We start from the raw sequence: 144,179 nt of genomic DNA on the forward strand, positions 1-144,179 counted from the left end.
CATCTGTGTTTATCAGTAAACATCAAGAAGACTGACCATCAACTACAGTATACACCATAAAGAATGCACCAGCAGCAACTCGCAGGAATGTTATGGTGACCAGCAGACACTGATCACGTGTCACTCCTGTTTACTTTTACACGCTGTCACCCGGATTTAACACGCTGACGTACAAAGACGTGACATGTATCTCTGGCCTAAATCCGCAAAGTTACAGGAATCAAACAGGCTAATGAAATATTTACACACACAAAAAAGAAAAGAGATTTTCTAGATGCATTCTTTAAGACTAGGTGAATAAAATTAAAGCAAGCGTCGCTGTTACGCAGTTCTTGTTTCATCCATGTTTTTCATCCCCACTCCTCATATCGCTTGCTTACTTACTGTACTCCACACAACATGCAGAAAATCAAATAACCACAACGGTCCTGAGAAGCTCATCTTCATACCATCTCCCCATTTCACTCTGGTGTGCCAACTGTAAAATGCAGGAATAAAACTTGATAATATCCTCTTCTTGACAGCTACCTCTCATCAGCACTGTCAGACGAGCAGCCGTTGTTTTCGAGGTTAAATTAGCCAAGTTATCCCGCTATGCTAATTTGCTAACCGACCAAGTGACAACAGCCCGCCCGTGGATACAACAAAAGATGACAAATCCACATCCTTTTTTTTTGAAAGATAGACCTAACCGGACTATCTATTCTACCTGTCGAATCGCAGATCGGACAGTTTCATGGTTTCCAACTATTGAGCTAAGCTAGAGTGTCTCAGAGCCGGATGTAGATGCAGTGAAAACGTTAACACTATGCGTTTCCTGTAAGTCAGAAATTTTTTGACCGGTTTTTTGCCTGACCGAAGGTTAAAAAAAAATGTTTCTCGTATTAACAAACCAATGAGTACACCCTTGGTTGAATCTATTTAAAACCTAACCGTGTTAAAAAAAATTGTATAACCTAAAACTGAGCATAACCTGTTTACCAATTGCGTTTGAAGGAATCAAGAGAAAGTCACCTGATAGTCTAAATACAGGGAAAATAACATAATGTGAACGCTGACGTCAGGACTACTCCCAGTTGTGTTGCCTTTACGGCTGACTTAAACAGCGGAACAAATACAGCGACAAATACACTAACCGCATTTAAGTAAGTACTGTACATAAATTGATTTGATGAGAATAAAAACTAATATAATGACACATTTTAATAGCTTGTGAAATATACAAATTTGAGCTATTTTGGTATCGTTGTGTAAATTTATTTATTTGTGTGTGAGCGCATAAGCTTTCCAGATGACATATTAACGCATCGTTTATTATTCATAAATAATTAAAATTCAATTCAACCTCCAAATACGTTCTAAACTTGTTGGAAATACAGTCAGTGGTGACCATGAAATCCAGCCATTTAAGTTAATTATGTTAAAATCGATGTTTAACTCGATTGTTTTAATAATACTGTACTGTATAACTTTTCATTTATTAACTACATTCCCCATGGGCCTTTGCGGTGTCACTTGACGCTCACAACGTCCACATGATACGCACGTCAACAAATCCGTGTTTAAAAATCCCGTCAAACATGTTGTAATCAGTAACGAATTTGCGGGAAGAGGCTTCGTACAGGTTGGTGCTTAAATTGTAGTTACTGTCATCAGAATATGAATTTAATTCTATTAAAGCGTCTCTAATGCCCGTGTTTACAGTAATTGTTTATATTCAATGTCTTGCCCCAGTGCAAGATGTTGGTGCATTTTTAAGATGAATGCATTTCTCTAAGTTTGACAATTACAAGTCTGAAGTAGAATATGTCTTTCTTTCGTTCTGACGCTTTTTTCTTTCATTTCCCCCCCTATTCCTCTATACCTAAACACGTCCAACAGCTTTGTTTAGTTGTATATCAGGTTAATCATGGCTCACCTTGCTGATAAAAAGGTTACAGGACTTGTTGCAGCTACATTTACTCCACTGAAGTCAAATGGGTAAGTAGTATTAACGAGCTTCCTTCCTCTGACTACAGCATTAATTGATGTTGTGAGTACAAATATCTAATCCTCCAACAAAACCTTCATGAGGAATGAGTGTCAAATTTAATTAAAGTTGTGGTCATCCCACACTCCTTCAGATAGAACTTTTGTATGTTGTTTGCTGTTTAAATACATTATAATGTTCACATTTTCCCAATACAGTGAAATCAACCTATCAGAGATTGGACCATATATTGACTACTTGATAGAGAAGCAAGGTGTAAAGAACATATTTGGTACGTTTTCCAGTGAATTCTTGATTTGATACATATTTGTGTTCCCATCTGAATTAAAATGGGTCTGTCATTTATTGTCAGAGCCCAATGTCATGTTTTTAAATAAGTAAAAAAAAAAGTGAAAACATTAAACATAATTGTGTACATTTCACAAGTGAGAAGATGGAACCAGAGAAACCAACACAACACAATGGTTTAAGTAAAAGGAAACTTGGCCCAGAAAGAGCTTAGAGAGCATTTAGCTCTACATTTAACAAAAATCACTTTAAAGTAAACTTTAATAGTCCATGCTCTTTCTCATTTCTTTTCTTTGTTGTAAAACTTTTCATTTCACTCTCATCTCAAATGTGGTGAATTATTATAGTTAAGCTTCTCCTTGTCTTAACAGTACATTTCTGCATAAATGTCTTTAACCCATTTTGGCTTACCTTTGTGACTCATATTATTTAATGTTCTCATCATTAAAATGAAATTGTTCTGTCCTAGTACACATTGTACACATTTGTTCGTACATAACCTGGGGTTTTCCTTCTTGGGTGTAATTCTGATGGTGCCAGATGTCTGTAGAGCAAGCAGTTGGTTATATTTTGTTTCATCTGTCGTCTGCGTGACATACTGTATGCTTGCATTTGTAGATCTGCATGTTTTCTTATCTACTCATTCTCATCTACTATTACATGTGTGTTTGTGATGTGAAAAAAATTGGCATATAAATAAGACAAGACTTTACTTGCCTGCAGCGAACGGCACCACCGGTGAGGGCATGTCTCTAACTGTCATGGAGAGGAAGCTCCTGACGGAGGAATGGTGTCGGAAAGCCAAGGGGAAGTAAGTCATTGCACAAGTTCTGTCCTGAAATTTGTCCGTAAGTTGTGAAATATGGTTACATTTCTTTCATGTATATCTCTATAGGATGGATCATGTGATTGTACATGTAGGCTGCATGAGTCTTAAAGATTCCCAAGAACTGGTGAGTTACTGGTTCAATGACATCTGGAGTTATGTGAGCATTAATCCGACTCGCCAAAGGGACTGAGGATGTCCCTGACAATAAAAGATTAACAGTTTGAAATCAAACTTGTGCAGCAGATAATATACTGAACCTTTACTTATGGAACCTTAAGATTAGCCTGGACCCAGTCTTCAGGTTTGGCTTTACAATTTATTATATCCGCCATTGAAATTTAGTCCCCATTCTAAAAGTGACTTTAAATGAAAGTGTCTGTTAGTTCTGTCCATGCATTTTATTAGAGAATATTCATTTTCTCTTCAAATTAATTATGTGTACACTGTGCAGTCACAAAGATCACAAAGTAAGGATGGTTGTAATTATCTCGTGTGCACTATTGTGTGTTATACTTTTATTTATTTATTTTGACTTTAGGGGGAACAGTGAATAATTTTCTCTCTGGCCTGTGGTGGCATCACAAAGAAAGCAACTAAGAAAGTCACAGGATACAGCAGAATTTTCAAGATTAATCTTAAATGGAAAAACACTACCTAATAAATAGTGCTGTCAGGCGATTAAAAAAATTAATCTCATTTTAATCTCATACCTGCTAAAGGCCCCCAAATAAAGAATTTGAATTCTAGGACATTACAAAATTGTAGTGCATGACTAATCAATAGAATACACCAAGAGGAGAAGATTTGAAATCCACATTTTTATTGGTTAAATGTGCTTTATAAATGAAATTCAAAAGAAAAAAGGCCGAGCACATCAGCAAACCAATTAGGTCAGGTGCATTTCTCAAAAATGTAATACAAATGAAGTTAAATAAAATAAATAAAATTCAGAAATAAAATAAGGCTAAGTCTCAAATAGGCACATAAGCAGATTCTCAATCAAAATGAATACTAAAGCTGACTCAATACAGCAATTCGAAATGACTAGTATAACATTCCTCTAAATAAGGCAGCATCAATAGCAAGATGCCAAGAGGCCAGTGGTTCTTAACCTTGTTGGAGGTGCCGAACCCTGACGGTTTCATATGTTCACTCACCGAACCCCTCTTTAGTAAAAAAAAAAAGTTTTTTTTTTTAAATTTAAGACGTAAGTATATGTTTTACTGGTGTATTCAATGAATTGTGCATTAATGTCACCTTTTTCAAAGAACAAAACCAAAACAGTGCATGAACTCGCATGAAGTTACCTACCTGCAAATCAGTGTGACTACTGCTGTTGTTATTGAGAGACCAGTTCAGATATGTGTGGCTTCACCTTGGCAAGTGCTACTCTTATTTTCACAGCAAAGTCTGTTTCTTTTCTTTTCCATCCAGCTTAAGGCAGTGTTCCTTTATTTTTGCCAGTGCCAGACTAGAGTTGCTCAACTTGACATTCAAATCATGCAGAACACTGACTCCCATCACGTTCCATTATACAGTACATGTAAATTCACGTTGCACATATTCGTCCGTCCACTTTCTTTTTTTGCCTCAACATAGTTACTATGAATTAAAATATTAAGAAAGCAATCAGATGACGTTCTATCATGACAGGCATAAATCGACTACCGAGTGCGCAAAATCCCCTGTAGCACAGGCAGGCTAATTGATGTAGCATCACGTGATCACCTGCAGCCAGTGATGGCTAAGGGGGGCGTGTCATCACGAATTGACACGATGTGTCAAACGTACGCAGTGATTCGTGTATGTTCGGCAAAACCACCCGAGTGGGCTTGCCTCGCTCTCCTGTGTCGCGTCCATCTCTGTTGTGGCAGACAAGAACAAAAAATAATACCCGCACACAAACTCCACTACTCCTTTATCCCTGGCAAATTCAGCTTTAAAATGCGTCAGACCTTTTGAGTGTTTTTAAATGTGTTTAGAAATGTTTCAACCACTTTAGGATTTGGGGATCTGGTTATTATCAGAATGACTTACGTGGATTTTTCAATTTTATATCAGTGACTGTGTAACTTTAAATCTGTTGGCTCAATGGAAAAGAAGCAACGCAAGACACACAATATCAAAATATTCATTTTACCCACAGGCTCTCCACGCATCGCAGGTTGGGGCTGATGCTATAGCAGTGATTGCCCCTTCCTTCTACAAGCCTGCCTCTGCAGGTATAGTGGGAAAGTTTTTATTGAAAAGTAATGAAATGAAAGTTTCTGCTTAATGAAAATGAGGTCATCTTCACATTCACATAAGACATATCTGTTTCTTGTTTCTCGCCCTGGTTCAGATGTGTTGAGGACATTCCTCCAAGAGGTGGCTAAAGTTGCTCCAATGCTGCCCTTCTACTATTACCATATTCCATCTGTAACCGGTGTTACCAGTCAGTGCCAATGATTGACTTTGTCATAGCTTGCCATTCAGAAAGCATGTGAATGTCAGATAATCATTAATGATGGTACACACAACATTTGATGTTTTTTTCTTTCTTTCTTTCTTCTGTATGTCTTCAGTCCCTGTAAGAGATGTACTGGAAGACATTGAGAAGCTCATTCCATCCTTCAGGGGTGTAAAGTTCAGTGGTTGTGACCTGATGGACTTTGGCCAGTGTGTCAGCTACAGTCAGCCTCGCTGGTCGTGCCTGTATGGCGTGGACGAGGTTGGCTGTTTCTCTGTTTTGATCATCTGGAGTCTGTTTGCTTACATTTGCTTTCAGTGAAAAATACCATAAAATAATCCTGAAACAAACTGTTTTGTCATAGCAACTACTTGCAGCCCTGGCTATGGGAGCCAGTGGAGCAGTGGGCAGGTTAGAGTTTATACATACTGCCTCATTCCTTCATTATATCTACTAACCACATATACATGTAGACTGAGATGAATTTCTTTTTGCCGGCAGCACATATAACTATTTAGGATGTCATATCAACAAGCTCCTATCAGCATTTGACAAAGGTGACCTCGTCCAATCCAGGAACATACAGGTACTATCCATCTTCCTGCTCCACTGTCTTCTCTTTGGTACTTTGCACTGATTTTTATTCCCAACATCTTTATTTGTTTTCCATGAAAAGTTCAAGATGCAAGAGCTCCTCAGTTATGCCATTAAACTTGGTGAGTAACTGTTGTGTCAAGATTTTTAATGTTTTTTATGAAGCATGAAAAGTATTGAAGTATTTAATATCACCTTTTCTTTTCTTTTTGCCCTTGTCTTTTTCTACCTTTGATTCTGTCCTTATTTTATTGACAGGATTTAATCTGGGTGTGAACAAAAGTGTGATGAGTGAAGTGTCAGGCTTGAATCTCGGACCTCCTCGATTCCCTGTGATGCCCTGTCCGCAGTCCACTGCTCGGTCCATTGCACAGAAATACAACAGCATTTTTCTTGAAAACTAATGTTTTTATTTAGGTTTCCCCTGTCACTCCTGCTATTAATTATAGTTACAACCACAATGATGAATCGAGTTACTGTGTGTCAAGTACTGTAATACTACTATACCAGCAATTCTGAATGAGATGTTTTAAATGTCAGTGTTCATTAAAGTTTGTTTGGGGCAAAATCAGACCATAGTTTAGCCTTATGTATAGTTGCAAAATCCATCCTAAATAACTTTTATGTAGTTTAGTGGTTTCACTAGTTCAGTGTTCTGCAACTGAAAAAAGAATTTTACTGTGAAAATAATGCCAGTAGTATTGGGCATCATGTGCAACTAATGTTTCCTTGATTAATTATGATAGAATATTAAGGACATCTTTTTCACTCTTGACTTCTGTTCTTTGTTGGACAAACCGACTACTGTACTGTTTTATGTGTCAATGTTGATTATTTTCAAAAGTGTGAAAAATAGCTTCCATTGCTTCGAGAAACGGGGAATATTTTTTGCTACATTTAGGGGAACTGGGGAGCTACTATACTGTTATCCTCTACAGTTTTTACCATCATGAAAATCCCTGTAAAATAAACAATTTGACTGCACTAAAGGGAATAACAAAGATAGAGTGACATTTATGTTTGTTATTGCAAATGACACCTTTAGAAACGCACACGAAAGGGAGCAAGACATTTAATGATATTGTCATAAATAATGTTAATTATATGAATTCTAAATGGATATCAAAGGGAAATATACTTTGTGTAAGAATCTTTTGTATATTTCTATATCTTGTAATCATGGATTCCTTTGTACTAATAAACATTAAACCAATAACAGATCTTGAGAGCCTGGTTTGGTTTATGAATAGTTGAAATTATTATAAGTGTGTGTGTGTGTGTGTGTGTGTTTGACTAGTTTTTCTTGCAATAATACATTTGCTTGGCCTTTTGTGTACTTTTAACAGCTGCTGTTGTATGCATGTTTTAATATTTAACTTAAAACTTTTGGATGAGCAGTATATTAGCAGAGGAGACATGTAAGGAGACACATCTCATTATGAAAAGCTTTTCAGCCCACATAAACAAACTTGACAATCATTTATGTATTCAGGCGTCTAACTGTCACTTATTGTCTGCTGTTTGACTCATCCTGAACTTTTCCAGCCTGGTTGTGGTTATTTGTCTAAGAAAACATTTGGATATCAAACAAGTTCAGTAATTGTTTGCAGCAACTGACTGTATCTAGTTCATTTCTTTCATGTCATGTTGAGTGAATGGGACCTGGAAGACCGTCATCATAAACACACCGAACTGGACTGTTAAAGTCAAATAAATAACATAAATAGTACAGAGTAAATCATGATAAGATGATACAAATGATGCCAACTTGGTTTGTGCTACAATTTAAAGTTGAAACTTTGAAACTAGAGAGTTCACTGGTAAGATACAGTATAATACAAAGTAATGGTTTGATTAATGGTTTTAGTAATGGCGTGTTTTGCTATTTAAAGAGTGAAGGTGACCCTGACGGTGCAGTCATTGAACCAGTTTGTACTTAATTAGCTGATTCCACAGCGAAGGGTGGAGATGTGAAATGGCGTTCCCTGTCAAACATAAAATAAAACCCTTTGATTGTAGTAATTCTCTCCTTGTTAATGAGGGAGTCTTCTTTCCACTGTGTACCTGTTTGGCCTCATTCTTGTGTCTTTGTTAACTGTGTTATAATTTCACATCTGTTATTCTCCCGTTCAGCTTGCTTTTGATGGAGGAAAATTTCATCACACATTGGTTCATAAAGCGTATGATAATATCAATAGCACATATACCGTACAGCACTTCATACAATCATTGATTACATTTTATTTGTGTAACCCATATTCACAAATGACAACTTGAGTTTGACAGTTTCATCAGACTATTGCTACACAAAAAATATGTGAATTACATGTTGTGGTTCCTAAAAAATGATGGAAAAACTTGTCTTCCATTAAACATATGATGATGAAGGGATACACTTTCTTGCTCTTGTTTTATTCCTCTCAGCTCATGCCTTCCCACACACAGATGCCATATGGCAGAGTCTTGAGGCCACTTGGTGTTGATCTGTTGTGTCAGAGCTGCATATTGTGATAGTGACTCCCTGTGGTGATGATTCACACTCCACAGGGACTGACTATCACAGTGTGTTATGATGTATCCCAGCTTGATCATTAGCACAGATTATTAGTTTTATAATGTGAATATGTTTATGTGTTTTCAGTGTTTCCAATTTATTTTATCTCATGCCAATCGAAAAAATTATAGTCTTCTTGGAGTTCAAATGATTATTTATATCGTTCTCTGTGGATCTGCTTTTCACTGGTGTCACCTTACATTGTATAGATTATCATGTGCATTTTATGTTTAATTATGCTAAAAGTCATGACTGCTTATATTTGTCTGTTTTACTGCTTCATTTTTCAGAACTAGACACGGGGAGACAAGAAGTCCCTAATTGTGTAGAACCACACAGAACTCTTTGTCCATTCTCCTGCATCAGACATAGTGAGGCATTGCTCTGCACTTTGAATGCAAACCATCTGAAATGAAATTTGCATTGTGTTGATAGGTACGTAGGTAGGTAGGTAGGTAGGTAGGTAGGTAGGTAGGTAGGTAGGTAGGTAGGTAGGTAGGTAGGTAACTTTATCCAAGTCGTCAGTTTTTTGATATGTGGGAGAAGAGATGAGAGATAAAAATGTTGTGCTTCAGACATCTGCTCAGTTTACTTACACACCCAGCTTCAAAATTCACGATTCGAAAAGTCATGATTCATCAATGATTAATCTTGTTAATTCTTCTGACATTCATTTCTGTTCTATTTTAAATCGATCTTATTCTAATTGCTTTTTTTGTCCATGCTCTTAATATATGCATCTTTATTTATGTATTAGTTTAATTCTAATGTGACAAAAATAGGAATTTCACCATACTTGTTCCTGTGGATGACGGCAAATGAGACAAATTTGACACCTCTTTTCTGGAGCTGAGAGACTACTGCTTTATGTCTGTTTTTTCAACATTTACTGAAAAGGTTTTTCTGTTACATTATCAAATACTATGTTCACATTAGCAGTTTATTTGATAAATGTGTTATATTTTAACAGCATTGAACATATAATTAATGCAACGATGACTCCTAATAAAGATCATGTTCCTCATTTTGTTGACAAGGCGTGTTGGCTCCTCTGAGGATTACTGAATTTTGGAAATAAATAAATAAAAATTGATGTTTTTGTAGGAGGATTACAAAAACCTATTACTGTAGTTCGTTTCGTTCCATTTTCAATTCACTGTCAAGTAGTACATGAATCTGGCTAATTATATTTTTGTTATTTTAATGAAGTGGCATAAGAATTTAATCAAAAATATTCTACTCAATGCCCAAATATTAGGGTTTTTTTCAAGTCCTTCAGCTCAGCCTTCACAGATTTAACGTATTTGGTTGTTGTCTTGGACCTCAAACAAATATTGATCATGATTAAAGATAACCATTAACGTAATGCTAAAAAAAATTAATTGAACAAGATAAATGACTAAACAGCACAAAGTAAGCGGAACTGAACTTGTGGTGTTTTGTTTCCACTACACCAGAGGACGGAATTCTTTAACCGTGACACATAAAGCTCTAGCGTTTCCGGCCAGCTCAGCGCATCAACTCTGTGGTGTTGTCAGTTTACAGCACCGTGTCACGTTGGTACCAGGTACCTGTATTAGTTCGTGGGGCCCGGAGAAAAGACCCGGACGCTGAGGAGAGATGGTGCTTCTGACGATGATCGCCCGGCTGGCGGACGGACTGCTGTTAGCCGCGTCAATGCAGGAGGACGAGCAGGTTAAAACATTTAACTCTACTCCTCATGGAGTGGTTAGCCGCCTGCTGTTATCACTAGAAGGGCTCTTGTATTGTGCAAATGCTACGGTAGGCTAGTGGTGTCTGCTGCTGTAGGCCTGGACTATCAGGACATACAACCAGTCTTGTTTACATAGAAGAACCGAGTCGTTCCGTTTTGACAGAACAGACTCTCTGTGTTTAAACCCTGACCTGAATAAACCCTGTTCCAATCCAGTTAAACTTTTCTCTACCTCCACACCAAGTTTACCTGTGAGCTGCAGATCAATTTAGCTAAAAAATATACATGTAAACTTGATAACTTGGTGCCCATATGTTTTATTAAAAAAAATAAAGAACTGTTAACTTAATATTTGTTTCACTTGAGACTCAAGAGGGCCAAGAGATATGTCAGGGTTTATGTTATAATATAGTTCTATAAGGTATTTATTTGCCTGATATGTATAAAGACTACACAGGCATAACAAAAATGTATTTGATGTTAATTTGAGGCAGTATCATCTTTACATCTGCACACCAGATGACAGCGATGGGATTGCTTCGTGTTCTGTTAAGGGTAATGATTGCATCGCTGCCTCACAAGAAGATTCAGAGGAGCCCTTTTCATATGTTCTCTCCAGACAGGAGTAGGTTCCTTCTGGGTGCCTGCAGTCCAACAACACTTAAAATGAGTTTTTAATAACTAGATGTAGGACAACCTTTGTTTTTCTGCTGTTTCAACGATCAAATAACTTCCTCCAGGCCATAGAATGGATGCTGAAGCCATTTAATACGATTCATTGTCAAACTTCTATTCACGGTTTTGCAAGTTACATTGTTTCGGTAATCCGACTGACCTTATCATATCACCACATTACATTCCCTTCTTTCATAATTTATTTAACTATAACTGTTTCTGTTTGAATGGTGAGAGCTGGAACACAAACATAAATGTTATATACATATAAAAATAATTTAAAATTTAATGACTTTCAGAATTGTTAACATCTCTCCCTCATTCTCTTGTGTGCTTACAAAAAGGGAAGTGAAAAGGTTTGTTGTGTTTCTTCTCTGTACCTTTATATCATACTTGTTTCTGTGATGCTTTGTGCGTGCGTGTGTGTGTGTGTGTGTGTGTGTGTGTTTTCAAAATGGATGTTCACCTTTTGTCAACTACGGTATTTATTTTCACAACACTCAAATGTGCAAGAAATTAACACAATCAAGGAAAATAGTGTGAAAGCTGTACTGTAGTTTGTAGTTTTGTCTGTGTTGCAGACCATTCAGTCTCACTGTCTTGCACAGAAGTCATGACTTCATTTCTAGAATGCGTGTTGCTGTAACCAGCGTCGTTTTGTCATCTCTTCAGTTTAGTCGGGACCTTCAACAGTACCAGAGTCAAGCTAAGCAGCTGTTCAGGAAACTCAATGAGCAGAGTCCCACACGCTGCACTTTAGAGGCTGGTTCCATGTCATTTCAGTGAGTATGAAAAATCTTTAAAAGCATGCATAGATTTTGAGTTATTGTCAAAAGGTTTTCTTTACAACTTTACGTTTTTATTATGTAACAGTGAAGCTGTGATTTGATAAAACAAAAGTTTTATCCCTCGAGATATATTTTTTTTAAATTCTCTTTGCAGCTATTTTATAGAGAAAGGTGTGTGCTACCTGGTGCTGTGTGAAGGCAGCTTTCCTAAGAAGCTGGCCTTTGCTTACCTAGAAGACCTGCAGGCAGAGTTTCATGAGCAGCATGGAAAGAGAGTGCCCACAGTCTCCCGGCCCTACTCCTTCATTGAATTCGGTAAGAAGAAAAGAATCAGGAGCTGCTGAAAGGTCCTACTGTTGATAACAGCACTGTTGTTAAGTCAATATTTGTTTTGGCATCAACACTTCTGTCACTTCTGTATTTTTACTAGATAGCATATCGGATTGTTGTTTCAAATGTACTATTGACCCACAATGTGTCGCATGATATGTAAAGTTGACCCTGCCTCTGTCAGACTCTTTTAACACTTAAACCCAGAACATTCCAACAAGGACTCCTGATCCTATACCAGTGCTGTTTCTTCTATCTAGCCTTCACTTGAATTACTAAATCAAGTTATCATCAGATCAGTATGCTAGATGGATGCGGTCGTTCTTTGTTTCTTCAAATTCTTGTCAAGTTAATTGTGTTTGTGTAGAATTTGAGTAGCGTCACAAATCCAAATTTCTGGCATTTCCATCCATTTCTGGATTCTTGCCGAATCACGTCAGAGCTTCAAAACCCATTTTTATAACTTCTGACTTCTGAATTTTTGTTGTATCATTGGTTAATTCAACATCACCTTGTGAAAACTTTAAAGCTGCATATAATAGACTTTTCTTTTTATTTATTACACCATTTAACCGTTGCAGGTAGAAAGATGAAACACAAAGCACATTACTCGGGTAGCAAAGGGGTGTTGCATGATGTTGCAGTCTCTGACTGCCTTCGTTCCATTGGACTTGTATATCTATATTCTAAATTACATTTTTCACTAGACACCTACATCCAAAAGACCAAGAAGTCCTACATTGACAGCCGAGCGAGGAGAAATTTGGGCAGCATCAACACAGAACTTCAGGACGTCCAGAGGATCATGGTGGCTAACATAGAGGAGGTGCTGCAGAGGGGAGAGGCCCTCTCTGGTGAGTCCATGTTATTTCTTATGTGTTCAGATCTCTGAAACCGATGTAGTGGAACTTTATGAAAAATAGCACCATAGATTGTATCCTGTGTCTCATCTCAGTCTTTTTTGTTTTGAACCCTTTTCCCCTGTTCTCTGGTTTTTCATCCCTGCAGCACTGGACTCTAAGGCCAGCAACCTGTCCAACCTGTCAAAGAAGTACAGGAGCGATGCCAAGTATCTGAATACCCGCTCCACCTATGCCAAGCTGGCAGCTGGAGGTGTCTTTTTCATCATGCTCATTGTCTATGTACGCTTCTGGTGGCTCTGAGGAAAAGAAATGAAGAACCCGAGGAAGGTATCGAAGTGGAAAATGAGTTGAGCAAAGTCTGCTGGCAAGAAGAAAAACCTTTGACTTAAACCAAGATCCCTGCTCACAATAAGACTTTTCCCACCGCCCATTTTGTTGTCGCCTGTCAATGGATGTATGATCTGAATATAAATGATGTCATAATACATAATTTTATTGTAAGCAATTAAACAGTTATACGCTAGTAGTTGCGACAGAAATAGGTTTAGAGGATCTGTGTGAATGTGTGTGTGGGACGAGTGTTTTTAATGGCCATTGATTTTGAAATGTGGCAGAAAACTGTAGAAGAAAAAAAAGTTTGTTCCATGAGCTCCCACAGCTTTAATGTACTGTAACAAGACTGATTTAAACCTGTAGACTGTCTACAAAACATAGCTAAAAAACACTTTGGTTATCCCGAGCTCATTACACAGATGTCTATATTCATTAACATTATAATCATAATGGAAACATATGGGTACCAACAATGCAGATATTTAGAAACAATGACATTCATTCTGGGGCAGTTAGACTGCATCAACCTAGAAAAGTATTTGATTTATTTGAAAAGTTTTTTTAGATTCTACATGGAAGCCTTTAGGAGCTCAACATAATTTCATTTATATCTTATTGAGCAGTTTCTCCACAAGATGTCGAAGGGGAGACCTACAGTAACGCTGGGAAAGACCTTGTTTTAAAAATGAGTGAAATGTAATGTTCATATTCCCTCCATGTCCCTGTAACTTCTGTACAGTCCCAAAATCTGACCTCAACAGTCCACGATTTTATTTTGTTCTCCATCATTGAGTGTGTGTGTGATCCGGCACCTTTGTGTTAACAAGAACTTTTTGTCTGGTCCAAGTTTACACATGTAGACTCATTTAGGTTCATACTAAGAGTCGCAGTTAAAAAGAACGCCTTCTCTATATCTTTTCTCTCTGCTATCTATGAATAAAATGATTTGCACAAAATGAGTGTGCTGTCTGTCAGGGACCAGTTGAGTTTGGTAATACAATACACACATTGCACAATGTGATCGCTTGATAGAATTATCCTATTCTTAGACCTGTATTAATTACAAGCATATTTCTACAATCTTCCTCACTTTCATGCTTTTCACCAACATGGGAAATGATAGCTTTTATCCTGACTAAAGAGATCAGGGATTAAAAATATGGGCTGTGGAGGGCATCAATAAAATTATGGATCAATACAATGACAAACAACTTACTGACATTTGGAGAACCCAAAAATAAACATGATCGTCCTCACTTTTTTTTTACATACTTGTAGTTAAGGGGTTTTATTTTTTTTGCAGAGATACACTCTGTTCTACAACCGCCCCTATTCATTTTAGACAATGTATAAGTAAATAGTTGCATTGGTAAGATGCAAATGTCTTCAACACCTTTCATATAACAGTCTGGTGAAACACCATAAAGACGAGCAAGAAAACAACTTAGGATGGGTGAAGTGAGACATGCTCCAAAACTTGAACCCTAACAACAAATATTCATCCCACACCATCTTAACTAAACAAGATGAATCCAATTTTTTTTTTTTCTTGTGCCAATTGTACGAAACTGACTGTGGAACTGCCCTGAGATACAGAAGTTCTGGAAATAAGTTCCAGAATGCATATCTCAAATTCTTTAAACCCAATTTCTGCCGTAAACTCTGTATCCTGAATTTGTACACAGCAAATTGCACTTTAAACAATAAGTATAAGGAAATTGTCCATTCACTCCTGTCTCTGTTAGAAGGATGTAAAAAATTCTGTTGATTGTTGGATTGAATAGCTTTTAGTATGCCTTGTCCTTGAAATATTAACATCTACTGTGAGAAGGAAATCTGCCAGAACTTCAGATGTTTGTATCCCCTTTCTTAGATTTCCAGAGAACGGTGATGTTGAGGAAGCCTTGAAAACCTTAAGGGGATGTCTGTGCTCTTAGGAACAGCTGCTATAACTCCAATGTCAATAACAATTACACGATAAGATGTCTGCTGCTTTTCATGTAATGTCTTAACCCAACTTCCCCTTATTTTCAAAATATATTTATTTATTCATCTTCAGGTGGGAGGGGGTCTGTAATTGTAATTTTTACATATTGTAATAAATTAGTAATAAAAATTGTTTGTATGTTATAAATTACCATAGCTGTGTTCACATGAACTGCAAGAGAAATGAGTAGATCTAGGAGTTCATTAGACTAAACCTGCACTGGAGCTCCATGGTGAGTTAAGATCACACTCATAAGTCAATGTTAACATGCGTGTACCTCTAGTCTAGTTATTACGAGACAGTTAACTCCTGGAGCCAGTCATTAGCTAATACTTCAGTTATTACAATTAATGTTTGTCTAAACTAGTTCATCACATTGTTCATCTTTCAGTAACTGAATCTCTTTATTAGGTTAATGCCATAAGCATCGCTCAGTAAATTAAAATAATGCTCGCAGACATGATGGCAGAGAGCCATGGCTTGAAATCAGCATATCATGAATGATAATACTGACAGTGTCAGAATTCTGATATTAAAGTCAGAAGTTTGACACTTTTCCATATTTTAAAAACAAAGACAAAAACGTTTCTTAGACTTATGACTTTTAAGTCAGGCTCAATTTATATTACCAGCTAAAAAAAACATTTTTCATGTGGCCCTAATTCTCTTCCATTCCAAACATAAGATATGAGTGAATTTGTGATGCATTTCAGTTGCATTCATAAGAAATTAAATGATTGTTTCATTTTAGGAGGAACACACTGTGCTCACATATTCCTTGAGGTCAATAGAAGAAGTGGTCCTTGTTAGGAACATTTTAAACGATGCCCCCACCTCAGTGGTCAGGTAACTTTCTTTCTTGTTTCTATTCGATATCCTGTAATGGAAAGATTGCCAGTTTTAAGTTAGTGTGTCACATGTTGTGTGTCACACTTTCTACATCTCATTTTAAAATTCAGTAAATTAAGATTCACTTTATATCCTAACTGCTCACACAACTGACAAACATGTCATGTCAAGATATGTACAGTACGGAATAAGGAAATATGAAAAGTTGTTGGACATACAGGAAACCGGAACCCTCTGTATAATATGTGGCCCCTTTGGGGACTTGGAGTTAGAAAAATCTCCTATCTGACACTGGTTAGAGTAGCTATTGAATCAATAATTGATTAAAATTATGCAGGTGATAATGTAACGTGCATATACGCCTTTGTCTGCAAAAAGTCCAGCGTCTGAACCAGTGTCTAAATTATTTGACGATATTTACCACACATGACCAGCAGATGGAGCAATTACTTCAGTAAAGGAGGCTCAAACGCGCCCTGACGCACAATTTGTGCTCGGAGGCCTCCTGGTTGCTGAGATCCAGATTAGGTTAGTTTATTAAATGATGAAATATCCAAGGTAGAGCTTCAAAAAGCAAAACAGCTTCTGCTTCAGTTAGTGAGTTGTTTTTCCGCCATCAACTACAAACTCTGAACACAGCAGCGGTTTGATTTTTTTAACTTGACGCAGAACAGGAAATGTCAGAGGCAAAATGAGAAGCAGCAGAGGGTAGCATGCCGAAAACAAAACCACAGGGCACAGGCTAACCTTTTCACCTCTCTGGGGAAGCAGATATCAGTCAGTCCGGCCTCTTATGTTTTACAGTCTTTGCGGATGACATCCCAAGTATATACACTTAAACACAAAGGTATAGTTGTACTATTTTGTGTGATGTGCTCATATTTACAGCTAATCAGTTAGGGTCATTTGCTGTAAATATGTCACCATTTGTCTTTAAACCCCACTTTAAGACTAAACCTGACACATAAGAGCAACAAGCTTCGAATTTTATGCTTCATGTATTACAAATATACTGTATATATTTAGATCAATATTTGTCATTGTTTTAATGGATGTTTCATGTTTCTCCCAAAATCTCTGAGGGGACAGAAACCAGGAAGAGAAACTTGAATGCTGAAGTGTGTAATTATGAGTTTGTGCAAATGTCACAGAACACAGAGAGAGGACAACGTACCCCTCTGATTACGCACTTACTCTCCTTCCTCTGCAGGTTACCATGGCAACATTGTGAGTGTGACAGTCATGTGAAAACGAAGCTGATTGGATTAAAATACTTTGTGTGATCAGGGGTCAGGAATACAGCACATGTATTAAACACACATAACCTGATTTAAACACACACAGACTTATTCACAAACCAAGAGGGACAGAAAGGGTGCAGTTCCTTCTAAACGTTATCGTTTTTTAAAAGTAAAACTTGCAGTGTGACATGTCATATTAGCCTGTCTCGGTAGAATTTCCAATCATAGACACAGACACCCCCACAAAATTGGCCACCTACACTTGACTTCTCTTATACAATCTTAAGGAGTGAAACATTGCATTGACCTTCACCCTCAGACACTTAGTCTCCAACTGACTTTCTTTTCATGAGCAGGAAAACATGAAAAGAAAGCGTCTCAATCTTGCTTCTGATAAAGGAACTTCAGATCAAATCCAACCTTCACAGACATACTTTCTGTAGTGGAGGCCACACTGTAGACACTGTCTGGAACGGAGCTTCCTATGTGCACGTCCCATTTACTTTCCCAAAAGGCGAAACGGTGAGTCAACATTGATATCTGTCAGGATAAGATAGAAGAGAAGAAGCTGAGATAACCTCAGAAAATAGAACCAGCAAAATAAACTGAGGTAAAAATCAAAACTGTTTAGAACAGACACAACAGACGGTTAGATAGATAGATAGATAGATAGATAGATAGATAGATAGATAGATAGATAGATAGATAGATAGATAGATAGATAGATAGATAGATAGATAGATAGATAGATAGATAGATAGATAGATAGATAGATAGATAGATAGATAGATAGATAGATAGATAGATAGATAGATAGATAGATACTTTATTAATCCCGGAGGAAATTGCATTAACTGCACCAATTAACAATGGGATGTTCAACGCAATAAATAAAAGGTTTTAGTGGTAGATGGACAAATGAATATTTTGCCCTAATGATGAAAAATGTTTTATAAATGTATTATTAATCTGAATCCAGGATACAAAAACTAGGACAACACAAGGTAAATAGAATACATTTCTGACAATGGAGGCTGTCACCAATGACATTCACTCGGGTTGAACTTTACACCAGTTTAAAACGTAGACCTACGGCCTTTGTTAAAGTTAATGGTTCTTCTCCAACTTGTCAGTCCTCAGTTATAAGTTGTCAGTAGATAAACTTTTATAAAGGATTCAGAATCTACTCGTTGCTTCAATATGGGAAAATGTTACTCGTATAACTACTATATAGTCCGAGTTAACTTGTGATTAGTAATGCAGGTCATCCAAATGGCAAACAAGAAACAATGCAAAAAAATTAGATGTCAACAAAAAATGTCACTCAATTGAGTTCATTAAAACTTGTTCGGATGAAAATAAATGATTCCACACTGCAAAGGAAATTTCAAGGAATGTGAGCTTGGATTGGTTTGTAGAATTTATTCTTATTAAAAAAAACAAAAACCTGTGCAGTTACAGATAAAAACAATTATCAACTACATGAAAGCTGGAAAATGTAGGCTAATTTAATTGACTTTAATTCAGTTACAGGTAGGTTCCTCCTCCCTGACTTGAGAAAGTAACTGCAGAGGAGCAAATCTGAATGAGGAGATGGAGTTGTGTTCTACTTGTTCCACAGTAGAAATGTACTGAAGTGCAAACAAGAACTCCTGCAACAGGAAGGTGCTGCCTTACCAGATCCTGTGCGAATTCTGAAATAAAACACACTTGCACACACACACACACACACATGCACATGCACACACACACCTTTAGCTGTTTGTTTGTTTCACAGCACAGACAGAGAAGAACTGGCTTTTACTACATTTCGAGACAATAGCCTGACCTCCCACCCTGTCTGCTGTTATTGGCTCGAGGCAACGAGCTCACGAGCCAGAGTCAGATCCAGACATGTCCCAAACCTAAGAAAATACTTCTCAGCTGAGGACATCCTCCACCAAAGTCCGAAAGTCTCTTTGAAATTAAAGTCTGATCCAAGTTCCAATTACTGACCTAAGCAGAAAGATGTGAACAACTTAATGGATGTGCTCCAGTGTCTTGTTCCACTCCAGGATATGATGGGGGGTTTTCCCCCGCTAGTTACCCAACCCTTACGCTGGGTTTAATGGCAATTTGTCAAGTACTTTTTTGTGTATCCCTGCTGATATGAGGACAAACACACACACACACACACACACACACACACACACACACACACACACACACACACACACACACACACACACACACACACACACACACACAGGAGATATTGATGCTACCAGGGTGCGAGGAGAGTGTAAACTATTCCCATGGCAATAACCCGATTCTCTATGAAGTGCAAAACTGCTATGTGGATTCGGTAAATGCAAATTACAAGTGTATAAAAACTATGGTTCTGCATTGCAGAAGTATATGTAAAGTCATTTGTCAAACATCATGAATGAGTGCCAGACCCTATGTGTGCATGTATTTTATTTGTCCGGTTATTTCTTATGATTATATAATGAATTGAAATTAAAATCAGAGTACTGGGTTTACACTACATTTTAAGGAGATCTAAACGGCTCAGTGATGTGGACCACAACATGAAAGTTTTTTTCCATTTTGTCATCTCCACTGGCCATGATAAAGTCATGTTCCATCCCATATCAAGCCAGCTTCCCACCTCATCCCAGCTGCTTCCCCTCTTTCCTCTCCTTCATCCTTGTCCGTCTCACTCCTGTCTGATCCAATCAGAGCAAAGGGAAGCTGCAGAGACAGCAGCTGTACGGCAGAAGAGAGGGTCATAAAACGCCGAAGGTCAAAAGAGGAAGTCAAAGGCCCCGATGAGTTATTGCTCCAAAACGTACACACCGGGTCCTGGGAACAGGGAACTTCTCACAGGGGGGCCACTACGATGTGATTTCCACAAGCCTGAACCTGCACTACGCTCTGTGTATTCTTTATCATCTCATCTCCCTTACAGCTTACCCTTATGATGCTCTATTTAAAAACCAGCAGCCCTTTAACTCTGTGATAAAACCAATGTAATTATATATTTTTTCCCAGCATTGCTTACTTACTCCCATCTCATAATGAGGCCTAGAATGCTGCTTTATGCGTGTTAAGATGGCGCACACAAAGCCAGCAAACAGAGTGAAGAAAAAAAGAAGTGAGACAAATTGAGAAACAGTAGGAACAGAAGAGTTTCCCATGTTAATAAATGTATGTCACACAGCCTCAGATGTTTGTACAGAGCCAGGAGTCAAGGCTGGTGAACAGAACACCTCTGACATCATTCACTTGTTTGTCATTGAAGTTCTGCAAATGCCCCAGATTGACATTTGTGTAATTTACAGGCAAGGCTACTGATTTATCTCATTTTTGTCAAACAGATAACATTTTTGATTTATTAATAGTGTACTATCTGACATTCACACAATGCTCAGTTGTGCCTGTGAGAAAGTGAGAGCTCAAGTGTGAATTCCAGCCATGCCTGTCTTTTAGCAGTTTGTGAATTTATGATACAATTAACCCTGGAAATATGTGGAGCACACTCACTTCACGCTCAATATGCAAATATGCAAAGAAAAACATGTAGAAAAATGTAGAATATAACACAGGAAAATGAAAAGAGGAATCAGATGCAGACGTTAGTTGACTTTATAGAAAAATGTGCATGCACGTTTCATGATTTGAATCTGCATTTGCTCTTGCCACATTCATTCATTTCTTACATTTCATAAATAATAAACAATCACTTATGCACCTGATAACCTCTGCAGACTCTGTTCTAATGTCCGTCATTTTTTTATTCTCTTCTCCATCCAGACCCTGCTCTTCTCATCTCTTCTGTGATGTAAACATCACGGACCGTGGCAGATTAGTTTGACCCCTGTTCCCCGGGGACCAGGGGCACGATGACAGAGGCCCTACATGTGCGTGTCAGTATTTTTGTTTGTGTGTTATGTTTATGTGTTGCAGTTGGTGTAGTTTGCTCATGTGATAACATCTTTACTTTAATGTGTCCGCCAACCTTGGGTGAAAGTTTGTCAGGGGTTATGGTGTTAATTTCAGGTCCAACCAACTCCCACCATCCAAGTATATGCCACCCATAAGGCAGTCAACAAATGTAACTCCATTTAGAGTCATTTAAAGACATTTATTAAACTGCGCTGAAGCTTGTTGAGTGAAATATCAAAATTTTATATAACATAACTGGGGTTTAGGCTACATAAGAGTAATTTTGGGTCAATCTGTCCCGGTACCACATTGCAGCAACCGTTATTTAGTTAACACTTTGTCTACAATAAATTAGTTACACTATTATATTTCCTCATCTGGTCATAGTTTGAACCAAACTGTTGACACAGTTGACAAAATGAGAATTCAATTGGAGGAAACATCTTTATTTGAGTTAAGTCAAGTGTTAGGGGCATGAACCTCGCAGAGCCCACATGACACTGCCAGGGGCCAATATTTTCCCACAGCTCAATATAAATAGCCTGTAAGTGTGGGGTGATTGTGGGCAGGCAGGGGCACTCAAGGGAGGATCCCATCCACCCACAACAGCACATTCTTGTCCACCTAGCCCTGCAGGGCACTAACACCTAACTACATGAAAACAGCCCTCCTCCCCTCACACCTTTTCTTCATCACCTGTTTCCACACCTCTTTGTCAACTCCTCTTTCCTCCTCATCAGGGATCATTTGGCCGAGGTCTCCACTGACATCATGCTTGGTCACACCAAGCTCTTGTGCATGCCTTACGCTCCACCATTGACCACCATAGCATGCCAAATTGCACACATTCACTCACCTTTCATTTAGAATGCTAGCAACCTCAAATCTGCAACCTACTTTGGGTGTAACATGTTATATCTTCAAAGCCACAGGATTCAAACAATGAATGGGAGAGTTTAATCATAGTTTTATTTGTGCTCTGCATGTTGTCTGCAACAAGGCACATTTGGTAAACATAGCAAGAAGGAATAGCTCAAAGACAAGAGATTACATGCATTTGAGGACAATATGGCTTTTAATGGCATGACCTGTCCATGAAGTAATATAGTTTCACAAGTCAAGATATCTTCAAAGTAAGAAGGTTCCAAACTGCAATTAAGTAAGATGGATTTAAAAAAAAAAAAAAAAGGAGAGACTTGAAAAACATAAATTAGGAAGGAAATAACTTTCCATACAAGGAAAATGAGCTTGTGTTTGCAGATCTAAGACTCTAAATCTTGGCAAATAGAGGAAAAATGTGTAGTGCAATGAGAGTTTTACAAAGTGCTCTAGCAGCTTGATGATCGTTCAAAGGAAACCTCAGGTGACTTCCTCATCTTAATGTTAATGGACTGTAATGTCAATATGAATCTCACACAGTTACTTTCCATAATTACAGTTTGAATTAGCACTTTTCCAACTATGATTATTCTACAGCATGGCTTTAATCTTGATATTTTACAGTGGAAGGCTTGTTAAAAAATGCACTCGTATGTTTGCTCTATTTTAAAACGATCCTGTGTTCGACCAAGTAAATGATTACACTGATTTAGTGCTGATTTGTGTACTTCTGTGATTTATGTGAGCATTATCTGGCCAGTTGTTGACATTTGACTCATATAACCACAAGTTCACATAGGAAATGATTTACTGTGAGTATACTTGGAAACCTTGTCTCTCTGTAATTAAGACTCCATGTGGCTTCTGGTCATGCCGACCCTGTTCTGGACACCTAAATCTCCCTATTGATGGATGTGTGAAGGAGATCTGAAGTTAAATTGATACGTCAATACTACTATCATAGAATTTGACTGTTTATCAGCACTCACTACTGCTCCGTAAGAAACAAATGATATCAAATATGTCCTTTAGCTTTCTGTCACCCAGATCAGGTTGTGAAGTGAAGACGATATTTGACAGATGAAGCTACCAGCACAGCATAGGCAAAAAGCCTGATGAGGGCGCAGGAGAATCAAAACTTCACAATAAATGGGGTCTGAGAATGCCCCATGTCAGCGCAGCCTGCCTGTTTATCAAATTTGATCTCAGTGAAACACTCAAGTCTCCATTGCATTTTTAGGGCAGTGTTGCAAAGTATATGCTGCAAAAGAAGGGACAGTTTTCATGATGAAGCCTTTCAGCACTACATAACCCATGAATAAGAACCTGCTACAGTTTCTGTTTATGCTAGCAAATCAGTTGCCACAGCCAGGAAAAGTGAATCAGTCTTTGCCACTACTAATTATAGAAAGGCATCATATATACACCTGCTGCCTCTGCTGCCTGCCATCCTAGAACATAAAGGCCGAGTGACTTCTTAAATGACAAGTGCTGATTTGGTTTCCCATTTTTATCACGTTGGGAGAAGAATTTGTGTTTATGGTTATGGGGTAGTGCACAAGAATGTGCATATGAATGCACACACACACACACACACACACACACACACACACACACACACACACACACACACGCACACACACACACACACACTCTCTCTCTCTCTCTCTCTCTCTCTCTCTCTCTCTCTACTATCTCCAGTGACATTAGTCACTGCAAGCTGCCACCTGAGCACCATATCCTGTTGTGTAAATCTGCAGACAGCTACAGTCATTCTGACTGATGGGCTCCAAATCAGTGTGAAGAGGCCCAGCAGTGATGAAAGTGGTTCCTCCCAGCAGCGTGGCAGGTTGATGGCTTTGATCCGGGAGAAGTTTTATTACCACTTTGGGGTATACCTGAAGTAAGAACCAATGTGTTGTATTAAAAGAAGTGTGGAGACCCTCCACAGTAGCAGTGGCTCAGTCCACAAGGACTTGGCTTGTGGACCAGATGGTGGTCCACAAGCTGCTCCCAGGACGCCGTTACATGGCTGCCCATCACACCACCATTTCTCCATTACTTGGATGTCTACAGGCCCTTTTTGTGTGTGTGCATTTTTAGCATTTTTAGTTTATTTATTTTATTAGGAATACTTTAATAATCCCCGAAGGGACATCAGAAGCTCACTCTCGCACACGGTTAGTCATCACACACATGCATTTATAATGTGTACAGACCCTGTAACACACACACACACACACACACACACACACACACACACACACACACACACACACACACACACACACACACCCACACACACACACACACACACACACACACACACACACACACACACACACACACACACACACACACACACACACACACACACAAGGGACCTGTAGGCATGCAGTGAGGGGGAAGTATACACTCATGTGCGTGTGTGTTTGCATGTGTGTGTGTGTGTGTGTGTGTGTGTGTGTGTGTGTGTGTGTGTGTGTGTGTGTGTGTGTGTGTGTTTGTGCCCTTGCGTGTATGTGCATGCTCTGGCCTGGTATGTGTGCTTATCAAATGTAAAATGAATTTCCCATTGGGGGTTGATAAAGTCCATAAAATTGAAATAAATAAATAAATAAATAAAATCCTGTTTAATTATACAACAAGAGGCTATGATCATTTTTTTACTTGGGTGTCTTTTTTGGTTAGTTGATTTTTTTTTTTGCCAACAGGATTACCTAAAGCCATGCATTTTAATGAACTTTAATCAGTGGGACTAGTTTAGATGAGACTCAATTGAGATAATTTTCTTTAATTTTTTAGGGAACCGTCTTGATAGCAGTCATATTTTGGTAGTTTTATTTTGTAATATCTGCCCTGTAAATGATGGTTACAGGGCTTTGAGATAGATTTTTGAATACTTGATTGAATTAAATGGGCTGTGGGGCATTGGTGAAAGGACACACTCCACTGATGACCAGTGTGAGTTCCTCTTCTCTTTCATTTCCTTGCTACTTCTGTACTTATGTATTCTACTTTTGTTATCTGAGAAACTTGAGCTGTTAATCTCATACAAGAGATTTGAAGTTGAACTACTTAAAACAAACATACATAGTTCAAAGGGATTTTAAAGTGGGTTTTTCCATCACTTTGTTTGCATGATTTTTCTTTTCTCAGTATGTTCGACTCTGTGGTGGAAGTCTTTGATCTGTACAGTGGCAAAGAGGAACTAATCAGAGTTTTCTGCTCACGAGGCAGTCCACACCCATTCTCACCCCATGTCTCCTGAACTATAGAAGCCACATCTGCAGTGACATCATTAGCAAAACAGTGCAGCAGATGAAGAATATTACATTATTAGTAGCTCACATTGTCATTGATTTTCATATGAAATCTGATTATGAAATGGTTATGTGAGGAATTCTGAAAGCAACTGAAAAAGCTAACAACACGCAACAAAAATGCAGGGAATACTCAGAAAGCGACATCTGTGGCGGGTGAATTTGTGTGTCTTGTAACAGAAAAAGAGAATAATCAAACACATGACAAGGTTGATCAACAAAAACAGCATTTGAGCAAATGCCTGAACAGCATTTGTTGTGCTGCCAGCACCTGACACAAAACCACACATGGAGAGCAAGAGTTTGACATTGGCCAGAGGAACAAAAGCATTGTCAGTACGGACCCCTGAGGAGATCAATTTGCTCCCCCCATTTTCAGGCCTTTCAACAGGGTTGAATAGAGGACAGAGGGCTGGTCGCAGCAGCGGGGGGGCTGGCAATGTTTCTTTAGTAGGGGTGTTACGACAAACAAATCACAGGGATGAGACGCGGTCTAGTTTTTGTGATAAGCCTGTGATTTACACCTGGATCACTCAGCTTGATAAGGGATAATTAGTTTGAGATTACCGTGGTCACTTACAGTTTCTCAAATTAAAGTGAGTGTAAATCTGTGAATAAGTGAGCCAGTTTAAAGAGTGTTGTTGTGGTTCTCTTGCTTTATTAGGATTAGATAGTACTGAAGCAGAAACAATGTGAATTCCGATTATAATTAAGACTGTATCCATCATTATGGAAGAAAAATGTTGTTAATGTGTAGTACAGTATTTTTCTTTTTGTTAGCAAAAATCAAATTTTTATATAAAAATACTGATAACCACAGCATTATGCCTTTACTTTTAACCTGTGTGACAATTAGGATTTAACCTTACTCATCAAACCGATTATTTTATCTATTAACATTGAAAGCATTAAAAAGTGAGAAAGGCATGATAATTTTTCAAAGGAGAAAGTAATGTTTTCAAATTGTCCAACCAGTAATTAAAAAATCCAAAGATATTCAACCAGCAATGAACTCTAAAAACATCTGTTACTCATATTAGTGCCACAGAATATTTAACATGTTTTACTTTAAAACAAAGGGCTCAATTACTATTGGATTATCATGTTAGAGATTTTTCATCTTTTCAATTGATTTAATAGTGTTAATGACTATGTTTATTAAATAAAAGCGTTTGTCATCTTCTTAGTTAGGGCAATGTGTTTAATATAACACTATTTATGCATTTAAACTGTCAAAGTATTTTATCAGAGAAAGACCCGACTAACCTAAAACCCATTGCATCAACATTTTCCGTACATTATAAATATTATAGATGGGTCTTCCAAAAACAAGCAGAATTGTATGATTTGGATATATAGAGAGCTTTTTATACATCCCTAGAAGCCATTGTTCCCTCACCTTTACTAAGCTTACCAAGTTCACACTCATTTAAAAGTTATAAATCCTCTCAATGTAGAGATGGTTGTGTGCTGACAACCTGAGTAAAGCTGAGCCCTTGTATAAAATGTGGCTCTAACTTTAGTGGAAAAGAAAAAGCAAGTAAACAGTGGGCGTCTAAAGACAAATCGAGAAGAAACGCGCGTCTCATAGGTGGAGAAAGGAAAAAGTCATTATTGAACGGGTTAACTTTGAGTCATACCAGGCTCCGAGAAGTAGAGAAATTAGAAAAATTCCTCCGCCGCGGCGACAAAGACGCACAAAACATTAACTTCTAGTGTGTTTGCGCATTATTTCCAAGCTGAAAATGAACGCTTTTTATCGCATTTGGATTTTTTTCAACTATTAATAAACAATTATGATTTAGAATTAAGCTTTTAAACAGTTTTACATAGCTTTTTTTTTTTTTCCCCCAGAGCGACGATAGATCCCCGCTGACTTCAGCGGAAGGATACCAGTTATCGCGTCTACTGCCAGTGACTTCAGTGACTGTCTGTGAGCGGAGAGGTGGGAGAGTTTTTCACGGGTGTGTGTTACCAGAAAGCGCTAAATGTTATATTTTTTAGAGTTGTTTTTAACGGAAAGTCTTTTATGGCACGTCTCTAAACGGCAGAAATGCTGTAGTTTTGGAACTAGCACTACTTTTGACTCTTGACTCGTTTCCAGCGACTTTTTAAGAAGCAAACGTCCCAGGAGACAACTTCACTTTGGGTTGGCGACCTTATGTGGATTTTACAGAAAATATGGAGCATATCCCCGGTTCCTCTTCGGGCAAATCACTAGTCTTTGTCTTCAGTTTCATTCACCTCTCTTTGGGTAAGTTTGTCATTACCGTAAAAGTTTATTTTCAATAAATCATAACTTGGCACGGTCACGTTTTGTTGCCTCCGCATCAGCGGGACGTCGGGCAGACGTAGCATCTCCACGGAGCGACCGTGCACTTGTGTTTAGCTAGCTGGGTGAAAAGTTGACATCGAGTAGGAAGTCCTGTTCCTCTAAATACATCTGGATATAATTTAAACCTTTATAAAATGTTAATTCACGTTCAATCGCGAAAGCCAGCAAATGAACGTGTGTTTTATTGTGTTAAAAACTCCCGTGGAGTCCTGAATGCATACCTCCACCAGGCCACTGAAACGGACTCGGAACGTCGAACCGACTAAATTCAAGTGTTTTTTTTTTTAGTTGATTTTGAGAACTATGACCTGTTTGTAGACGACTGGTCTGAGATGCACCGCAACACCTCCCAAATGCTGGAAAGCGAGGGTAAGAGAAATCAAAATGGACTCTTAAACCAGCTTTAAATAGTCAACCTTAACCCCAAGAGATGCTAGTGATGACTGCCTAACGTGCACTGCGCCAATTAACTATGTTTACGCTGGAGCTCAGAAAATCGGGTCTATAAATGAGATATAAATAAAGTATTGGAAAAGAAAATGTATGTAATATCCTCACAAGTGACTTAAATGCAATCTGAGTCGCTCAAGTCTGTTAATTAGCGCCCAATTATTGGAAACCAGTTCGGGTTGGTGAGTCCATGTTTGGCGCCTGGGTCATTTCAGAGTGGGCCAGAAATCACTGAAGAACAAAATGCTTGTATTGCACAGAAAGCACGAAGTAATGAGGTGTACTTTTAAATACGATCAGGTAGCAAATGAAAGAAGGGAAGAGATTTTTCAAATACTGTATACCAACAGATTGACAGATGTCAGATTATATTACAGCTATTTCCAAAGGGTCACAAAGCATTCCGTTTGAACTTGGGTTATACCCACGTGTTCATGATTTATAACTTAACGCAGGCATTGCTTTGATATTTTTGTTCCATGTGCATTTTATCCAGAAATATAAATTAATGTAAAAGCCTTTTTTTCCTTAATTTATCCTATATCGGGTTCAGCTCCCCCCTCACCCCCCTAGATTCGATTTATCATTTGGGAATGTGAAGTTAAAGAGTAGAGAGTAGAGTAGAGAAGGACTTTATTCATCCCTTCAGGAGGGGCCATCAGGGAAATTAGTTTCTCTGTCACATTACACACAGCACAGTACGCACAAAGAAAGAAAAGACACACAGAAAGTAATGCCAACACCAAATAGAAAGAGTAATAAATAATACATAACCCACTAATAAAGGAATCTACAAATACAGAGACCTAAATGGGTTTAGGAATAAAGGGCCTGAATAAATTAACCTGGATAGGCATGGACTGAATATTATATTAGTGTGTATATTGTTTATTGTTTACATATTACATGTTTACATATGTTTATTGTTTACATAAGACTTCACTTAGATTGTGGTTTCTTTTCTTAGTAAGATGATCATGTAATGTTTCTTCTCCATATGTTTCTGTGGCGCATCAAGAAATAAGACCTCACAATAGCCCTTTTACTCTGTATTAGGGGAAGCCTTGGCAGTGGGGTGTTGTTTTTTTTTCATTTTATGTGCTTTTTTACCTTTCTTTTTAGTTCACAGTTGATATACTGTATGTTGCCCTGCTGTTCTTCATTATATTTTCATGGACAGTAGATGACTTCTGAGCACTAAAGTTCCACAAAAGAAGAAAAGACAATGTACAAGTGCTGCAGGCAGTGCAAGGAGGGGCAGTGGAATGTTGTTGGTGTTTGACATTCCTGCCACCCTCCTCCCTCCCTCTCTGCTCAGCTTCTTTCTCTTTCTCTCCCCCACACTCTTTGTTCACCATGATTTCCCTCACTCTCCTCTCTCCATCCTCACCTATACTTTCACCCATTTTCCCCAAAGTTACTGAACTTCCATATAGTTGATATAATACCACAACATGAGCAACTGATCACAGCTTGAGAGCTCTGCAAAGCGCAATGTGCATGCACGCTCATGTAAGATATGGTGACGTAAGGTTTACCCATACTTAAATACCACCTGTAGCCTCAACCAGTTTTTAAATACATATGAATATTTATTGTTCCACCAGTTCTATTATAAAATTTGAAAAGCTGTTTTCAACGGATGGGTCACAACAGTGATGTCCCACTTTGAACGTGTGGTGAAAAGGCTTATAATGGCAAAATATAATTTAGTAATTAAAAAAGTAGACAAAGAGGATATTCACTATTACGGGGAAGTCGGAGCCAGTGCCCATTGACACTCACATACCACAAAGGAAATAGCAGAGAGAATAGATGAGAAATCTCTATCCCCTAGAAAAGAAGGCGATATCAGTGACATAGCACTACTTGTGTTATTTTAAAAACTAAGGGTCAGTCTTTGTGAACAGATGTCCACCTTTTAAAAAATGATTTAGCAAATTGCCAATAAAGGAGGAACTGCAGCCAGCTAGTCTTCACTCACATCTTTGTGTAGATCAGGAATGTGTCTCTTTCGTGACTTTAATCCCTAAGGACGAAACATGTTCAGTTACACAAGAAGCGCTAAAATTTCAGTTCATTCATTCTCTAAAAACCATAGAGAAACTTCCATAGACAAAGATACACACAGTGAGGTCTGTCTTGCTTAACGACACAAGTCTGAAAGTGCTTTATTTTTGTTCATTACTTCCCCATAGATGATATATTATGGCTCCTTTTCCATCTGAATGTCAGTCATAAATTTAGCAAAATATCTTTTAAACGTGTTGCACCTGAAGCTAAATTTAGCTGTAAATTGATTTTAATGTATGGGCATCCCTGCTGAGACTGTTGCCCCCGCAGCCTGGCCCCAGATAAGCGGTTGATGATGGATGGATGGATGGATGGATGATTTTAATTAAAATTAACCTCTTCCTATATTCCTCTTGATTTCTTTTATGAGTGGATGTGTTGCTGTCTTTATTTTTAAATCACAAGGGAATTCAAAAAAATGTTTAATGATTCTGCTAAAATGAAAGGAAAATGTGTACAAAACTGTGGTGAGACCAGCGATGTTGTTTGGTCTAGAGACAGTGTCACTGAGGAAAAGACAGGAGACAGAGCTGGAGGTAGCAGAGATGAAGATGCTGAGGTTCTCTCTGGGAGTAACCAGGAAGGATAGGATCAGGAATGAGTACATCAGAGGGACAGCACTTGTTAGAGGTTTTGGAGATAAAGTCAGAGAGGCCAGACTGAGATGGTTTGAACCTATCCAGAGGAGAGATAGTGAATATGTTGGTAGAAGGATGCTGAGTTTTGAACTGCCAGGCAGGAGGCCTAGAGGAAGACCAAAGAGGAGGTTTATGGATGTAGTGAAAGAGGACATGAAGGTAGTTGGTGTGAGAGAAGAGGATACAGAAGACAGGGTTAGATGGAGGCAACTGATTCACTGTGGCGACCCCTGAAGGAAAAAGCTGAAAGGAAAAGAAGAAGAAGAAGTTTAATGATTCTGCTACATTTTCAACCAAAACAACATTGTCCCTGTAAATACAAAAACTATATTATACAATATATAATAATAATCATATAATCATAATAATATTATAACTGATAGTGAATTACAAATGTTTTCTCACAGAAAAGAGAAAACTGATGTCCCTTCTTTTCTTCTCATATGTAGTTGTCATTTTAATGATAACATTTGGACCCATTTCACAATTACAAGCATGGAGAGGCTTTTTCCATTTTGTCAATTTTTTTCAAAAAGTTATTATTATAAGGCAATTGCGTTACATACAGATCTGAAAAAAATGGCTGATAATTCTGATGTTAGACATGCAGAATAAATGACGGCCATCATCACACAGATGAAAGCTTGAGACATGCTTCCCCTCAGTTTTTTTGAAGATTAGGGTTTTTGCCATCAACAAAACCTATCACTGTGGACTGCTGAAACAACATGATATTACATGTGAAAACTTTTAACCTGTCATTTTAATCTATGTCAAGCATGTGTAAAGGTCCATAATGTTTTTTTTTTTATGCATGAGAATGCTACCATGTTCGTTCTAGGGTCAGTTCAGATTCTTGAGGAAGTGTTGGTGCCATTTTTGTGGCACACAATAATGTTTTTTTTTCACTTTGGTGGAGTGTGGATGGTTGCATTTATTTGCCCAGTGCAAATAGCTTGACAGTGTGTTTGTTTCTATGTATTTATATATGCATGTATAACAATTTGATGAAGGCAAACTGTTGTGCTGCCCATGATTTACATCCACCCTCGCAAAGCTGTAGCTGTGAAATGTGATTTATTTCTGCAGTTGTTGGCCCTGTGCAGTGATACAAAGATATTAATTGAACGACCCACAACAGTGGAATAATTACTGACCACTAGTTCTACCCACTTCCCTGTCGGTGGTAACACAAAAGATTTCTTCCCTATAACACCCTTGGAGCTGTCCTTTTATTCTTTCCACGTCTGCTCTCTGCAGATGTTTTCTCTAGAACCTACATTTTCTTCAGTGTGTTCCATGTTTCAAGTTATATTCAAGTTATGTTCAAGTTGGCATTCTTGCACCCTTTTGATTGGTGGTGTGTTTAAAACACACAGCTTGTTGTTGTAGTAGAGAGTAAATCATGTATAGGTCTGTATTTGTAACTGGGGACGGTCTGTCTCTGGCAGATGTGCAGTTTGTTTGGATTTCACTACGCATATACAGTGTAATGAATGCAGGGTTGGCGTATGCCCCTTCATTGAATTGCAATAATTTCCAAAATTTTTGGTTTTGGAAATATGAGGTTACATGTGAGGAAAAGTATATCTTCTTGCATTCTAAAATTAAGATGTCAAATTTAAATGACGAAGAATACCTTCTTGTTTCCTTATATTTTGCTAAATTTATTTGTGGTCACCAGAATGTGAGAATCTGGCATTGTTTTCTCCCAGAAATGGCTGTTAGAGATTATTCATTCAAACCAGTTATTGGTTTTTTATTTTATATATACAACAGGGAAAACAAAGTAACTACAAGCAGAGGATGAGTCACTAAATTGCATTTAGGACACAACTATTACACTTGAATTGAACGGAAGAAGTTACAGCAAATTAAATATATTTGCTTGGTTCAGGTTACTTGGAGAATAGTTTGTTAAAAATATTGTACAAAAATAAGTAACAGAGTCAAGTTGCTGTTTACACTATTCAGCTTTGCAAAGTACACTTGACACATCATGAACACAGTTTGCCAGACCTAGAGCTGCATTTGATCTTCCTTGGCTTCACTGTGGCATCATGGAATTTAATGAGATTTTCATACTTTATCATAAATACTGTCTGAGCGTGTTCTTGAGATTATCTGTATTTAGTAAATTCTCAAATTTAAAAATAGATTTGAACAGCTCAAAGGGCTAAAAGTAATGAGTTGTAAGAATAACCCTTTTTGTGTTGAGGACATTTCATTCAGGTGTCTATAAACTTTTCAACTGACATGGTGGTGGAACTTTGCTAGTACAGGGAAATTAAATATCGTGGTCCTTGCTAATGCAAGTCCAATTTGTGGTGAACAGCAGGTTGCGAGTCAATACACACACCAGCTATTAATAAAAACAGACATTTCACTTCCGCAACACTAAGCTGGAGGTCAGTGTTCTCTACCTGGAACTGGTTTGTTGTCTGTGATACAACCTTATAACCACAGTCTGGGAAAATGAGCATAGAAAAAAACCCTGATTATAGACTTGGAGTCCAGCAGGAGTCTTAAATGACCATGGTTGTTGTACAGGGAAAAACCATTTCCTAGTATGAAAAACAATAGTGCTGTTTGACTAAGGTTGAATATTATCCTTTAGGGGACTCTAAACAACTTGCCATGCCTTTTGCGTCTGTCATACTGGCGCTTCCCCTACTTGGTGGTTGTGGCAGGAAGGGCTGCAGGGGTCTTATAGAGTAGTTTAAGGCTATGGGACATTCCCATCAGTGCTATTAATGGAAGTTAATTATTTCTCAGGCCTTCCTGAAAGCTTACTGTGTAGCAGAATGCTGAATATTTGAACTATCACTGACATCACTAGCTGCAGTACCCATAGTGCTGTTGTTCAAGGTCATTTAGTGTGTACTTGTGTTAAAGCTGTGAGAGGCACATTGCTGTAGATCAATTTGCCACAGTTCTGTTTTCTTTTTTTGAGTGATTAGACCAAATTTATTGAACAAACAGTAATTACCAGTATTACAACAGTATATTTCCTACAGAGAAAGGTCTTCATGTTGTGTGTTGACATTCTGGTTGGCATTAAATTTTAAATTGGCATTTTCCTTATCATGCCCTTGCAACCTGGATTATAAAGGCCCCTGGGATGTATATATACGTGCACCTCTGTAGCTCGCCACCATAATAACTTAAAGTGGGTGTAGACTTATAGATGTTCATTGATTGAAGTATTGATGTTGGAATGCATAGGAGACAAAGTGAAAGTCATAAGTATGGGTTTGCTGGCATTTGGATTAAATGTGTTAATGCATCATCAATACTGCTGGACCATTTTTTTCTGTTTAAATCCTTGGTTCTTATGAATATAAGAAAAATCAGTCAAGATATGACTGAATAAAAAAATTAACCACATGCAACACCATAGGAGATGATGTCTGTGGAACTGTGCACTGTGAACATGTTAACAGGGAATTACTATGACCATGTGGGTTGAGTACTGTTCACGCTTTAGCAGTTATGAGGTACTGTACATAGAATTCAATATCAATACTTAGCAGTATGTAAAATAACGGTCAAAGGAATAACAAAAAAAGCCAAGAGGCCACAAGAAGAGACAGACTGTAAGACTGCCAGTCTGTTTTCTTGTCACACCCACTGCATGTAAATGGCATACCATTTGTGTGCTGTTTATTTCATACGTGGGTCTTTGAACATACTGCTATCTCACGTACTGTTTTACGGTACTAAATATTGCATGTTGGTAAGGAATTGCAGTCAGCTGGCTGTATGTTGAAGGATGAAACCAGTTCACTGTACCAAGGTTTTGCTGAGGTATCAGAAAGTGTTTTGACAAGCGTGATGGAAAAAATAGTTCAGAACTGAAGATTATTGAAGGCATTGCTGTATACCTGCTAGGGCAGTTGTTGGTGAGCACCTTTCAACATCCACACCACGCAAGATCGCAGTTGTGGTGCAGAAAATCTTAATAGACAACAGCACAGCAAAAAACTTTACAGCCCAAACACAAACTGACTTCATTTTGCTTAGTCCATAGTGTTCTGTCCACATGCAGGAATTTGTCTGGAACCGTAGGCATCCCCAAACCCGTAATGTGTCATCATTGTTATCAGAGGGGCTGGATTTTCTGTTTTCAAAAGTTTGTTTTCAGGTCCTCAAAGTACTGCTGTAAAGGGGTTAGGTGTAACAGATGCAAATTCACATTTGAAATTCTTACATCTTCCATACGGATTTAAGGGAATAAATTAGAGATTTTAGAGATTTTAGATTCTTGATTAATTCCACTGGGATACATTCTTTCCCTTAGATTTGAACCATTCCTGAGAAGCGTGGACTGCCATTAGGGTGCCCAATACATATCCTTGCTCAAGGATAGTTCAATGGTTGGACTTCCAAGAGTAGAAGTCTAAACATTGAACCACATTTCATGAACTGAACGCTATTTTGAGCTACAGCAGTCCAAAAATGCTCTGTGAACATAACTGGAAATGTCTGCATTTACTGTCTTTTTTTTGTCATAAAAGTTCTGAATCTGAAAAAATATGAATGAGCAAGGGAAAGTCCCTGCATTTTCCTTGTCTAGTTTGTTTCCGTCTTTTTCCCTTCAAGCACACAAAAGAACTTAGATGTACCAGAACAATTGTTATTTGAAAATGTCTCCATCTTTCAGGATAAAGATGGAGGTTGTCCCTTGCAATTAACACCTTCATTGTTTCTTTTGGCGTGGTTCTGTCTGTGCAACTACCCTCTCAACTAAAGTTGATCTAAAAGATTAAAGCCTGAAAGCCCCTGCTTTGTTTGTGCGCCTGGTTCTTCTGCTGTTTGTGTGGGCCAGCAAAGTTTCCCTCAGGCTAAAAGTGTTTAGTTTGAGCCTCCTCTCCCTCTTTCCATGCTGAGTTAAGGGTATTTTATTGCAAGCTACCATGACGACTATTTGGCATGCTGGATATAGACTTGAACAGCAATTCCAGGAAGTGGGGTTACTTCCTTACTTAGTGTGAACAACTTCCTGCCCTCTGCTGTATGGATGTGTGCCAGGTCTAGTGACACACGTTCAGTACGTGTGCAGTTTTGTCTGTAGTTTCATAATTACTTCCGCATCTCATCGCTTCAACAATTCTATCTCGACCACCTCTCTCTCTCTGTCATTGCTTCTGCCTGTTGAAAAGACTTATTCTATTTCATGACTTGCTGAATCTCTCAAGTGACCTGCTGTTGTGTCAGGGACAAAGCATCGGTGAACGCTGAGGGAGCATCCAGCATAATGACAGCAGAGAATACACACACACGCACACACTTTCAGATGCAGTGATTTTCTTTTATGTATGGATTCTGTCAGAAAAATTCACACTTGAAAAAGTGGTTTGAACTTTTCGCATGAATTTATGTACTTTGTGGCATTCACAATTTACCTGTGTATGCATAATAATAATAATAATAATAATGTAATAATGTTCATCACCTTTGTTCAGTGGTTCACACCATGCAAGCATTTTCTAATAAGCACTAAACTCAAAATGCAGCTGAGGATAATGGAATGTCATGGTAGGTATTTTTTAACAAAGAGAAACCAGGCCTGATGTGTACATATTTACATTAAATTTAATAGCATCCAGTATTTGCAATATGCTATTCACAACATTATATTTACACTATAAAGCACATGCTAAGATGTTTGAATTCAGTAGAATAAACCAAAGCATATACATGAGTGTACAAAATTAAGATTTTTCCCTTTAACATCAATTTCAGTATATCAGTTGACTTATTGTCTGCTGAGGCATGGCACCCTACTCTTCACTAAGGGTGGCTCTCAAGTCATTGAAGTTCTGGGGTACAGAGTTACAAGCTTCTGCAGGGAAGCTCAGCTGATAGATCTTCTATAAATTCAGATGTGGAGAAAGTGCAGGTCCCTCCATTCGAGGTACCACAGTCTCTAGCTGCCATTCCTTAATGATGTGTCCTTGATGAGCAGGAGCATTGTCGTCTATGTAGATTAAATTAGGTCTGTTTAGTTCATGCAGGGGCACACTCACTGGATTAATGTTATTCAGGTGGTATGGGCTTGTCACTGAACCATTCACAAAGAGTAAGGCTGTTCTGTATTGACTAGAATCTAGTCATTAGACACACCTGCCCAGACTGCAGCACCACCAAAAGGTTCTTCTGGTGACGACAGTTGCTGATGCACAGTGCTCTCCTTGACATCGTTGGCGACCGTGAATTCTGCTCATTGTGAATCCTCGTTGATCAGAGAACAGAACTGATGATCATTGGTCCCTCATCAAGTGTAAATGCTGCCTCTCTGTGACTTTTCTAGTCTTTCTGTATCTCTGTTGCTGAGGATACTCTAATACTCTAAACATTCTGTTTGAATTCTCACAATGGCAAGCCATTGATCAATTGTAGGTTTTGTCTTAGTTTCATGGTGTCAAAATATGAAGTACGGTGAGAAGGACTGTTTAAATATGGATTCTGAATAAATGATAAAGTTTATTTGTTAATTCACACAACAAATACCTGTGGTGAATTTTGTTAGGTTCCTTGTTTAGAGTACAGCAAGTTGTGCAAAAAAGTACTGAAACATTGAACAGTTTCCCTTGAACAGTTTCTCTACACTTTTGCATTCAAAAGTGTAGAGAAGGTCACCTTAAGTTTCGTCCTGAAATTTCATTCATTGTTTACTTCATATTTATGCTTTCTTTCACAGTGTTGATGCCTTTTGTGTGAATCTACCTTGTAAATAGTCATGAAAATAAAGAAAACTATTAAATAAGGTGTATCCAAACTTTTGACTGGTCGTGCACATGCACATATCGTGGACAGATGTGGATGGTAAGCTTTGTTGATTCTTTGTCTTATCAAGGTTTTCATTCCTGTTTTTTCTGTCTGTGGTTCATTGATAGTGAAGTGTGAGAACAACCAGGTAAAGAGAATGCATTGTTGCTGATATGAGTCTGGCTCACAATACGTTGCTCAGTCATTCCAGTGTGTCTGAACATTTTATTTATTTTATTTGAGAGACTAATGGCTGACACCTTTTCTAAACTTGCACTAGGGTTGACAGTGGACAATTGGTTATATGCTTTTGCATGTGTGTGTCGGTGTTTATATGCACATGTGTATTAAAATAAAGTGCAAGAGGTGGCTTTTCCAAATCTGGTATGACCTTTGCATCTGACATTGTAACAGGTGCATGTGAAGGTTGTCAAACCTGTCTTTTGTTGTTGTTGCAGGTAACATGTATATCTTCTGACTGGGCTGCATTCCACACATGCCATAGTTTATGGTGTGGCATCCACTTTACTGTTATTACATTTGATGTGATTTATTTAAAACTTTAAAATAATTTTGCATTAACCAAGGTCTTCAGGAAGGTCAAAATGGAAAGAAATAGTTCCTATCTGATTAGATCTGAATAGATCATGATTTTTGTGATTTTGCTTTTAGCAGCTGTGCATATTATATGTCTAGTCACAGGCAGTCCCAAAATAGCATACATTTTTTGTGGTCCCTTGCACTGCATCTGCAGGCTATTAGTTCATGTTTTTCTTAAATCAGTGGATGTCACTGCAGTTGAAAGCATGCAGGCATACTTTTGTGCATGTGTGATGGGATCATGAATTTCACAGTGGTTTATGTACGGTATCCCCATGTCTAATGGACTATGTCTGTCAGTCTTGACTGTATTAGTCTGTTCCAGTAACAGTTCAGAGACTGGATCATGAACATTTTGTGTTGCATATTGAACACCACCTCATTAAATAAAGTGGGGTTAAGTATAGTCAAATATATTTCTCCTCAAGTACTGTTATTTTGAGTGGCACCTCACTGCAGGACATAACTCTGACTGAGTGCACTTGTAAGGGTGTTTTTGTTTTCTCAAAATCGGGTGATCTATCCCATTTTGTAAAATTAGCTTTTAGTGTTATTAATGAAACTAGACAGAGGGTACTCCGAAACCAAGGTTTCCCCATTAGATCATTCCACTTAAAAGCAGTAATCCCATGATCCTTACATGAGTTTTTGATCATGAAGACCTAGCCCTGTAATTTCTAGTCACCTTTGTACCGTTAGTAGTTTGGTATCCTTTCAAGAAATCTAGCACTGAAACATTTCAAGACAATTTCACATTTAACCGAATAGGAATGGTTTTCAGGTTGATCCTAGTTGTAGAAGTGTATCAATTGTAAAATTTTGGATCAGCAGATACCAGAATATTACTTGAATCCAGATCATACTTTCTGTAGTGGATTTAATTACATGATGATGTATTGTAATTGTCATTGTTTGTGTGTTTGTCCGTCTGTCCACCAAAAATCTTCACAATCGTTTCATGTAGAAAGATGAAACAAAAAGCACATTACTCTGGTGGCAATGGGGATGAAAATGACCTTGACCTTGAGAAAACTAGGTCAAGGTCAAATTTCATCTTTTGTACACTCAGGAAACAGATAAAATAGAAAGACAGGGGAGGAGGCCAGTGTGAGTAAGATCATAGATCAAGCACTAGCTTTTATCTATGGTGAAAGCTACTGCTTTGTACAAAATTTCAACTTCTGTACATTTTTTGCACATATTTCAGGAACTGGATAAGATAGAAAGACAAACAAAAGGCGTATTCAGTGAGGCAAGGGGATGAAAATTAGATCAAAACCTTGACCTTGAAAAACTAGGTCTGGGCTTGCGCTAGCCATTCGCCACTTCGCCATAGGCGAAGTAAATTCCAGATTGGCTACAAGGTTTTTTAGACTTGTAGCCACAGTGGCGTTCTTATTTTTACGGAAAAAAGGCTAAAACGAGCGGCGCTCGCTATTTCCGCTAGGCTATTTCCGCTAGCGAACGGCGCTAGTGCCACTATTTCCTTTAGCGAGCGGCACTAGCGCCGCTACTTCCGCTAGCGAGCGGCGCAAGCAAAAATAGCGCCGCTATTTCCGCATGCCGACGGAATTTAGCTGAAGCATGCCGACAGAAATAGCCGAAGTGACCCGAAAGCTCCTGATCATTAAATATGCACTCGGGTCATGACCTCCTTTCGTCCAATGAAAAACAAAAATATTGTTTTTTTATAAGCTAAACCCACGAATTGGTGTGCGACAAGGAGAGGACGATCAATCAAAAGAATCCAGTGTTTTATAGTAGGGTTTGTTTTAAAGTCCTCATTTTTAAACAAAGAGTAAATGCTGAGAGGGGGGAGGAGTGGTGACAGACCGATCAGAAGGTCAATGAAAGATATTATCAATACTTGTTTGTAGTCTTAGACTTTTGTTCCCTATGACCGGCAGGAATAACCAGCGATGCATGTCAATGTGTATTCACCTCGCTTGCTATTTTTCATGCCTTTTTAAATTGAAATGAAAAATCATGTTATTGAATTTAAAAAAATAAAATAAACTGTGGCATACCAATGGTGTTGTCTAGGTCAAAGTTGAAATGTCTTCTTGTCAAAGTAAAACTTACAAGTAAACATTGAGTAATATTTTGTATGACTCTATCTTCACATAGTGAATGGAAGTTTTCAGTTGTTGAATCTCACATTCATACCTGCATAAAGTAGGATAGAAATAAAGATAGTTCAGCTTGAACTGTTGACTTTAGTGTATTTTTGTAGGTAAACTGAACAGAAGATTTTGCCCTCAGAATGCAGGAAAACAATTTTCTAAAAAATTTTCTAAAAAATTTCCCTCCCCCCCACGTCCCCCCGCGACGAGCGTTGGTCGTCCACGCGCTGCGCCACTGCCTTGTGTGGCTTTTTGTGTCTTGTTCACTTCTTTTACACTGAGCCACAGTGGCTTAGTCATACTAGCTCCTGGTGCAAACCCAGTAGGTCAAGGTCAGATTTTCACCTTTATATTGTTTTCGGTACACATCTCTGAAACTGATGAGATATTATCACAAAACAAAAAGCAACATTTTCAGGAAGCCAGCGGCACAAAAATGTGTAGGTCAGGGTAAAATTTTGAATTCAGGGGTGCTGCGGGATGCTGTATTTTCTGACTGCCTTGTAGAGTTTTTTGTATTTGAACAGGAAGATCTGGCAAGACCACTTGAGGTGAATGAAGGCATACAATACCTTTATGTGTTTAGCTGTGAGTGTTATATTTGCAGGGTTGTAGTTGTGCTTTGTTCTCTTTGTAAAAACATGTTTTTGACTACCTGCTCAGCCTGCTGCCATGTGAGCACGGGCTGATTTCAGGTGGCAAACCTTTACATTGTTTTAAGACTTGCACTGCCTTTCTTGAGTCCTTATGTGTAAATGAAAAAAAAAACTTTGTTTACATTTCAAGTGAATAAAGTTTTGATTAGCTTGAATGTCAGTACAGTTGACCTTTGTCGTGGAATCGTCACATTTAAGCTGATAATTTAGCATTACTCCTTGTCCACTGTTTAACTCATCTTTTGTCTCTTACAGCCCTGCAGTGTATGGATAATAAGGCACCTTGTGTTAACAACGCTACATGTCTGACCTTAAAAAACGGCACTGAATACTGCAGGTAAGACTGCTTTGGACTGTGGGGGGAAGTACTCTTGCTGTCACCACAACTTTTCAACTATTCATTCTATATTTATACATATACTGTATAGTAATAATTATATATATATACACACACACACACACACACACACACACACACACACACACACACACACACACATACTGTATATATATTAATATAGATATATATATACACACACACACACACACACACACACACACACACACACACACACACACACACAGTATATATACACACACAGTATATATACACACACACACACACACACACACACACACACACACACACACACACACACATACTGTATATATATTAATATAGATATATACACACACACACACACACACACACACACACACACACACACACACACACACACACACACACACACACACACACACACACACACACACACACACACACACACACACCCCATCCAACTATCGGCAATCTACCCCAACCAACTACCGGCCAATAAGCTGTCTCTGTACAACATGGAAGTTCCTGTCAGGCATCATGGCGGCTAAGATGAGTAGGCACATGGATCAATATATGAGCGGGGCACAGAAAGGAGTTGGTAGTAACACCTGGGGAGCCAAGCACCTGCTGGTGGACAGAGCAGTACACAGAGACTGTAAGAATAGGCAGACCAACTTGTGCACCGCCAGGATAGACTACCAGAAAGCCTACGATTCAATGCCACACACGTGGATACTGGAATGTCTGGAACTGTATAAGATCAACAGGACACTAAGAGCCTTCATCAAGAACTCAATGGGAATGTGGAAGACAACCCTGGAGACTAACTCCAAGCCAATTGCCCAAGTTAACATCAAGTGCGGCATATACTAAGGGTATGCACTATCACCACTGCTGTTCTGCGTAGGCCTGAACCCCCTCATTCACATCATCACAAAGAGTGGCTACAGATACCGATTCCGACAACAATCAGCAATCTCCTCTACATGGATGACATCAAGCTGTAGGCCAGGAATGAGCGAGATATTGACTCACTGATCCACACCACCAAAATCTACAGTGACGACTTCTTCTTCTTTTCCTTTCGGCTTTTCCCTTCAGGGGTCGCCACAGCGACCCCATTTTCCTCCACCCTACATGGCATGTACCACCGTCAGATAGAGGAAGTGGCTGATATCAAGAAGACCTACCAATGGCTGAATAAAGCTGGACTGACAGACAGCACAGAGGCACTGATCATGGCAGCACAGGAACAGGCCCTAAGTACAAGAGCAATAGAGGCCAATATCTACCATAGTAGATCTGACCCAAGGTGCAGGCAATGTAAAGAAGCCCCAGAGTCAGTCCAGCATGTGGTAGCAGGGTGTAAGATGCTCGCCAGCTCAGCATACATGAAAAGGCACAACCAAGTAGCTGTGATAGTGTACAGGAACATCTGCACCCAGTATGGCCTAGAAGTACCCAAATCCCAATGGGACATACCACCAAAGGTGGTTGAGAATGACAAGGCTAAGGTCCTGTGGGACTTCAGCTTCCAGACTGACAAACAGCTGCTAGCTAACAAACCGGACATAGTGGTGGTGGACAAAGAGCAGAAGAGAGCAGAGGTGATAGATGTGGTGATTCCAGCCGACGCCAACATCAAGAAGAAGGAACACGAAGATATTGAGAAGAATCAAGGGTGGAAAGAACAGCTAGAACATATGTGGAAGATCAAGGTTAATGTGGTCACCGTGGTAGTAGGAGCACTCGGGGCAGTGACCCCCAAACTGGAAGAGTGACTCCAGCATATTCCTGGAACAACATCTGAAGCCTCAATCCAGAAGAGCGCAGTCCTAGGAACAGCTAAGATACTGCGCAGAACCCTCAGACTCCCAGGCCTCTGGTAGAGGACCCGAGCTTGAGGATGACACACAGATAACACCCCATAAGGGTGAGAGGGACATTTTTTAAAATATATACAGTATATATATAATTAGTATAGTATACCATGAAATAGTACCAGTACTATTTCATACAGTTGACAGGACAAAATAGAAACAAGGATCAGCAACAGCATTTTGAAAACATTGCTGTGTGAGTGCAGAACTGTTTCAGCAGTGTGAACAAATTAACTCAGTATCAACCGACACGGGACATGCATCCTCATCTTGTTACATAAATGACCCCGACACTGACACTCACAACACTGTAGTGTCCATAACAGCAGACCAGTAGTATAGAAATATTCATAGTTTGACAACCATCTAATTTTACACTGGGTTTTATAGTAAAACAGGTAACCAGCCCTATAGTTTTCAGTCTTCTACCAGTGGAGCTATTGGGCTATTCAGGAAGATTGCTGAAGCTTAAAGGCGAGCAGTGACCTGTTAGATCTAAACATTCCTCTTTGTGACGGCTTAACCCAGTTTGTAAGTAAGACTGAGTTATGTTTCTGACTGTACTCACAAACTGGAGCCAAATTAAGTGCGAAAACATATCATACCTGTTTCATGGACCTGATCATATTACCCCAAATATGATGTGAATCACTCATGGTGTCTGTTCCCACAGGGTTTGGAATTTCAACACTGTACTACTTCAGTAAATAGTCTCAGTGAAACAACGTTCCATAATCAGTGTTTGACATTCTCATTCCCTGATTGAAGGTCACAGAGACATTGTAATGCCTGTGTAAAGGGAATGAGAGGTCTGTGTTTAGTGTATTTGAATAATATTGTTTAATTTAGAGCCAAATGATGTTTCACTATGAGCAGCTAATTCTTTATTCACTGGCTACAAATGCCTTTTATGGATGTCAGTTACATTTTTCAGCGGAGAGGGCTTGAGGACAATCTGGCGGAGCTTGTCAGTGAAAATCAGGCTTTTAATCATGGAATTTAGCGTAATAATGAACTGATCCAGTAATGGAACTGAGGATGGTGAATCAGAGGAAGACAGAGAAATTGCAGGGTATGCATATGTCAGCATGCACCTGTGAGCGAAGACGGTGTTAGTCTGAGTGAGGCATCTTGAGATTGGTCAAGAACAGAAAGAAAACAATGATAAATATCTGGAGCATTGGAGAATGTCCACTGAAGGAGATTTATTGCTAAAAAGTGAATGAGTTAATCACCAACACATGCAGTGAAGTCACATGTGTGGACGTGGTGTTGTGCTGTGCGGAAGCTGCATTATTAATCAGTGTGGTATGGCAAGTTAGTTCAAGAGTGACAACATAATGAAGTATACTATGTAGCTGGGCTCTCAAGGCTTAGGCAGTGGTACAGGCCCAGTATAGAGCAGGGCTTTATGCTAACAAGCCTAACAAGGCAGTCAAAGACTGTAACATCTCACGACACCCCTGAATTCAACATTTTACCCTGACCTTCACATTTTCGTGCATCTGGCTTCCTGAAAATGTTGCTTTTTGTTTTGTAATTATATCTCATCAGGTTTTAGAGATGTGTGCCTTAAAAGGTATACAGTGCCCCGTCGTTCCTCGTGGTTAATAAGTTCCAGGAATCACACACGATTAACGAATTCTGTAATAAAGCGACAAACTATTTATCTTATTATTTACGGTAATTTAAACACTGATGAACCCTCCCTTTACTGATATTAAACCACCTTCTATCTGAGACTCACAGTACGTAGTGCACTTCCGGATTCCGTCAGCCAATAGAATGCGTGTACGGTATCATGTGACTGCCTTCCAAAAATTCGCAATGAGTACAAAAGTTAAAATTTGACCTTGACCTAGTTTTCCCAAGGTCAAGGTCATCATCTCATTTTCATCCCCTTTGCCGCCCGAGTAATGTGGTTTTTCTTTCATCTTTCCATCTGCAATGGTTGTGAAGATATTTAGTGGACGGACGGATGAACATACAATTACATCACCGCTTTGTGAGATGTAATAACCCCTGCTATGGTTTAGTCCTTGTATTGGTTTTGTTTTTACAAGCATTTATTTACAATTGTGAATTTTAATTTACATAGAAATTTGGCAGTTTTATATGAGGAAAATGTTACTCTAAGAAATCTGGGTTTTCTGTACTGATTCACATTCTTGCTTTTGGAATTTATTTTGAAGTCGGTATTTTTTCCCTCCTTAAATGATATGTTTGTTAAATGAAAAGCTTCTTGCCCTGAAGCCACACAGTAAAGTCATCTGATAGAGTTCATAGTTGTTAGACTAATAGTAATTTTCTGCTGTCTGGAAGCAAATATGAACAACTACACTCATATATAGATGCAAATAGAAACACCTCTGTGTGGCGAGACGGGTTCTATTAGTTTTGTGCTCCTGGACAAAAGGCACATTGTGCAAATAACAAAGAGTATTAAAGACAAGAAGTTTCAAATAAAGTTATTCACTGAAGCTGTTTTGCTTGGATTAGATTCATTATTTCCTACATCTAAAATCACTCAGAACTACAAAGTATTTATGTGAAAACGTAACACGATACAGGCTTTTCTTTTGCTTTACGGGTACACCTATACCAGTGACAATGTTAAATGTAAAGCAGATTGTAAACTATACTCTCTCTAATGTATGTTTGATAACCTGTGGAGGAGGAAAAGGTCCTTTTAATAAAAACAATTATATTAAATAACTTAATAGTCAGTGTAACACCAAGTTCTAAGAGTTTGGTAATGCCTGCAGTTTTTGATTTTAATTGTTTTCTTAGCACAGTAGAGCCCAAATATGAATATATTCCCTGCCATCCCTACATTAGTCTCCACAATCAGTGTTGCATGATTCTATTAAAAGTCATTGCATTTTGGTCTTTAGCTTCACCGCAGATTTTTAAATGAGCAGTGTTAGCCTAGTGTGTCTTAAAAGTTTAGCACAGTGGATAGATAAGTAGTGTACTCCACGATATTGTTCTCCATGACGATCAGTTTTTGGGTTCATATACTAGCCATGCAATGGCGTGTGAATTTGATGATATGCTTCAGACACAAGGCATTCCATAATGTTTTGGTCACGCTGAGATCCTGCACAGTGCCAAAAACATGCTCAAGGCTATACGTTATTCTGGTTTCCTTGCCTCAATTGTTGCTCACACCTTTTAGTAGTATTGATGCATCTCTGCTTTTCTCAAGTTTTGAATAAAATGAAAATAGTGTTCATCTCCTTTTTCCTGGAAACAACTCTTTCATAGTATTTATTTCACATTACTTTTTACACACAACTCTGCAGTCTGGGCTTGCGCTAGCCATTCGCCACTTTGCCATAGGCGAAGTGAATTCCAGATTGGCTACAAGGTTTTTAGACTGTGTAGCCACAGTGGCTTTCTTATTTTTACGGAAAAAAGGCTAAAACTTATTACTTTTTCGCTCGCTAGATAGCGAGCGGTTCTAGCACCGCTACTTCCGCTTGTGAGCGGTGCTAATGCCGCTACCACCACTAGCGAGCGGCGGTAGTGAAAATAGCGCTGCTATTTCCGCATGCCGACGGAATTTAGCCGAAGCATACCGACGGAAATAGCAGAAGTGGCCCAAACGCTCCCGATCATTAAATATGCACTCGGGTCATGACTCCTCTCGTCCAATGAAAAACAAAAATATTGTATTTTACAAGCTGAACCCGCGAATTGGCGTATGATAAGATGAGGACGATCGATCAAAAGAATTTAGTGTTTTATAGTAGAGTTTGTGTTAAAGTCCTCATTAATAAATTAATGGTGAATGCTGAGAGGAGTGATGACAGACCGATCAGAAGGTAAATGAAAGATATTTTCAATACTTTTGTTCCCTATGACTGGCAGGAATAACCAGCGATGCATGTAAATGTGTATTCACCTCGCTTGCTATTTTTCATGCCTTTTTAAATTGAAATGAAAAATCATCTTATTGAATTAAAAAAAAATAAAATAAACTGTGGAATACCAATGGTGTTGGTGGTGGTCAAAGTTGAAATGTCTTCTAGTCTAAGTAAAATTTACAAGTAAACATTGAGTAATATTTTGTATGACTGTATCTTCACATAGTAAATGGAAGTTTTCAGTTGTTGAATCTCACATTCATACCTGCATAAAGTAGGATAGAAATAAAGATAGTTAAGCTTGAACTGTTGGCTTTAGTGTATTTTTGAAGGTAAACTGAACAGAAGATTTTTCCCTCAGAATGCAGGAAAACAACCCCATTTTCTAACCCCCCCCCACATCCCCCTGCGACGAGCGTTGGTCGTCCGCGCGCTGCGCCACTGTCTTGTGTGGCTTTTTGTGGCTTGCTCGATTCTTTTACACTGAGCCACAGTGGTTTAGTCATACTACCTCCTAGTGCAAGCCCAGGCAGTGATGTATTTTGATACTTTTAGAAATTCTTGGGCCACACCTGTGTCGGTTAATTTTTATTTCTTGAGCGTATATGAAAAATTATCCAACATTTTACATGCAACAGTCAATTACTTAAACTATGCCTTGAGTTATTAATTAACATCTGTTTCTTCTGTTTATGATATAAAATTTAATTTTAGTTCAGCCAAGTGGGATGTGGGACATGCCATTTCCTAATAACCCTTTTTGTACTCATTTCCCCTGATCAGTTTCGGAATTGTCAGCATTGTTTTAATTTTTAGAACTGAACTTTACACATATTACCTGTGTTTTGCGAAATTCACCTGTAGCAGGCGATCCTGCCATGAGAGACAAGGTTACCTTTTATTGAGCATATTCATGTTTACATGATGACGACAAAGACATAAATATGAATTTTTCTTGTTCTTTTATTTTTGAAATCTTTGACAGTACATATTTACTTGTAAATTGTCTTAAGATAATACAAGAGCATGGGAGAGGTTGACTTGCTGACTAACACAGGGCAGGGTGTATAGAAGCTGTCTAACCGGTGACACTGCAAGCCACTAGCCCAGTGTGTAGAAATTAATGGTGTGTGTTTCTGTGTGGATTTGTACATATCACAGTTTACTTGGTAGGTGTAACGTGCGTCAATGCTGAAAGCATTTATTCTTTCTAGTGAGGTCTTTTATAGAATTGTGGACACAATGATCTTGTTTGTGGGCCACAGTGGATTCCTGACACAAACCTGTCTGACTTACCAACTTAATAATTGCACAGTCAAGCAAGAGTTGGGCTACATGCAATGTGTTGTCCGAACGCTGCTATTCTCCAGACAAAGACCTTGTTGTTGTTTGACCAAAATGTCAAGTCATAAACTCTCACCCCAGGATGGCTCTTGACTCACACATTTTTAATTTTCAGTCAATATCATGTCTTTTTATGTACATGATTTTGGAGAAAAGGTATTATTTAGATTAATGGAAGAGTATTTCTGTTTTGTGCAGACCTGCTGGCTGTTTGATGTGGCAGGTAGAATTTTCCTGCAGGGCAGACAAAAGAAAAGAAAGGGCCAAAAGTAAAGAGGATGTCTCTTTTCAGGTAATTTGAGGAGGAATACCTTGGAGCACAACTTCTTGCTAATGATGAGAGAGCAGCGAATGGGGGGAGGGAGAAGTGGAGGGGCAAGAGGAGTGTAATTTCCCTCTTGCTGCACCTCCTTTATCAGACTGTCACTCATACATCCATGCCTCTGATTCTCCCTCTGGTTCGGGTTTTAGATGCTTCTGGAGACACTTACAAGGCCTTACAATCATTTTTACATTGTTTAGATCTTCATCCTGCCATGCCATGAGTGCTCCATCTGCCATTCACGTCACTTTGTAATGTTGAGTATGTATACCATAGTGTGTATGTACAATCATATGTATTTGCATATGCTTATATAATTTTTGTGTAGTATTAGTGTATGTGTATAACATGAACTTTGTTGATCCCACTATGGGGAAATTCAATTGTTGCAGCAGCAAAAAGGTCGTATATTATTCCAGCAGTACTGTACTAATGCAAAGAAGATTAAGCATAAACATAACAAGATACGTGACATAGATTAGAAAAAAGATCAAACTGTTGGCTAGGTGCAAGATTTACTGTATGTGTATTGTGTGCAAAGAAATTTCACAGCAGTAGGAATGATGGACCTGTACGTACACATACACACACATATATATGCACAGACATTATATATGTTTGTAAAATATTATTTTATATATAATATATATCATGTCTGTGTTTATGTATATACAGTAGTACCTTGACATACAAGGTGGTTTCCATATTTGTGTTTGACATACTTTATCAATGTTTATGTAAGATACATAATTAATTATGCACAGGAAGAATATTGATGTCTATTGGTTGATTAAAAATGTTTTTTCAAAATAATTTAGCGAGGTTTCTTTACAAGGCTGGAAAAGATTAAAATTGTTGTAGTTATGTTAAATGGGGTACTATTGTATATGTGTGTATATGTATGTACACATACAGCATGAGAAAAGCACCAGATGAATGAAGCTTAACAAAAGGATCTTTCTGTATCATCTTACATGAGTAAGGTTTTGCAACACATAATCTTTTGATGGGGAGAAGGGGTCATCTTGGTTTGGCTGGATCATCAAGACACCACCACAACTGGCTTTGAAGCAGGATGGGTTTAATTTGGGATCACATTTTGACATAAACACAGTCACGTATCTTTTAACTGGGTTAGGCATATGACAAAATTAAAATCTCCAAGCCTAGAGAAAGCTGAGAACCCATGGCAATGATGTCCCATTCATACAGAGGGTTTTCTTCCCACGAACCAGTTACTAGCACTGTTGATGTGGTTAAGACTGGAACAAAAATTATTTTGTGCTTATGTTTGCTTGGTCTGGATGTGTCTGGAGAGTCTGGGGCACCTTAAGTCCAAGCCTGAAGTTAAATGAGCATAGTAGATGAAGTATTTAGAAGGTGGAGACCCCAAATAAAGAGAAAATCTGTGAAACTATGTCTAAATCAGTTTTTATTCAATTTTTTTAAAATCAGCTTGAGAAACAATATAAGAAATAAATAGTAAGATGAATCAAATACTGAAATAGTTTGCAGCTTATTTTAGCAAATGGACAACATTGTCAGCAGTCCTTTTTAACTGTGTGTGCACTCACAAGATAGGGTGTGGTGAACATGGTCTACTGTGTAACGTCCCAAGGCTTACCATGATAGTCAGTATGGTAAAAAGAACAAACAAGTCAAACGTGCAAATACACACCATGCAGCTTAGAGATGTAGAGACAGTGGGGAATGTAGCAACCAGATCATAAACCCACATGCAGGAAGGTGACAAGTGGCTGGTGACTGTCTGTCACACACAGATAATGGCAGTGTGAGGCAAAATTTTGAGCTGGCTACTGAAAACTTCAATGAAATAAATCCTTGTTATTTCCTTATTTCATTATCTACTGTATTCCAGGGGTAAATTAGAGGTTAACTTTTGGTTGTTAAATTAAACCAGCTTTCTGCATGAATGCTGTTAAACATGAGCAACTCAATTTTTAAACTTAAGCATAGTGTACATTATATCAAACTAGCAACCATTTTATGGAAGCTAATGGACATCTAAATAAAGCATATTCTATTGTAATGATTCGAAGATTTCCATATCAGTAAGTGGTGGACTGTGTCTTATATATACGTATATGGACATGCTACTTTTGTAGGCCTGTGTTATTTTGGAGATTCCTCTTCAAACAACCACAAAAACAGGATAATGACAGAATAGCATAGTGACTGGCAGATGGAACACTTGCAGAAAAAATGGGTCAACCCGCTGTGTACCAAAGCCACTTAGATGATTTCTTTTGAACGTCTTTTTAAACACAGTTTGAAATTTTACCGCATGCCCCTAGTTTGGACTCCACCCTGCTCTGTGCTCCTTTTTGCAGCCTACACTGTTGTTTTTCAGTCTTACTGCCTGGCCTGGTTTTCTTTCTGAATATATGACTCTCTAATTAGTTTCTTGACTTGAGTGTCCACTTTAGTGCATTTTTACTAGACTTACTTTCCTTTTTTCACCTTCCTATTTTTCTTTCTAATGAACATGATTCTCACACCTTGCTTTGAACACTACTTTTGTGATTTTATCAACCCTTTTTAATAGTGGATTAATAAGAAAATAGTATTTCTAAAATTTATTATTCAATGATCATTCACATATTTGGTACTAAGTACCCATTTCTAAATCATACACTGTATTTATATTGTGGCATTACAAAAGAAACATCTGGAAGGACTTACTGTCATTCAGTCATGCTACACTGGTGTAGCTTGGGAACTCCTGAATTTGGCTTGTTCTTTGAGATTTAATTCTTCACGCGGTATCGCTTTTATCGTGGCATGACTGTGAAAGGGTGGTCCATCGTCTAGGTGGTAAAAGTCTGAGTAAAACTTTAGGGCTCATGAGAAGTTAGGTCTCATGTAATAATTAAGATAGTTTACTTTATAGTTATTATTGTGGAAATGGTTGAACCACTTTCCATTTCAAATGTCATTTAGACATCATTCTTTACCATACCAGCTATTTCAAAATGTACATTTTTATGAAGATGAAAGGTGATTTATGGGTCTAATAGGAGTTAGACACTGTTTGAATGTCACTATTAGATTTTACATCATATATGTGTTACTTTCCATACCTCCAAAAGATGTACAATTTATATGGTAAGCAGAGATTTTTGTACTTCCTGATTTATCTCTGCTGGCAAACATGAATGCATTGCAAACTGCACTTCAATTGTGATGACTGTGAATGCACTTACAAGGCTACACAGTGAATAAGCCACCTCTGTCTGCTCTAGCCTAGACTAGGAATGATTGAGACATTGAAATGTGAGCTGGTTTATGCTCTCCCTCTTTCTCTTTCACACAGTTTTTCAGTGATGCCTGCAGGGAAAGAGCATGATGGAGTTATTAAGTGTCGATGAGACTAGAATAGTGGCTGTAGAAGGAGGGGCCGGGAAAGGGAAGAGAATGAGAGAGTAGGTGACCACAGGACGTAGGAATTAGGAATGAAGGAGGTGGGAGACTTAAGATGAGTGAGAGAGAATCAACCTACCCCCCTCTGCTCAGTGAAACCTCCACTGCCAGCCAGGACAGGCAGAGGTCAGCATGAGGTAGAATAGGAGGAGAAGAGGGGAGAGAATGAAGGAGAGAAGAGGTGCAGAGCAAAAGAGAGGGAGGGGTGTGCGTGAGATGGGCGCTAATGTGAACCAGCTGTAGAAATCTGACACCTCAGTGGGTTAGAAATGAGAGGTGGAGGAGTGAGAAAGAGAGGGAAAGAAGGGCTCCAGGAAATTGCACGGAGTACAGACAGAGGGAAGAGGAGGGGGAAAAAAGTCCTTTTGGAGCAAAACAAAGAGTCCCATAGATAAATTTAGCAGCAGAATCTCTCTCTTCTGAGTTGTTTATGAAAGTGAGTCTTAAGATTTGTCTGTTAACTTGTCCATAAGCATTCATCTGTGCAAATTCTTGATTGTTTTTGGTTGTTTCTCTGTAAGTCTGTCAGACAACTCTCAGGGCCTCCAGTGTTGTATCGTCTGTCACAGTTTGTTTTTTTCCCCAGTGAGACACCACTCCCTGACATTAATGTGATTCATGCATGGCCTTGTCTGTTCGCTTCAGGCTTCAGTGACAGAGCCAGTGGTAAATAATGAACTTGCTATCTGCTCGTGAAATTTGAAAAAGTCCCATGGCTTCTTGTCACCTGTCCATACTTGATAGGTAGTATTGATAGAATTTAATATGGCTTACTAGGCATTTTTTCTCCATGAACATTGGCAAATTTATTTTGCAAACAATTTTTTTCAGAAGCAAGCAAATTGAGTGTTACAGAATTGTATAAAACACTCATAATTTTCATCCTATTTAAGACAATTTATGCCAATTTTAATCAATCATGTATTATTTATATAGCACTTAATCATGGCAACAGAAATTTCAAAGCGCTTTAACAGACAGAAAAACCCAACTGAACTCCCTCATTGAGGAAGAAACTCCGGCAGGACCCAGATTGAGTTGGGCAGCCATCTGCCTTGACTGGTTGGGTTGAAAAGTAATAAAATGAAGATAAGGACAGGGTTAGAGAGACAGAGCGAGAGAAAGATAGAGAGAGGCAGATAGGGCAGACATTTGAAACCTGTAATATTAAGAAAATTATTAAATCTTCATGCTAAACTCAGAAATTATCAGGCAAGTACTCACAGCAAAGCACAAGTTTCAGATTTCCAATCCCCATCTGAAATCTGGCTTCACTTGTCTTTTAATAGGCCTCTCATATTTCCCATAGTTTTAACAGTGAAAATGTGTGAAATGTTCCCAGTGAAACGTAAACCTAGCATTAACCTGGACACGGTGTTCTTTGTGTGACAGCCTACTAATGTGATGTATGTCACAGGGCAGAGGGTTGTGTTATTACTCCTTGAGAGGGGGCGGAGAGGTTGTCCAGGAGAAAAAGAGCAGTCCTAATTCCCAGGACAGCCGTCGTGTTGCGATATCATGGCCAAGCTGTGTTTGTGTTTAGAGTGGGGAGGGAGGGACTGAGTGTTTGTGTAATTGTGTGCGTGCGTGCGTGCGTGTGTGTGTGTGTGTGTGTGTGTGTGTGTGCCTGTGTGCGTGTGTGTGTGTGTGTGTTTGTGTGTGTGTGTGTGTGTGTGTCATGGGGGTGTGTAGGGGACTGGACTGCAGACATGCTGATACAGTGAAAGAGACAGGAAAAAGGGAGGGCGTCCATATCTGACAGAGCTGAGGTGAGGAGGCATGAAGTCATTTCTTTGAAGGTGATGCGTCACTAATTCACCATTTTGCTCATTTTTTCATGGTGAGTCAGTTGTGTTGTTTATTTATTGACTGTGCAGCCCTTTGGAAACATTGTGTTTACTTAAATTGTGCTATAGAAATATAGTGGATTGGATTGGACACATTTGAAATTAACAAATAAATTATAAGAAATATTTTACAACTTAGATATTTCCCAAAAAGGCTTTTTTCAATTCTTGAAACATGAAATTTTTACACAAGGGGAATAAAATACTAGTAAATAGTACAATTATTTAGAAAACTGGATGAAATATAATACTGAGCATTCCATAGGTAATGCAGATGGCATTGTGACATGGACTAAGGAACACTTGCGCAAAAGCTGTGGTCATTTAACACTAGGAAGTTAGTGATACAGTCATCTTGTGATTTGATCCAATTTTTGATATTGGGGTAAGAACATGATTTTCTCCCATATTTTTATATATTGAATAATGCCACATTTATTATTGATTTTTACTGCAATTTTTTTTTGTTACAGCACAATTTAATACTTAGTTTGCAGATGTTCTCATATTTGAAGAGGGGACATTAGGTGATTCTTTTTGCCATGTGTCTGGACTCAACTGTTTTATCTGTTCACAACTTAGTATTTTCAAGAAAAAGACAAAAAAGCTATTTTGAAAATTGGTCAGCATAAATTGACTTACATGTATTAACATGGAGGGAAGCGCATTTTTCAATCCTTTTAAGGCTGGTGTATTTGAGGAATGTAATAAGGAATTACATATTTTTTTCCACTGTATATCCCATATTTACTTACATCTTTCGAATTGTTTTCACTCTTTTATTGTCTGTGTGCTTTACATGTACTGCTATCCAATGCTGTTGGGGTCTTGAGTTTCCCTGAAGGGGTCTTCTCAAAGAATTAATAAAGTTCTATTTTTATAGTATCACGAGTCTTAAAGTTTTTTTTCTGAGGTAAACCCTGAAGCCGATGTGAAGCGTGTCTTTAGATATCACATCTAATGTCATTTTGGTTCATTGTTGACAAAATTGACCATTGAATGTTGTAAGAACTAAAATATTTCTGTTGTGTGCTTTGTTGTAATTTTGTGAAATTATTTTTTCAATTGCAGTTGTTAATAGCCTGAAGGTATTTCACAACCATGTTTTGGCAGCAGTACCACATTATTATCAGGTGCAGTTAAGAAGAGTAAAACATTTTTATAGTAAAACAGTCAGTGCTTTTCTAGTCTGATTTCATTTTGTCTTGAATTTTACACATTTAAAGCCTGGTCATAAGTAAGAAACAGTGGACGTGGGAATCCCTCGGCATCAGTCTCACACCTACTGTCTTTTACACAATCCTTTTTTTTTATGTTTTGAAGTCTGCTATTTTGTTATATGATATATTTTAATGCAGAAATTGCTGTGGTCGAAGCTTTTGATATCTCTCTGTATATGTATTTGTTAGTTATTGTACGGTGTATCTTTGGTCTCTTATTATGTTACCTGAGTCCCTCTAGGGAGGGTCCCAGGTAAGAGACCTGTGTGAGAGACAAGAAGTCATTCTTTCACCCACAGTCCCCAGACAGCAAGTCTGACGTGTGTCATGCACACGCTTCCATTTTTGTGCAATACGAAAGTACCATCTGACTGAATTCTGCTTCACATAGAGAAGTGGCGAGTGCAAGACTCAAAAGCTGTGAAAAAAATTAAGAATAGTGTCTGACACGGGGATCACTGTTTTTGGGATCTATTATGAAAGTTTTGGGTAATGTTCTAACTTTTCCCCCCTGTTCAGTACAAGGATGAATCACTTGACTACAAAGAAGTCGGAAGGAAATTGTGACTAAGGAGACTAAAACAGAACTCACACAGTTTGTAGACCAAATGTGGTCAAAAGATGGTAGATAAGTCTTTTAGTGAAACACCACACAGTGTTTTGATGGTCTTGTCCGTGGACACATTTATGGAGCTGGTAATGTTTTGCTAATGGCCAGAGTTTTTGCCTGAATATTGAGTGGTACTTTCCAGTTAATGATTTTAGTTTGTGAAGAATTTCAGTCAACAACTTCCTGATGACTCCATCTGACATCCTTCCATTTTAGAGCTATTGCTTTGCCTTGACTGACCCCACTTTAACCCCTCCACCAAGCCCAGCTTCCCCTTTTTGTTGTAGGGTTTGATGAATAGTTCAAGAGTCAGAGCAGTATCTAAAATCTTGTGATTTGTGGCTCAGAGCCTGTCTACTCATAGCATGCCAAAATTGATGCCTTGATTGTTTTCTTTGTTCTTTCATTCCCTGTTTTTACATCTTCAAGTTGCTTCACATCTATGGATCTTAAACACCTTTGTGGTGACATGGCCATTTTTGTCTACGGTGCATCAGCTTCAACTTGTTTCTTTCATAACTTTCATGACTGCTGTCCCTTATAATAAGAGCAGTACTGTATTAGACACTAGTGGTTACCCCCGTTTGTCCATTTGTTTCTGTGATGCTATTCTCCACTATACGGACTGTTTTCTGATGTGGTTCATCTGACTGAAACGGAATCTTTTGTTGTTTGTTTGAGGCAAACAAACTTTTTACTTAATTAATCTTTTAGATTTATTGTATGCATTTTTTATACATTTTAAGATTCAAACTTTTGTTATCCTGTACATACTTCATCATTGATTTATGTGTGTGTGTGTGTGTGTGTGCGTGTGTGCGTGCGTGCCTGTGCGTGTGTGTAACCAGGTGTGCACCAGGCTTTCTTGGTGAGTACTGCCACCATAAGGACCCATGTCAACCCGGATACTGCCTGAATGGAGGGAACTGCTCTGTGTCTATGTCTGCTGGTGTACCTGTGCCAAGCAGCGCCACCTGTATCTGCCCACTGGGCTTTACCGGACAGCACTGTCAAACTCCACAGAACTCCACGTGTTATCCCCACAATCCTTGTGCCAACAGAGGGGTCTGCACTCTGCTATCCCTCGATATGTACAAGTGTGAATGCGCCAGAGGATGGACAGGTGAGATGCTTGACATGTTTGACATGAATGTTTATCACAAAAATACTGGTGTCTTTATTAAAATACCATCATCCTGAAATAAATCTGCTGACACTATACGCTGAATACAAAGAAGATTTTGAACATTACACAGATTTACACAAGGCAATGTACTTGACACATGAATGGCATGAACACATGAAGATGTGTGTTGTTTATGTCTATGTGACCAAAAATTTCCACTTGGGCAAGAATTTTGGCACAGTGTTACAACAGTAATGAATTCTCACATGTCTGAACGTAGAATAGCACAGAATCAAAGTGGATTTTGTTGTCCAGTAGGATATGTTGAAGCTTTTACAATTTAAAATAATAATACAATTAATACATAATTAGGAGTCAGCAAATACAGTAGAAACTTGGTATAATTCTTGCCACATGTTTATTCTTACATTAACGGAATCATTAAAAACTATTCTAAATCATTGAAGAGATCCTAATTTGTGCAACCATTGTATATTTTTGCAGATGTAATAACTGGAGATGTATTTATTGTGTTCATGTTGCTCTATATACTTTTCCATAGATTGTCAAATTGGTGAGCAGCTCAAAAGACAGCCAGAGCACTAACTTTAATCCATTGTCCATCTTACATCTCAGGAATGCGGTGCGAGTACGAGGATAGCTGTTTGTCTAGTCCCTGCGCCAATTCAGGGATATGCAGCTCTCTGTCTGGTGGTACCTACAAGTGTACATGTCCCCCTGGCTACACAGGTCATCGCTGTCTAAATGACACAAATGAATGTGTTTCCAACCCGTCTATATGCCAGAATGAAGGAGTGTGCCTCAACACACCTGGCTCTTACAAGTGAGTTTTCAGTATTTGTACCCAAATGTATCTGAGATTACAGGAATACTCAATAAGTATAATAAAAAAAAAAGTCATGTCAGAACTGAATCATATGAAATTAACTCTGTCACTACAGGTGTATCTGTGCTCTGGGGTTCACGGGAAAACACTGTGAGAGCTCATACATCCCTTGCTCACCGTCGCCGTGCCTAAATGGAGGCACCTGCCACCAGAACTCTGAAATAAGCTACTCCTGCCATTGCCTCCCAGGTAAAAAAATTCAGATTCTAATTCTGTTTATCCAGAATATTATGAACAAGAAAGATCCTTAACTTATTCTACTATGAAGAGATTAAAAGCAAGAGGGTGGAAATTATAATAGACATTTAATACAGAGGAGAAAGGTTGACATTACAGGTATTACTCTGTCAAATGTAGCTTTGAGTCTCCATTTTGTTACATTTTGTTTGATGTGCAAACAGAGCAATCCTGTTGGCTGTACCTGCTGGCTGTCAGTGTGTTTCCGAGGCACAGCCAATGACAACAAACACGTGCATAGCTGCCGTTACACCACTAGGATCTGACCCAATATTTTTTATACATCAACGAATATCATTTCACACTTTTGTATTTTAGTGCATGACTTCTCTGTTGGGCACATCACTAAAACAATTAACCATTAATCACTTTCATGTGTTTCAGGTTTCAATGGGACAAACTGTGAAAACAATATCAATGACTGTCCTGGTCATCAGTGCGCTAATGGAGGAACATGCATGGATGGAGTAAACACCTACAACTGCCAGTGCCCTCCTGAGTGGACGGGTAAGGAAATTTTCTGTGCCATTGTGTTTTTGTGTGACCGTTACTGTGAGTTGATCTGTGCCTTAAAATTTCAGACATTGTGATAAAACGCATAGAAAAAGTTGTAATTACATGTGCCAGGCATGACTTTGGTTGTTTGATATTATACTTCCAAGCATTTGTCTTTATTAATCGATGTTTAGGTAACTAGTTGTGTTGCTGACATTCATACATGAGCTTCCCATCTGAATTTATGTAGCTGTCATCCAGCAAGTCTAACATGATGATGGCAGAGGGCATCTCCTTGTCGACAAAAACTACTTTTCTGACTACAAAATATGTGAAGACAATGAATCAATATTTTTGTCTACCAAAAGCACAATTGCCTACCCTATACACGATGTATAGGGTAGGGTAATGACATTCTTTTAAATGTGTTTTTCTTCTCTATCTACAGGCCAGCATTGCACAGAGGATGTGAATGAATGTCGCTTGCAGCCAAATACTTGCCAGAATGGTGGCACCTGCAGCAACCTAATCGGCAGCTATGTCTGCGTGTGCGTTAATGGCTGGAGTGGACCCGACTGCTCAGAGAACATTGATGACTGTGCGACAGCTGCCTGCAGGCCTGGGTCCACATGCATCGACCGTGTTGCATCCTTTGTCTGTCTCTGCCCCTATGGAAAGACAGGTAAACAAGTTCTGAGAAAGCATTCAAAAATATTTCAATGCTGGTAACTGCAAAGTAACATGTAATCATGCTTCATAAAATTAGTTTTCAACTGAAGGAAAACGAGCAATAAAAGAAAACGGTTGAGGAAAAGATACTGGATGTCATCTTTCGTCAAACAGTCAAACACACCACAGGATATTACCAGCCTGGGGGCTACTGACAGAATCTTGGATTCAGATCAAGACTTGCCCTAATTAACATTTTCCCCGGTAGCAAATTGTCAATGAGTTTGCTTTTCTTTTATGGCAGTACAGTCCGGTGTTGAAGATTCTCTGGGGGCATTTTAAGTCCTGCAGCTCTCATCAAGGTTTTCACTCATTCTTTTTCAACGTGGTGTTTTTTTTTCTTTTCTTTCAGGTTTACTTTGCCATAGAGATGATGCCTGTATCAGTAACCCTTGTAGAGAAGGTTCTCAGTGTGACACCAATCCCATCAGTGGCATGTTCAACTGCAACTGCCCCCCTGGATATGTAGGAAACACCTGCAACATTGACAGGGATGAATGCAGCATTGGTGAGAAATGGAAAAGTCTAAATAAATTATTATATATATTACATATTTTCCAGGTCGCTGATTTGATTTGATTTCATCCACGCCACTCTTTTCATCAGGTACCAACCCTTGTGAGCATGGCGGTCAGTGTGTGAACACTGATGGCTCCTTTACCTGTAACTGTGTCAGGGGTTATGCCGGCCCACGGTGTGAGCAAGATGTGAATGAGTGTGCCTCAAACCCCTGTCAGAACGATGGCACGTGTCTGGATCGCATTGGAGACTACACCTGTATCTGCATGCCTGGTACATTTCTTAATCAGTTATAAAATACCTCACATTGTAATTATTTCTCTTAATAATTGTCATCTAGATGATCTTTTAAAAATATGGTTTGATAATAATTGTTTTTTCTAATCAGTTTGTTTTTAAATTTAAATGCACCTCTTGAAGGCCACCAAATCTGCAGTATTACATAAAGAGGTATTTAAATGAAAAAATAAAACAAAACAAAAACTGATGAACATTATTTTATTAATTTTCATTCAGGGAATTGCAGTGGTGCATGAGAGGATGGCATAAAATGTTTAAGAAATATTAGATCCCCTGCTTGATTTTACAAGGAAAGGTTATTTTTGGGGGGGCTGGGATGCAGCTGTGATCCAGCTGCAGCTGTGGAGCATTGCCATTCTGGACACTGGTGATTCCAAATAAGGTTCATGAGAACTATGTCATTCAAAACATGTGATAGGAAATATTTTCTAGGACCAAGCTGCTACATATTGATGTGGGATGGCATAGAGTGCAGGATTTAGAACAGCAGTATTTCTAACATTACACCTTAGAATTTATGGGTCTGAAACAGTGTCAATATACTGTCAAATAAACTAAAATGAAATGCATCTCAAAATAAATAAAAGCTGTTAGTGGCTTTTATGCTAACAGTTTAATTTGGCAACCGACACTTCTGTGTAATAGAAACAAACATTAGAAACAGAAAAAAAAAGTTATTGAACTTTGATAGAAAATAAAAATTGTTAAAATAACACGCACCTTTTGTCATGCATGCAGGATTTGAGGGGACTCATTGTGAGATAGAGGTGAATGAGTGTCTCAGCTCCCCCTGTCTGAACCAGGGGAAATGTCTGGACCAGGTCAGCCGCTTTGCCTGCGAGTGTCCAGCAGGTTGGTACACATGTGCTTTACGGTGTTATTCTATCTCTAGTCCCATCCATCAGATGAAAAATACAGTGTGCTGCCCTGTGTTTCAAACAGGTTTTGATGAATTGGTGTGTTTATTTTAAGTTGTGTTGTTTTCTTTGTATTTCAGGCTTCAGTGGAGAAATGTGCCAGATAGACATAGATGAGTGTTCCAGTACACCCTGCTTGAATGGAGCCAAGTGTATCGACAGACCCAATGGATATGATTGTGAATGTGCTGAAGGTAAAAAGGAATAAACATGATCAGTTTAAATTAACAGCTAATTGCTGAAATGGGGAACTGCATCCCATTAATCCCCAATGTAATGGAGAAATAATGTAAAATAGTTACAATGCATTGACAATTGTTGTGAAATGTCCTTTCGCAGGCTTCACAGGTCTTCTTTGTGAGGAGAACATCAATGACTGCGTACCAGAGCCATGCCATCATGGTTTGTGTAAAGATGGCATTGCCACCTTCTCATGCGAGTGCTACCCTGGGTACATAGGATCCATCTGTAATATCCAGGTCAAGGAGTGCCACAGCAACCCTTGTCAGAACCGAGGACGGTGCATTGACCTGGTCAATGCCTACCAATGTAACTGCCCGTCAGGGACCACAGGTAGAATTTTGACGTGCTACAAAATTTGCTGTTTAGAGACAAGTAATTTGAAAAAAGAGACAAATAATTTTGCTGAATCTAACCATAGTAACTCATTGTCCATGAGTGTTATCTTTAAAATGTATTTAAAGTGGAAAAAGTAGCTTATTTGGTAAAATGTTGTGTCGATGTTATAGCTCTTTGTGTTTCTGGGTTCATATTAATGTGTAAGTTGCTTTTTCTGTTCTAGCTGTTAAAGCTGGAACTGATTTTATTCACTCTCTACTTTGTTTGGTAATTTAGAAGTGGGGAATTACAGAGTTGCATGAAATGGAAATAGTGAAATCAAACACATTTTCAGTAAATCTACTCCATTTCATATGTAGAGCATCCTGTGTAGCTGTTCTAGTACTGTGCACACTGTGCGAGTGTGCCAGTCACAGGTCTAGCGCTACCCAAGGCTGCTGTGTGAATTAGGCTCTGTTCAGTCTGTTGTACCACCTGAGGCTTGTTACTAAAGTCAGAACTTTCCTTACTTCGCCAAAAACTGGCTTCAGGTCAGGTCTTCCTCTCTGTTTTCATTGGCTGACTTCCTCTGTTGGGTTTACCTTGTTTTTTTTTGTTTTCGTTTTCTCTTTCCTTTCTCTTATTTGCCTTTCTCCCATTTCAACAGAAAATTTTCTCTCATTTTATCTGTGCCTTTATGCCATACTTCAGTTGTGGAAGTGCTCTTGGTATTTCTGTTAGCTGATCTCTACTTTTGTGGCGTCTTGCTCCCTCTGGTGGTGAGTCGGTTAACTGACATTTGGTAACCACCACTGGAGTAGCAGAACCTCCTCTGTCTCGACAACCGAAGGTAGTACAGCAGTGTGCCCTCGCGCATTCGCGTATCAACACTTGCGACTTCACATCATCGTGGTTTTTTGGTCGGCAGTCACGTGACACCTACGCGCATTCTATTGGCTGAAGGCATCTGGAAGTGCGCTATGTACCGTGAGCCGCGGACTTACGGGAGACACAAAAGTGCTTTTAACAGTCCATCAGAGTGTAGGAAAAGGTGATACAGATAGAAAGTGGTTTAATATCAGTATGGTGAGGGTTCATACACGTTTAAATTACCCTAAGTAATAAGATAAATAGTTTGTTGCTATATCGCCAAATTTGTTATTCGCGTGTGGTCCCTGGGACACATTAACCGCACATAACGAGGGCGCACTGTATCAGTGAAAAACTTCTTTCTGTCTTGGCAATCACAGTCAGTTAAAGTGATTATTGTACAACTTGACTATCATCTTTCCAAGTGAGTTTGTAATGGATAGTTTTCCCTTGTTAGGGGTGAATTGTGAGATCAATGAGGATGACTGTGCCAGCAATCCCTGTGAGTATGGAGAGTGCCAGGATGGCATTAATGAGTACAAATGCATCTGCATCCCAGGATATACAGGTATGTTATTTCTAGATACTCATTGGATTTTATGTCATTGCATAAAAACTTTCAAAAGAAATCCGACAATAATAAAGTATTAAAGTAATATTTGGATGACATTACTGAAATAATACAATGAACAACTAATTTCTTTGTTGTCTCGTTGTATGAAAGGAGTTAAATGCGAGATGGAGATCAACGAGTGTCTCTCGAACCCATGCTTGAGTGGAGGAACTTGCGTGGATAAGGTCAATGGGTTCCAGTGCCAATGTCCACCCAGCACTCATGGTCCACTGTGCCATTCTGGGACTGATCACTGTGCTCCTCACCCCTGTGTACATGGAGAATGCATTGAACAGCAGCAGGGGTACTTAAACATGTTCTGTGTATATTGTAAGATTTGTCTGCCCTTTTCTTTTCTAAGTCTCGAATATTGGTAAAGAAGCACTGGAAGTATAGGTCCAAAGTTTTAATGGAATTAAAATGATCCACAACATACACAGTTTGACCAGCAGCAAATAATCTTTTTACATATTATTAAATAGTATTTTTCTTTCCCTTTTCCTCCTTAGCTGTGGAGGCCCTCATTCGTTTAGTCTATTTCCGTTTCCCTGGGCAACATCAACACCCAGTGTCAGGACAACTACTTGTTTACTATATTATAGTCCAAGTAGTAGCCAATGTTGAAATGTTGAAACTGATGCTTGAGACAATATGCAGTTATTATTACTATGTACGTATTTCCACATTTTTTTACTCAAGTGTGTCTTTTCTGTCAAGTTACCACTGTGTGTGTGAAGCTGGCTGGGTGGGACAGCACTGTGAGCAGGAAAAGGATGAGTGCCTGCCCAATCCGTGCCAGAATGGTGGCACCTGTCTGGACCGACACAATGGCTACACCTGTCTGTGCCAACCTGGATTTAGAGGTAATGGTAATTTCAACATAGAACTTTATAGAACGTTTTACGTAACAATTCATAGAAGAAATGGCACCTACTTTTAAATCATCCATCCTCTCTGACTAGGTGTGAACTGCGAGAAAAACGTTGATGAATGTGCATCTGGGCCCTGTCTGAACGAGGGCTTTTGTATAGATGAAGTGAACAGTTACACCTGCCAATGTATTCCACCTTTTACAGGTTAGTGGTACCATGATTTCACCACTACATTTACTAACATGCAGTAGCATTTGAGTTAATATTGAAGATTTTTCCTCACTTATGTGTCATTGTTATTAAAAAATGTGTGAAATGTGATAGGTAAACACTGCGAGGTGGAACAGATGCCTTGTGCCTCTCATCCATGTAAAAGGGGGGGAGTGTGTCATCCATCTCCAGACTACACTTCTTACACCTGTCATTGTGCAGTAGGTTGGCAAGGTATGTCTTTGTAAGAGTGTTGTGTTGATAGGTGCAATGCAACAATGTGGTTCTATGTTACTGAACTAATATTGTTTGATTGGTTCACCAATGCGAAGGTGCCCACTGTAATATTGATGTGAATGAATGCAAGAAGAACCCGTGCAAAAATGGTGGTGACTGCATGAACAGCGAAGGCAGCTACATGTGTAAATGTCAAAACGGATACAGTGGACACAACTGTCAGACCGACATAGATGACTGCTCACCGAGTGAGTTTCTCTTTCACTTATTCAGAGTTTCTATTTGTTGCTGTGTGCACAATTAATCCTACAAGCCTCTGTGTGTGTGTGTGTGTGTGTGTGTGTGTGTGTGTGTGTGTGTGTGTGTGTGTGTGTGTGTGTGTGTGTGTGTGTGTGTGTGTGTGTGTGTGTGTGTGTGTGTGTGTGTGTGTGTGTAATGTGCGTATGTTGCTGCTGGATTACTTTTTGAGACATTCATTATTGCTGACCGTCTTAGAGATGTTTTTACATTAACGTCTTCCGTCCGTAGACCCATGCCTAAATGGAGGCTCATGTGTGGATGCTATCGGGAGCTTCTCCTGCGTCTGCCGTCCGGGTTTTGAAGGGAAGCACTGTGAGACTGAGATAGATGAGTGTGAGAGCCATCCTTGCAGGAATGGTGCCAAATGCCAGGACTATGTCAACAGCTTTGTATGTCAGTGCCAACCTGGCTTTGATGGAATCCAGTGTGAACACAACATCCTGGAATGTACTGAGAGGTGAGACATAAACCAGAATTTAATCATGCACTATTTTTGTACTCAACCTTTGTATTAAATTCTTCTGTAGTCATTTTAAATGTCTCCTGCAGTGATCTGATGAATTTAATGATATTTAGAATTTTTTTATAAATTTGTTAAAAGACAACATGACCATAAATTTCAGGTGAATTTCAGTACTGGATTGTACTATAGGTGTGTCTTATCTCCCATAATTCAAATAGACTTTAATGAGTGTATTTTGGACAACTGTCAACAGTTCATCGTATTTTAAATTGTGATTTACTCAAACTGGACAGGAATATTCTAATATTTAGACTTTTTGACCTCTAGGTTTTGAGCTGCAGATAGTAATTTTCAAAATAAAATGAAACATTTGTGTCTTCATGAAATGAGGCTATTGTGTGTGTGTGTGTGTGTGTGTGTGTGTGTGTGTGTGTGTGTGTGTGTGTGTGTGTGTGTGTGTGTGTGTGTGTGTGTGTGTGTGTGTGTGTGTGTGTGTGTGTGTGTGTGTGTGTATACATATACAGTTTCTGAAATAACTGACGACATAAATAACTTTTCCGTGATATTCAAATTTATTGGATGCATTTGTATACCTATAAAATGTATAAAGTCACAGAACGATCAGTTCTCTTTTAATCTCCTCTTACTCTCCTTTATTCCAGTTCCTGTCTGAATAATGGGACTTGTATTGACGATATCAACACCTTCTCTTGCCACTGCCGACCTGGTTTTTATGGGGTGTTCTGTGAGTACGAGAAGAATGAGTGTGACTCTCAGCCGTGTAAGAATGGAGGCACCTGCACCGATGGTCTGGGCACCTACCGCTGCACTTGCCCCGTGGGATACAATGGACATAACTGCCAGGTAAATTATCTGCCTTCAATAGTGCAGAGTACATAACGCAGGTAAACTGGAATGTACCATTTTTAAGCCTTTGATTTGATTTGGGATTATTAGAGGAACCCATCCCACGTGAAATTGAAAGAGGGCTGAATGTGGTCTTGTTTCTCCATTCTGTGGAACAGAGCTAATGGTAATTACCTCTGTTTCATATTTCTTTGCAGAACTACGTAAACCTTTGCAGCCAGGTTCGCTGTCACAATGGTGGCTCCTGCTCTCAGACAGCTGCAACTTCATGGACCTGCCACTGTCCAATGGGATGGACAGGACGTTACTGTGACGTCCCTGCTATGTCCTGCCATGACATCGCTGCAAGAGATGGTGCGATGTCACTTCCTTTTCTTTTATCGCAGTATATTCATCTGATGTTATCATCAATACAGATTAAGGGAATTCTGAAACAAAGTAAACTTGGACCTTGTTCATGTAGTCCTGTGTCCATATTGTTACAGTGGAAGTGCGATTCATGAGAAACATCATTACATCTCACTGTGTATTTGTGTCATTTAAATTTAAGTTACTTGACTTCAGAGAATGTCAGCAGCATGTCAATGATTGAATATTTCCTATACAAACATTTAAATGTTGACCACTGTCTGACAAAGATTATTTGATTAGTCTCATTAGAAATCTTTAAATGGGCAGAACTGTATGTTCTCATTTCAGCTGAATATACAGTATATACATCTCTTTTTACCAATTTACCGCAGGTGTGGAAGTGGAAAATATTTGCAAGAATGCAGGACGGTGTGTGAATATGGGGAATTCCCACAAGTGTGAGTGTCAGCCGGGCTACACGGGTAGCTACTGTGACGAAATGGTTGATGAGTGTAAGTCGAACCCTTGTCGCAACGGAGCTACATGCAAGGACTACCAGGGCACATATGAGTGTCAAGTGAGTAAATTCATTCATTCAGTGTTGACAGTAATGTTCCTCAACCCCATGAGCTAACCTGTCTCTTGTTATCTTGCACCAGTGTAAACCAGGCTACCAGGGGGTGAACTGTGAGTATGATGTGGATGAATGCCACTCCAGACCGTGCCTCCATGGGGGAACATGCATTAACCTCACTAACCGCTTCACTTGTGCCTGCCCACCTGGAACACATGGTAAATCTGCATCCTGCACAGAAACTGAAATGTTGCTAAGAGTTCCTAATGTTGAGTTGTATGACTTTATAAATATGGTGGTATCTATCTGATTGGCAGGGCTCATGTGTCAGGTGAACGTGGACGATTGTGCCCCCAAACAAGGCTCCTCGGAGCCCCGCTGCTTAAACGGAGGGCAGTGTGTTGACGGGGTGGGGCGGTATACCTGTACCTGCCCTCCAGGTTTTGTTGGTGAACACTGTGAGGGTGATCTCAATGAATGTCTATCTGGCCCATGCCACTCCCTTGGTAGCCTCGACTGTGTTCAACTGGTCAACGATTACCAGTGCCGCTGTCGCCTTGGTTACACAGGTATATTGATATTGGCTGTACAAAGCCACATAAGAGTCTCCAAGGAATTACTTGTACATGTTAGAAATCCAGCAGCAAGTGAATGTATTTATGTAGAGTGTTTTATTAATGTACATAATTATTTTAACATTGTCCAGGTCGTCATTGTGAGTCCATGGTGGATCTTTGTCTTGCTAAGCCATGCCACAATGGTGGTGTCTGCTCTATGAACATGAGCTCAGCACATGGCTACACCTGCTTCTGTCCACTTGTAAGTTTCTTGAATATTAGCCCTCCTTTTCTGTTACACGTCTCAAATCCAGGGTTTTTCCATGCTCTGTAGACATTTGTACATAAGCAACATAAGCTATGTCAACAGAATCCTCAACAGAATACATTGTTGATGTGTTTCTGCTATATCTTGTTCTTGGAGGGCAATTGATCAGTTTTAAGCTATGTTCAGACTAAACTATTAATATTTTCCACACTTTTTTTTCCCACTGGTACCGAAGTGATTTTTTTTTTTTTGCTGTATCACTTAGTTGTGACTGTGACCCAATACAACAGATTCCTCCCTTTGATGATGCCAATCAAGTGATCCTGTGGATTTTTCCATAACCACAAATGGATCAGTTTCTGATCATTACGTCTGATATTATCTATAACTGGTTTGGCTCCAGTGTATGTGCTGTTTCATTGCTGTTAAAAGCAACCACCACTTCACCGCCCACAGCAGACACTTCCGGGGTTACATCAGCCAATCATCATTGAGTGAAATATTGTTTTTTTGTGCTTCATTGTCTGTTTGAGTTGTCTTTCTATGTAACCTTGTTCCTGGCTAAAATTATAAAAGCTCTGGTCTGAACACAGCTTTACAGATTTGTATGTTCAGGGTGAAGAAACTATTAATTGTATATGCATGAACTATATTGAGTGACTGCAAACTGTTATGAAAATGAAGACATGGCACCATTTTCCTTTCATTTACTCTCATACTAGAAAAGCAGTGTTTTACAGTAGAGGCATGTCTTTTTTTCTCCACTAACCTCTTGCTCCCTTTGTTATTCTCATTCTTGCTTCAGAAGGCCACACCATGGCTCAGGTATAGTAGGCAAGCCGCAGATAAGTCAGATAAACTCTAATTAACTTATTTATAGTCTGGTGCAAATGGCTGCTGCAAATGCTCGCTGTCCCTTTTCAACTACAACATGCAGCCAAGCCTTACGTTAGAAATGAGAACATTGCGATTAGACTTCAGTAACATGTTGTGTTTGTTTTTTAGGGCTTCACAGGATTCACCTGTGGTGAAATTGAAGGCTATGGTTGTCCAAACCAACGTTGCCAGAATGGTGGGCAGTGCGTGAAGTCCACAGTCAAAGACCCATCCAACCCATACCAGTACATCTGCCGCTGTCCCGCAAACTTCTTTGGACGGTACTGTGAGAATAAACTGTCCAGAAATGGTCCTCCAACCTGCCCTTATCTGCAGTGCACACGGCATTCAGGAGATAAAGTGTGTGACAGTCAGTGTAACAACCACGAATGTCAGTGGGATGGAGGAGACTGCTCGCTCAACTGGCAGCAGCCGTGGGTTAACTGCACTGCCAGTGTTCCTTGCTGGGATCTATTTAAGAATGGACAATGTGATAAGGAGTGTGACAATGCCGGATGCCTCTTTGATGGTTTTGAGTGCGACACTTCTCGACCGGCCACCTGCAAGTATGTGACCCTCCTATTTTTTGTCTATTGCTTTTGTCTTTAAGTTCAAAAAGACTTGAGCCAACTCATTTATGTGTTCATTTTCAGGTTGGACTGTGAACACCTTTATGGGAATGATATCTGTGACCCAAGCTGCCACACAGGGGCTTGTGGCTGGGATGGCCTGGACTGTTCTGCTGACACTCCACCCATAAAGGTGCTCGGCACATTGGTTATTGTGGTTCGGCTGCAGCCTAAGAAGCTACTGGCAGACTTGAGGGGTTTCTTGTGGGCCCTGGGAGCTCTGCTGCGCACAAACCTGCAGGTGAAGCTAGATGAAAACAACAAGCCCATGGTGCACCCTTACTATGGGGGGGATGATGAATATGAACAACATGTCCAGAGGAGTAGAAACAAGCGGGAACTTGAGAGAGAAGTTATTGGGTAAGGAAAGTTTAACTATTTTGAATATCTCCATCTTTGATATAATACTCAGCTGGTTCAAATAAAACATGAATGAATTTGAACATTTTTAAGTTTAAGTTTGTCTTTGCAGATCCGTGGTGTACCTGGAAATTGATAATCGCGAATGTTCCCAGAGCTCTTTTGAGTGTTTCTCTAACACTCATGAAGCTGCTTCCTTCATTGCTGCAGCACACATCAAGGCTGAACTGCCTTACCCTCTTGTGTCTGTTAACAGCAGTAAGTAATGAGTTTGGCTGTGGAATTTAAATGAGTTCGGTTGAGGAAAAAACCTTAGTCAAACATTGACCTGAATCAACTGAAGCTTGAACATTTCTCTGTATCTTTCAGGTTACGTGACAGATAAAAAAGGGACAACAGTTTTGCCATACCTCGTGGGAGTGGCAGTGGTTATTATCCTGCTTATCTTGGTGCTTGGAATGCTTGCAGCCAAAAGGAAGCATCAACATGGAGTCCTGTGGCTACCTGATGGCTTCTTGGCCAATAAAAATGACAAGAGGAGAGAGCCTGTTGGACAGGATGATTTTGACATGAAGTGAGGGGATTTTAAAAAAATGATAGCAAATACTGGGTGAGAGTACTGTTGTCTCTCTTAACTTCTGATTTTTATTTTATTTTTTTGTTTGTTTCAGGAATTTCAAGACACAGGATGGAACGATGATGGATGGAGGGCAGAGTCAGAGATGGCTTGAAGATGAGGTCCCCAGCAAAAAACCAAGAGTGAGTGAATTATAAAAGAAATAACTGCCCCGATAATAAAAATGGATGCAAACAATTTAAAACAAGTTTGGAAAATATATTTTTTGAAACACTGGGAATTTGGATTTGAATGTCTTTTCAAGTTGTGTTGGTTTTACAGATGGAAGGCAAGCCACTGCTGCCCATTTCCATGGATGGAAGTGTTGACCGGAGAGAGTGGACCCTGCAGCATTGCAAGGCTGCTGACATCACCCTAACTCCCCGACAGGCCGACCTGGATGCTGACTGTGTGGATGTTAATGTCAAGGGACCTGGTGAGTAAAAAAAAAATGTTGCTTAACATCCAAATGAAAATCATCTATTATTATTTTTGGCACTGAATTTTTCCACCCTCAGATGGGTTCACCCCACTGATGTTGGCATCGCTTCGTAATGGTGGAGGCCCTGACTGCAGCCTGCATGGGGATGAGGAGGAGGAGAGTGGAGGAGATGAACCAGGACCAAGTGTCATTTCAGACCTGATCTCTCAGGGTGCTTCCTTGTTGGCTCAGACTGACAGAACAGGAGAAACAGCGCTCCACTTGGCTGCTCGCTACGCCAGGGCTGATGCCGCCAAGAGACTCCTTGATGCTGGAGCTGATCCCAACGCCCACGACAACATGGGGAGAACCCCGTTACATGCTGCAGTGGCGGCCGATGCCCAGGGAGTCTTCCAGGTTGGACAACAGCTTAAACGGTGTTTTCAGTAGTCACTAATCAGCAGTGGATGGATGAACAGATAATGACTTATTAAATATCTATCATCATCGTCTGTAATGTATTCATCATATTTTGTGTGTGTCATTTTCTTTCAGATTCTCATTCGTAATCGAGCAACAGAACTGGATGCACGTATGAATGACGGCACTACTCCACTGATCCTGGCAGCGAGGTTAGCTGTGGAGGGTATGGTGGAGGAGCTGATCCACTGCCATGCTGATATCAATGCAGTAGATGACCGTGGTCAGTAATGTTATGTGTATATTTACGTTATTGTTCCAATACTAAATGCAAAATTACTATGAGGAATAATGCTAAGAATAGTTAATAATACTTAAAGATACAGTTTTGCTTGTTTTAGTCAGTAATTGAGGCTTTGGTCTCATCGTTTTAGGCAAATCCGCTCTGCACTGGGCAGCTGCAGTGAATAACGTGGAGGCAACACTTGTGCTTTTGAAGAATGGAGCCAACCGGGATATGCAAGACAACAAGGTTGGTTCTTGCCTTATTATCAAGACCGTTTTAAATAAGTGTTACTTAGTTTCTTGTTATCACAACACAAACATGTAATTATTGTACACAACTAGAAATACAACAGTTTCCTCATTATCAACGATTCCATATTTAATGTCATGATGTTCCAGACAGATTGTATTGATAACCATAATTTGTTCTCCTTCCAGGAGGAGACTCCATTGTTTCTTGCAGCCAGAGAGGGGAGCTTTGAAGCGGCTCAGGTTCTCCTCGACCACTACTCCAACCGTGACATCACGGACCATCTGGATCGGTTGCCCCGTGATACCGCCCAAGAGCGCATGCATCATGACATAGTGCGCCTACTGGACCAGTACAATTTGGTTCACAGTCCACACAATGGCCCCAACCACATGGGAGGAGGAAACGCTGCCGTAATGTGCGGGGCCAATGGAGCAGGCTTCATTGGGATGCGTCCCGGCCCGCAGGGCAAAAAGAGCCGGCGGGGCGGAGGCGGCTCTAAAGCAGGTGGCGCTGGCGGGGCAGCTAAAGAGCTGAAAGACATGAAGGCAAAGAGAAGAAAGAAGCCCACCGGAGGGGAGGGGCAAAGCGTGGCTACAGGAGTGGGAGGAGGAAGTGTTGGAAGCGCAGGAGGGAATGCAAACGGGGTCAAGGCGGCAGGAGGACTTCCAGAGAGCTCAGTCACCATGTCACCTGTGGACTCTCTGGAATCGCCACACTCCTACACGGGTGACGCATCCACCGCCGTCGCCACCACAGCAAACTCCCCTCCCCTCTTAAGCAGCCCGAGCTCCAGACCTATGCTGCCACCTGTTAGCCACATGCTGGGGCCACAGCAGAGTTGGGTGGGCATGGCCAAGCATGGCTACAGTGGTCACATGTTTGGCCTCGTACCACACCAGATGGGGGGATCTCACCCGGGAATGGGACAACACCACAGCCAAGGTCCTTTGCTGACTCCCATGAACGTAACCATGAGCAGAGAGCAGCTGCCGCCCATCGTTACGTTCCAGATGATGGCCCCCGGCGGGGGTCAGACCATGCTCAAGCAGCCTCAGCCGGGACAGGTACAGGTCACACAGGCCCAGGGCCAGAGCCAGAATCACTCCCAGCAGGGGCCCGGCCACCTCCACTGTTCCCAGAGTATGATGTACCAGATGCCTGAGCAGATAAGCATGGCGCACGGGCACCCCCACAGCCTGCAGCACCCCCACACTGTCAACCACGGTGCCATCGAGGGTCAGTCTCGACCCCTGGCGTCATATCCACCCATGCAGAGCCCTGTGGATAAGTACCCCACGCCTCCCTCACAGCACAGTTACACCACCGCTGGTTCAGAGGGCACCACCCCCGGCCACTCGGCCCACCCACCCAGCGAGCACCCGTACCTCACCCCTTCACCCGAGTCCCCAGACCCTTGGTCGTCCTCTTCGCCACACTCCAACTCAGACTGGTCTGACGTCACAACCAGCCCCACCCCTCTGGGGAACGCCCACCATGCACTGCCTTCTTCACATCACACACACATTCCAGAGCAGGCGCAGCTGCAGCCACAGCCTCAGCAGATGCAGCAGGCCTCTCAGCAGCCTCAGCTCGGAAACATGCAGGTGTTTGCATAGGCCAACCTGAGGAAATCCCTGACAGACTGTGGGGTTCTGTGTCGTCACCTTACAGCACAGTAACTCATTCGATGGATTTCTCACTTGTTAAGTCTTTGTTCTTCGTTCAGATAATTGGTCAATCCACCTTTTTTATGTTTTTTTTTTCTTCTTTGCACTTAAGACAGCTATAAAGTTTCTACTATACTGTATTATTACCAAATAGCATGGTCACCTGTCAGTCGCAAGATAAAATCAGTTTTCCATGTCGTGCCTTCAATCCCGACTGACCATCCTTTGGTCTTTATCATGCCAGCCAAGACTTCTTTGGGGGTTATTAACACCTAAACACAAACATTTTCTTTAAGCTGCCGATCAGATGGTGGCCAGCTGGTACTGCATCAGAAAAAGACTTGTGATGGACACTGAGACGGGATGGCGAATGCTCTCTGTTTATATTGTCTGTTTTGGAGGACTTGATCATTTTGTTTTGCTATATGCTATCTTTATTATTTGTCTAATGTGATAAACCTGCCAATACTAACTCTGTGAAACCATTTCTTTAATGCAATGGGCCACATTGAGTTGATGCTTCAGCAGAACTCCGTAGCTTTTGTCTTTTTTGTCTTTTGTACTACATTTTAATCTGCTGACGGGAGAATTTATTGAATCCTGTTGCCTGACAAGACAAACACCAAGTAACTTACAGAATGAATACAATTACACGCAGCGGCATCTTGTTACTAAATGGCCTCAAACGCTTGGAACAAATGTTAAGGTTCATTTATGCATTGATCACAACTGATAAATAACAGGGTTTCCCATCCAGCATGAAAACTCAAGAGCATCCATGAAATGCAGTTTTTACCTGCACACTGTGTAGAGTGAATGGACTGTTACCCATGTATTGAACATCGTTGCTGTTACAGAAATTTCTAAGAGTTGATTTGAAAACCAAACCAGAGTTACAGATGGTACTATTGTACATCATGTGTTTTCTGAGGGATTCATTCAGAAGCTTGACGAACTTTATGCAAAAACATGTACTAGTTATAGAATGTTGTATGGTGAGATGTACATAAACTTACAGCACATTCTGCTTATTACTGAGCTAAGAGGAGAATTTGGCAAAGATGTGACAGTTTGTTTTTTATATGAATTTTGTTCGCACTTGATTCTGAATGTTACAGCTGTGCATGTTTTTACCTTTTGAAACATTTTCTGTTCCAAATTCATTTAACCAGTTTTGCCTTTTGCTGAACTTCAATCAGTGTATTTGTGCACCTTTTTAAATTGTCATTCATTCACCAAAACCTGGAGGATATTTTTGAGGTTTAACTAAGTCATTTTTTGTTGATCTTTTTTTAAGGTGATGTCAAACATAGCCTCATAGACTGCTCTACAAACAGACAATCATCCACTGTTTTATATTTTTGAAGGTTCAAAGAGGAACATCAGTGTCTCTAAGACAAATTTTATACCACATTTTTTGATTAACTAAAATTTTTATTTAAATTAGACATGTGTAACACCTCTCCAATACCACCAAAACATATTCTGGTTTGAATCGTTGCTAATACTGTCTTTATGAACAAATTAGATTTCAGCAATATTCCCAGTACTTTTTTTTTGTGCACTTGAGATCCCTGTAGTTTCAGACAACACAATACTGTATGTTGAAGTGGCAGTCAACATTTTACTGCAACAGTTCCTGTTCATATGTAAGGTTTATGTCCATGTTCTGCATATGTTTGTTTTTTATTATATTTTCCATGTTAACCCAATAGCCTGTAATATACATGCCATATGAAGTAGTTGTCACTATGTATGAGTTAGAAAAATTACAACTGATGAAAAATAAGTTGTCTGTTTCCAAAAACCAAATGATCAACCAAATGTGCTTATTAAAATAAAGCTCAGATTGTATAGATCTTTGTATGTTTGTCTTTTTTTAAATGTGGTGAGCCACTGCTGGTGGAAATAGTTTTAATGCTGGTTTGATGTGGAAACTGATGTGAGTATACAGTACAGTAAAATTCATGAAAAGATCAGTATACTGTTACTACAAGATGGTACTTTGAGTCAAGTATCACTGAAGTCGTTCAAACATTTTATCCTCATATCTCTTATCATGTTTCAGCGTTGCTGTAATTAATGACCAGTGTTCTCCAGTACAATGTAGACTTTCACATTTTTTAAAAAACATCCCAATAACCACATTGGGGCTGTTTATTAAAAATAATTCGCACATGAACATGTAATCTGATCTCCGTATTTAGTTGTTGAAGGAAGTTCAGCACCACCTGGTGAAGTTCCCCTTGTTGCCAGAGGGGGCGTCAGTGCGAGAAGGAAGTCCGACGTAAGACGAGGAAGAAATTTACGCGGAAGTAGTCCAGGATCCTACATGCTTGAGATTTGTCTCATTCCATAAATACTGTCTTTTCTCGGCGGGATAGTCCCACTGTGATGGCATATGCTGATGGGCCGGTCGGGGAGTTCTTCCTGAGAAGATGATGACCGGTGATGTGCAGACAGTTACTGTCCGGTCCGGGTCGACGGGCGCCAGGGTTTGAAGGAGCGCTGTTTTGACAGCTGGGTCGAGCCTCCTGTACCTGGTCTGTCTCTCCGACAGAGCGAAATTTACCAAGAATAGACGAGACGATTAAAACTGTAGGAGTTCTTAAATAAAGGGACGATTATCTGCGTCTAGGGGTTGAATTCTAACCGCCGCTGAAGGTAAAGCGGAGAGATTTCTGTCACCTTCGGTCGGTGAGTAAAATCCTGTTTGTCTCTTTATTCATGAGATAATCACATCTTTGAACAACGCATATCACACATTCCCTTGTGCATGTTCAGCTTGTCATTGCCATGGCGTCATCCCGGCTGAAGTACGTCTCTCTGGGCGTGCTGGTGTTCCAGACCACCTCCCTGGTGCTCACCATGCGGTACTCCCGCACCCTGCAGGCCGAGGGCCCTCGGTACCTGGCCTCCTCCGCGGTGGTGGCGGCCGAGGTCATGAAGATCATCAGCTGTGTGCTGCTCGTCTTCAAGGAGCACAGTGAGTACATGTGAACACGGATGAATGAATAAAAAAACCCAACCCAAACACATTTAATTGAGATAAGTGTGTTTACATAATTTCGCAATGACAGGATCATGGTCACACCCTGAAACAATATACCGCTGTAGAGCTGCTCTGTTTGGTAAATACTGTTTAAATCATTATGAAAGGGGTGACATGTTGAGACGTTTGGGGTTTTCCTTCTGACCTGATCTGTTTTTTAACAACCCCATGATGTTTTATCTGCTCCTCTACTGCACTGATTGTCTTTCACACCATTTTTGTCTTTGTGGACTCATCCATGTTACATACATCCACACATCTTTGACCCAGTCCTCATCTGCACTCTTATTGTGGTGGTACAGCTGCTACTTTCTTACACCGTCATCTTAACCTTATGCCATTTGCTGAAACTCTCACCGGCACCTGGAAGCTTTTGCAGAGATCCTCGGCCAGGTTCCAGTGGAACCAGAGCTGCATTGGTCCACTCACTGAATGGCACAAGTTAGGATGTTACATTAAAGAACATTCTCAGCAGTTAACAGGTTGACTGTGTTGCTCTCTCTTGAGAAATGAAATGACTAATAACTTCCTGGAAAAGCCCCACTTTATGGCGCGTCTTTTACGCCGTTTACTTTAAAGCTAAGCAGCAACAAAAACCAACCCCAAACAGTCGTTCTCACATTGGACGGGTGGCCGTCTTATACAGGAAACTTAATGTATGTTGGAATTATACTATTTTATCAATAAAATAAAGGATTTGTCTTGTAAATATTATGTTTGGCTTGGAAATCTGACGTAGGCTTTTGGGAGAATAAATACAGAGTAAGTGTGTTTCTGCTTGAAGTTGTTAAAGTCACATTTCTGTTGGTATTGGTAGTTTCTACTGAATCAGAACTGTCACGCTTTTCCCATCCGACTGAAACACAAAATGAAAGCTTTAATTTAAAACTCTTTTTTGAAAACTTTGAGTTAAACCTGCTGTAGTGACTGACGCAAAAATCAAGTTCACTGACTTTTCTGTGAAACTTTGAGGCTCTCGTGTCTGAAACCTGCACAAATCTAATCTGCAATGTTTCCTGCTGTTGTTCCATTAGTTCAGCCAACAAAACCACTGGATTGACTGGAGTCCTACTTCATTTTCTCCATTCCTCAGGTTACAGCATGCGAGCTCTGAACAGCATCTTGCGTCAGGAAATTGCCCACAAACCAATAGAAACGCTGAAGCTCGCCATCCCCTCAGGGATTTACACTCTTCAAAACAACCTGCTGTATGTTGCCTTATCCAACCTGGACGCAGCCACCTATCAGGTACAGCAGAGGGCAAGTTTTTTGGGAGGTCATGTGATCAAATGTTTAGACTGTGTGAATCTGTGTGACTGACGCTGATCGCTTTCTGAACCGTTTGGCTGTTAGCACTTCCTTTCATGGATTATTCAGGGTTTTCCCATCTTGTGTCCATCAGGTGACGTATCAGCTGAAGATCCTGACCACAGCGCTCTTCTCGGTGTCCATGCTGGGTCGCAAGCTGGGCGTCTACCAGTGGCTTTCGTTGCTCATTCTCATGACTGGTGTGGCTCTTGTGCAGGTCCAGCACACTTTCATTATTTCATTCTTTTTATTTCTCACAAAAACAAAAAAATGTTCACCTTCTCTGTGCTTCCTCTATTTGGAGTAATACCAAAAAGAAATTGCGCAGATCGACAAAGTCTGGATATCCTCAGCATGTGGCCTGTTGCTTTTTTTTTATGTCTGTAGTTATTTGCCTTGTGCTTTCTGGCCAAAATCACACCAAATGATTTGACACAAACCTTAAAGCTAGAAGAGAGAGATTGCCGCTTTTTAAAACAAGAACTTACTGTCTGTTGTAGTTTTTACCGCACTGATATACACCGATTAAAAAGCAAAACTAGGACTGTCAGTCTTATAAAGGTCAAATCAATAGAACTAAATAATGAGACTACAACTGTAACATAGGAGAAATATTGACTCCCAGCGGTTAACTCCCCCACTTTGGCAAAACAAAGAATTTTCCAGTTATTTAATATTAAACAGGATGAGATATTGATATTGGCTGACCACAGTGACAGAGGAGGACCTGCAGATACACCTACAGATAGGTAGATGTTGTAACTCAAGCTGTGGAACCCGTCTGTGTGTAGGAATGCGACAATGCCTGGCACCTCCTGAAGGCTCAAACAGCAGATCATCACTTCTAATATGATACTAACACACAGACATGGCACCTATTCTGTTTTCCAACACCTCTAAAGGAATGAACAAGCCAAAGCAGCGCGAGTCTGCTAAAAAAAAATAACTGTTCTGTTGGCATTTGCATTATTGCAGCTTTCTATTTTTTTCTATTTAAGGTCGTGTTTGTCTGCTGAAGAATGAAAAAGGGCAGCAGCTGCAATGTTCTCACGTTGTACAACAATTCTTGATGGTTTTTTTTTTCTTTTTCTTTTTGCACTAACACCGGTTTTCCTGCTTACTGTGGCAAATAATGCAGGAACACATGTTCTGCAGCAGCATCTTTACATCTTGGCAGAGTTGTGAGGAAGTCTGTGTATGAATTTCAGATATTCAGTAAAGAGGGGATTTATGGGTGATTGTTTTTAACAGATGAGTCTACAGATAGCAAGGTGTGTTAACTTAGCCTCACACAAAGACAGCGAGCCCACCGACCAGTTGGAAGCCATGTCTTGTAGCGGAAGGCATTTGATTTCAGTGGAAATCTCCTGGGACATCATTACATCATCTGATTACAACTCAGCTACGAGTAAAATGATCAATCAGGTGTTTCCCTTGTGTTCGCAGTGGCCTTCTGAGTCGACAGTGGCCCCGGAGAAGGAGGCCCTCTCTACGGGCTCCCAGCTCGTCGGCGTGGCGGCGGTTCTGGTGGCGTGCTGCTCCAGTGGGTTTGCTGGGGTCTATTTTGAGAAGATCCTAAAGGAGAGCAAACAGAGCGTCTGGGTTCGAAACATCCAGCTAGGTGGGTTATCGTCCATCAGTCCAATCGCTCCACGCTCCTGCTAGTCTTGTAGTATAACTGTTCCTGCATTTAAAATGGAATTTAATACTTTGAGAAGGAGCATTAGTGTTTAATGTTTCTTTTGTAAGTTGACTCCTGTCTTGCCTGCACAAAGAACCAGCTGTGTGTTTTTTTTTTACCTGTGACGTCTTTGTTAAGATGAATGTTCCTGCCTGTTTTATTTTTATCTCTGAGGGTGTGAGACGTGTTCAGTCTCCTGTGATTCCTGCTGTAAGCTTAGAGCTTCTTCACCTGCATTAAATGCTCGGGTTCAGGTCCACGATGAGAGCAGTGAAGAAAATGCAGAACACAGCGATACAAGGAAATGCAAAGTGAACAAAATATTGCGACTTTACATCGAAATGCTCCGAATCGTTGAATCTGAAGATGTCAGCTTGGACACTTTGAAAGATTTTCTTTTTCATTTAAAGCACCTATTTGCTTTCTTTCCGACATTGGATGGGAAAATTGATTTTTAATGCTTGTTCACTCAATGTTGTTCAAGCAGGAAGAGGATAAACAATAGTTTGTCGACTGTAAACAAATAATCATTTTCCTGTAGGTACAAAGCCCAATTTAGAGCACTGTTAAAGCTCACTAATCAATATGTTGTATGTTGTCTAGTCAACCTGTATAAAATGTGACAGATGGCTGACCTGTCCATGAGGTAATGAGTAGCTAGAGTTCATAAAACTGTTCTTTTATTCAAATTCTGCCTGCATTTACATTTTTCTGTTGACTTCATTTGAACATATTATAGATTAATTTGATTTTTTTTTTTTTTTTTACCCAGACTTTGTTTTTTAATGTCACTCATTCACTGTTGTGTGTGTTTGCAGGAATGTTCGGCCTGGTGTTCGGCCTCATTGGGATGCTGGCCTATGATGGAGAGCGAGTGAAGGAGTCAGGAATGTTCCAGGGATACAACACAGTCACCTGGGCTGTTGTGGCTCTGCAGGTAAGGCTCGCTCCACTGCCAGTGATTTGGCTGTTTCCCATCCTGAACTGTCAAATAAATGATCGAGTCTCTTGGGTAAAGGATTATTTCGTGGCTCAGACTTGCAGGTCACGCCTTCGTCCATCTGTTCCTGTATGTTTGTTGTTTCTCCAGGCACTGGGGGGTCTGGTCATTGCAGCGGTCATCAAGTATGCAGACAACATCCTCAAGGGCTTTGCTACGTCGCTCTCCATCATCCTGTCAACTCTTATATCGTACTTCTGGCTTCAGGACTTCGACCCCTCCGGGTAGAGCACCCCGTTACTACCTCTACTTCTGTCTAGAATTTTTAATCTTGAGTTTTTCTTTCTCACAATTGCAGTTTCTCAAGCTGACTGTGTTGTCTGCTCTTGTCCACAGTGTGTTCTTCCTAGGGGCCATTCTGGTCATCATGGCCACTTTCCTGTACGGTTACGAAGGAAAGCCCTCCCCCAACCCCAGTAGGGCGTAGAACTCTCAAGGCTGACACCGCAGCAGCAGCAGGAGGAGGTCCTGCTGAAGCGCCAAGACGTGGAGGGAAAAGGAGGACACGGGCCTGAAGGGAAAGAAGGGGAAAGGTCTTGATCATGCATTTTGAATTTGTAATAAACACAAAAAAAAAAAGGAAAAGGCAGGGACTGGGTGTAGCATCATAGGGAAGCTGGGAGCACAAGACTGGGAGATCCAATGAACAGCCTAGCCCCCTGCTGAAATGGATTTTGTTCACCAAAAGTGCCTCAGGTGTGAAAAGTAACCAGCGAAAATAGATACTGTTTAGAATTACTGCTGTATATGTAATCCTGACTGCCACACCTCTGGAGTTATTCTCAACAGGACTGAATGATTGTGTGAATAACCTGTTTGACCAGCAGTCACTACCACCTCAGCCACACCCACCGGTACACTAGATGGTTCATGAAGTAGATGGGAAAAGGTTTCTAAAACGTCAAAAACCTGGTTACAGTAATTTTTTTTTAGTCCTCCTTTTCCCACTTTGAGCTCTGGAAGCACAATTGAGATCTTTTTTCTTTTTTTTTTCCCCCTGATGCGATCCCTCCCAGCTAACGATTGCTCAAAAACTGTGCACAAACCATGACCGTCAGATGGTCGAGGTTGGATTTATGTGCAGCTTTAGAGGCACAAAGCCCAAGGAACACAACGCACCAAGAGCCTTTAGACTGCTTCAGTCAAAGTTAACACAACTCGCTATCGTTTCCTTAATGATGGCTCTCTTGTTGGGTTTCTTGAAGTTATTTTTGGAAACCGTTTCTGTTGCCAGGCAGCGTACAGTCATTGGGATGTCTTGTGATGAAACTGTTGCACTGTATGACTGTAGGGTGTCTGTGTCTGGTGGTGTTTAATGTTTGACAGTAATATGACCGTATGAATAAAATGTCATAGGGATGAACTAATCTGACACTTGTGAGATGCTGTGGGCGGCTGTAACGGGGTCACCGTCAACCACTTTGATTTACGCTGGGAAATTATTTTGTGCTACTTGAAATGACGTTGACCTTGGGTGTAAATAGTAGCATTTTAAAGAATAATCTGTAAGTGTCAATGAATCGTCTGTTTCTCTTATTCCTTCTGTAATTACACGTTTACATGGCACCTCTTGTCATCTGTGCATGTATAACGATATTTTGATTTTGTGGCAAAGTAATCAAAACTGTGGCCCGGATAACGCTGATCCGATTGAATTGTTGATACTCATTACTACTTAGGAGTATTTGGAACATGATCTGTGTATGCACCGGCATTTAAATTATCTGAGCACATACAACGAAAGAATGGGACTTAAACTACTTATTACTGGTATGGACTGATTAGAAGTTGCTCTTTTAATTTATAAGAAAACTGCAGATCGGTTTCAAAGTTTGAGCTTCAAGTGACTGTTCTGAACGACTGAAAAAATACATGAAATTCAATCAGATTCCGTTTTGTTTTTGCTCGTTTCAAGTCCTCTGTCAGCTCGACTCCTCATCAGCCGTGTTGGCGGGTAAACTAAAGTAACTGACTGACATGTTACTGATTGGTGTTTTTTTTTTTTTTGTTAATTGTTTTTTAGGGATTGCTTTGTGTGTTTGTTTTTTCTTGGGATGATGTGGGTTTAATGAACTTTATTATTTTAATTAAAAACATGTATCTTTTATAAAAGAGAAATGTTTCCAATAATATTTCTGAATCCCTTCTTGTGTTGCATTCATAATGCATCAACTGTACGACCTGACCCGAGATCAGATCCAAACACCTCTACATCTACTCCCCGGTGTCTGATTCCAGTTTCAATGTTAATTTCAAGGATGTGTTTCCAAAATGAATATTTAACATGTTTCAAACAGCATCATAAATCATACAGTACACAGTTTGAGATTTTTGGTATTTGTTTTAATGAGTTTAAAAACACTGCATGCAAAAACCAGACAGTCTGAGAGAAGGGATTGCAACACAGTTTCATGTTGTAACCCTGTAAAACACCATTACCCCGTCGTGTTCGGAAAACAGCTGCTTCAGACTCTAGTCAGTCAGCAGAACAAGTAGGAATTAACTAGTCAAGCTCCTCATGAAGGGCCACGTACCACTACACCCCCGAGTCCTCAGGCACATCTGTTACTGTAAAAGACACTTGAGGCCCTGATACACACACAGGAGATTGTTTGACCTCATGGTCAGATAGAAATATAGGCAACATTGTTAACACTTCATTTAAATCGGACCAACATGTGAAAAACGCTTAAGCCTATAAAATCCTCCTCAGAATAAAATCACAGACCAATGAAGAACACCTACTTGGGTTTTCATGCTCAAAGTGCTGCTCTGGATGTGTCCTGTGATTGTCAGTGTGGACTCTCCGACGCTTCACCAAGTGCTCCGCTGTCACGGCTACAATAGGCATGTTGTTGTAAGGGTGTGCAACACACAGGCTCCTTATGATGACTGTGGATGCAGTGTTGCTCTCGGTGTGTGTGTGTGTTTGTGAGAAGGCTTTTTTGGTTTGTACCAGGAGTTAAAAGAAGCATGGGTATGAAAACGTGGTTCCATCCTCTGCCTCTCTTCCTGTCTGTCTCATGGGGACCAGTTCAGCCTTCCATCATGACCTGTTTCACTGACAGAAATAGACCCGCTTGGAAAACAATATCCAACATTCTGAGGTTCATCATTACTGTGAAATGTTTACATTCTGTCAGCATTATCTTCATAAAAACTATAAGATCATAGACAATATGTGACTAGACCAAATACTGTTCCATCGACATGAAGGGGTACGTTCACCAAAAGTACAGAAAACTGTGTGAAGGTTCTCAGTCATCCATTTTGAGGTTGTTCAAGAAGAGCAAAGAATAATCAACTGGACTTGCTTTAGGTTTATATAAGACCGTTACCGTCTCAAGAGGATTGACGCCCTTATGAACGGTAACGACTCCTAACCAGACTGACTGTCTTGTGGTTTTGGTAGTTTGCTGTTTTTTTTCTTCAACAGCAGTAGGGGTATCTAGAACTGAATGAGCCTGTTGGATAAAAGGTGAAAGGTCTTCAACCAGCCTTAAACAAGTCTAGTTGATTATTTTCTTAAAGTTATTTGAGCTCTTCTTGCTTTAAAGAAAACTCACATTTTTCTTATTTATTGTCAGAGTACGTCCGTGTCGACGGCTGAGACCCGAGATCATCAGCTATTGAAAACTTTTCTGATAAAATTTTTCAGACTTTTTAAAAATTTCTTGATCAAATTAACTCATCTTGTAGATTTTACATCATTAGCTTCACTATTTATCAGTGTAATCTTAAAATTTACAGGATTAATACTGAGGGACGTGGCTAGATTTTGATGTGTGAAACATGAAATAGGAAGTTGTCACAACTCAGCTGCTCCAGCCTAAAAAAAAATGTGTTTCAAACTTAAATTTTGTCAGAAAAGCCTCAAGACCTCTTAAATTAATATACAGCATTTGTTTCAGATTTGTTTGCAGCAAAATCACTCAGTAGCACCTTCACATTTTAAATGAAAATTTAGTTCATGTCCATGAATGAAATTTGTAAGGCAAATAGAACCTTTTGAGACTAAACCCAACAGAGAGCCTAAATTCATTTTCTGTTCTGAATATACAGAAAATGAATACAGTCTTAACAACTTAAAGGTGAAAAGTTGGTAAAATGCAGAGTTTGTTGAAAGCTATGGTACTTTGGGGAATTTTTTTAGTCTCAAATACATTTCTAAATCTCTAAATGGTTTAACAGAGGTCCTGGTATGACGATAGACAGCGTTTATGTTCATACAAGGAGTCAAAGTCATAGCACCCCCTATTGGCCACAAGAAGTAAGCTGTCTGGCAAACATTTGATTTTCACTACTTTCTTGTAATGAAAGTAATCATTACTTCAATGATTTTTGTAGTTTTTGCAACATAGGGGACAAAAAGTCTGATTATCTAATTCCTTCGTTGTGCAAAATACATAAAAATCAGAGCTGTGTTTACGGACTGGTGATTGTTAAAAGGTCACGACCACCGCATGCCTCCACAGATATGAGGTCATCAGGGCTTGTTCAGCGCTACTTGCCGCTTTCATTTCAACACTACTTCAGGCTGACAGATGTGATGGAGGTGAAGGAAATGTGACTAAATTTGGCTAAATAGATTCAAGGTTTCCGTCTCAGCTCGTCTTTTGAAAATCATGACATTGTCAGACTATTTTATGGGGTTTTTTCTCTTTAATGCTTTAGAGGTGGAAGTGCTGGTCTGTTGATCGTTCCATCTGTTGAAGATGAAAAAACATCTCAGCTTCTGATAGACTTTGCGACATAGAAAATATGGAGTACTTGTAGTTCCCCAACTTGTCTTTCACCAACTTCTGAGGCTGGGAGCACCGCTGTGTTTAGTGCAGTCCCATAAACTTATTTTTTTGGCTGCAGACTTTAAAATTTTTTAAAGCTGCAATCTCTGAAGAAATTTCATTCATCTCTTTTATATTTGTTGGGTGGTGCATGTATCAATAACAGATATTGGACTCAGACAAATAGACCCAATGTTTTGTGACTGATTTCTAAAAGTGAGTCATTTTTTAATTTGAGTGAACTGACTTCTTAATTGTCTTCCACTACAATCTGTATTTCTAAATATCACACACTAGAGACAAAAAAGTGTTTTTGTGCAGACAAACTGAATCCACACCTATTTTTTAACTTCTAAAATGAAGTTGCTTTTTAAATCTAATCACATGGGACATATGAAAGATAAAATCCCTTTTTACTGCAGAAGGCTGTTATCAACTCAGGCAATGCTGGCTGTCACAAGGCAGGGAGTGAGGAGGTCTGCAGCTTGGATGAAGTGGTCATCTGAAAAAATATCCTGCTTCATAAATTCATTTAAGCACAAATAGAGTGCAAAATGCCAAATTCAAGATTTCTGCATTTACCGTGATGCTTAAAAAAGCAGCGATTCACTGAAGATGCATGGAGGCTGATGATTGTTCTGTTTCTGAAATTACACATTCTGTAGCATAAACACAAAATGAGGCCCCTGGTGTGTATGTGTGCGAGAGTGTGAGGCAGTTCTGGTGTGGCGAAGCGGTGAGCCCGGACCCAACCCTGGGGCTCCATCATAAAAAACACACAACCATAAACACGTGAACACATGCCTGCGCACCCACGCTTGTATCATCTCTAAAAGCAAATCATCCACAAACATTTCTGCTGATATTATCTCTGTCCACAATGAATAAAGCCCTCAGCAGCACCGTCCTCATTGGACCTGTGGCACCTCTCCTTGGTTCAGCTCTCATGCAGCACCTTACTGTACAGCACAGGGTGGGCCGGGACCAATCTCCGTACACGGGGTCTAGATTTAGGCCTAATCACTTCTTTCTGGGCCTGAGTAGCTACGGAACAGGTTTGCTTCACATCCCAGCACTAATGGTAGGTTTTCAACATTAGCTGTGCTCAGTTGCGCTGGGCTGAAGAGAAGACCTGGATACCCAACAGCACCAGATGAGAGACCCACATACTTCCTGGAGCATCAAAGGCAGCGTTGGGGAATTAAGGCAGCTGTCCCCTCAGGATTGAACACACCACAAGACTGCGACTCTGATTTGTGCCGGTGACAGTTGACGTCTCATTTTGATTACAGATCCTCGTTCTATCTGTCTTTTTTCTTCTTGTTTGACGTTCACTGTAGAAGAGGTCCCACTATGATGTGATGTAATAAATGACCAATCAGGTGTTCTCAGGGCTCTACTTGGGTGGTATGACAACAAGTGGAGGTCCTCTCCTCGGCCTCCACATCAGAACTTGGGCGTCGTTGGCGTTGGGCCTACCCATGGAGTTAGAAGGAATGGGCTCCATGCGCGTCAGCACCCGGGGCTGGTCCTGGTGGACCCGGCCCACCAGCCTGGCCCTGGAGCCTAAAGGCAGGGACGGATCCACTGCGATGTCAACCCTCATCCTCCACTTGATGGTGTGGAGCAGAATCTTTTCCCTGGATGTGGTGTTGAGTGCCACCAGCCAGGTGGTGAAGCTCTGGTCCCTTTTGATGTTTGTTAGTAAGGGTGTGTTAGATTCACTGACTGGGACGGCCCAGGTGACGCTGGGATAAAAATTGTCATTCATGCTAACTATGAAGCGGGATGGTTTGGAGGTTGGGCCCACTATGGTAACGGTCTCTGTGGTGTTTCCGTACCAGGGGTAGCTCACGCCGTCCGAATCGCTGATTGCCCTCACCAGACCTTCTCGTAGCTCAGGGAGCTCCCAGCTGGACCTGACAGGAGACAGACAGTGTGAGCCTGGACACAAGTTAGGACATTAACTTTGTTCACACCCACCGTTTTTATCAGCGTTAAAATGGGATGAATTACTGCATTATGGGAAATGTAGTTTCTGGTCAAAGCATGCTTTAGACTTATTTATTTTAGACACTCTGAGCTTGTGTACACTCGCGGGCCACATAAGATGATGTGTTGGACCACATTTGGCCCCCGGGCCTTGAGTTTGACACATGTGTTTTAAAGAGTTACAATTTGTCATATTCTACCATTTGATTACTAATAACTTTGATTGTTAACTTGCTCTGAAATAACCCAATAGATATTTTTAGTATTATTACTTTCTAATAGACTGATAGACTTCTTTTTATTTCAGCAAATTCAATGCGTCATATTTTTGGAAATATATCCCTTTTTCTTATACAATTATCTTTCGACATTTTTAGATTAAATGATGAACTGAAACAAAAATAGACCAAATTATAGTGTCAGTCACACTTTCACAGTGTGAAACCATAATGTACCAATAATTGAGCTGTCTGTCAGGTTGGGGGAGTTACATTTTATGAGACAACTCTTTTATTTGAATTTAAATGAAAGACTCTCTGCACACTTTATTCTGGAGTATGAAGAGTTGTGATTTTCTGTTCATTATGGAAATATCAGAAGAATCAGGATTGTCTCAGAAAGGCTTAAAAACTACTATCCAGATACAAACACCGAACTAGACTGAAACAGCTGCTCGCACATGATATCTAGTTGTTCAGTGTGTCAGTGGATTTACATGTCTTTGTTTCTCCCAGCTGTTTTTGTCATCTGATGACCATCTCACATCTTTTTTAGTTAGTTTTATATAATCTGCTGACATGACAGTCTAAACCTAGATACCCTAAACTCAGCAGGATCCAACACCCCCTCACATATGTCCTCCAGATTACAGGCCTGAGTGTGTATCATAGGGACGTACTGAAGGATACAAATTGAGTGTGAGAGCATCAACTTGTTCAGTTCCTTTAATAGCAGCTTTTCTATAGGTGCCAAAGTCACAGGAACGGAATCTGTCGGTGGGCGTTTGAATGAAGGAGGCTGAGGAGCGCAGTTAACCTGCTGCGCGCACAAATGCTCGTTTATGCAACTCTGTGCGATGCACACACGCGTTATAACATTGCTGTAACGTATGAACAAGCGGTGTGCATGCAAGGGTTTTCTTGGATGTCATGAGTTATAATCATGCAGAACATGCAAAACGTTTTTATTCTGACTGACAGCTCGTCTTAGGGGTGCATTGGGGGATACAGGGTGACATTAGAGGGAACTCACATGCCGACGTCTCCATAGGTATTGTAAAATTCCATCTGTGTGCACGCCTGGATCCAGCCCACCACCCATGTCTCATTACGCGGAATAGCGGGCATCACAATCCGGGCCGAGGCTTTGAAATAGGGCGTCTTATATCGAAGTACTATGGGAGAGTTCTCCTCAATGACAGTCGGGCAGTGATCGATGGTGGCGAACAGGTCGTACACTACGATGTTGTCACGTTTGATTCGTGATTTGTTACAGGCTATGCTCTGGATGCAGCCCATGGCTCTGCATGTAAATGTGATGGTCAGGAACAGCCGAGGGAGCCTGACGGGCTTGGAGCGGCACAGCTGAGCGGGATTCGAGCTCTACCGACACTATGAGGCCGTGCATCAGATGAAGCTGTAAGGCAAAGGTGGGTGCTACCACTCTGTAGGCCCAAATCCGAATCACAATAAGGCTTCAGTGGGTCCAGGGAGACCGGAATCCGGTGTGACAGCAGCGACCTGCGCCCGAACTGGGCCACGGCCAAATCGACGACCTCCAGCGGTGCTGACCGGTGACCAACCGCGTGGACTGACCCCTCAGGAGGTAAGAGAAACGACCTGCGGGCATCAATAAACCATCACATGAAAGCCCGTAACCTTTGATCTTCTTCTTCCTTCCCCGAGCTGTCATGTCACAAGAGGCGTCGGGGGACCGGCGGACACCGGCGCGCCGGCAGGGGGACCCGGTGGTCGGGCGGGTAGGCTTGTGGATGCCGCAGTGTGCATGGGATGGTGCTCCTGCCTGTAAGACGAGCGTTATTGTTCGTCATTACTGTTGTTGACTCGATGAGTGAAACAAACAAAATTGGAGTGTCCGAGCATCTGATGAAGAAAAAAAAGAAAAAGCGTCCTCCTCCTGCAGAGTGAGACGACACACACCTCGATCACAACCAGACCGACATCCGGTTGCAAATGCAGCGGCTGTCAGGTTGGGAGTGAAATGAGATCAGAGCTTTAAAAAAGAAGTCCTGTCAGTAATGTTGTGCAGCGGGCAGCGTCCGGCTCCGCGTCCGGCTGCGCGTCCTGACATGATGGAAGCTGCGCGGCTGTGCGTCGCTGTTCAGCCTCACTGGTGCTGAAGATGCTGAACGGCCCAATGAGCGGCGGAGGGACACCGGAGGCGTGGGAGTGTTTGCACACTAGTAGTTTTACGACCTACTTTCCACCATGTTGGAAAAAAGTGTTTTGTAACCTCATCAGGACAATTCAGTATATATTCTTTCAGAGTAAAGGTTTTAGGTTTTTATTAAATGGGCTGCAAGGAAAGAAGCAACGAGTCAGGTTTTTATTCTGCAACTCAGGAATTATATTTGAAAACGTTTGGCTGAGCGGTGATTAATAAATATAAGGGCCTATGTCGATGTAAATTAATTTAAACAATACATATAATTGTTAAATTGACGTTTAGGTGGAGGATTTGTTTGTGTAGACAGCTGATTGGTTCAGGGCTGTCAGCTGATGCTGTATCGAACGTATGCTTTCAAAATAAAAGTCTTCCCTAAACAATCAGGACGGTGTATGAACACAATCCATGAGGTGGAGTTTGATCTATTATACTGTAATTAACATTTTAAACTTTAGTGGTTCTTCCTCTATGCAGGTTTAAATACTCGACATAGATAAAGGGAATATAGTAATTGAAAGCTCTGAAAAATGGACCTTGTGGTGCGACTATTTTGTTGTGTGTGGCTGTAGAAATGTGAGGTCAAAGTTTGTGATCACTCTATGTTTACTGACGTCAGATACACTGATGACATGAGTTATAAGAAAAATAAATATGACTTAACTGGTTATGTGTTGGTATTTCAAGAACTAACGACACTATCACAATGAACAACATCACTTTGGATGTTAGACTGCTTAATAGTTAATGAATAACCAACAACTAATACACAACTTAACTTAAGATTCAACACACACACACGCACAAACACACGCATACACGCACGCACATGCACACACACAGAACAAAAGACAATCTATTGTCATTTCACTTCCCTTTCAAAAACTAGAATGCAACTGCTATTTGCCCTTAAGGGAAAACAAAAACGGCATAAGCTTTTTATTTATTTATTTTTGCCTGTCACTTGTCATCTATATTGTGAACAACTAGATTTTCCATAGCACTCAAACTCAGGGATAATTAGCAAAACCTTAGGAGAACGTTAAATTTTAGCATGCCAAACAGGAAAATGCTATATCGAATGCAGCACTAATAATAAACATCTCGTTTAGACAATGCAAAGACAAGACGGGGGTTTTATTCATTATATTTTATCTTTTCGTCGATAAAGGCGACATCCGGAACTGCGATCGTTCAAGCCACTTTATTTTGAAAAATAGTCACTTCCGCTGCCAAATGTAGTCACTTCCGCTTTATATACTCCAGGCTGCTGTTTGTACACTCAGAAGAGAATCCACGTCCCTGTGTGAATATAAACACATACATGTCGCTGTTATAGACTGTGGGAACTCAGCGACAGAATTTCCTGCTAGATCAGGATGGTGAGTGTTTGATTTTGTCTTACAGTAAAGCATCCCAGCGCCTCAGAACCTCAGCATGGACTCAGCTAAGCTAACTTGCTGTAGCTAAAAGTCATTCCACAGGCCTTTATTTTATTTACTACCAGGCAGGTGTAGTGTTTTATAATAAATAAAATATTATTGTAGAATTTAAATCGATAATCTATTAATGTGTTTATTAAATCACAAATCGTTACAGTTCAAGCTGCCTTAGTGTTACTGTTTGTTTCAAACTATCAATAATACAATAAAATAAATATCCGCGTTAGTAGGAACTATAATAGTAACTCTACTATTCGTGTCCCCAAAAGCACCTGCATCAGGCTAGCAGCAGCTTCATCAGACAGGGGTTCACAGCTTTCTGGAATTTGTCCTGTTTTAATCTCATCACAGAAGCATCTCATCCATGTCCACATTAGGTAACTTCTTTTAATGTGATTTCCTCCCTGCAGGTTCCTGCAGACTTCAGAGCGCTGATCCAGAGGTTTTATCAGCTTCAGTCTGAGCGGGTGGAGACGTACCAGCTCTTTGAAGAGTGCGTTTGGATTTAGAAATTACCTCCAGCACTCTTAGATACTCGTATGCAGCTGTACACACAGTGTAATTTTCTACTGTCCTCTACCATTGTTCCTCATGTCAGACACATTTATGTATATGATTGAATTATATGCCTATTAGTTTGAGCTTGTGTATTTCTTGGTGCTGCCTTCCAGAGGACACGAGGCTTACTTGAGGACGGGGCCCCATTATGACTTTGACCACTACAGGCAGCTGGTCCATGAGGTGACACAAGCCTTCTCTGGCATCTCCAAAGAGGTTCTTGAGCTCAAGGAGAGGCTGAACCGTGAGTTTGAGCGGCCAGATCTTTCAGAGCACATTGAAAATCTGCAGAGCAAAGAAAAGCAGAAACTTGAACTGGTAAGCAAACTCTCGTTGGAGTTCAACAATTGCGATGTGATAGAATGATGTCAGGAATAGTTTTATAATATGAGATTCTTGTTTACTTTGACTTAACACTGCTCTGGCTATATTTCAACAATATTCACTGATTGTATAACAAAAGAAGGTGTTAAAGAGACAGACTGGAGATTTCTGATAATAAAAGTACCTTGAGGTACGAGTTTACTTGTTCTGTGACTGAACTCGTAAGTCAATCTGCTCGTCTGTCAAAATCCGTACCATGGTGGTTCTATTAAAGTACGAGAACAAACCCTTTATTACATCTTCTACAAATGCAGTTACATTTTGGCACAGGACTCTTGTGCGAACAAAATATATCGGGTTAAGAGATGGAAATGACCATAGTAATAGATGAATCAAGAACTCTGCCCATCAGACACTGAATTACAGTAACATATGTGTATAAGACTAACACAATCAAGTAAATAATAAGCAATGTTCAATTGAGTCTTCCCAACTGTGATAAATTTGGAACAGTTTCTCACCATTTGCATAGTTTTGTTCTGTATGAATGAAGTTTAATGTTGATATTGGTCTCTGGTCTAAAGGAATAGCAGTTCTCGTTTCCAACCTTCAAGAAGAATCCCTTCAAATCCCTCAATGATCCAATGATATTGGCGTAACCAATGACTGGTGTAGATGATGGGATGAGTTTTTGACAGTTCCACTTTCTCACCACACGGGGTCAGAGTTCTTCTGCAAGTTGAGTGTTTTCCATATTGATGCTCATCGCTCGCTGAGTCTGTTTTCATGGCAGCTCAAGTCCAAAATGTTTGAGGCATGAATAATGGAAGGCAATGAGAAAACTGTCCGTGAGTGTAACTGGTGATGGTTTTTACATTTTTTTGTGCCCACTTGTCAGCGAGCATTGATTGCAGTTCAAGTCATTTAATGCTGTTACGGTGTTTGTCAAGTGTTTCTTTAGAGAGCTGATATTGGCAGAATGTCTCTCAACTTCTTTATGTCACCCCTGGTACTTATGTGTGAAGTTACATGCTACTGTTTTAATAAGTCTTCTTCAAGCCATGTCACAGAGTTCCTATTATCTTAAGACTTCCTCCTGTCTCCTGTTATTTGTCCACTGATGATTGTTTCGCATTAATTCCATCCTGTTCCTTCTCAACAGACAGCCAAACTGCAGCTGGTCAGGCAGCAGGCCCAGGATCACCCAGAGGATGAAGACTGTCAGGAAAAGATTAGGGAGATCAAGCACGAGTAAGAACCCCCCCACCCCAGGATTTCTGATTTATCTCAATTCAATAGAACCAAACTGATTTTCATAAATGTCTTGTGTTTCTGGCCTCATTTCTTATCCAGGATCATCAAGAACAAAGAGGCTCTGAGTGAGATCATGCAGGACTTTAAGTATGACTCTGAAGAGTGTGATTGAAGGGAGGGTGGGGGTTGGGGGGGGTCCCAGGAGGCTCCTACAGCCAACCTCTTACATCACCAGAGTGAAGCTGACAGAAGCTGCAGCTTCCATCGTGGTGTTCTCTGCTGCACTTATTGATCCCCCACTGACCCCACCCTGCTGGCTGCCGCAGTCTTTTTTCACCAGGGGGACGTTTTTCATTCTGTCGTCGTGTGTTTCTGTTAATTAATGTATCAGAAAAAAAGAAGAAGCAATGAAATACAACTTGTGTTCACGTTGTGATCGTCTGTAACTTCTCAGATGTCAAGTAATTATTGGAGGCTCATCCAGTGATCTTTATTTACTTAATGAATTGTATTTTTAATAAAAAACATTTTGATACACATTCAACTTGTGACCGTTCGTGACATTTTCACGTTGCTTCACAGAGACGTTTGTGGTGCAACAACAGAAATTAACTGGACTGTAATGTAAATTTTAATACACGTTTTCTTGCTCGTCTACATTTACTGTATGAGATACAACATTTAAGATGGCTCAGACAGCACATGGAGGATTTCACAAATCTGTTAACAGAGTTATACAAAAAGATCTGAGTGGATTTTGATTAATATAGACATAGCTAATGGCTCATGGGACGACCTTTGAACCGTATCTTTTCATGATGGTGGTGATGATGGATTATCATCTAGCTCCAGAATTTGTTAAAAGGGTCCCTTCCAGAAGAAGTTACAAAAATATTTCTTGACTGGGAACACTAAGTTTAAGGTTCTAAATATATTCTTGTTCTACAATAACTGCTTCCACAAAAAAATGTCCAGTTACTAAATGATGGATTATTTGTGTTTGCAGAAGAGGATCTCATAAACAGAATGGGCTGTCAGAAATTGCAGAAAAGGGGTGTATGGTCTCTTCCCTGTAATCTCAAGACTGAACAAACACTGCAGTGTCCCCCTGGCAGGGCGTCGGGCCCTGGGGGCCAGTTATCTGTCAGAGTTTCTCCGGAACACCAGCATCACCGCAGCACAGCTGCACTATGAATTATAGTCTTGCGGAATCTGAAAATCGAAAGCAGACAATTCACGTTGGGACAATAAATCAGTGAGATAATCCAACATAATCCACCATCAGCACATATAAAATTCTCTGACACTTTGCTCTCGTTTTTCTTTGCATCGTCTGTCTTGTTCTCTGACTCGTTCCTCCTTGAGCCCACCGCTACATCTCTCTTGAGGTAATCAATGAGAATCTGTCACAGTTTGTGAGCACAGATGTTTTTCAGGTGGCTTAAAAGAACTGCTAAACGAACTGGATCAGGTGAAGGATTCTGGTAGTTTGAGGACTGATTCGTAGCTGAACGAATCCAAACTTCTCAGTCACATGAGAGCAGATGATGGTGGGGCTCTGCGTGCCATTCGGCCTCAGTGTCTCTTGTGAAAGGGACTCCTCATGTCAGAAGAAAACAAATTTATATCCATGTCTCTTTGTTGTGGTCATCGCGTGGAGATCAGAAGTCTACATCGTTCAAAAGTGTAATAAAATCAGAATGCATATCTACTGGTATGATCCCATTTCAAAACCACATATTTTACCTGATCATCAAGTCTCGTTTGAAACTTCCCAGAGCCGCTTCAAGAGAATCAGTCCTCTTTGTGTTTCTAAAGAAAAGGAATTCTGACCACATTGCATGACAAAAGCGGGGTCAGAAATTCAGCTGGAGACTTGAAGGCAGCAGTGACTGTTTGCAGCTCGGCTGAGATGGTGAACAGAGGCGGGGAGGGGGTTGTTCTTACCTACCTGGTTGTGTGTCTTGTGTGTTTTCTGCAGCCACACCCTCCACTGGTCGTACAGCTTGATGGACACGCCGCTGTGGCCGTACGTGTGTTTGCGGAGCCAGCCAAAGAACTGCTTGAGTTCCCGACGCAGGGTGGAATTCTGCTTGGTGTCACAGGAGCGGCTCTGCATCCGCTCTGTGGGGGAGGTGAGGAGGAGGAGGAGGAGGAGGAGGAGGAGAGAGAGAGGAAACCGTCAAGGTTATAGTACAAGCTAGTGACCTGTTGGAACTTCCTGTTAAAATGCAATAAAACTAATAATATTTCACATTGTTCTTCAGTGCTGGCTTTGAGGATGAAACTTTATACTGAGGTGACCCTGCCTAAGCGATGACATCATCTGTGAGGTCATGATGGCAGGCTCTCCTCTGCAGCAGAGCTACCTGCTCTGGGATGCAGATCCATCCACACAACCTGTCTGGGATTAATCATTAGGGATGGAATGGTGTCAGCAACAAGGGCTGAATCGAGGGGGTGGGGGGTGGGGGGGGTGCAGCAATGGCTTCAATAGTTACGTCCCGTAACCATAAATCAAAGCAGTTTTCAAAGTAGTTTTGATCTATGGTCAGATATTTTCTATCCCGAGATATTTTTGCACATATCTCAGGAACCAGATAAGATAGAAAGACGAAACAAAAGGAATTATATTCAGGGAGGAAAGGGGCTGAAAATTAGATCACAACCTCGACCTTGAAAAACTAGGTCAAGGTCACACATTCAGTTTGACACCTTTTTAGGCACACATCTCTGAAACCTCATGACCCCAGAATTCACCAGTTACATGTTGGATCATGGATATTTTATTAAATGACCCTGACCTATGAAAGTAGGTCAAGGTAAAATTTTGAATTCAGGGGTGTTGCAGTCTCTGAGTGCCTCGTCCCTTTCTGGCTTTATTTCCTCGATGAAATTCTTCCCTTGGTGTTAAATATGTGATGCTTGATTCATTCAGTTAATTGTTGTTTAGCCAAGTGCAAAAAATTGCATTTAATGCCCGTCACAACTCAGGCTACAGACACTCAAATCATGTCTCTCACCCTCTACGTTTCCAGTCACTCACGTCTACATTTTTAAATTTTTTAAATTTACATCAATAGTTTCATGCAAAGGAGAAAGCTCCTGTTCTCAGCACTACCCGTGGAGTTAAAACACGACTCTGGGGGAGGAAAGGTGACTGACAGTCAGAAGTCTGCTGCAGTCGATTCTTCATGACGAGCAGCAGAGCCCGATAACGACTTCCTCCACTGAGGAAGTAAAGCCACATAACCCATGTAAGTCATTATCTGCTCCGCCTGCTCTCAAACCTGCTTCCACTCAGGCTTTATAGGCCCTGTGAGCGCGGCGGACAGACAACCAGCTTATTTACTTGATCAATCTTTGAAGCCAACAACCAAAATCTATCAAATGTCCCCCTGGCTCCGTGCAGCTCCCTCTAATCTGCTGCTGGGAGATCCCTATCAAGGTACGCAGCCCATTGATGTCTGACTTGTCCTGGGTCACATGCGGTTTGGATCTCCTCATTCAGGATGTTGAAACAGGGATAACAACGTTGTTTTTCTGGCTTTAATTGGGCAATGAAATGTTGGATTATTAGAAAGGAACAAATGGTCAAGATTTGTGTGCTTCACAGACATTTGGGAGTTTTTTTGGGGTTTTTTTTAAGCGGTTTGGATTCATGTTCCTTCAGTCTTGCGTTATGGTTCGTTATTATTTCAAGTTGGATGAAGTTGAAGTTACTCACCACTGCTTGGCGTGGAGGCAGCAGCCGGGTGGCTCCAGTCACTCCAGATACCGGCCTTTCTGGAGCCAAAGATGCCCACTGGATTACACCTCACCTGGACAAAGTAGATGGTCCTGGGTTGGAGGCCTGCCAGCCGACAGGACGTCTGGTTACCAGCATCGTCTACCACCTGAGAAAAGAGACACACAATCACAGGAAGTGTAAAAAAAAATCCTCCTTTTTACAAATTTTATATCAACTCAAGTTGCTTAATCTTCTCATCCAACAGTGAATCCAGAATTCAAAGACGCCCAGTATGAACCTACACAGCAAAGAACAAACATCAGACAGCTGTGGGTGGAAGGTATCAGAGGAGTTTTTCAAGAGCTCCTTCTTCACCTGTGGATCAGAGCCAGCTTTCAAGAGTTTACCAGAAAAGCAGCACAAGCACCAGTGGAGTACTCGAGTATCATCTGATTTACAATAAAAGCACACATGAGACAGCACTTAGGGCTGCGCCTCCAATCTTTCTAAGGCACCGTAGCTGCAGAGGAGTGTATGAAGTCTTGTGTGTCAGGGGGTGTGAATCACCTTCCATTCACTGCTGTCCTCTAGTCTGTAGCGAATCTGATATTTGGCCTTGAACAGGATGTCCTTGAGCTCGGGGGGGCTCGCCCAACGGACCGTCAGCTGGTCCTCCAGGTCGCCAACACGACTCACCTGCACGTCATCCGGAGGGTCAGTCGTCACTGAAGGGTAGAAGACCAGCAGTGAACAGTTTGAGTACAAACAATACAACATGTTTAAGAATGAATGAATAAGTACTAAAGCACTGAGGGCAGAAAAAGGATGTCTCTATAGAGTCAAACACAAGTTGGGTTTATGCTATAACTACATTTATTTAAGTAAAGCATCAAAGGTCGGTCTCTTTCTGTCTCGACATGTTGTTAAAGCATATACAACCCTCCATGTATTATTATTATTATTATTATTATTATTATTATTATTATTATTATTATTAATAATAATAATAATAATAATAATAATTATAATTGTAATTGTAATTGTGATTGTGATTGTAATTATAATTATAATTATAATTATAATTATAATTATAATTATAATTATAATTATAATTATAATTATAATTATAATTATAATTATAATTATAATTACAATTACAATTACAATTACAATTATAATGATCTTGTTAGTATTTTATTATTATTGGTGGGAATAGTTCTCAGCTCTCGTAGGTTAATACGGTATATAGACATGCAAATGACAGTAAATTCTACAAGTTGGTGCTAATTGTTAAATTTGAATTTCTTCCTAAGCAAGTAGTAACCACATAGAACAAACTTGTTTTTCCAGAAGCCTGTCACCTCATAAAGATGTTCCTGACTTTAAATTTAAATCCACAAAAAAGTTCCTGCCCAGTGCAGAGCGTTCAGTCTGTAGTTCCTCAGTCAATCCTCAACATTTTATTCACCACAATAAAAGTTTGCAAACGGACAAAGTAAAGAAATAAAGAAAGAAAAATGAGGGGAAAAAGAAAACAAAGGGAACGGCAACAGGAGAGACAAAAGCCAGCTTATTAACTGTCTTGTAAAGTCGTGTTTCCTGCTCCAAACATCCTCCACCAGCATCCTGGTGTGGGCCTCTGCATTTCAGCGGTCGTATTTTATTTGTTCTGCTAGTCAGATCAAGGGCGAAAGAGGAAAATCAAGTCAGGAGAAATGCTCTGTGAGCGTTTTGTTTCTGTCTGCAGTGCAATGCATCATACATATGGAAACATTAGTTGTTCTCTCCCTACCCACTCACAGCTCTAAGTTATCTGCTCCCCAGCGAGCAGCAGGGATGAATGGAGGGAGAGGATGCTCAGTCAGAGATAATAAACTGCATTTCAAAAACAGAAATATGTTCTCGTCCAGCATAACCTCATTTTCTTGTGTAACCTGGGAAGCCATTACCAGAGAGACATCCAGAACATAGTTAACTTTTACAAGTTGACACTTTATCTCTGGGAGTCGCAGGCGGAAACTATAATGCTGTTACAGCAGCTGGTAAGGTAGGGTAAGGATGTCTTTGCTGCCTCAGGTGATCCACATTCACGTAGAAAGGATGGGAAATAAGACAAAAGAGAAGAAAAAGAAAAGATAGGAAAGAAAATAGATACCGATGTTAAGTAAGAGGAGCCAAAATAGAAACAACAAAAAAAAAGCAACCAACCCTTTAAAATAAATGAATTCACCCACCTACATCAAGGATGTCCAGGATGGTGACATCAGAGGTGGCAGAGCCCAGCTGATTGGCTGCTTCCACCCAGATCTCGTACGGGGTGAAGAGGGCCAGGTTGCGTGGAATGTTGCAGGAATATTGCTGCTTCTCTGCGCTGTGGTTTTCACACTCCTTCTCTGTCCCGTACCACCTGGACGGAAACACAACCACCAAAATAACCTATATTATTGTGCAATCCAGTAAATAAACAACACACACACTCCACGCTGTGTGTGTGTGTGTGTGTGTGTGGCTGTGTGTGGCTAATCCACCTGAGTGGAGTTGTGTGGGATCTGTCAGCAGCTCTGGAGCTCTCACCTCAGTTTGTACCTCAGGCTGTATTTGGTTTGGATGTGGGTCTCACCCGGCCCACCCGGGCTCCATCTGCAGGTCAAGTCTTTGGTGTTGCGGGACCAACATGTCAAATTGACTGGTTTTCCTGGAGGCACTGTTTAAAAGAAAAGTAATGTAAAATAATACTAATAAAAGTAAGACCGTGCAACATTTTCAGACAATGAAATCAATAAAAGGTGGGTTGAGAATAATGAGGCTTGTTTTCTCATCTTTTATAGATTCTCCCCCATCAAATGAATAACTCATAATTATAGACTGGTGATAATCAGAAAGGAATAAAACACAAAATTTCATTGTAACAATTCAAAGTTCCCCAAATCAGTTCAGGACAGAATTAAAAATTAAGATTTATGCATTTGAATGAAATTTAAAATCTTAATTCATCTTCACGTCTGTTGAATGTTTCTGTTAACCCGAAGAGTTTCTTTAAGGGAACAATTACTATTCATGAATCACACAACCCCATCATGTACAATATAAATAAAAACCAAATATGATGTGATGTTTCTGGAACATAATGTGGTCGTTTTGAATTTGATTTTGGGGCAATAATGTTTTTAATTACATTTATTTTATCACTATTATTTTTCGATTATTCATATTTGGCCATATTTACATCCTTACCGATTAAGGAGGGTGTTAGATTTAATTTCATTATTATTATCAATGCCTTGTTTCATTTTAAGACCCTTTAAAGAACCCATTTATGAACCCTAACCTTTAAAACTTCCTTTTTTTAGAGAATGAAAGTTAAACGACAGCAGCTCATTGACTTCACTTACTGCCCACGTAGAGGCAGGACCCGGCCAGGACGTGTCCGTTGGCTCGGTGACACACCAGGTTGTCTCCGGACTGCTGCCGGGACCCGTTGAGTCTGTGCAGGGTGACGCTCAGGGTGTCGGGGGTCACCACGCTGTAGGTGCTGCTGGGGAGACGCTCCCCGTTCAGTGTCCAGTACAGCGTGCTGGAGAGGAGGCCCAGCTCGGGGCTCAGCTTGCAGGAGGCTGTGAGGCTGGAGCCCATCCTCAGGACGGGGTCCTGGGGGGTGATCACCGCCTCGTCTGTGAACACGGTGAAACCATCTCATCCACAGACACTGAGGACAGCTCCTGATATGTTTTGTTACACCATGAGGATTGTCAAAAGAATTTTATTTATTCATTTTTTTTTTTTTTACATATTCTGGAAGCTTCAGCGCGTTTGATTCTGTTCTATGAACTCATCATTTCACCAGATGTCACTTTGTTTCCATACATTTCTGAATCTACCATTCATTGCAATTTAAGTCACCAAATCATACAACATAGACTAGGTTTTCACTGATATTGTAGTTTTCATTGATTATCCAGTTATGTATAACATGCATTCACCCGAAGTAACTAAGAAAGTTTGGTTTATTGAGGCTCTGAACAACATCCATATTTCTTGCCACGTCCCAGAAAACGTTCTGTTCTGATTGTATGAGTAGGAGTGCGGCTGCAGCTCAACACGTATTTTTATGACCCAGTGATGAAGTGGATTTATGGAACCTCAGTGGGATCGGTCAGAGAGGTCACCCTGGTTTGTCAGTAAAAGCCTTGAATGCTTTTCCATACCAGGATCCCTCTTTGACTTTAGTCTCGCCTTAACGTTTGAGGCGCAGGAGAAACTGTCTGCTGCAGGTCTGAGCACAACCCACTGCTCTTCTACCTCACAGGCAAATTAGGGTTTGAGTGTAAAGTTTTATTCAGTGTGCACTAGTTGGACAAATGCATGAATATTCAACACATGTGCTGCAGTGATGTTTCCAGTGGAATCAGGAGCATCTAAAATATGAAATGTGTAAATGGAGAGATAACTGTCTGTTCAACACATTAGGAAACAACGTGTGCATCATCTTCTCTTCATTTCTGATCATTTTCTCAGAATGAAGAGAAAACTGTTTTTTCTTGTGTTTCTTCCAGGTGATGAACATTTCATTTGGTCTCATCAAGGACTGCAGCACCGTGTCTAATGGACGCTGTCGTCTCATTCATCATTGAGTACACAATCACGTCTCTTTATTAAGGCGGCGTCGCTGCATCTGGGCTTATTTAGTTGGAAACTGCTCCAATTAGTTTTTCATTTGTGTGTTTGTTTACACCTTGTCATTAGTAGATCGCAGTGCAATCTAATTTGGTGAATAAAGGGTTGAAAAATTTGATGCTCTTTACTCTAAGCATTAACTGTAAGATGATTAATTATTTATACTACATATTTCTCAACACACAGTAGAGGGATAATATTAGATTTTTATTGGAGGTTAAACATAAACTATAGTGAGACTGACGTGTCAGCTGATTTTAGTTTCTTACAGATATGACGGCCTTATAACTTATTAAGTTCTCCCAATACTTTCCCACTAGATCCACGTTTTGATTCTTACTTTAAGAATTTTTTTGTATTATTGAACTAAAATGTCAACACAACTTGTTTTTTGTTTTTTTTTTAAATCTGGACTCAGAAGTATTTCTTGTCAAATTCTAACCGTACTCCAATTTTGTCACATTCAAATAAATAAAATAAAAATGAATAACCATAATGGGACATTACCACAAATGTTTAGGTTTACATACTAATGTCTTTCCTCTCCCTACTCAGTTATTCTCTTTTAAAAATAGTAGCAGATTCATATTATATAGTCATCATATCTCTTTAAAATCCATTTACCAGTAGGTACAAAATCCAGTCAGTCACATTATCGTAATAATAATAAAGATTTACCAGGTATAATAAGTATCTATCTATCTATCTATCTATCTATCTATCTATCTATCTATCTATCTATCTATCTATCTATCTATCTATCTATCTATCTATCTATCTATCTATCTATCTACTACAGACAACATGATCATTAAAATGTCTTTTCTAGTGGATCGATATTGTGTTTTAAAAGTAAACCGTTGCAGAGGCATCTGTTCATGGGGTCACTCACAAGAAGCTCTGGAACCTGAATATCTGCTCCTCTGACTCTGGGAGGGTGATAACTCCTGATGGAAGTGTATGCTGATTGAAAGTGTGAAGTGGTTTTTGTTGGTGAGGCGCTTCCCCACTCTGAGACACAGGTGAAGCAGCGTCAGTCGATGGAGCAGTGGTACTTACATATGGAGGACAGCAGCGTGGGATGTGGAACGATGAGCAGGAGAAACATGAAGGAAAACATGACTTGTCTCCCTTAGTTATATTCCTCTTTCTCTCTGTGGCTCCAGGGTGTGAACTGGTGAACTGACGCTGGGCCGGTGACTCTCAATGAGAGTCAGACCAAAATGAGGACAACAGGAGGTTTGCTTTGACTCCTGAAGGACTCCTCTGTTTGCTCCTCCCTTGTTCTCATTCAAGGCCACGAGTTTATGTCTCCCAGTTGAAACATAAACTGTTTAAAAACCAGATTTGTACGAAACATTCTGTTATCTCATACCTTCACCTCTACCAGCAATTAACACATGATCACCGTTTAATTCCTTTTGATGTCAATCAGTCTCTTTAACTTTTTACCATCAGACTATTTTTCCTGTTCTGCTGCCATTTCTCCTCTTCAGGATTGTTAGAAACTATTCGTATGATCAAAATAATAAAAAGTATTGCTTTAACAGTGAATGCAAACAAACAAACAAACTTTTCATAAAATTAAATGATAGTTTACTCTGGAAAATGTCGATTTAGGGCCCCTGTGGAATGTGTCTAACCACACACGCACACGCACACACACACACACACACACACACACACACACACACACACACACACACACACACACACACACACACACACACACACACACACACGCCATAATAATTATGACTTTTGACAATTATATAGTTACAGTTACGATTCACGTCTGCCTTGTAAAAACTTAAAAACTTGTAAAAAAGTATTTGTTATCTTGATGATGAGAAAATATTATCTTTTAAAGGCTTAAAATAAGTAGTTATAGATTTGTGTACATCTATATGTGAAGTTTCATTAAATGTTTTAAAACATGGTTATTCTGGTAATTTTGTGTGATAAACACCTTTTTTTTTGGTCGTGTGACGGAAATGATCCGTTCCTCTGAATGCTCGACTAAGATGGCAAAAAGTATAACATTTAAGTAATTTCATTACCACCACTATCAGTGGATGTTTCTACACATTATGTAGAACATATCAAAGTATTTCTAAAAATATTTTGGATTTTCTGAAAAATATCTTCACCAATCACCCATCACATATTTCCTGACGGTCATTGTTTTTTTTTTGTTGTTGTTGTGACTATCTGAATTTTTGTGATTTGTCTGAGGGTCAAAGTTTGAACAGAGGCTTTACATCAAACTGATTAATTGTGATATTGCTGATCAATACCTCAGAAAAACAAAACACATGACCGTTTTCACTGCCACACTGCAGTGAAAGCTTCCTTGTTGGTTGTATGTGTGATGATGATGATGATGATGATGGTGATGATGATGGTGATGATGGTGATGATGGTGATGATGGTGATGATGATGCGCGTGACGCCACGGGCACCGTCGGATCCCCGACAGGACCCGGGCTGAAGCAGCAGCATCCCCCACCGCCGCAGACGGAGCTCCGTGCCGGTCGACGCTCCCCCGCCTCTCCGCGCTCCTCTCCTGGGTTTAGACGTGCTCCGGCTCGGCGGCAGGATGTGCGGCTGGTCGGCCCTGCTCTCGGTGCTCCTCGCCGGGCTCGTAGCGTCATCCTCGGATCTCTTTGACAACCAACTGGGCGACATCAACTACTGCAAGAAGCAATGCCAGCTCAGCATCAAAAACAAAAGCCCTGCTAAAGTAAGTGACGGCATTCACCGCAACGAGCGCGTCGTGAGACGCGTTATGCCGCCCGACATTTCAGCGATGCGCAGACTAACGCGTTGTAATCAATCAAAGAGAGGACATCTATTATGAAATCAGACGTGTAGAATAAATAATATTAAGCTGTTGACCGCTGCGATTTTTTTTTGTTACCCCGCTGCATCCTTCTTGGATGCTACGGCGCATATTTAGGCCAAAGATGGATGCAGATCATTTTAGTCTGCACCTCACAGACTTATCGGTTGAGGAAAGATGAATCCGGCTACTTACATGGAACATAATCTGCAGTGAAATCAGCAAACAATATTTGCTGGTCGATATCAATTCGTAACTAATATCGAGCAGAGCTGCCGTGGCGCACACATGCTATGGCGGATCGCAGAGACTATTGTGTGAGCAGGTTCTCCTTTATTGACCTTTTTACGCAGCATCTCCCTGCTGAGACAGGATCACAACAGGACGGTGAGATGAGTGTTAGATCAGTGAAGATGGTTTCTACAAAACAGATTTCCGTGTGAGACATTTCCCCCCTGGCATCAGCTCTTTCTCTGCCTTCAGGTGTGGCTCATGCGCCCCGCAGGGCGGCAGGAGCAGAACCGCAAAGTCACCTGCTCTTCATGCTGTGATCCAAAAAGGAACGCCTTGTGTTTAGGCCTTACCGGGGGTTAAGGGCTGTCACGCTGGTGCAATAAGCACCAGCGGGTAATAATTGGTAAAGAATACTAGTCTACCTCCTGTAAATAAACGCAGTGGAAACGATGGCATCTGTAATAAACCATCCAAGATTGAGGGAACGTCCTGTTCCCAGAGGGGTCAGCAGAGGGCGCTGTTTCACCCCAGTGCAAATCCCAGAAATGAAGCATGACGGCAGGAGGAAGTGCATAATGTGCTTTTTCCTTTCCTTTCACCTCCTTTTCCAGCTTCATGCAGCTGATCGTTATCTTCTAGAGCTCCTTATCAACTGTTTATGACAGGCTGCAGATACAACAGCTCCAGCTTGTCATTTCAGAGATGCCATAACCCATCTCTGTCATATTTACTAACAAGGTTATGCTCAGTTTATCCAAGAGAGCAGCAGACGTCTCTAATTTTTGCCTCCCCCACACCCTCCCCTCTTCTCTTTGCCTGGCTTGTAGGACTCCATAATGAATGCCTGTCACCGTGGCTGTCGCCTCTACTCCATCTGTCAGTTTGTCAACGGCAACGCTGGATTCAATACGAGCAGGGAGGAGTGTCAAGGAGGTGAGTCAGTGTCAATCTGTCCCCTGGACTGTTAGAGAGAGTTGTCTGGGGTTATAGTTGAGACAAATGAAAGGCATTCAGTCACTGTCTCTGCATGAAGTTTAATATTCATTGATGTTTTTTGGGTGGAAGATTTTTTTTTTTAAGGCGGAATCAAAAACATATCTGCATTCTAGGTTTGACAGGTATCATCTACTTTGCATTTGGATGTGTTTTCATGCTGACATCCCTCAAATGATCAAATATTGAGCTGTTTTCTTCTAAAGGGGTTATTTTCTGGGTGTTTAAGGCTGTTTGAACGGCTGTATCGGAAATCAATGATGTGATTTGCCCACCAGACGGCCGATGCCCCATCGCTCACTGACAGCAACATGCAGTGAATCATCTCTGCAGGGGCAGATGCATCTCTATCTTCTTCTTACCCTCCATTTGCACCATCAAACCCCTTCTTTCCCCTAGTACTTTTTTTTTTTGACACTATACTTCCTCTTCCACGTTTTACAACTGTCCATCCTGTTCCCTCCAGCCTGCACGGAGGCGTATATCAAGCTGTTAGAGCAGGAGGCCTGCAGCACCGGCTGTTCCAGTCAACCCTCTGAACCTGAGATCAAGAGGAGGAAGGTGAGGAAGCTCACCGATACCGTAAAACCATCTCCAAGGCCTGGCGTCAGAGTATTGATACCGCCCTTGGAGCACAAGCTTGTTCACACTTACTGAGTCAATACTCCCCCCTCCTCCCTCTCTCGCAGCTCAGAGCCATGACTCTCCGCCCGAAGCCCCCCTCTGTGATGGAGACTGTGTCCAGTTGGTGCAACGACATCGTCAGCTCGGCCCAGAGCTTCATCTCCTCCACCTGGACCTTCTACCTGCAGGCCGATGATGGCAAGGTTGTGGTTTTTCAGGTAAGAGGAGGCAAAGTGTGGAAGGAGGACAGATGGGCTTCATGTGACGACACTGCAGCGGTGATCGGTTTTTACTGAGCAAAAAAGTATTCATCTTTAATTTGTCCATTTTGGATTTAATCATTTTATGTAAAGAAATTAAAATTCTGCAAAATGTTCACATGAATAAAATTTTACTGGGCTCTTTTGTCAGTTTATAGAACCTGGTTACTTTCTACCCTAAACCACATCAAGGCACGGTGTATTCGGTCTTTCCGGATGATGCCACAGTTTGCCTGGAATCATTTCTAAGGGAGAGGCCATGCCGCTGACGTACGCAGCCACGGTTCTTGTGGAAAAAGAAAGAAAAAATCCTCTTCCTATATTTTCCCCCAGACTGTAAGAAAAAAGTTGACCAGGGATTTCTGCTCTTTCAATTCAGTCCAAAAACACAGGAGCAAAGTCAGACTAGATTTTAAGGACATATTAAAGTGAGCCCATCCGACACCTTTACTGGTTATATTTCACAAATCAATATTAAGTAAAAGTATATCTTTAATCTTAAACTGCTTGGCTGCAAAATGGATAAACTAATGCTAAAATCTTAATATTCTAGTTTCAAATTTAAGTTCGAGCCCACTGAGCCGTGACAGCTGGAAATCTTAATGTTAATACCTGCAAAGCTTTTTCACATCGTATGATTTTTAATTGCAGGTTAAGAGCAGTTGTCAGCAGACCTTTATGGATTATTAGCAGAGCTAATCTCTGTTTCCTGTTAAGACAAAGAAATATATCCACTGCAGTTTGATTTGCTGCCAAAACAAGAGGGCTGAGTGGGCAAGGGCACGCAGCGGGACGGGGACAAGGTGCTCCAATCATTCATTTCAGCACTTGAATTGTTTATAAGTGTCCTTTTAACTAAACGTCTCGTGCCCTCGGCTCCATGCATATTTGATCGGCGGCAGCGCTGCGGGTTTAAAAAAAGGCTGGGCTGCAATGAAGGATAAACTTCTGGCTGTGACAAATACAACCTCAGGAGTTATTTCTGGAATTTTCACAAACAAAATGAATGGAGTTGACAGATTATTTGTTCATGCCATGACATGATTACCCCATCAGGAGGTCTTGTAGGTTTGTCAGTTTGATGAAACGCTTGAAAACTAATTTTAATGACATTTGTTTGAAGGTTCTGTCATTTTTTTCCTACTGCTGTTGAACCATTTCCTTCACTTTCCAGCGATCCGTCACATCGGGCATATTTTCTAACAGATCTGGATCCAGATGCAGTTTAATCATGTCTTCACATTTTCTATTGCCGGAATGATAAATGTAGAGGTCTGTGCAGCTTTTGGCAGTCCTGTACGCTCCCACAGGGCTTTCCTGTCTAGCTCCAACGCGTCGCTGAAGTCAGTGCCGTAAACCACTTGTACATTAAAGCTATAATAAGGTTCGGTCTGTCGAACCACGAGCATACCTAACCATATCCTCCAAATTTCAAAATCCAGTCTGAACCGTGCATCCTTGATGGGGATTTTCCCATTTGGATAATGTGACTTTTATAGCATTTTTAGCTGCATAATTAAAGGTCTCAATGGGAAATGATAGTATTTATGTCCCCTAACCCATACAGAAGGGATCCTGTTTGACAAAGGAGTCTGAAACATGCTTCAATCTGCTATTACACTGAAGAAGCTATGCACACTGACCTCATATGGAGAGGCAGCAGCCACAGAACATGAAATTACCGACATTTATGTTGGAGCTGGTGATGGATGTTTGGTCTTTATGGCAGTGACATGTGGGCTGAGGGGATGAGGGGAAGCCAAGCTCCATGGGATGGTGAGAAGCCTGTGCTTAGTGGAAGCTGGCGAACTGCCGTCAAGTTGACAGATTGACTCTGAGTGTTGAAACAACAGAAAAAAAGTCCAACTTATTTGAGGAACAACAGAGAGGAAGAAACAATTCAACACTGCTTGTGATATAAATTATGTGGATGTCCAGAAAGAGCCGTTTACAACATCCATCAGTTTGCTGATGTGTGTTTTTACTGTTCCAACTATATCTGGGCACGCGCAGCTCCGAGCATGAAAGAAGAATGAAAGCGACCAGGACTCAGGGTCTGCAGCTTGTTGAGGTTATAATGGATGACTTAAGTCACCCGAAGGAGGAGAAGGAATACAAAAAACCCCCGCTTGTAATCATGAGGAAATAATGGTCTGTTATCTTGTCACCACACTCTCGTCATTATGACAAATCAGTTCACGACTGAACCAAAGTGATTCTGGTGGGGAGCTGATCCCAAGAACAAATTGAACTTCATGAGGGTGAATATGCAAAGAGACATCCTGCCCCATTATTTTAAATAATACATTTGTTGTTCTGTCAGAAGGAGCATTAGAGGAAGAAGAAAAAACCCTTGAAGAGAATAGAAAAACTATTTAAATAATGATATACTCAGGAAGTGTCAACATTACTTATTTTGTGCACGTTCTTCTATTACTGTTGACATAATTCATGGTCCAAATATATCCTGTGTTTCAAATGTCTGACCTCAGTTCTATGTCTGTTGCTGTCAGTAGAGTTCAAGGGTACAAACATTTGTGTCTAGTTTGTACCAGCAGGAACTGAACTGGACCCGTCCACATAGATGTACTTTAATGGTCCCAAACTGGGAAAATCCTAATGTAGAACTCTTGTAGAACAGAGAAATGTTGGACCTGAACCCGTCCAGGAGACACAAACCACTTTCACATGACAAAAGAAGTTTTTTCTTATAACTAAAGATGTCTTTGTGTCCATCTGTCGCTCATTAAAACAGACCAAATGTGTTGTCATGGTGATGAAGGTCAAGCACAACCCATTTAGAATCAGTTTTGTGGTTATGTAGCATCTATCACATCGTAACAGCATTTGTCCTTTTGAACTACATTAAAAGATTCATGGCTGACTAATGTCAGTTCTGGTTATTTGCCATCTTTTCTCTCTGAGGCAACTGTGACCTCTGACCTTTCACCTCCTGAGCTGGGGAGCTCCTTTCACAGACCGGTGTTTTTAAAAAGAGTTTAAAATAGGACACAAGTATGTTCCTCCATTTTAAATGAGGCTCTGTAACACCATGAAGTAGCTGCGGTTAATCAAACCAAAATTAAAGGTGTCTTTTTTGTGCTCTTCAATCAGCAGAAGATTGAAACAAATTTCCTATTAAACTAGTAGTAGTAATAGTAACCAACACTAAAATACAGCAAATAAAAATAACAAATACTAATGTCGATTAAACTTCGACAGAGATAGTATTACAATAGAAAGGAACACAGACGCTCCTGTTATTGTTAAAACTCAAACTGTGGATCAAACATAACCTCAGTCAGCATGGAATAATAACAAACATAATAGAGGAGAAAGTCTCAAATTAAAATGTAAAAGTCAAGAAAGTGCAGAAAACAATTACTGTATTATATCCTTTTTCACATGCAACCCATCCAAGAAATATCGCTGCTCCATTTCGGTAACTCCATTATATGTGACTGTGTTGAAAATAGGTGAGAGAGTACAGAAGATACTCCTGAAGTATCTCAGGATGACCTTGTGACCTGAAAACAGGAATTATAAAAGTCTGGAAATCTTTTGTCACTTTTAAAGTTGATAACACTAAATGAACACCAGCAGAGTAAGAAACGTAGCGCAGTGAGCCCGACGGAACATCGTTGGGCTCAGTTTGACCTGCAGCGTGACTGAAGGCTTCATTACACTGAAAATGAATTTAGCTGCTTTCACGCTATAGCGGTAGATGCAGCAGGGGGTTCGGATGTTCATTGATCCATTTAGTGTCCAAATCGATAAATACTGGGAGGTTTACCCGACTGTAGTGGGCCTTACGGTATCCCTGCATTGTTATATCTGCCTGCAGCTGCTGTGGTAGCAGAGGAGGGTCAGCAGTGGTGAACCGAAATCCTCTTTTAATGAGTTCTCCAGGGAGAAACTGTGTGCATCCTGAAACGCACAACAACAGTAGGCTGCGTTTGTGTGTGTGTGTGTGTGTGTGTGTGTGTGTGTGTGTGTGTGTGTGTGTGTGTGTGTGTATGTGCAACAGTTGCTTTAAAATCTATTTTTGAGTTCAGTCACAGTTCAGTGGATTTAACTGCACTGATCTGGGTGGGTGTTACACACTCTGAGACGTGTTGGGTGAACTGTAAGAAAGGATGGAAAGTTTGTCTCACTGTGGGTTTAGTTTATTCAAAAAAGGAAATGTTCAAAACAAGATTAGGCAATATTGTTGCTGGTTATAGATTCTATTCATATGTGCAGAATACCACTAAAAGCCCTGTCTTTGATATGTATGTTGTCATGTTTTTATATCATATATTACAGGGTTTTTTTGTAGTAACAAATAATAGATTATCTGTAATTTTATCAGGAAGAAACTCCCAGCCCTGGTTAAAGCAGGGACTTAAACAATCAGACAGTGTTGTATCTGTAAATGTAAAGATCGACTCTTCAGACTGCCTCTGCTCACATTTCTCATGTTCATCTTCTGTGGTGTTTCTCTGTCATCGGTCCAGCTTCCCAGCCCACTATCCGTCGCTTTCCTCTGTGGTCTGACTTCTTAGTATTAAACTCAACCTCTCCTTCCCTCTATCCTGTGGTTATAGTTGCTGTCATAACGGGTGAGTTTTATCCTCTCCTTTCAGAGCCAGCCGGAGATGGAATACTCTCTTCCAGAGCTGCAGGCTCCTCGAGCCAATGTGGCCGACAAACCCTGGCCTCAGGTCCACTCTCACACCCAGAGACCCCACGGTAAGAACAATACACACACTACACACCTGTACATGCACATGTGCATGAGGCCATGCACAGCAGCGTGCTGCAAAAACACTCCTTGGTTGTGCAGGTGTGAGAGGACGTGGAGAGAGGGGAGCATCCAAAGCAGGAGGCAAAGGGAAGCATCCCGTTCAGCACACGGACGACCTCACAGCCGAGCACGACTTCCTGGGATGCATGTCCAGGTGAGCCGGTTGCGTTCCCTCCAGATGTGAACTGGAAATCATCTTTTAAAACACAGGTTTATTTGGTCATTTATAATCTTTGACATTCCAAGATAAGGAATAATTTCTCAGGGAATAACTTTATCATACTGAGAGAGTTGCTGTCTGGGAGCAGTTTGGTGCATTCAAAAAGAATTGGGATCCACCAGATTTAAATGTTTGACTTTTAAATAATGTAATCTTAAATTATGGTTGCACGGACATGACTGTCATTCTGGATAAAGGTTGAATTAATTAAAGTGAATTCTGGGGCTTTGTTGTTTGTGTTCTACTGACCGCCCTGTAGTTGTCAGTGTGAAAGTTATCTGTGAAACAGAACAGCATAAATCCTTTTATCATTGTTGAACTTAGGATTTTCTGCAGTAGGAATTAATAACATTCATAAAACAACAACACCAGAACAGCACCAGTATGACAGCGACACCAGTACGCAGTGGTAATCGATGTGCTAATCGATGCTGATACATTGATATTGATCCATTGGGTATATTGTTCTCCAGTGCATTACAGACTGTATGCCTCCAGTTTGATGCAAGTGTCGCCCAATCATACGCCACATTAAATCACAGGCTTGCTGTGATTGGCTGCATTTATACAAACATAGATACACATGCAGGTATTCTTTTCAGAGAAGTCAATACAATACGTGACTAAATCTACACAAACTGATCGGTCCACAAACACCGGTGGGCTTGTTGGATCTGAGTGTTTTGGGTAATTTGCTGACGTGAGGAAAACTGATGCAGGATTTGAAACACGTTTCCATGTATGGATGAGGAATTTAAGGTAGATGGGACTATCTATTTATATGCACAAGGTTTGGTTCTAATTCCCTTCTCCAGACGTTCTGGTCTTCCGCGGTGGATTTTAGCGGCCTGTCTGTTCCTGTCCATCATGGTGATGTTGTGGCTCAGCTGTGCCAGCCTCGTCACCGCGCCAGAGCAGCACATCAAGACGCAGGTACGCACACTCAGATGTTCTCCAGGCGACTGATTTCATTGTTTCAAAGTTGTTGTGAGCACGATGAGGACATTTTGGCTGGAGGTTTGTGTAAAAGTTGTTTTTCCTACTCTTCTTTCTTTGTGTCTTTTCAGCTGAGCATCAATGGAGACAAAGAATTTCTGGATAATGCCCACAAAGTCAATCCGTACCATCTGAGTCCCATGATCGCGGTCGCCGTGAAACAAGCGGAGACGAGTCAGGAGGCGGGGCCGCTGCCGGTGAAAGTTGACCTCAACAAGACCTGTGTGTAGAAAAGGCCGATGGGAGCTCGGTTCTGTTGTTTCCCAGGCTGGAGAAACACGTCACGTGACTGACTGGGTCACTAGAATTTTTTAAAAACATATTTTTAAGAGCATGGCACCCTTCTGTCATTTAGAGCTATCATCCTGAAACATCCTGCTTTGGTCTTGTTGGTCTGATGGCGCTTCATTCACTTGTACAGTCCACGTTTCGTCAAAGTCCATCCTCACAGTTCCTTTAATAATCTGCTTGTTTAAGCCGATCAAACTCATCATGAGCCCATTGCTTATTGATAAGTCGGCGCTCTTGTCTCACAGCCACACCGTAGACGAGCTGAGAGGATGGATTACAGCTGAAAGCTCTGCTGCCATTCATCATATCTGACACAGACTAACGCTGAAATTCATTTAGATTTAATTTGGCCTCGTTCACACGTAAAGTTTGGATTAATTAATGTATGACAGAGAGCAAAAGGAGGCATGAGAGGAGAGAGATGAATGAATGGTGAACTCTGTATTTCTACGTGTGAGCGCTGCAGGAAACAGATACTGCAGCTCACAATTTAGGATCTGTTTACCAAAACAGTATAATGAGCTGTTCACTACAAAATGAGTGGTTCAGAAATTCACATCCACCACAACACAAATCAATACAGGTGACCTAAAAATTCAATTTCTAAGGGAAGGCATACTTCTCAAAAAATCTCAACTTGTGTACTGATTCCTCTTCAGAGTTGGAACTGAACTGAAACCAGTATTTATTTTCTATTCCACTTATTCAGCATCACCAACATGAGTTTTCTGTTATCCATGATCATGGAAGTGCCATGTACAGTCAATTCATCATACAACTGTAATGAATCTTCTAACTGTAAAATACTTCTTACATAGATTTGAGACATATAGATTATAGACCGCATTATTATTATTATTATTATTATTATTATTATTATTATTATTATTATTATTATTATTATTATTATTATTATTATTATTATTATTATTATTATTATTATTGCTCTTACATCACCGCAAGAGTTCTTAGCTGTTATATGTGCCATGTGCTTTCTAATAGCTGACTATTTTGTACAAAGCCCACACTGAAAGTTGACCTCTGTATCAACGTGTGATGACGCTTTTAACATAGACATTTGTAATTGGACAGAGTTGCACAGTATTAGAGAATGTTTCTGTTTCCTCGGTGCTTTTGACGTCCCGTTACGCTTCCCTTCCATCCAGGATATGTAGACGATGAACCGTGCATGCCAGTGACGCTTCAATAGTTTATCTTACCTGCCCTCTGTGCCAGTATGGCAGGTCTCTGCTGTAGAGTTGTGACATTTTCGTATAACCATTTACTGTAACATTGAGTAGAACGTGTAGAAGAATGACAACATTTTCATGATTTACAAGGACACTGATATCAAAAAAGCCATTTAATCTTCTCCTACTCAGCATATGTGGCTTCAAGCGAAGGTGCATCACAAGGAATATCAAACAAATTTCCAACTGTATTGTTTTTCTTTTTATTTGAACATCTCATTTTGAATTAAATGAAACAACATGATGAAATAAAGCATTTTCATTGTAAGTAAATGTGAAGAGTTATTTATTCTATTTCACCAAAATGGAGTAAATGAATAAAAACAACGGTCAAATAGATGTTTTCACATTGCACACAGTCAACAGGAGATTTATAATGAATTTTAAAATAAAGAGGCAGGAAAATAAATACAACTGAAAGAATTGCACCCTGAAATGGAAAGATAATTCATTATAAAACCGTGACCTAGCAGCTTCCACTCCTCTGGGAATGTCTTTCAACATGCTTTCATTCGCTGTCTGTGGGGATTAGGGTGGTGGGCCACTGATGGAGCTTCACAGTGATCATTTTAATTCATCCCAAAGCCAGAGTTAAAGCCAGACTTCCTTCATTCGCAGGGGTGTTGCTGTGTAAAAACAGAAACAAACCTTTCCTAAACATTTGCTTTAATTTAGAAGCATATTATTTTGTAAAGCATCATTGGAAGCCATTAAAATCCTTTATTTTTTGAACTTATGTAGGTGTCTTCACAAACTTTAGGTATATATTCTTGGTCATCCAATTTCTTTTCATTTATTACGTTTAAAACTAGTGATTTAAAAATGCTGCTGAGGTCCAATCTTAAGGATGTAATACATAATTCTGTCCACCTGGTGGCAGCATTAACCCATCGGGGTGAAGTTGGATGTATTCCGACTGTGTCTGTTAAGGAAAAAAATGCTGTCTGCCTTGTCATCAAGTTATAAAAGTGACACGAGAAGAGATTTCAGTTCATTTTCGACATAATTGATCATCAGAACCAGCAGGATTAACAATCATAAACAGCATTTCTATTTACCGATGTTCTATTTTTAAAAAAAAATCATGTTGTTTTCTGTCCTGCAGAAATACAGAAAGACAGAAGCAGGACACAAGTTTTAAAAAAAACAACAACAAAATAATGAAATGAATTTGTAAAATTGATTAAGTTGAAATCTTGTTGCTGAAGTGTTCAAGAACTGCTCACAAAAAGATGACAGGTGACAGCTGCAGCGCCAAGTGAAGGTATATTTTCCTGCTGGGACACCTGCTGAGAGAATAAATGAAGCACTTGCCCCGTTTTACCAGCAGGAGACACACGCATGTAATGAAGTTCTAATAAACGGAGAAATCTCAGCGTTGGAACATTTTGTCTTTGATTGACAACACATTAAGTTTACAAATCATCATCTTTTTGAACAATCTCCTATTTGCTGCTTGCAAATAGGAGATTCATTTTCTGAAAAGAACATTTGTCTGGTTTGGAATCTTGCACCAACATCATACACCTATACAGGTACAACGGGGAAGTTCAGGTGTATTAAAGCACAGGACAGGTTCCAACACACAATCAAACAACACACGACGGAGGCAGCGAACCAATGCATGTGTCCAATTAGCAGAACATGCTGGCTGGTGTGTGAAACACTGACAGAAATATCAAAACATCCATCCTTGTTGTCAACGTGACGCCTAATGAACCGGAGGACGCTGTCTACATGCAGGTGTTACAGTCCATTGCGTTACCCTGGTGATGTTTTGGCAGGGATTATTTAAAGTGTGGCGTGGAAAGGGTGTGGATGTGGGTCACCCTGTGTGAAGGCAGCAGCGGTGGTATAATACGCTCCATTAACCCTGGAGTGTGTGTCAACATGCGATGTCACATTAAACATCTCACACTCTGAGGACGACCAGGATGGAGATCAAACTGACACAAGACTTTTTTTTTGTATGTGTGTAAATCTGTGGCCTCCTTGCAGCCTCCCCCCATGAGCTCTCACACTGAATCACAGCTCTGATTCGTCTGCCATACGTTCACACACTTTAGGAAAAGAGAGTAGAATTGCCTACTGTAGAGCCACTTGACTAACTTGACCGGGCTGACCTTCGCTCTGCATGCTGTGAATGAGTTTGGCAGCAGCTGGGCTCCCATTGATAACAGACTGGAGAGAGGCAGAGAGAGGAAGATGGGGGTGGGGGTCTGCATCTCCAACTGATGTGGCTACAAATAAATCTGAAATTTGAGTGTGAACGTGACGGTGTGGGTGTACGAGCTGGAATTACGAGGCCCTGTGGCCCCGGTCTCTCTCCGTCTGCCTCCAGGAAGAGACAAAGTGAGTTTTCTTGGTCCTCGATGCCTTGAGCTGGGGACTGTGACATTTATGACCTGATGATAGCTCTGTTTGTGTTTTAAACACGCTGTGTGGATGAACATCAAGGCAGATCTCAGCCATTTGAACAGGCTGTAAGGAATTCTTTGGTAATGTTGTGTTTCCCACAAGACAATGGCTCTAAGAGGGGCTTCAACCATAATTTCATCCATCATTACTGCCAGACTATTCTGAAACGGTCCCAACACCAACCCGCTCCCCCAAACACATGTTAGACAAGCCACCAAAACATGTTTATTATCCCCGCTGCACACGGAGCACACATGGACAGAGTTTCCAGAGCAGAACAAAAAATGTTAAATACTTTTTCATGAAACTTTGCACATCCATTCGTTGCATCCTGAAGCCATGCACTTTGCTATATTACATTTTTCATTTTTACAATTTCACTCATTTTCAGAGGAATAGATCTGGAATACTGTTCAATATTTTATACATTTCAAGAAAACTTAGCACATACAGTACATCAACCACGTGCGTGTTTTGTTTATTTTTATTTTACTGTATTTCATTGGTGGTGGGTTACTCGGACCGTCGTGTGATTGGTGCACTTCTCCCATCTGTATCCAAGCACACGCTGTTTCTGATGCACTTGGACCGTCTGAGGCTGTAGTGACATCATCTACTGATGATGTCATCAGACCAGAGACGCCCTGAGGACTCTCAGCAATACAAGTTATAACCTCACCGTTCATCTGCTAGATGCATGCGGATGAAACTCTTGACTAAAAATTAAGTTATAATTTGATAATGTGATTTCAAGTCACCAAACTTAGTTTTCTACAACAGGAAAAACATATCATGGGCTGTGTTTTTACATTAATAATAATGAGGATAGCCTTGCAAAATATGTATTATCTTTCCATAAGTTAGCCCAAGTACATGGATTACAGATGTGTCTCTCAATCTTTAGCAAATCATGATCTTTTGTCTTTTGTCCAGACAAATAAATCCATTGATGGAATTCTAAATATTTATTTCTCCTTCACGGTCTTTTCTGCCTCATCTTTTCATGTTGAACTAAAACATAGAACAGTTTATTCCAATTTTTGCTTGATCGATTCCAAATAATCACCAGGAGCGCCTCAGTCAGCGGTGGGGTCCACAAACACGGAGCAGCAGCGACACACGGACCCCGTCCCTCTGTCACCCACAGGGGGCGCTATGGATCCAGGTTTGAGTGGTGGTGGCACGATTATTAGAATTTAATGGTTTGTATGGAGAGCAATGTTCCTCCCTCCATCCCTCCGTCCCTCCATCCCTCCCTCCCCCCAGCAGAAAGCTGTGTGCTGCTCTTATCTGGCCAGACCTGCTGCAGGAGCCAACCTGCAGTGCATTAAACAAGCCACCACACACACACACACACACACACACACACACACACACACACACACACGCACACACACACACACACACACACACACACTATGGAAATGAACAGAATAATGAGAGAGGAATAACAGAGACGGCTACAAGAGGGAGAGGGAGAGTTCATCAGGGGGATTGATTGGACAGTCCATTGCAGTTTATATTTGTGAATAATTCATCTCAGAGATTATATTTAGTGAAAATGATGAAAATGTAATGTATCTTTGGTACATTTCATAAAGCTGAAAAAAAAAACACACAACAACAACAACAACAAGGGGAATTGCCCTTTAACAATAGTAACCTTAAGAAATTAGTTGACGTTCAGTTGAAGTGGAAACATGATCACCCATTGCATGCATCTCTATTAAACATTATTTTTCAGATGGTGAGAGTGTTTAGAGTGTTTAGAGTGTTTAGAGTGTTTAGAGGTTGATAAATGTTGAGGAGGGAGTGTTGGGGGACCTGGTCTGTGCTGCTCATCCCTGTTCCTTTGGGCACACAGAACTACTTCAGCATGAAACCTGCAAACTTTGCAGCAACCAAGTGTCAGAATAAATGTCCCATTATTCTCTTGTCACGTCACAAAGTTAGTTAGGGGGGAGGGAGACGTGTTGTGTGTCAGCAGCTGTGTTCCAGTGGTCGACAGGAGGCAGCCCGCAGCCCGCAGCCCGTCGGACCGTGTTGGAACTCTGACTCCACTGACATCCCGTCAGCGCCGCTCCGCCTCACACACGTTCAGTCAGTCACAATCAGGCTTCCGTGCATCTCCTCTCCTCTCTTCCTTCTCTCCCTTTCTGTTTTCTCGGGTCTTTTAGAGCCGTAACAGCCATGCACATACACATGGGGAAACAGACATGTACATACAGCACGGATGCTACCCGGACTATTAAACTCCAAGCTGCCGACACGCCACTCTCTCCCAACGAGGCAGCAGCGGACGGTTTCAAGCTGCCCTCTCTGTGAATTGATTCTACTATGAGCCTCCACGAACCCCTGCTTTTACAGGCGGGGGGGGGGAGAGCGGCAGAAAAGAGTCTCCACTGCGGATTAAAACCTCATTGAATACGAAAAGAGTGGATCCATATACTGTGAAAATTGTCTATAAGTGTGGTTATTTTAGTTTAATGAGCAGAAAACTCATGTTATGAAGGATTCGTGGTATCTCCCGGATTCCATCTCCCCCCCCCCTGCGCTTCAAAATGGAACAGTCCACAATTTATTCCAGGGAAAGACTGACAGTTTTTTGGGTCATGAAGCAGCTGTTCAAGTCAGCGGCTGGTCCCCCCTCCGCTGGAATAAGAAATTAGTCCATTTTAAAGTAAATAACTAAAGCCTCTGGCCGATAAGAAGGAATTATAGAATCGTGTGCAAGCTCAATTTGAGCCCCAAAACAGTTAAATCCAATAAATATGATTTCCCCCCTCCTCCATCAAAATTATTAAATACATTTGTGCAAAAGTTAGGCCTGGTTATTATCAACACAAGGGAAAGGCTATATACCATAAGCAACTTTTGCCCATCATTGAAGAATTACATTTGTAAAGCTGTTTGCTGTTATTTTATTTAATTACAGTCTTAATGAATTATATGCATAGTAAGTGAAATTAATCTTGTGATATCTGAATAAAATCTAGGTCCCAGAAGGTCATGTGAACCATCTGTGTGAGGCTTCATAGCTAATTTTCCATAATGATTATTGCCAGCGTCACTGGTGGTGACACTGTTTAGTTATGTTACTTTCATCATAGGCTCCATTTGTGTCAGTTTTCACGCTACTTAGGTGGAGTTTGACAATAATTTGATTTATGAGAGAATTCATATACTGGTCCAACATTTCATTTAAATGTTTTTCCTTCACTCTGATATGTTGTACATCCCGGTTTTCCATTTACTGTACAAGTCTTTTATCTTTGTTTTAGCAAATCACAACAGGTGCAGTCTTTGTCTTTGTGTATTGTCTTCTTGGTTTAAACAAATGCCACCATAATTGTATGTAACAACGCACAAGCTGAGCACATTTCATGATTCTAAATCAGTTAATTTATAGGCCATGAATTTAGAAGCTTTTAAGTATTGTGTTCAGACATAAATAAGTTTTATGAATCATAATGCACATTGCAAGAGATTAGCAATCTGTATTTGGACCTAGTATTTATTCTCATTGAATATTTGGGTACAAAACAATATATTACAGCCTATTCATTTTAGTACTGAGGAAATAGTGTTGAGGGTGTCTTATGAAGTTTGTAATTAGGCTTCTCTCAATTTATTATGAGCCTTGTGTGTATCATAGATGATGTTTTAGTAAATGTATAGACTTTTGCTGTGAAGGTGTGTGTTGTTGCATCCTGCTTCAGCAGAGCCATTTAGTGGAATTCTGGGAATTAAAAAAGGTTGTTTCATCAGAAATCCTAGATATTGTTCAACTTTATTAATTTTTTTACTGAAGGAAATTATTTATTTTCGCAAAGGAAGCAGTTCTCTGTATGTTGTTATTACTCTGTTGGATTCTATGTTTGGACTGTTAGTTTGGTAAATTTAGTGGTCTTAATAATTTAAAATCATTGAGTAAGTTGGGTAATTGAAGGAGGCAAAATGTAGACTGCACTCACACTTTACAATCGTCTTTACTTCTTAATGCCATTTATGGCCTTACTTCAATATCCTTGCTTTTCTAAAAGAAATCAGTAATGGAGCTCACTTCCACCATAGTGTGGTGCCTTTTACTGCTTGGAGAACTGAGTGTTTTGATCTTCTTCCAGATGAACACCACAAGCAGGTAGTAAACTGTAAAATCTTGAGTCTTCAGTGGGCCGTACTTTACTTTCCCTCATCATTCCTGCTAACAGACGGACAAACTAACATAAAAATATAACCTCTCTGTTACATCAACAGCATTAAAAGCTTTGACTTTCATGTGATAAATGAGCAGATGCTACATGATGTTATACTGTAAATCCATGTGGGAGGATGTAAGCTTGTCATCTGCATATCTGAAAAGAAAATATATATTTCATTATTGTGATCAACATCTGTCATGTGGTAAATATAAGATCCTGATATCAAACCAAATCACAAGGAAAAAAATGACAGCAGAAAAATCAAGTCGTTATTTCAGGAGGAGTTTGTTGTGAGAAATAATTTTCTGAACTGCCACTTTGTGACACAACCTTTATTTTGTCACGATCTGACTATCATTACACTAGTTTCCATTTACACACAACCCCATTTGCTTTTGTCACATTTTCCATCACATCTCTCTGTTTTTGATTTCACTCATTGCATCTTCTCTTGTCTCTTTCATGATCTCTACTTCTACATCTCTCCCTCCCTCTTCTCACCATTCTCCATCTGTTGGCCTTCCCTCCATTTCTTCTCCCCACCACCACCACCACCACCACCACCACCACCACCACCACCACCTCTCCTGTCTGCCCAGAGTCACCAGTCATCCACCAGCATACGTTCCTCCTCTGGTCATAATGGAGATCATATGTTGAAGCCAGCGCTGAAACCCAACACGGGGCGTCCACATCAAATAAAACCTGCTGTCAGCAGCGGGGCCCTGCATGGCTCTGCCAAGGGGAGTGAAACCATATCTGTGTCGGCCTCACCAACACACCATAAAATGGAAGCCCGAAAGACCGACAGACAGGCCACACCTCTGGGAGACATTCCATTCCCCCTGCTATAGTTTTTGTCACATACTGGTTGAGGTGCACTCAAATATCCAAGGTGCAGTTTGCAGCTTCCTTTTTTTTTTTACCTGTAAAACTTTGTGGTTATCAGTCATTCTGAAAAGACTGATGCTCTGACCTGCAGGCGGTTTGTGTGAGATCATGAAGGTTCAGCTTGTGTCATTTTAAGAAGTTCACTGTCTTTGCAGCTCTGTAATCACTGAGGCATTTTCATACGTCATCCGATACTCTTGTTTATTACATTACCTTCCTTTCCTGAATACGAGGCATTTATGTACTGAATGTTAAGTAATGTTGCACAAAACAAATCTTATTATTAGTTGTTTCAAGCATTGATGACGTGATCTTTGAGAAGCGTTTATGGAGTATCAAATTGGGTTACGCCGCTGTGGAAATAGTGGCAATACATAAGGCTGATTATTCCCTCAAGATTTGGCTGTAATGCTCAGATTTCCACTTCCTGGAGAGTTATTACCAAAGTCTCTGTAGAAAGATACCATCATATGTCTCACCTTCCTTTTAAATCTTGGTTCATTTGGAGCAGTCTCAACATAACAAGTACAAGCTCAAGTATATCACATGTGCTGATTGTTGCCATATTCGAAATGGCATGCAGTAGAATCCTTGTTCAAATGTGACAAAATGAATTTTTTGGAAGTATGCAGGTTATTAAACCATCTTCGTGTCATTGCTCATCAGAACTCCCACTGATTCTGAATTTTTGATTATAAACTCCATGTCTGAGAAGAGGCTGTGACTGTAAGCAGACTTACATTCATCAACAGGTGCTCGGATTAAACTGGTGAATATCTGATCATCTAAAATCTAAAAGACATTTTAAATGTTCTTTCAGGATTTCTCTTTCATGTGTGAGATGATCATTTGTGGTGCTACACATGTGGTCTGTGGACAGCCACCCACCATATAAGGCAGCGGCAGCATCACCATTTTGCAGGAGATACGACTGAGATTGAATTGCCCTTCCAGGCCAAATGTCTGAGCAGCAGAGATAGTGATCCAGAGTAAGGGTTCGAAGATGGATGGAGCTTTGGCGGCGATGGTAGTGCTGCTGGGGGAAGGTGGAAGCTGGAGTGTTGGAGTGTCCTGTTGTTCGTCAAGTATCTGAGAGATGAGATGCTATCGGGCCAGGAAGTGTCTGCTCCGCTCTGCTCTGTTCTGCAGTCCGAGCTCCGCACACAGCAGCCAGTTTACGCAAAGGATAAACAGTGACCCAGGGGCTGTAATCCACTAGCAGGCCGACCAGGAGCTGTGTGGATTACTGGAGGCTGGATGTAGCCTCTCTACTTGCTTTACACCTCGAGAGGATCCTAATTGAGCTAAATCTCATTATTTATGGCTGGTTACGAGACATGTAATCAGAGTAGCTGGTGTGTCTTTAAACAGATCAGTCAAGAGCTGCTCGCTTTAATGGGAACTTTTGTGAACGTGCTCAGGACAGACAGACAGACATACAGACAGACAGACAAAACGAACATTGAGAAAATGAACCCGACTGTCACCAGTAAACAACACCTTTAATACGTTTATAAAACAATAGCCAGACATTTTCTTCACCTCTTACTTCTTGTAATTTAATGAACACTGTTCAGATCCTGAATATTCAGACCAGTAATTTCCCGCATTATTAAAAGGCTGGGATTGCTGATACGAAGATATGAAGTTCCCTTTGCTGGTTGATATGAGAATTATGAATGGCGACAAAGGACAAGAGATGAACCTGCGTCTGTCCACGGGTGCACTGAAGAGTCTACAGCTCCACGGTTTGACGATAGAGAAAAGAAACTCCAAGAGCAGTTCAAATAAATGTCACACTTTCTAGACTGTTATAAAAAATTGACAGGACTCACAATAAAGGATAAACCAGAGGAGTGAAAAATTAAGAGCGCAAAAAAAGAGAACAAAATTCAAAGCACAGAAAAATGATTTTTGTTAATATATTTCAGACAAAAATGGCAAAAAACATCAGACAAAATGATGCTTGAAAGATTTTGCACAGATGTTGAGATTTGGATGAGGTGATGTTTCTCAGAGCGAAGGAAAGAGAAAGAACATAGATGGTGGTTTAGAAACCTTTCAACCATATGCATTTCTATATCTGTAATATACATGCAAATGGCAGCCTGCATGAACGAAAGGAAAGCAAGAAGCAAGAAGAAGTATTTTTCTTTACACATTATGATCCCCAGTTCTTTCTCAGCACCACCCATCACCACAAAGGCAGAGCTTCAGAAGACACTGGACATATAACTCTCAAATTTAGCATGTTCCCCAATCAACATTCCATTGTTGCAACTCCCAATCTGTAGGTGAAGTCATGGCGGGCACAAAGAATTATTTTAATAGACAATTAGATTTATTTTGTCAAAGGGGAACAGTGAAAGAATAGAAAAGAAGACTTAGAGTTGGCGACAAACAGTAAAACAGACAGACGGCCTGTAGAAGGAGACCTGGCTTTGGTTTTGGCAGTCATTCCAGCTACAAAAGGCGCTGCAATACAGACACAGAAAACCCAGAGACATAAAGGCCCAAAACATGTTTTATTTGACACAGATGAAAGCTTGAGAGGACATTTTTACACCAGTATACCTGTCTAGAAAATGGAGAAATACAATACATCTGAATTAAGGTGACCAGACATTACAAAGAATTCCAAGATCATGAGTGGTTATCCTGGAATCCAGAATTCTGTAATGTTTATCTTGGAAGTTAAACTAAAGCTGACTTTTTTTGCTTTGCTCCACTGTCGCTGTCCACTACTTTATCAACAGTATGTTACTTGGAATTGATGCAAGTCGCGCATTCCTCACCTCACACCCTCCTCGTTGCTGTCGGGCACCGTTTACATACCTCGTTTAAGACGGGACATTGACTCTGCTTCGTTATATTCTGCATAAGCACAATCAAGGTTTGAAGGCTGTGTCTGATTTTCTGCTTCTGAGGTGGTGACAATGGCAGAAACAGCTAATAGCCGTTAGCAACTAACTCAAAAAAGAAGAAAATCAGTTCAAAATGTCTGCAAAGTGGAGAGGCAGGAGCTTCTTAACCTCTGTGTGAGTCTGACTGCAACACAACTATATCAGACTTCATCAGCAGTGTTATACACACATCAACTTGCACATGACTGGCAGAATGCTGCCTCATTATTTCTATGACTTTATGTTAAGTAACTTTACACTACGCAATGTTATGTTACACTACCATACTTCACGTACAACTGGTGTTTGCAGCAACAAACAAAAAAACAAATTCAAACCAATCCTTTGGAATTGGTTTGAATTTGAAACATGCTCTCTGTGCAAAGTCTTCATATGTATTCAGCTGTCATTTTTCGGGTACAATGAACAGAATCCATTCAGTAACCACATATCCAATGTTTTGATACAACTTGATAAATACAAGATATTAATCTTAACACAAATAATTTAAAACATAGATAGAGTGGATCTTGATGTGTTTGCACACTTTGACATTTAGCCACATAGCAGCGTGGCTGCAGGGATGTCAAACTAGGCCATATTGTCCATCACCTAATTCTAGACTGAACTATCTCAACAGCCAATGTCTGAATTTACAAAAAAACTACGGAAAAATAAGTTCGTCCTTCCACTTGTACCACTTCTGAGATGAATCCTTCACCATGAGGTTGACATCTGAGTGAAACATTTCCGCTACTATTGGAAAAATTGGCTTGAAATCCCCTGATTTTTCATCCCCTGCTGTCATCGGGTGGTCAAAATTCGAACATCATCCAATATTGTCCTAGTGATGAAAATAAAAAAATGCAGTAGCATTTCCATCAGACTCAGATGTATGTAAATGCGAAAATGAACTAGTACCATGTGAAATTTTAATGGGGAACATTGTACATAGCATAAAACATCATCATGTTTGTCGCGGTGAGCATGTAGCCATGTAAGCATGCTGGCGTTCAACACTGCTGTGACTAAGAGGAGGCTGACAGAGGTGTTAGTGTGGCTGCAGACTCTCCGAGCTCTTTCACACCTTCCTTGTTTGGTCTGGAGTTTTGAACTTTTCAGTCTGATCCAAACCAAAATTACAGGTTGAAACCTTCCCTAGACTGCAGTCCAGCCCAAACAGCCATACTCTGGTCTGATGGAAAGAGGTGATCTTGGACTTTTTGGATAAAATACATAAATTTCTGGCAGATTAACATCAGAACCGCTGAAAGGAAAAACGACGTAACCGAGCGAAATGAGCTGTTGCAGCACAAAGGAAGCGAAGGAGACGAACTGGAAAAAACGTTTGACACCGTTCTGTTATTCTGAGAATGGAAGCAGGAGAGATGGGATTGACAGCATGTGGACTTCAGATACACACACACACACACACACACACACACACACACACACACACACACACACACACACACACACACACACACACACACACACACACACACATTATGCTACAACCAGCGATAATAGTATCAGATGTAAATTTCAAAATGTAAAAATTTGTCAAATTAAAGCTGTATATACTGTATGAGTATGTGAAATGATGAGCAAGTTGAGGACTGATGAGTTTGGTCTTGACATGATGCAGAACTGCACATAGAGTTCTCCTGCCATTAGAGGGCACTAGGCTGTAGCGGTAAGCTCCATTACAGATCTGTTTAGAAAAACAAGGCGTGCCACAGGGAGATGCCACAAATCACAGAAGTGAGAAGGGAAACCTTCATAGGACACCGAGCCTTGGCAGAGGTTTGCACTCCCTGTGCGCATTCTAATTATTTTTGTAATACGTGTTTAAAATAAAAATTTAGCAAGCTAAATATATGAAAGTGGTGGCCATAAACACCATTTTTCTAATTTCTCCCCTAAAACAGCAGTTTTTTTAAAAATATAAATCATTCTTATGGACATAAAAATGTTGCTTTATCCTGAACCCTTTTTAATTGTACAACCTACATAATAAAATGTAATCTAGTGTTATTTTTAGCACGCAAACACAGAAAATGTGGAAATAATGGTTACAATTTTTATCTGTTCAGCGACTGATGGTTTGCGTCATACGACCTGTTCTGTAACGGTGTAAGTAGTTGTGTCAGCGGAAGGAAAGGTTGGAGACTCACATAGGGCAGTGTGTGAGCATGGCTCCATAAACACAGAGGTGTTACAACAGGAGTTTAAGAGGGTGGAGAGGTGTAGAAGAAGGGGAGCCAGTGTAAATGTTTGTCCAAGAGTGGGAACTGTAAAAGTATTAATGCATGTGGCACTGTGTGTTTAAAGACAGAGTTGCACACACACACTTTCATGTGTGTGTCCTCGGAGTGTCAACAGTTCTGCTGATTGCATCATTGAGCCTGGTCATCTGATTTTCTTTTTTATTCCTTGTAACATACATGTCATAATATCTGCATTTGCACATTATAGCGCAGCAGTAGCAGAGATTTATTATCTCTTCTTAAATGTGTTTGTATATGTGTGTGTGGTTGGTGTGTGTACGCATGTACGTGTGTGCAGGTCAGTGTGAGAGGAGCTGGCAGCAGCCTCCTCTCTCCTCTTCTCTCCTGCAGTAATCAGTTAGAGTGTAGGCCTTCTCTTCCTCTCTCTGCCTGTGGTTTGTTCGCATACCGTCGCAGCTGAGCGGGCAGGAATGTGTGTGTGTGTGTGTGTGTGTGTGTGTGTCTGTGTGTGTGTGAGTGTGTGTGTGTGTGTGTGTGTGTGAGATTGAGAGGGAGATATTTAGTGTGTTTGTGTGTAAGAATAGGGGGAGGGGGTTGAGGAGGCCCTGTAAGGGAGAAGACTGAAAACCTGAAGGTAGTTAGTCGGCCTTTTTCTTGTAGGAAACAGAACATGATACAATGGATTCAAGTCAGCCTGTTGTAAAGTGTATGTATGTAACGTATGCAGGATGGGTGTGAAACATTTACTAAAACTGTAATGACTGTTTCATGGTTAAAATTTCAATTAATTAAAAGTTCGTTCAGGTTTCCCATCGTTTCCTGTACAGAATGCTGATCTGTCGCTTGTAAAATAATAAATTCAGCTTCAGAAACATTTTGATTGGTTTCCATTGAAAGTGAAGCTGAAACTAAATCCTAATCCTGTGTTACTTTGCAGTCGTGTGTATGCAGAAGAAAGCACTAACATGCCTCTGTTTACGTCTTTTCCTAGACGGTTTACAGATTTGTTGAGCCTTTCCCCTGTTTGCTAGACACACACACACGCACACGCACACGCACACGCACACACACACACACACACACACACACACACACACACACACACACACACACACACACACACACACACACACACACACACACATTATCAAGACTATCAGATTCATTAATGAATTGGGACTCGTGAACGTCGTGTAACACGGGTTTCTATTCCACATGATCCCTCAGTGATTTAATCACAACATGATGAGGGGTTGTGATGACAGGAACATTTGGCGCCTTTCCAAAACATGTCACCGTTAGGAGAACCCCACTTACCACAGTGTTGTGATGACTTTGCAGTCTGTTGTGTTCTTCCTGCTCTCTCATACAGTTCAATAAATGAAAAAAATTGATTTTTTTAAAATGATGTCATTTCTTGAAAACATTTGACTCAGCTTGTGAGTTTATGAAATTACATGAGATGAAGTTTTTCTCTTCTGTTGGAAAATAAATACAAGATGTAACATTGAGAACAACGCAATTGGATTTATTGTTCTAAAGCTGGTCGTTCACCAGTGACGTGTCCGGCTGTGACTCACCGCCCGGTGCTGTCAGTGTCTTGAATCGCGTTTTATTATATATCTATGATTAGCACAACATAGCAGCTTTGTAAAAATTGATGTATCGTCACTGTGTTGACCGCTGGAGCATGTTGTGATGAGAGAAACAAGGTTTTTATCCTCAATAAGCTGTGCCCATACTGCTCCTCAAGCAGTAACACACTGTACGTCACCAGTAAACTTCTCTCTGTTGAAAGAAAACCTTTCAATGTTGGTTGTGAAGGTTTGTGTTCATAAATTGTTTTCAGATGCCACCTCAGCTCTTAACAGATGGTGAGCATGAAATTGTTAAGTGAAAGCTCATTTTAGGATTTCTTTAAAATGACTACATTTAGAGTTACAAAGGCTTTAAAAAAAAACTCCATTATAGGATATCCTGAGCTTTCTAATCTCTGCTGATCTCTGCAGACCTCGTTGGATCCGTCTAGTCTGTTCCTCATTTAGATAAATGCACACCGGCCACACATCGTTTACATCTGAATTTAGAGCAACTAATATTGCGAAAAATTTGCATGCTGTCTCTGTAATGGGATAAATTCACAGTAGATTTCACAGACTGTTATTAAACCGACAATTGACAAACTCCAGAGATTTTGATGATGTCATTGATTTGCATAATTTCCTGACATATCCCAGTCTCTCTGAGCCCAGGTTCCTGCACATGCTTAGGCAGGATTCAGAGATTTGCATATTAAACAAGTGTTAGTGTCACATTGTCTTTGGGTAGGTGAGGATGATATAAAGATCACTGACTTTTTTTTGTACAATCCTCGTGGAACAACACAAGTTGCACCTCTCTCTACCTACATGGGGGGGCAGCAGGTCAACTTGAAATGTATTATGCAGTATACAGCACAGCTGGAGAACTACGAACGATGAAAGAAGGCTATGGAAATGACTGCGGAGTGGAAAGGAGGAGATAAATGATCGAGAGTCTATTATGTATTCATTTAAATAATGAATGTTAATACACGTTCATTTATTTAGCCAAAAAAAGAACACATTTACATCAGAGGGCTTTTGAATCCATAGCCAACAGCATACCCTCTATCCTGACTGAAAGCATCGAATTCATTCTGGTTGTGTTTGCATCAGGTTCAAATGGGATAGAAATCACAATGGAAACTGAAAATAAACTGCAAACAAAAATGAACTGGAGACACGGATCTGAGCGTGATTTTCCTCCATACTGTACACTCTAGAAGCTTCCCCACCACCTTTCCATTGTTTGGACTGATTCCAGGGGTTAATGATTACAGGGCTTCAGGTGTGCTGTGTTCATCTGACTGGAGCCAACGTCCTCACCTCAACCCACTGTAACACACAAACACACAGAGCTTATCTCTCACTAAAAGTGACAATATGCTCCCATCTGTTCGAGTCTCTCGCCGCTCTTTTCGCTCATCCTAAACCACCGCCCCAATCTAATTCCAGCCTGCTTCTCAGTGCCTGGAAAAAAAAGGAAAACACAGAGTCATAAACACGCCAGATTAGGTCAGAGTTGGTTTCATAACCAATCCATGACCTCTTTCCTCTATCCCTGTTTTTTTCTTCACTTTGCCTTTCTGCCTCTCTCGTTCTTTCTCTGTCTTGCGTTGTTCTGTCCCCCGTCTGTCCTTCCTGCACCGTCTCCTTCTGATCTTGTTGCTCTCCGCTTTCTGCAGACCAATGTGTCCTCTACTTGGTGTCGCTCTTTTTTCCAATCTACCCTCTCCACTGCTTTCTTTTTATGTGCTCTATCTGCGCACTTTTTGGTTCACTTTATAAGGTCTCACTGTACCTCTAAACTTCACAAGTCCCACACTCTTTCTATTTCCCTTTCCTTTTTCATTTCTTTTTATTTTTTCCTCAGCATGCTTTCACAGAATTTATTTCCCTTTTATGTGCTCTGGACATCTACAGCCACCAGTTCTCAGCATGCTGGAGTCTCAGTATGGCCAAAAACTTTTTGTGGCCATGTCTGTAGCATAGGTATAGGTCAGTAGATACAGTAGATGGTTTCAAGCAATCATAAAAGTGTGACTGACTAAAAATGTGGAAAAGGAGGCGCATAAATTGAAATAAACAATACAAGTGGTGTTAGACGGTTGTGAGCTCACACCAAAACCTAAACTCTTTTATTTTTTGTGTTTTTTTATTCTAAGGTAATGTAAATAAGCTAATGATGAACATTTCAGATTTATTTTTGTTAGTTGACTCTTGCCTATATTTATGGTGCACACAAAGCAACACAATCTGTATTAAAAAATAGTATAACTTCGGTCAACCGTCACCCATCCTGATAGGATTTGTATTTTAATCAGTCATTAACACTATACCATGAAGTGATATTCGTGTTGTCCGTAGCCTTTCATAATGAAAAATTCTTTCAGTATTTAATCCCACAGAGCATGATATAATCCATAGACTTTTAGCTGTTGATATTTTTTATTACATTTATTCTGCCTGGATGAGAGTGTACTACAAATGACTGAGCAATGTCAAGTCAGAGATAATAACCCTGATGACGTCATATGGATATTATATTATCACGCCTGCTATCACACTGGTGTGTGGTGCAGTGTGGTGCTTGGAAACAACTTGTATGTATTAGTTATTAGCAGAGGAAGGCTGTTTTCAACAGAGAAGCACCTTCTACACCAGAAAAACACTGTTTACACCGGAGAAACAACTTCTACACTAGGAAATACCTTTTACATCACAGACACACCATTGACACGAAACACCCTCTACACCAGACAAAAACCTTCTACACCAGAGAAACACCTTCTACACTAGAGAAATACCGTTTACATCACAGAAACACCATTTACACCATAGAAACACCTTCTATACCAGAGAAAAAACTTCTACACCAGAGAAATGCTGTTAACAAAAGAGAAACACCATTTACATTAAAAAAAAAAAAAGTTCAGGTAGTCCTAAAAATACAACCATCCAATTTACGAACGTTTGCAGATACAATCAACTGCATACCGCCATGTAAATCTTCTGCAGTTCCTCTTTCCCCTGCCGAGCTGGTTGTTCCTTTCCCACCTGTTTCAATGCAGTATAAAATACTCTGCACTCAAGTACTCTCATGCTCCTGTGTACCAGACATGACAGGATATTACTTTTATATCATAGTCTTAAAACTAGGATCAGACATGCTGATATGATATTGTTCTCTTAAGGTTTCTTTATATATCACATTCAAAACTGTTCAGAAATAAGGATCCAATCTAGTAAATGAGACTATACTGGTTTATTTTCAACTTGAATTCTTCCAAACTGATGCTAATAGCTACAACCATGCTGTTGTGATTCCATGCTTATATATTGTTCAGAATGAACCAAACCAACTTGCTGAAGTACGTGTTTTCCCACTATGAAGAATGACAGATCAAAGCACACAGTGCCTGAACAGGAAAGGTCATCTATCTCTGTCTGGGTCAAAGGACAGCATGTACAGTATCAGCCTCGGACTCTGTGCTGTCCACTATTTTCTATGGTCGTAACGCCTGAACAAGGATGAGAATCGTGTGTGATGTTCTGTCTACACTTCTGACGTGAGCATGTATGGAATTTCTCAATCTGGACGATCTGAATGAAAACATATTGCCTCACCCAAGATGTCTGGTTAAACCTGCATGTCCTCACCGACTGGAACAAATGTATTTGGGAAGCTTTACATACATTTTGATGAGCACCAACTATGCTTTACAAACCCATCTTGAATGATTTACTGACCATGAAATTCATTGATCACAGCTTTTCAGAAACATGTATCTAAGTTGAAAACTAGCAGCGGGTCTGGCGGGCATGTTTGTGGCCAAATATCCTCTAATCTGTTGTGGTAATTTAATTAGTCTAGAAAGAATGTGATTAATCAAATCAATTAGATTGCACCATGAAAACATAAATCATGTTTCCCCCAGTCTCATTATCAACCTCAGGGCGTGTGTGTGTGTGTGTGTGTGTGTGTGTGTGTGTGTGTGTGTGTGTGTGTGTGTGTGTGTGTGTGTGTGTGTGTGTGTGCAGTCATTTGTACACAAGTGTGAAAGTGAGAAACTGTGGGTCTATCCTTCAGCAGCAACCATTTTATCTACAGAGGGTATCCATCTGTGTGTGTGTGTGTGTGTGTGTGTGTGTGTGTGTGTGTGTGTGTGTGTGTGTGTGTGTGTGTGTGTGTGTGTGTGTGTGTGTGTGTACAGCTTGTGTACACCAGAGAGTAGCTGGAGAGCAGAAAGAGAGGGATAAGCATTTGCAGGCTACAATTATGGGTAATTTTCCAACAGCAGCAAAATTAAAGCTCCCCAAAACAAAACAAAGAGAGAAAATTTACTCCCTGGACGAGTCTGTCACTGATGCACACTACAGAGAGACAGAGAGAGAGAGAGAGAGAGAGAGGGAGAGGGAGAGAGAGAGAGGGAGGGATGGAGAGAGAGAGAGAGAGAGAGAGAGAGAGAGAGAGAGAGAGAGAGAGAGAGAGAGAGAGAGAGAGAGAGAGAGAGAGAGGACTGGCAAACATAAAAAGCTTGAGGCAGCATCAATTATACAAATATTATACAAATATTAACAAGTGATGTCCGTCATCTTGTTGACTTTGTTGGTTCAGGCAGCTTCCTCATCTCCTAGAGAGGGGAGTGTCATACAACTGCTGGATGCCATCGGCTGCCGTCAGCCAATAGAATGCGCGTACGGTATCATGTGACTGCCTTCCAAAAATCTGCGATGAGTACAAAAGTTGAAATTTGACCTTGACCTAGTTTTGTCAAGGTCAAGATCATCATCTCATTTTCCCCCCATTTGCTGCCAGAGTCATGTGCTTTTTGTTTCATCTTTCTATCTGCAGTGGTTGTGAAGATATTTGGTGGACGGACGAACGAACGAACACGGACAATTACAATACATCGCCTCTTTGTGGGATGTAAGAATGACATCACAGTGATATCACACAGTGTGTGGTCGACCCTGATGCAATGATGGAAGAATCGATTGTTTACAGGCGGCATTAGAGGAAGTATGTGCTCTCTGACTGCTCCCTGTTTTGCACAGCTTGTTGAATTTGGGACTATTCCTATTCCTGTTCCTGTTCCTATTTTTACTCCTTACTACACCCACCTTTTTTTCCAGATCGTGACATTTTCTACCTTGAGCAATGAGCTGCTTGACACACAGGTTTTTGGAGATAATATTTCCGCCCATATTTCTGTTTTCCATATATCTGTTGGACATACGAGCAAAAATCCAAGATTCGGGACACCACTACTTGTTGGCGGATGGATACAACATCTGAGATCTTATCTCATTCTTGTTCGTGGAGTAAAGACGTAGCTTGTATGTGCTTGTTGACTTTTGCATTACTGTACATAATTTATCATAATTTATATAACTTATATATAATTAATTGTGCACAGGTTAAGTATGCATGTCTATTGGTTGAGAAAAATATGTTCTTTTCATAACTTAGGGGGTTTGGAGCTTTTTTTTAATAAGGCTGGAACGGATTAAAGCGACTTTAGTTATTTTACATGGGAAAATTTGCTTGAGTTACGATCTCAGTCGCAGAACGCATTAAACTTGTATCTCAAGGCACTACTGTACCATTTAGAATATTAAAAAAAACAAACACTTTTGGGCCAGATGCTGGATTCAGTACCATGTGACACTGAAAGTAAAACTCATTCAAATTTATTTTACCAGGCAACTTTACTGTGTATAGATTATATTTGAGGACAACACGGCTGCAGCACCAAACAGACCCCCCCCTTAAGAAGTATCTGTGGGTTGGCAGCTCAACACAAGCAGACGCTCAGAGGTTGAATGTGAAACAACTGGACTTTTCAGGTATGAAAATTCAATCATTCAGGTCAAGGACTACCGTGACCTGGATGAATGGGAATCTACAACATCAACTTAAGCAGACATTTACCCATTCAGAGGACGAGAATTCTATGCAACTCATGCTGTCTGAAATTTAATATTCAATATTGAGAAACGACTAAAGAAATAGATTATTTTTAATACACTTTCACAAAGATAAAGACGCACTATTAACATTTTGACACTTTTGTGTTGCATTGCAGTTTACAGCATGTTACCATACGTCTTTAACTCAGCAGGATACTACACAGATTTCACTATATATTTACATTAAACTTTGACATTGTATGTGAATAGCTCTTCCTCCAAATGGAGTCCCAAGTTCTCGCAATTACTTGAGGGTGAAGTTAAGATGGAGCGACTCATCCTGTACTGAGAAAATGCTTCATGAGAGGTGAAAAGTCAACAATTTACTTCCAAATCCGTTTAGAAAGCTAAATCTGTGTTTAAGTAGGCTCTTGTTTCAGTCTGAATGTAAACAGATTAAACTAAATACCTACATATCCAGGGCTGTAGTACTATACAACATGTCAACACATCAGAAAACATTTTAAAGCCCTACAGGAGTCTGCTGCTGTGATGATTTTTTTCTGCTTTGCAGAGGTCAGCGTCCCTACAGATAAAATCATAGGAGCTAGGCAGCAGAATCTCGTCAGAATTGGTCACTGGAGACGCGTTTGTGATGCACTCTGCAGGCCATCTGAAATAGATCTGGTCATGGTCTCAATAAACTTGGATATACGTAGGTTATTCTGTCTGAACTGGGTCTACATAAGTCATACCATATTTTATTATTGTTGCCAGAATTAAATGCACGACTTTAATTTGCCATTCTCTGTCACTCTGACAAACACAAAGTGGATTCTTATGATTGAAGACAGACAGCTGTCTGGATGAGATGGGGATGACGATCAATAAATGTCTTTGGTCAGATTTTTACTTCCTGTGGTTTTACGATCTAGGCCACCCTGTTCTTCATGCCCAAAACATGAACATAAAGATACATGAAAAGTTGTTTATAATTGCGATTCATTATTTGCTTTACTTCAATGCTAAAAACTTTAATCCTGATTTTTCAGATGTAAAATGTGTTTAATAGTAGTGATAATGCTATTTTACATCATTCATTCAGTAGTTGTGTATGGATGATAGGCAATTTTAAGGTCTGGAAATATGGTGTAAGCTCCTACACTATCACAATAATGAATGAATGAATGAATGAATGAATGAATAAAATAAAGGAATGAATGAAAAAAATAAGATTGGCTCCAAAACAATTGCGAATTAGGGTATGAAAAAAAATCAAAGATGAATCAAACGTGTGAAACAAGTATTTGTTTTTCATTTACAGGGTATATCATATCATAAGTTTGAATATCTGAGTTTGGGATCATCATCAAAGAATGGTACAAGAGGAGTTTTTTGACAGATTCTTCTGAAATGATCCCATTGAGGTGCTGGAAAGATTTCTTTATATCTGCGTCTTTGTCATGTTGTGTTTATAAGGTCTGAATGACATGTCGCATGAGACACAATTGAAAAATGTAAGGCAGATTCACAAACCTTCATATTTCCCCTACTTTTCAGTTTGTATTTTATGCTATGGACACAAATTAACCCTTAAATTCACTGTACTCTCATGTATTGAAAAGGATCACGATGACATGTTGGCACAAAGATTTACCATTGCCTTGGTACTTAACATACCCTGCAGGTGCTCACACAGATTTAGTGCTTTGGTAGCACACAGGAGGATCATATCGCTGTACACACTGATAAATCTCTTTTGGCCTGTCTTCTTCCCTCTGACTCACTCCGTCAGACTGAACCCAGCTGATCTGTTCAATCACCCAGGAGCACCGAGGCAAGACCCTGTAAAGCCTCATCTACTCCGTTTCAGCCCTCCATACCCCATTTGTCCCTCTTCGTGGTCCGTCAGCCGTCGACCTAACGGTGTCATCTGTCATTAAAAGAAAGAACATGAAGATTATTTTTTCCAGTATGGATGAAAAGTGTGGTTTGCATTCTAAAAAATATGTTCGCAGACACTCCCGTATTTACTTTTAAAAGTAAACATGTCTGTTATGCAACCAGTGTAAACTAGTTTATACTGGTTTGCTTCTGGAGTGACTTTGTGACATGTTGCCATTTTTGACAGTTTGAAAAGTGTGTGTCTGCTACTGGTGCCGTGTTTGCAACTAATGACATGGCATCAGGTTATTGATGCAGACCCAGATCCCAGCTGTAGCCAAACTTTTATACACGTCATTACTACACATGAAGAGTTTGACAGTCACTTTATAAAGCTCCTCATGGATGAGCCGGTTTTCTATTTATTATAAAGAAAACACCAAACAAAAGGCATATTATATATATATATATATATATATATATATATATATATATATATATATATATATATGTATATATATATATGTATATATGTGTATATATATACACAGTATGTGCCTTTTGTGTGTGTATGTATGTATGTATATACTGTATATATATATGTGTGTGTATGTATATATATAAGTGTGTGTGTGTGTGTGTGTGTGTATATATATATATATATATATATATATATATATATATATATATATATATATATATATGTGTGTGTGTGTGTGTGTGTGTGTGTGTGTGTGTGTGTGTGTGTGTGTGTGTGTGTGTGTTTACTGTATACAGTATATATCGTATATGTACTGTGTATAGAATCATATTATCTCTGCCATTAACTAAACTGATGTCTGGATTCGGAAGTGAGAAGCACAATCTTTTCTCCAAATATCATAGTAAACAATTACCCTGTGTTCCCTATTGTTTCAGCCACCGATCCATGAAGGCTGAGAAGTGACTGATGTCTGATAGCATTGTGTTGTGGCTCATCTCCTTTCAATGTGGCCGGGAAATGCTGGAAGAACTGGGCAATTATTTATGATTTATCTACTTGGACAAATCCTGGCATATTGAGGAGCGCTCCACTGTCTAGTGTAGGTTTGTGCCCTCATTATTGATACTCTCCACATTATTGGCTCACTTCAAGCTTTTCCAAGATATCCAGGTTGTTTGCGGGGTCCATAATGCTTGACTGATTTTGAGGAGCTTGACTTGTCGCCATTTAAATGAGGTCATGGATGAGTGAGTCATTATAGGAGGAGAATCTAGCTTGATTGTGTCTTAGAAGTACATTTAATTGATAAAGGTTGAGTGGATATGATGACAAAATCCATATGTGCATGGACACATCGATGGCAGATGAGTGAAAACCTCGATATTATCTGTAGCCGTAGCCAAATATGTAAAAAAAAGTTGATTAATAATTTGTTAGAAGGATAACAAAGTTTGGGAAAAATGAGTGCCCTAAATAAATAAAGCAGGTGATTTTCGGGGGTGTAGAGAGCTTAGTTATCAGAATGATCAACCTGCCAGCCTCCTCTTCATCCCCCAGCAGCAGAGAGAATGCGTTCTTTAAAATGGTCGTTTGACTCATTGATTCTTTGTGCGAGCTGCAGTCTATGTCCCCCATCGTGGTTCTGAGATATCCATCAGCCAACCACAAAAAAACAATTAAGCATATTATTTACCGTCTTTAATGTTGGCCCACTGGTGCCTGTTTAAAGGCAGCCACAGCAGGAGATCTTATTTAATCTACACACTAAAGGTGGTGCTGCTGACTGCTGACTTATTACATGTGATGTTTAACTATGTTGATTATTACTTAATTCTTACAATAAACTCAACACAGCAGCCTACTTCCAGTTTAAATATGAAGAGTACTTTATTTTGATATTTTGATACCTTCTTTATTATTTTATGTCTATATATTTTACTCCGGGTCTGTTGTGGTAGTTGATGCATTTCAGAGTACTTTTATAGCACATGTTAAACAAATTGGACTGGGTGGATGTCATGGAACTTTGTGGGAGGATTGGTTGTGTTGAAAAAGAAGAACCTACAAAGTTTTTCAGTGAATCCAGATAAAATGTGAGGGTTTTTCACCATATTTTTCAATATTGTAACAAAGCAAGAAATGGCTTTTAAAAAAAAAAGAAAACATTTTTCCACTTATGGTTAAAGTACAAAAGAAATTTGAACTTGAAAATAGAGTGTGCTTTGCACCAAAGAGGAAACCAATGAATTTTGAATACATCCCCGTAAATGGGAAAACCACTTATTTTCATTTTGCTTTCTTCCACACTGTGAAATGCTAGGGGCAACCATTTAAATAAAGATTTTAAAGAGAGATTTGCATAAAACTTTTTTTACATGCCACAGGTCATTTAGTGCCGATAACGTTTTCTGTTAGATAATCAAACTTTATGAATTTGGAATAAACCAACAGCAGTCTAGGTAGACACAGCGTCTGGGACATATCGGTGTAAGTGATGTCATCAATCATAACAATAGCGCCAGCAGGACATCCGTGGGTTGAATGCTGATTCCAGCGGAGAACAAGACTTTTTCACAATAGAATCACACACAACATATTTCGGACAGCAGGAAAATCACCTTTAATTCTTGCAAAGTTGCTGTTATCTAAATGACGCTGCCCTTAAAGCGTGGAGAGTGTTTACAGAGAGATATTTCATTGTGGTTTATTGTTTGCTCTCCAAATTAGAAATGTCTCATTACAGTTTAATATATCAGGATATTATTTTCTGTTCGGTTTAACAGATGTTATAAAAACGGTTTGTGGTGTTACAGTCTGTTAATTATTTACAGTAATCTGTTTTCTTTGCCTCCAGTTATTTTAATTATAAAGTCTAAATAGGACATAAATATGGTGCAAACTTTAAACCAAATGTCCAAGTGAAAAAAATCTTGATTCTCCAGATTTTCAGCGTCCTTTGAATCAGCAGTCGAATGGCTCTTTGCAGCTTCAGGGCTCTGCAGAGTCCAGCACGTCCTCACCGAACATCTGCAGCTCTTTGACTGGAGGTTGCTTTTGCTGCTTGATGCTGAAAATAATGTGGCTAATTTTACAACCAGACGGCTGCAACCATAATACCACAGTCCACGCAAAGGGCTATTGAAAATGGGAATATTTAGATTGGGTCATGCACTATATTTGTTCATTATATTTTGGGGGTTTTCTTTTTATACCCCTTTGGGTTTTTCTTTAAGAATTGAAAAAATATGACAATTATTAAAGGCAAATGAGGAACAAAATACATCTTCATATTCTGACACAAAACACCCCAGGAAATTAGCTGATGGACACAGTGGTTTATTTTTAAATCCTAAGGATACATATATTTTTAAAATATCCATAATTTGAGTCTATTATAAATCAGCGGGTCATGTTGTTCTCCATCTTGCTACTCCTCTGCTCCTCCCATCCCCCATCCCAAACATTAAACTGACACTTCTTGACACATACAGCATGTGTTATATTCTTGCACATTGAGTGGACCATTCAATTAATTCCCAGTCATCCGGCCAGCCAGGGAGGCAGGCAGCCAGTGAGCAAAGCATTCTTCAGGATTGGGCCGTGTTCTCTCAGTCAATCACTGGCAGAGGAATCATGTCGCTACGACTGAGCCTCCCTCATGGCCAACATGGTGGCTCTGATACGCCTCTTTATTCCAACAAAATCCTCATTAGTCATGCCAAACTGACACACGCACACACACACACACACACACACACACACACACACACACACACACACACACACACACACACACACACACACACACACACACACACACACACACACACACACACACACACACACACACACAAGCGCTGATCCAAAGCCCTCCAACTTCCCACCTCATGTGAGGCAGTATAGAACTGAGAGGTGGAGATTCTGACATCACATCGTGATCACCACCTCAAACACCTCACCTCACCTCACAGTTTATACCACTTTTGGACAATAAAAAAAAAAATCTTGTCCTTATGTGGAGCTATGAGTCATTTTTTTTGCCAAGCATTTATTGAAGTTACAAAGGAGAGCCTCAAAATAATTTTTTTTTTCTCTTCTGACATACCAATGAATCAGTGCTGTACCCTGTGTGAATTTATATTTTCTGTTAAAATTCACATTTCCACACATTGCAAAGGCCATACTGTGTGTCCATCACACAGCAACACTCTTGTGTGGACATGTTGGCCAACAATCTTTATTTGTGAATTTGATAAAATGAAACATGACTAAGCTTCCTCATTAAGTACTTAGAGAACAAACATCATTGACGCAGTTTTATGTTTTGGATCTATGATGTCTGTGGAAAATAAGGAGATGGGGATGGACTGAATTGATTGATTTGCTGTAGACTCAATGTGCTGGCTTAGCAAAATGGCCAATGAAAGAGGGCAACAACAAATGTTGCTGCAAAAACTCCAGGGTAAAGTCATGTTGTCAGGCATGCCAACAATTCCCAAACTGGCGTGTCAGCATGGTCCATCCTTGTGGCCTTATAGGAAATAGAAAGAGCTTTTTCTCAGTGTTTTGCTGTCTAATTGTCCAATATTTCACGTTAAGCTCAGTCATCACTGAGTCTAAAATGGCCTGTCTGATGATCTGAGGCTACGCACTGGTCATCTGAAATTTCACTCTTTCTAAAAACGACAAACACTGCCAATGACGTCAAAACCAGAGAAGAGCTTCAGTGAGTGGTCGTTAATGTGTCGTTCACTGTGAATGAAAACTAACAATCAGTATATTTGTTTGATGAAATCGTCAATAACGTTTATCGATGGGTTGAAGTAATTTGGAGTGCATTATAATGTATTTATTATTGCAGGCCTCAAACCCATCAGTACGTTTAGTTCGAGCTTCTCTAAGGTATTCTTTCTCCAACAATGACCACATTGTTCTTTGCACTGCATGATCATAATTGTGCTGGAGGAGCTGTAAGGGGCTTTGACACACCATAATACCCGGACTCTCACACACAAGAAGAGGACAAACACACTGAGCTGAATCTGTTGTGTTTAAGTCTTGATTCTGTAGCAATGTGGCGGGGGCTGTTAAGAGGAGAGGATGAGCGTGCGTGTGTGTCTGTGTTTGTGTGTGTGTGTGTGTGTGTGTGTTTGTAAATGTGAGAATATGCGTTCTTTTGAGCGATTGTGTCTTCTTCTTCTTTTTTTTTTACTGAAATGAGTATGCACAGCACATCTACTGTTTGTACTTAGGCAAAATAGACTGCATTGCTGGTGAGCAAAACATCTATCATTTCTGCCTCTGATTAATAGTTGTCCTGGGGATGACTGCGAGGGGGGCAGATGAAGTGACGGATGAGAAGGAAGAGGGAAGAGAGTGAGAGAAAAGCACAAAACAGCAAAGGGAATGGAAAGAGGAGAGCGAGACGCAGAGTTTTTTCACAAGCATCGGTTGTCGGCTCAGCGGCCGGACGATCAAATAACCGGTTGACTCCTTACTGTTTCAAATCACATGCCCATGACTAACTCTGAATATTTTAACTGAATAAAATCTTTTAGTAACTGGACATCTGGATGTTAAGTTAACCAAAAGAAGCTGAGGTAACGTTACGTCAGCTCAACCAGGTGTGCTGTGTCTCCTGGAGAGAGTCGGACAGACGATGATTATTGAAGGTACTTTATTCACTGTTTTGACTGGTTTTAATAGTCAGTTTGATTTAGAGAGAAGTTGATAGAAAAACAGACTCTTGTTAAAACCTTTGTCAATAATCAACATGTAGAGAACATATAAACTATGCTCTGAGACACAAACTGAAATACAGTGATCTTAGACTGCAGGCAGCAGGTGAAAAACATCATCATACCTAATGAGACCGTCTGTAGCTGTCTCATTACCCATCAGACACCAGGGATGAGAAAAAGTTAGCCTCGTTCAACACATATGTAATTAACTCTTAGATCAATGATACATACTACATGTGTGAAATATAATATCCTGTTCCAATGATGGCTGCATATCTCATCCTCTTATAGGTTTGACTTTCTGTGTCTGTCTTTAAAACATGATCAGCAAAATAAAAATAAATCTGATAAATCTGATTTACATTGTGTTGTCATGTTGGGAATGCCCTGTCGACCAATCAGAAACCGTCTTCCTGGTTTGACAAAGCTAGACAGGTTTGTTCTCTCCATTTCTCTTTATTCTTAAATGTATCCTTGGAATAAAAGTCTACACTCTGTGTGGTCACGGAGTTTGTGTTTCTCTCATGTCGTGGTGGTTAAGGGCAATGTGAGCACCATCATGTTGTGTCATCAAAATTGTTTTTCTTAGACAATTCTTAAGGCCTCCAAACTATGTTAGGAGTTTTTTTTTTTCATTTTTAGAATCATTGCATGAGTCATACCTTAGTAGTACTAAATGTCAAGAAATGTATGATCATATCTAAAAGAAGAACTTCTAGAAGAACTTGTTTGTAAACCATCATGATTAAAATTAAGCTAGACTGATTAGTTGTAGGGCACCACGGTGGTGCAGTGGGTAGCTGTTGCCACACAGCTAGGCGGCTCTGGGTTCGAGTCCTGCTCTGTGCAGAGTTTGCATATTCTTGCATGTGTTTGTAGGTTCTCCATGTGGCATGTCTCAGCTTTTGACATAGGCTCCAGCATAACCCATGACCCGTCTGTTTGGTATATGGCTGAAGACGAGAGGATTACTATAGTTGTGAGCTGTATTTGATACCTTTATTTACAAGTTACTTGGGTGATTGTATTTAAAAAATCAGAGTAAAAGCTGCAAATTTTAAAATGAATGTTTTACACATTGTACATAAATATAGGTTGATTTTAAAAATTGGAAAAAAGTTGAATAAATGTAAATCTTACTCTTGTACTTATGATGGTAAAGTGGCTTCATTGCCAGAAAATAACACCTTAAGTAAATTTAATAAAGGAAAAAACTTTTTTGTCATGTGTGACTTTCGATTTTAGTAGAGTCAAGCATGATGTTTTTCCCTTCCTTTGAGTATAAACAAATGTACCTCTTATCAGAATCACTCATCAAACCACTCCAAACATATCCCAAACAGGTTTTGTCATGTTACAGTAAGTAAATATTTGATTTTTAAAAAGCTGTATGCCAACAGGTTCGACCTGGATGTGCTTTGAACGCAACACATCTCCACACATGAAACAATACCAACCTGGATATGAACATCCCTAAATATTACAGATATAAAAACACAACCCAGACACATCTGAGGCACAGACTTTGCATCAACATATAATAATTTGCCCTCCCACATTAGCAGCAGGCACCTAAATCCAGCTGATCTGAATGAAACACTTTACCTGTTAACGTGCAGAACTTTAAATCACACGGACACAGAAAATAAATATGGGCGTTCTTTAAATAGTTAAAGGGAACCACCTTATCTAAGATTGTGAGATAATGGACAATAGAACAAAAAGTTTAATTTCAGCCTCCAACAGACGGCACACTCTGTGGACCAGCACTTTGTTGTGCTCAAGTTAAGGCTGATAGGCCATCTGGATGGTGAACACACTTTAATCAACAGACATAGGTGAATGAGATAAAGATATGCAGATGATATGTGATAATTAGCCTGTCAAAAAGTCTTTGCCCCTTAAAACTTTCAGGGAGAGTGAGAAAAACAGCCATCTGCCCTGAGTGGCAGGCAACTAAATCCATAGTCTTCTGGACACTGGTGGTGTTGGTGACCGATAACTCTGCTGAGACTGACTCCTTCTTTTCCTTTCAGCTTTTCCCTTCAGGGGTCGCCACAGTGAATCAATTGCCTCCATCTAACCCTGTCTTCTGCATCCTCTTCT

The 144,179-nt window shown here is 40.1% G+C and overlaps 8 protein-coding genes across 11 annotated transcripts; 6 read left to right on the forward strand and 2 right to left on the reverse strand.

The window, feature by feature from the left end:
* Nucleotides 1–686: 686 nt before the first annotated feature.
* Nucleotides 687–7,363, forward strand: npl (N-acetylneuraminate pyruvate lyase (dihydrodipicolinate synthase)). Of its 3 annotated transcripts, none has more exons than XM_068319807.1 (12): nucleotides 687–819; nucleotides 1,882–1,980; nucleotides 2,188–2,261; nucleotides 3,002–3,089; nucleotides 3,174–3,231; nucleotides 5,254–5,329; nucleotides 5,449–5,541; nucleotides 5,672–5,817; nucleotides 5,921–5,967; nucleotides 6,058–6,142; nucleotides 6,233–6,272; nucleotides 6,409–7,363. In XM_068319807.1, exons 2-12 carry the CDS (start codon nucleotides 1,910–1,912, stop codon nucleotides 6,552–6,554), a joined length of 924 nt encoding a protein of 307 aa, XP_068175908.1. In that variant the 5' UTR covers nucleotides 687–819; nucleotides 1,882–1,909; the 3' UTR covers nucleotides 6,555–7,363. The 3 variants fall into 3 exon arrangements, with proteins under 3 accessions (XP_068175908.1, XP_068175907.1, XP_068175906.1); XM_068319806.1 differs by lacking the exon at nucleotides 687–819 and adding an exon at nucleotides 875–1,145; XM_068319805.1 differs by lacking the exon at nucleotides 687–819 and adding an exon at nucleotides 1,455–1,624.
* Nucleotides 7,364–10,193: 2,830 nt separating this feature from the next.
* Nucleotides 10,194–14,382, forward strand: sec22bb (SEC22 homolog B, vesicle trafficking protein b). The gene is made up of 5 exons (XM_068319569.1): nucleotides 10,194–10,399; nucleotides 11,766–11,875; nucleotides 12,036–12,196; nucleotides 12,919–13,065; nucleotides 13,220–14,382. Exons 1-5 carry the CDS (start codon nucleotides 10,325–10,327, stop codon nucleotides 13,372–13,374), a joined length of 648 nt encoding a protein of 215 aa, XP_068175670.1. The 5' UTR covers nucleotides 10,194–10,324; the 3' UTR covers nucleotides 13,375–14,382.
* Nucleotides 14,383–27,280: 12,898 nt separating this feature from the next.
* notch2 (notch receptor 2) lies at nucleotides 27,281–75,485 on the forward strand. The gene is made up of 35 exons (XM_068318455.1): nucleotides 27,281–27,867; nucleotides 41,515–41,596; nucleotides 56,981–57,255; nucleotides 57,895–58,102; nucleotides 58,221–58,354; nucleotides 58,787–58,909; nucleotides 59,346–59,579; nucleotides 59,979–60,134; nucleotides 60,233–60,418; nucleotides 61,184–61,297; nucleotides 61,443–61,556; nucleotides 61,702–61,935; nucleotides 63,248–63,358; nucleotides 63,515–63,707; nucleotides 64,121–64,266; nucleotides 64,366–64,479; nucleotides 64,600–64,719; nucleotides 64,818–64,970; nucleotides 65,251–65,479; nucleotides 66,148–66,349; nucleotides 66,550–66,706; nucleotides 67,096–67,280; nucleotides 67,363–67,495; nucleotides 67,595–67,846; nucleotides 67,984–68,096; nucleotides 69,108–69,544; nucleotides 69,632–69,967; nucleotides 70,080–70,225; nucleotides 70,337–70,541; nucleotides 70,639–70,726; nucleotides 70,866–71,019; nucleotides 71,102–71,421; nucleotides 71,560–71,707; nucleotides 71,859–71,956; nucleotides 72,148–75,485. The coding sequence occupies exons 1-35, from the start codon at nucleotides 27,795–27,797 to the stop codon at nucleotides 73,576–73,578; spliced, it is 7,404 nt and encodes a 2,467-aa protein (XP_068174556.1). The 5' UTR covers nucleotides 27,281–27,794; the 3' UTR covers nucleotides 73,579–75,485.
* Nucleotides 75,486–75,907: 422 nt separating this feature from the next.
* Nucleotides 75,908–82,739, forward strand: slc35a3a (solute carrier family 35 member A3a). Its single transcript, XM_068318456.1, has 8 exons — nucleotides 75,908–76,326; nucleotides 76,414–76,615; nucleotides 77,775–77,929; nucleotides 78,084–78,206; nucleotides 79,436–79,610; nucleotides 80,489–80,607; nucleotides 80,761–80,894; nucleotides 81,007–82,739. The coding sequence occupies exons 2-8, from the start codon at nucleotides 76,426–76,428 to the stop codon at nucleotides 81,095–81,097; spliced, it is 987 nt and encodes a 328-aa protein (XP_068174557.1). The 5' UTR covers nucleotides 75,908–76,326; nucleotides 76,414–76,425; the 3' UTR covers nucleotides 81,098–82,739.
* A 4,111-nt stretch (nucleotides 82,740–86,850) lies between these two features.
* Nucleotides 86,851–89,072, reverse strand: fam78bb (family with sequence similarity 78 member Bb). Its single transcript, XM_068320441.1, is given in 3 exon segments — nucleotides 86,851–87,373; nucleotides 88,698–89,021; nucleotides 89,023–89,072. Coding segments are annotated over 3 exon segments (897 nt in total).
* Nucleotides 89,073–91,095: 2,023 nt separating this feature from the next.
* rex1bd (required for excision 1-B domain containing) lies at nucleotides 91,096–94,627 on the forward strand. Of its 2 annotated transcripts, XM_068320442.1 has the most exons (6): nucleotides 91,096–91,231; nucleotides 91,702–91,784; nucleotides 91,963–92,167; nucleotides 93,336–93,424; nucleotides 93,527–93,574; nucleotides 94,434–94,627. In XM_068320442.1, the coding sequence occupies exons 1-6, from the start codon at nucleotides 91,229–91,231 to the stop codon at nucleotides 94,501–94,503; spliced, it is 498 nt and encodes a 165-aa protein (XP_068176543.1). In that variant the 5' UTR covers nucleotides 91,096–91,228; the 3' UTR covers nucleotides 94,504–94,627. The 2 variants fall into 2 exon arrangements, with proteins under 2 accessions (XP_068176543.1, XP_068176544.1); XM_068320443.1 differs by lacking the exon at nucleotides 94,434–94,627 and having other exon boundaries at nucleotides 93,527–94,386.
* crlf1b (cytokine receptor-like factor 1b) lies at nucleotides 94,567–102,951 on the reverse strand. The gene is made up of 8 exons (XM_068319194.1): nucleotides 102,891–102,951; nucleotides 100,550–100,828; nucleotides 99,732–99,861; nucleotides 99,392–99,564; nucleotides 97,725–97,882; nucleotides 97,155–97,323; nucleotides 95,379–95,551; nucleotides 94,567–94,639 (listed from the first exon to the last, which is right to left on the reverse strand). Exons 1-8 carry the CDS (start codon nucleotides 102,949–102,951, stop codon nucleotides 94,616–94,618), a joined length of 1,167 nt encoding a protein of 388 aa, XP_068175295.1. The 3' UTR covers nucleotides 94,567–94,615.
* Nucleotides 102,952–104,309: 1,358 nt separating this feature from the next.
* Nucleotides 104,310–114,576, forward strand: tmem59l (transmembrane protein 59-like). The gene is made up of 8 exons (XM_068320440.1): nucleotides 104,310–104,574; nucleotides 105,735–105,840; nucleotides 106,367–106,461; nucleotides 106,590–106,742; nucleotides 111,410–111,515; nucleotides 111,610–111,724; nucleotides 112,606–112,723; nucleotides 112,858–114,576. Exons 1-8 carry the CDS (start codon nucleotides 104,431–104,433, stop codon nucleotides 113,014–113,016), a joined length of 996 nt encoding a protein of 331 aa, XP_068176541.1. The 5' UTR covers nucleotides 104,310–104,430; the 3' UTR covers nucleotides 113,017–114,576.
* The last annotated feature ends 29,603 nt before the right edge of the window (nucleotides 114,577–144,179 follow it).

Source organism: Antennarius striatus, chromosome 7 (assembly GCF_040054535.1).
Source record: "Antennarius striatus isolate MH-2024 chromosome 7, ASM4005453v1, whole genome shotgun sequence".
NCBI classification, from domain to species: domain Eukaryota; kingdom Metazoa; phylum Chordata; class Actinopteri; order Lophiiformes; family Antennariidae; genus Antennarius; species Antennarius striatus.

Coding starts and splice junctions, on each gene's coding strand:
- slc35a3a (XM_068318456.1), top strand. CDS start 76,426: ATGGCGTCATCCCGGCTGAAGTACGTCTCTCTGGGCGTGCTGGTGTTC. Junction 76,616..77,774: donor GCTCGTCTTCAAGGAGCACA/GTGAGTACATGT, acceptor TCCATTCCTCAG/GTTACAGCATGCGAGCTCTG. Junction 77,930..78,083: donor TGGACGCAGCCACCTATCAG/GTACAGCAGAGG, acceptor TGTGTCCATCAG/GTGACGTATCAGCTGAAGAT.
- crlf1b (XM_068319194.1), bottom strand. CDS start 102,951: ATGTTTTCCTTCATGTTTCTCCTGCTCATCGTTCCACATCCCACGCTG. Junction 100,829..102,890: donor CACGCTGCTGTCCTCCATAT/GTAAGTACCACT, acceptor CCGTGTTCACAG/ACGAGGCGGTGATCACCCCC. Junction 97,324..97,724: donor AGGACAGCAGTGAATGGAAG/GTGATTCACACC, acceptor CTCTTTTCTCAG/GTGGTAGACGATGCTGGTAA.
- tmem59l (XM_068320440.1), top strand. CDS start 104,431: ATGTGCGGCTGGTCGGCCCTGCTCTCGGTGCTCCTCGCCGGGCTCGTA. Junction 106,462..106,589: donor CTGAGATCAAGAGGAGGAAG/GTGAGGAAGCTC, acceptor CCTCTCTCGCAG/CTCAGAGCCATGACTCTCCG. Junction 111,725..112,605: donor TTCCTGGGATGCATGTCCAG/GTGAGCCGGTTG, acceptor TCCCTTCTCCAG/ACGTTCTGGTCTTCCGCGGT.
- sec22bb (XM_068319569.1), top strand. CDS start 10,325: ATGGTGCTTCTGACGATGATCGCCCGGCTGGCGGACGGACTGCTGTTA. Junction 12,197..12,918: donor CTACTCCTTCATTGAATTCG/GTAAGAAGAAAA, acceptor ATTTTTCACTAG/ACACCTACATCCAAAAGACC. Junction 13,066..13,219: donor GAGGGGAGAGGCCCTCTCTG/GTGAGTCCATGT, acceptor TCATCCCTGCAG/CACTGGACTCTAAGGCCAGC.
- rex1bd (XM_068320442.1), top strand. Junction 91,785..91,962: donor ACGTACCAGCTCTTTGAAGA/GTGCGTTTGGAT, acceptor GCTGCCTTCCAG/AGGACACGAGGCTTACTTGA. Junction 92,168..93,335: donor AAAAGCAGAAACTTGAACTG/GTAAGCAAACTC, acceptor CCTTCTCAACAG/ACAGCCAAACTGCAGCTGGT.
- npl (XM_068319807.1), top strand. CDS start 1,910: ATGGCTCACCTTGCTGATAAAAAGGTTACAGGACTTGTTGCAGCTACA. Junction 3,090..3,173: donor TGTCGGAAAGCCAAGGGGAA/GTAAGTCATTGC, acceptor ATATCTCTATAG/GATGGATCATGTGATTGTAC. Junction 5,542..5,671: donor ATCTGTAACCGGTGTTACCA/GTCAGTGCCAAT, acceptor GTATGTCTTCAG/TCCCTGTAAGAGATGTACTG.
- notch2 (XM_068318455.1), top strand. CDS start 27,795: ATGGAGCATATCCCCGGTTCCTCTTCGGGCAAATCACTAGTCTTTGTC. Junction 67,496..67,594: donor CTGCCCACCTGGAACACATG/GTAAATCTGCAT, acceptor TCTGATTGGCAG/GGCTCATGTGTCAGGTGAAC. Junction 70,226..70,336: donor TCTTGTGTCTGTTAACAGCA/GTAAGTAATGAG, acceptor TGTATCTTTCAG/GTTACGTGACAGATAAAAAA.